We start from the raw sequence: 141,432 nt of genomic DNA on the forward strand, positions 1-141,432 counted from the left end.
GGCCTGGTGCTGGGATCAAACACAGACCAGGCTCCAAACCACACCCTGGAGCTTTGGGCCTTCAGACTGGGCATTGGGCAAGGAGAAGCAGTCGGTGAGTCACTGCAGGGGAGCAAAGGCATCGTTCAGCTGTACGTTTGCAAGAGGGTTGTGCAGGCACGGAGCAGAAATGGGGCTGTTTGGTCTGATTTACGAGGGTTTCACACCTGGAGCAGTGTGGGTGGTGAAGTGGTCTGAGTGTGAGCAATGGAAATCCAGTTCAGAAATACAAAATTAGATCCTAGCTGAACCCTGCTGGGGGCACAGGAATGCAGTGGCAAAGGGGAAAAAACATCTGATAGTGTTGTGTACTCTAAGGAGCTCTTCAAGACAACAGAATGGGGAATCTTAGGGTGTTTATAGGCTGTGCTGTTGCAGAGCTGTGAGCAGAACTGGAACAGCCCGTGTCAAACCCACCCCCACCCCCTGACTGCCTGTGTGTCAGGAGCATTAATACCCTCTTTGGAGATCGGAGAATGGGGGTAGCAAGAGGTCAAGTGGCTTCATTAGGCCCTGGAGCTCTCGCAGCGGGAGCTGAACGCGGAGCGTGGCGCAGCGGGAGCGCTTTGTGCGGCTCTGGCCCTCACAGGGCCGGGCCTGCAGCGCTCACCCGCCCTCATCGCACTTGAACTCGCACTTAACTCTGTCCCTCGCGATTTTGGCTGCTGGCGCGGTGAGTGCTGAGGGTTTCTGACAGGGCTTTGCAGGCTCAGGGGTGGCTTCAACACCCTCGCCATGGGGGGTCCCTGCTGGGGACACTGCCACTGCTCGTGGGGGGATTCAGCCTCCCCCCAAATCCCGCAGCGGCACAAGGAGCAAGAGGCATCTCTGGGCAATTCTGGCATCAACTGCAATAGTAATAACAATTAGCAATTATGCAGAGTTATATGCCTTTGGTGCCTGTTACAGGCATCAATGAGGAGATCTGTTTCTGTTTCCTACTTGTAGCTGGCCTGATCTTGTATTTTAATGGCAGATGCTCTGAGATAATTAGAGCGGCTGCAGATGAACCCCAGGGGTGGTTTGCTGCTGCTGCAGTGTGACATGGCCACTCAACCTTCCCAGCCCCCAGTATGTGCCAAGCCCTCGATGGTTGAAAGCCACGTGCCATACAGCCTGTATTTTGGAGAAGGAGGGGAAAAAAAGAGAAATGGTTTCTGCTGCCCACAGCAGAGTTGTGCTGGGGTCCATCGCCGGGTGATGGAGTTGGGTGGCGGGTACTTCTCTGGAGCTGTGGGGCCCGTGGGGATCAGCGCTGTTGTGTCCTTGCCTGCTGAGCTGCCTGCAGCTGAAGCTGCTAACAGAGAAGGTGGAAATGAGGGCTGGGAGGCTGCAGAGCTCCTGCCAGCCCGCAGCGCTCCCTCCCCGCCGGCGCCGGGAGCAAACGCGCTCTGTGAGCAGAGGAAACGCAGATCTGCGCTGCAGCTTCTCCTCCCTCCAGTTCCCAGAGAAAAAAATGGTTAATGTAATATTACATCAGATTGGACTCCAAGGAGCAGAAAGCCAATTTTGGGGGAATGTGAGCCAACCTACATTTAACTGGGATGCTGATATTTACTGTTGAAGTGATCTGGGCCTGTAGCATGGGTGAAGTCGCTGGCTGGGGATTCAAAGTCCAATTAGACAGTGTTAATAGAGGAGGCAGCAATGCTTCATTGAGAGAAATTACTAAAATTGTACTTTCAGGACAGTCAATTAGCTGTGTTTTGACAAAGCAACAAAAAGATGAAACTGAAGCCCTTGGAAAAAAGAATGAGAGAATTCAGAGGGAACATGTCTGTTTGGGGAATCCTAATATTTTTTGTTGAAATCATTAAGTGAAATTAAATACTATTTTAAACCAAAGGGATAGAATATCTAATTAAGATAGAAAAAAGGTTTGGGGAAGGGTATTGTTGAGGGGATTAGAAAAATGGTTTACAATTCATGTTGACTGAGGCGGGGCCCCCTGAATGTATTAGCTATGTTAGTAACAGGGATGGGAAAAATCTCTCAACAAGCAGATCTGAAGTTTAGGAAAAGGTTTCTTTAGGGTGACTCCAAGGCTCTCAGACTCCAGAGTGAAGTGTGGGAATGAAGCCAGGGAAATCAAGGAGATTGAGGACAAGGTGTCCTTTTGGAGCTGCTGTGCTGGGGCCCTGGGCTCTGCCGTGCTCCCAGTGCTGGTGTGGAGTCGTTCCAGCAGCAAAGGGGCTGCAGGGCTTGAGGAGCCCTGGGATGGCCAAGCAGTGAGGGGAGGAAGATCTGGGCAGTCCAGGGCCCCATGGATGGTGGGAGAAAGGGAAATCCTGCCACAGGAGAGGGCAGAGAGTGGCCCCATGGTGCACCCTGTGCTGCAGGAGCCCATCCCTGAGCCTTGGCTGAGCTGCTGCCAGAGCCCTGGAGAACACATGGCAAGAGCTTGGGTGCCTTTGTGGGGTCACTCTTGACCCAGTTGTGTTTATTCTAAGACCTCCACCTCTGCTTTGCCATTACGGCTCCAGGACTTGGGCTGAGCCCAATGTGCTCTTCCAAAGCAGAGGATGGGTGATGGGCTGGGGGTCCCTCCCAGCCATTTCCATGATGATTTGTGAGACCCTTGCACACATCAATCCCTGGAACAAAGCCCCAGTGCATGGACAGGGCTGGCTGGAACTGTCAGAAGGTATCTTGGGTAACTCCTCAGTAACCTGGGGTGATTTTCCCATATTTTGCAGCCAGTGTTCCCGCTCTTAACACACATCTCCAGTAAAACTCTTCTGCCTAAAGACCTCTCTTAAAGAACTCCATTTTTGACTGATATCATCCTACTGCTTAATTCATTTGATATACAGAGACAGTTAGTGAAATATGCATGCTATATTATATTAAAGAGAAATGTAACCTTCAATTGGTATCTGATGTGCACTTTGCAATAACTGCTATTAGTTGTCTATAAAACTCCTAGACATCATTTGATTTTATTACCATTATATTATTTTACTTGGGAACATATATAGGAGGAGTGGTGATTGCAGGTCTTCAAGTGCTTACTGGGAAATATTTAACACAAAATGTTTTATTTATTAGCATAAAGAGACACAACGGATTGTTGGTGATTAAAGTGATGATACTGCTGCCATACTTGTCAAAAATATAGACCTAATTCAATAGAAAGGCGACAGTCAGTCTCCGTGTTGATCTATGCTGCAGCAAACTGCCTCTGAAAGCAGTACAAAGCCTGAATTGGCCTCTTAATTTTATGCTCTAGGGCATAGTATAAAAAAGGGAATTCTTTCTAAGTGCCTGTAATTGCATGTTACCAGAACCTAAAATATAAGCCAAATTTTTGAAATCATAAGTGTTAAGTTTTCCATTTCAATTCCTTCCCTTCCTTCTCCTAAAAAAATAATCAAAATAGAAAGCTTTAAAATGCCTCGCCATCCCACATCATTAATAAAATATAGAGTATACTCAGCCTTTAATTGCAAATGTACATTTTAAAAGAAAATACTTTAAAGAAATAACTCATTTTCCTTCTCTCCCGGGCGTCAGGCACTGGAGCAGGGACTCGCTGGCCACGCTGTACACGTCACTCTCTGTTTTGCAGTGGTGTCGTTTCAAACAACAGCAATGTCCTGCCTGACTCGGGTCTGCTTGGATGGGATGGACTATTGTTTCTCTCCATGAGCTGGAGATGGCTGGGAATTAAGTAAATCATGCAGATCACTGGGTATTAAAAGGAGGGAGGCAGCTCCACAGCCCTCAGGTGGGTTTGGGGTCACTTGACCCAGGCAGGTGATGTTGGGGCTCCTGCCATCTCCCAGAGGCTGAGTGAGTGTGGTGATGCCAGGGAGGTGGGTCAACAAGGTCCAAACCACTCAGGTGGTCCAGCTTTCCACTGAGTCTGGACTGGGAAGGGCTTGTGTCCTTCCTTTGCCCTGTGCTAAAATTGGATTCACTTTGCACAGACACAAATCAGCATTTGCCTTGAAAAAAGTTCAATGTATCTCCCCTGCCACCCTCCTTGCATGGATCAGTGTTTACAACTTCACTCCTCTGAACAGACGGCAGGGGAAAAAAAATAAGATTAACCATTTTGTACACTTGATGGCTTCATTGGACAGGCAATAAATCAATACAATTGAATTGAAGCAGATAGTGTTCAAATGCTATTATCCGTCTCTCTGTTATTGAGCTGGGATCCTCGGAATGACACAGAGAGATCCCTCCAGCTCCAGGATTCCCTTCCCTAGGAAACCTGCAGGATTCGACCTGCTCCAGGGCTCACCTGAACCCACTGGGCAGCCCTGCACTTTGCTGCAGATTTAATCCTTTCTGGGTTTGTTACTCAAACCTTCTCCATTCTGCGTTTGCTGTTCCACAGTTCAGTTGTTGCATACAAGCAGAAAATCATCTTAAGTGCTAACGCTGGTGACAGTGTGAGGCACTGTGCTTATCATGAAAGGAGAAGTCTGCTGGCAGAGCTAAGGGTGGCAATGCCATGTGCTCCAGGAAGGGTTTCCAGGGCTGGAAGCAGAGGCTTTGGATAAGTCATCTGCTCCTGTGTGTATTTGTTGTTGCTCTCTAGCAGTGAGACCACCCAGAGAAGGTCTGGCTGCTGCAGTCCCTGCAATCATGTCCATTTATTTATTCAGGCCTGTTTGGAGAGCACAGGGATTTTACCAAGGAATTTCCTGGTGCTCCCTGCCTGGTTCAGGTGTCTGTATTTCCATAGATTCTCAGGATAGATGATGGTATTGGGAAGTTTGGTTTTGCAGAAAATAACAGTCATCTGTAACAGCTTAAGATACCCAAAAGGCCACATTTAATGTTGATTAAATGGGCCTGACTGCAGCACAGTTGCTGAAGTTACACCTTCATAAAAGCAAGGTAAATCCAGCCAAAACCTGAACACTGCAAGGACTGAGGCTGAGTTGAAGACTTTGGCAATGTTTTGTTAGCACAACGTTGTGTTTGTCTAGCACAGGGTTCGGTGTTTGCAGGCCACGCTCCTGTGGGGATACAGTTTGGGTGCGGTCCCCAGCTGCTGTCCCCAGCTGCTGTCCCCAGGTGCTGTCCCAGGTGCTGTTCCCAGTTTCTGTCCCCAGTGCTATCCCTAGGTGCTATCCCAGTTTCTGTCCGCCCGTACTCTTTGTCCCCAGTTTCTGTCCCCCCGTACTCTTTGTCCCCAGTTTCTGTCCCCCCGTACTCTTTGTCCCCAGTTTCTGTCCCCCCGTACTCTTTGTCCCCAGTTTCTGTCCCCCCGTACTCTTTGTCCCCAGTTTCTGTCCCCCCGTGCTCTCTGTCCCTTTTTTCTGTCCCCCCGTGCCCTCTGTCCCCAGTTTCTGCCCCCCGTGCTCTCTGTCCCCGGTTGCTGTCCCCCCGTGCTCTCTGTCCCTTTTTTCTGTCCCCCCGTGCCCTCTGTCCCGGTTGCTGTCCTCCCGTGCTCTATGTCCCTTTTTTCTGTCCCCCCGTGCTCTCTGTCCCTGTTGCTGTCCCCCCGTGCTCTGTCCCCGGTTGCTGTCCTCCCGTGCTCTATGTCCCTTTTTTCTGTCCCCCCGTGCTCTGTCCCCTCTCCCGCTCGTCCCGCCCCGCCTCTGGACGCGGTTCCCTGCCGGATCTGCGGTTCTCGAGCGCCCTCTGGCGCCCGAACCCCGCCACGGCCCCGCCGGCCCTGCCCTGCCCCAGCGCTCGGGTTTAACTCATTCACCCCCGAGCCACGGGCGGCCCATGGACTTACAGCGCGGCCCCCGGACCCAGGAGCGGCCCCCAGACCCAGGAGCGGCCCCCAGACCCACGCGTGGCCCCCAGGCCCACGAGGGGCCGCAGATGCGACTCCTCAACCTGAACTCGGCTTGAGTCCCCGGGAGGTCCCAGACTTTGCATTAGTTAAGGAAGAGTTCTGCTGATCTGATGGTGACATCAGAGCCCAGAGCTGTGATGCAAATGGTTTCATGTTGCTACTGATGAGAAGAAGATCTGGAGCATGGGGTCTTGGAGAGCAGGCGGCTGTCTCAGTGGTGACACTGTTCTCACTCAGTGGGGATCCCGGGCAGAATGTGGCTGCAGAACTGATCCAAGTATTCCAATATATTAACAAGAAACCAATAAGCCAAAATCATCCTTGCTCTACATCCAGTGGGTTTATCTGGAGGATGATATTCTTACACAGACTAATGACATCTATATTAGCTGAGACTCTGATCAGTTTTTCATGGCATGGAATGAGTTTTTTTAAAGGTCTTTTAATTTTGGAAACATAAGTCTCCAACAATGCTATGTCCTGTGAAATAAAACCAGTGGAACCTCTGCGGGCCAGAGGTCTCAGCACCACAGGGAGGAGCAGATGTGTTATAGGATGGTTCTAGGAGCATGATGGCCCTGCAGGGACCTTGGATTCTGGCAGCAGGTAGCAATAAAGTGTGCCAGATCTAACAAATGAGTGTCAGAGACCCCCCCAGTTGACTTCTGCTCCTCTATGGCCAACATATAAACTGTTGGTTTGCAACTGCATCTGTTTAGGTTGTGTCTGATACAACCTGGATTGTGTCTGATACAACCTGTTGTGGACACCACGGTGACCATGACAACACATGGCATTGTGGACCTCGTGGACCTTGTGCACCCTCAGGAGCTGATCCACCTGGTGTCCTGCTCAGCTCCAGCATTGCCATGTGCCACTTGCTCTGAGGGATGCCTGGGCACATGGGAGGTGTTCCGGCCCCATGCCAAGACCAGAACATACAAGATGATGCAGGTGAGTGTGACAACAGTGACAGCATGTGGGTGTGACACAGTGGCAGCATGTAGATGCAGTACAAGACAGATTGGAACTCTTATTTTAATGTTGCTGTCAGCACTCAGACTTCCACATTTTAGATGAAATTGAAGAATTTCTTCTTGAGGAAGCTGGAAATCCTTTCTTGAAAGGAAGTTATATGTTATTCTGAGAGCTAACATACCACAGGGCCACAACCACTGGTAAACCCACCACCCACTTTTTGAAAGCCTACATCTCCCAAACATGCACCATTCACGACCAGCTTCCCAGCTGGTTTGGAAATGCAGAGAATTAAACACGGGGTCTGTGTGTTTTTCATTTGTCTCATCCAGGAACCAGGGCCCTGGGTAACCTTCCTCCAGGGATTAGTTTTCCCCATTACAGGATACAGTTGTGAGATTAATATTGAGACAATTCTGTGAATATTTTGTCATCTTTCTGTCTTTACCTGCTGCAGATTACCACCAGCAGTACAACAGAGACTTCATCCAAAGGAGGTTTCCAATATAGGTGACAGTACAAGCATGTAGGAGCCCCTGCTATCACTGAACAGCCTTCCACTGTGGGATTGCCAAAGCTGGCTGCACCTGCATGGAAACAGCTGGCCAGAATGGCCTAAATCTCTGCTCTGTGTGACCAGCCTCAAAACTGGACTCTGTTCTAAATGTGCCAGCACTGTGGGGCCCACTGGGCTGGAGCCCAGCCTGGGTCCAAGGGCTCTTGAGCTGCAGGTGCTGGGAACATCTGTCTGTGACACCAGGTCACACTGAGTGCTCAGTCAGCCCAGTGGCTCCAACAGTGCCTGGAAGAAATATGTGAGAGCAGACTAAGATTACAGTGATCTTTTCCCCAGAATATCTTCCAAGCTGTTCAAGGATTTATTGAGCCACAGAACAGTGTCTTTTGCCTATTCTCCCTTGCTGCTTTTTCTTTTCCCATGAGCATGTCTGATGCTCATGAAATTCTGACATGCCCAGCATCCTGTGGCAGTGACTTGCACAGATCTGCTACGTGTTGGCTGAGGATCTGCCTCTTTATTTTTTTTATATTTAATCTGCCACCTACAAGTTTCATTTTATGTCCTCTATTTCTTGTATTAGGGGAAACATCAGGCAGTTGTTTCTTGTTCTCCATGCTTCTTGTTATTGAATAGCCCTTTATTTTGTCTTTTTTTTTTCCCCCAACATGCCTATTGCTACCTACAGTAGTCAAGATGTGGTTGTACCCCACACTTATACACTGACCTAATGATATTTTCTGTTTATCTCCCAGAAATTCCTACCATTCAATTTGATTTCTGATATTTGTAGTGCTTCACACAGATCATAAAACATCATTACATCTCTAAACTCACTTGTGATCAGGGATCCAACCAGAGCTCATTATTTTATCTGTAAGATTTTCAAAATTACAGTTTGAAAATGTGGTAAATGTTCATTTGTTCATTAAATATCTTTGTCCAAAAGCCTGTTGAAGCCTATAAGCACATATATATACATATTGATATACATACAATAATATCAAGTGTTCTGCAGGTGTTTTTTGTGCAGGAGCCAGTAACCCACCCTGGAATGCTGCTGTGATCATAGAACTCCATCCTGCTGCCCCAGCTGGACACATTCAACCTAGCCTGCAGAGTGGTTTAATACTGTTGCTCACATTAGATAAGCTCAGGAAAGTCCGGGAAATAAACTGATTCATGTGTATGGCTTTAAATACACATCATGTTCTGCATGGCTTTGGAGTGGCTTTGAAAGACCTTTCCCAGGTTTGTCTCTACAAATTTGAGAGCTGTGATCCAGATCCACGTGTATAACCACATGGCTTCAGATTCCTGGTTTCTAAGAGTGTCCTCTAGCACGAGCTAGGAACATGGAACCGTTTTAGCCCAACAATCAAGTAGAAACACAAGAGCTTGCCACGTGTATCCCACAAAGTATGGTTTTCCTGGCCACGACTTTGTTGATGGAGGAGGTGCTTGATGCATCAAAATTCCTTAGCAAGAGCAGTCAGAAACTCGGTGTCCTTCTGTTTCCTCCCCTGCAGCACCTTGATCCTGCAAGATGCCCTGATGAACCCCAAGGAACTGAGAGAAGGCAGTAGTGAAATTTGCACATTGTCCCAGCTAGGAAGAGTAGAGGCACAATATGATACTGCCATCAACATGATACCCTTCTGCCTTTTTATCCACCACAGGGGCCCCAGATGCTCTTGTGGAGAGGGTGAAATGCAGCAGTGCAGGAGCAGGATGATAACAACACATCAACCTCTCCAGGTTTGTCTGTGGATCCAGCAGATTTTTTTTGGTAGGGTATTTTGCAGGGGGTGTAATAGGAAAAGAACAGAAGGGCCCATTGCACTTTGGAGGTGTGGAGCTGCCTGTCTGCCTGTGCTCTAAGTCGAGAGATCAGAAATAACGTTGGCCAAGCTTTTGACTCTCCTGACATCTGTGCTGTGAGCTGTGCATGCCAGTGGAACCCTGGAGACAAAACACCACCTTTGACTGGTGTGCTTGAGGTCCTTACACAACATGTTGGCTGAGGTCAAACATAGCAGAGACCCAAGGGAAGAATGAGAGGGATTATTTTCTTTCTCTGGACAGATTTATTTTAAATGTGGAATCTGCCCAAGAGGGCAGGAAAGATTCTCACTGAGCCAAATGGGGTCTAGAACACAGCTCTGCCACATTTTCTGGCCTGGGATTTAGTTTAGATCATGACATTCCACCTCTGAGGTCTGTGACTGCGGCCAAGGGCAATCAGTCTCCCCATGCAAGACCTTCCAGTAAACAACCCTCTAGTAGGAAGGGTGTAGTAAGTAGGCACAGACAGGCAAACCTCATCTGGGACACCTGGGACATGGATGAAACTTGGGAGAAGGCAGGCAGCCATGTAGGAAGCTGATTTGGGATCACTAGATGGTGCTGTCGACCTTGAAATGGGAACTGACAGTGCTGAGACCCTCTTTCCTGAACTTACAGGCAGAGCATCTGCACAAAGTTATGGCTGACTAACAGCATCCTGCATGTTACTCAAACACCAAATGGACCTGCCCCTCAGGCTCTGGCAGGGAAGCTGCAGAAATGGAGTATAATAAACAAAGAAAAATCAGGAACTGGACACGATTGTGCTGTGCCCCACCCTATTGTCCTTATGCTCTTCTAGACCCTGCAGGAACCATGGGGCACAGGGACAATATTTCAAAGCTTGTGCTACAGTAGGAGTAGATGTGAAAAGGGACCACCAGAACAGGCTACTTTGATGTGGAGTACCAGGTGTTGTCTCCCATCTCCACAGTCCCAGCTGCCCGTGGGTGGTCAGCAGAACTCATGTTCTCACTCATTCTCACTCACTCACCCTGGCAGTGATGCAGAACATATTTTGGGATCGAGCTCCTGGGGCGTAACAAGCAGAGCAGTGCCATAGACTGGCAGCAGGTATAGTACACAGCAGCAAATGATATTGCAGGGGGAGTTGTGGCTCATGGGACAAGGGCATCTGGCGTCGCTGGGGAGAGGACGTTAGGTGCAGGCTGCCTTGCCAGCTTTACAGAGACATGGCTGATGGAGCTCTTTGCTGCCACCCCGTTCCTGACCCACATCAGCCCCACCAACTCCAAGCTCCTACTGCTTCTACTGGGAGGTGGCCTCAGCTTTGGGACCTGCAGGACACAGAAAGTTTTAAAGTATCCTGGCTTTTCTCCCAGTTTCAGTCAGGACAGGGTTAATTTTTGCAGTAGCCAGGAAGGGTCATGGCCAGGACCCAGAGGCTATTCTGTACTGAATATTTAAAGAAAAAAGAAAAAAAAAGAAGGAAAAAGGACAGAAATGTCAGGCTATCTCAATTTTTACTGCTGTGGACACTGATACCTGTAATCTATCTGTGTAACCTTACTTCTTTTCATCACTGCAGTACCTGAGTGCCTCCCCTGTGGACATCCTGGCTCACCTGTCATTCCTCCCTTTTACAGTTGTATGTCTGAAATTGAGCCCTAATAGGAGAAGGATCCACTGAAAGCTCTATGCAAAATCATAGAAGAGATGGAGCAGCACCAGCTTGTGCTGCCATTAGCAGAAGCTGGGTCACCAGCTCCCTCTGCTCCCCTTATGCAGCATTCTTTGGTGCTGAAGGACCATCTGATGCAGCTCTTTATGCTGCTCTGCATTAATAATATGCTACAGGCAAAGCTGGGGATGGAACAGACACTACAGGAAGAGGGAAGATGAAGAAAACTTCCAGTGCCGCTTACAGCAGAGTCAGCAGCAAAAAGCAGACTGTGGGTAAGAAGACAACCGGGTAAGGATGGTCCCTCCATCACAGCTGCCTGTCCTGAGCTGGCTGCAAACCAGCCTGGAGATGAAGGGAAATGACAAACGCAAGACCAAATCCTCTCAAAGCAGCCCCAGGAGATGCAGCTGTCACCTGTGTTCAGGGTGCTCACCTGGCACCCAGCAGGGCGGCTCTGTCCGTGCTGCCACCGCAGTGCCCAGACAGCACATTGCTCCTGCTGGTACCCCCAGTTCATGGGGACCTGCCTCTTGCTGCCCTCTCTGGGGATGGCAATATGCAGTTATTTCAGGCTAAAGTGAAATATTTGGATTTTCTGGTGTGCAAGTGATCTTTTTTTTTAGATCAAGAAGGGTGTTTTGATGCCAGTTAAGATTTTGGCCCTTAGTTCACTGGGACAGAAACTGTTGACTAGTGAAGGGAGGAGGAGCCCGGTGGAGAGGTTATGTGATGGCCATGGGGCAGGGCAGCTGAAGATTATTTCATTATGTCAGCATGTAAATTAAGATTGCATAGGAAATCTTTACTGTCTCTATGGCTTCTGATTGTTTGACTACAACTGTGCTGTGGTTTTAACCATGCTTAAAATACAATTTCCTAAGTTTTGTAAAAGCTCACTAAAAAGAGAATTCCATTAAGGGAAGCTCTGATTTTCCCCTAGTTGTCCCTGTACGGCTGTTTCTAAATCACTTGTAAGCCTTTTCTGCCATGCTGAGTATTACACAGCACAGAGCCGAGCAAAGTAAAATGATCAATATTGTAATGGACTTCTCATCCTAGTACCATGGCAGAAATAATAAATGTCATGATATATGACAGCCCTTCTAAAGCCCTATGGAGCCAAATGAGACGCAGTAAGCATATATCTCCTACTTCCTACCCCTGTTTTGCTTCTCTGTGTCTATACTTTGTTTCCTCCCACATTTATTTCCTCCATAATGGAAGACTGTAATTGTATTAAAAGTGACTCTGCACACAGGAGGACATGCTGTGGTTGCACTGTTCCCTTCAGCAGAGCAGGGTGGACTTCTGGAGCTGCAGTTTGTGAGCTGCTCAGTGCCCTGCGGGGCAGGGCTTTGGGTGGGTCTGACAGCAGCCATGTCCTCCTGTTGGCATTACAGGTAAATGTAATTCACTCCCTTCCGCTATGACTGTGTAGGATCCACCTTCCAGCTCCAGTCTGACATCTGGGTCATGCCATAACTTCATTTGAAATTTTGATACTAGTTCCCATTCTCAATCCCACCCAAATAAATGCCTCATCTGCATCTTTGCCGCTCTTAAGGCTGAGATGTCTCTGCCAGGGACACCAGCCACTGCACTTGGTGGTATTTCTGCCTCTGCTGCTCCACAGGTCCCTGGGTGTATCTTCCCATAGCTGCCACTCTTCCTACCCTAAGGGCCATCCTCAGCAGTAATTACTTTTTATTACTAATAAGAAATTAACCAAACAAATGTTAGAAAATGAAATAAACACTGTTTGTTCTCTGGTTCCTTGTGAGACTTAAAGGGGAGTAAATCACAGAATCACAGAATATCCATCCTCACTCGTATGCTAAGCTGCGCTTCTATTTATTTCTGTACCTTGTTTTCACACACAATTTAACTATTACTGAATTTTAGTCAGCCTGTGGCAACCCACCTGAAACACCTCAGTGGACGATCTGCTCTAATGTTAAGGGGATGGCAGGGGATCATATCCTGACGAAGCCCCGTGTATCCTGTGGAACTGCATTTGCTGTTTGCAAAGGGGCCAGCTTCATGGAAGAGTGAGCAAGGGGAATCTTTGACAGGATAAGTTTTATTTTCTCATTGTGTCAGTTATTCTTCACCTCAGTTTGTCTCATTTTCAGCAACATAATTTAATGTTGTTCCTTATGAAAGTGAATGAAGGTGACACGACTACAAGTTACACATTTCAAATCAGTGGAGAGATAAGAGCACCAAGAGCCTATATACTTTTATTTTTGCAGAGTAAGTGTTCAGGTAAGTGTGAGATTGGCACACAAGGGACCTGACTGGCACACATCAGCCCCAGGACACAATGGCCCGGAATGTATGGACGGTGAGCCCAGGCCAGGGCCACTGATGGGCTCCCACCTTTGAGGCAAACAAGTCTTTCCAGGACTGGTAGCTCTACGTATAAAATTACCCTGTGACTTTAAGCTTTGTTGTCACAGATTTCCCCGTGTGGTAACTCACATTAAAAAGTGGTTTGCTCCCATCACATGCCAGCTAAAAAGGAGGTTCCCACAGTGTTGTTGTCCCTGGCCATCAGAGCCAGTGGCACAGGGAGCAATAGCTCGGGATGGGAGCTGATCCTAACACGTAATGCACAGGAAGGGAGCTGCTTTCGTTCATTTATTTTAGTCAAAGATGACAGCAGCAACCAGCTCCCGTCACAGAGCCGTTCCACTGCAGTACGGCCGGCAAAACCGCTCGGGCTGGTGCGGCCGCAAGCCCTGTGCCAGGCCCGGGGGGCTGTGGCCGCGCCCCCCATCGCCGTCCCCACGTGCTGCGCGGCCGTGGAGCGGAACGCGGCCATCCCCACTCACGGCTCTGCCCCACGCGAGGCGGCCGTGGAGCGGAACGCGGCCATCCCCACTCACGCTCTGCCCCACGCGAGGCGGCCGTGGAGCGGAGGCTGCGATTCCCGCGCTCCCGGGGCGCCCTCAGCGCCATCGGCCCCTCACTCGGCCCCGGCCCCGGCCCCGCGACGCCCCCTGGCGGCCCGCCCGGCCCCGCGCGCTACCACCGCCAAGCTGCGCGCGTGCGCAGGGGCGGCGCGGGGGACAGAGGGACGGGCCCGGCGAGAGCTCTCGCGAGAACACGAGGCTATATCAGCGAGTGGGCGGGCACGGGGCTTCCTTTAGTGCGCGTCCGCCCGCAGCGCCGTAGCCTCGGTCAGTCGTACCCAGCCCCGCGATGGAGGACTGCGCCATGGACATGGAGAGCATGGGCCCCCTGCGCCCGCAGACTTTTCTCTTCGGTAACGCTCGCCGCGCCCGCGGCCACGCTCTCTCGGGGCCCGCTGGCCCCGTCGCCCCCGCAGGCCCCGGGGCCGAGCGCCGTGCGGGTGCCGTGCGGGGCCGCGGCCTGTGCCGGCCGAGCGCCGCCCCTCCGCGCTCGGGGAAGGGAAGGGGGGGCTCGGTCAGGGCCGGGGGCGCGCAGCGGCCATTCCCGCGCGATCCCCACGTGGCGCGCGGCCCGCACGTGGCGGGGCCCGTCCCGCTTTGTTCCGCGCTTTGTTCCCGTCGTCTCCCGCCGTTCCTAAGGACGCGGCGCGCCGGCAGTACCCGCGGAGCACATGGCAGCGCGGTCGGAGGCGGAGCACGTGGAGCGCCGCGGTCGCGCGCGCCTTGCAGCCCATCGCCCCGGGGCACGCCCGGCCGCCCACGGCGGGCTGTAACGGAGGTTTCATCGCCCCGGGTACCGCGGCGGACGCTGGGCGGGGATGGTCTTTGAAGCTGGTGGGCTCGAACGGGCCGTGCGGGGAGCTGCGTGGTCGACAGCAGGCCGCGCGCTCGCCTGGGGTTTTCATCACCCCACGTGTTCCGCTCCGTGCGTGCCCGGAGTGAGCCGCTAGTTCCCTGCAAGTACGAGACCTGGGAGCAGCAAGCTGCCAAATAACTGGTTAGCAAACCCTTGCGTCTTAAGTAAAGCAGCAGGCTTATAATTAAATTGTTTTCTTACAGGCTGCGAGCTTAAAGCGGATAAGGAGTTTCAGTTTAAAGTAGATGATGAAGAAAATGAACATCAGTTGTCTCTGAGAACGGCAAGTAGTGTTTAGCTTTTACACTTAATATTTTAAATGTAGTGGTGTGCTGTGATGGTGAGTTTTTTACTGTGTCATTTATTTCTCCAGTCATAGTTCAGGTGATAATTGTTATGTAAATCTGTTAAAAATAACAGTCTCTTACTGGCAGTGGAGCGTATTCTGTAATTGCAGATATTTTCTGTATTGTAAACGTTTCTCTACTGATGTTTCATTGTGGACAGCAAACAAATGCAAGGCTGGAAAATGTTGGGTTAATAAATATATGCTAAACGGAATTAAATGCTAGACTATACACTGAGGCATCACTAAGGGAAATAGTGCAGGTACTACTGGAGCAGAGGGGGAAGGGTAGATTTGGGAGTCATACATAGGCACACTCTTGTAGACTACTGAAAACTGGATGTTGAAAACCATTTCATTGTGTTCCCAAACATAATTCGAGTTTGTTGTCTTTCCCAGAAGCAGATAAGTTAAATCCAAACAAGAGAGCAGAAGGTTTATGTTTTGATTTATTGTCCTTGGTTTGCCCTCTCCAACGATGTAACTGGGAAACCCCATCTTTCATTCAGATAATTTATCTAACAGGTTCCTAGGGAGTTCTTGGAGCTTTCTGGTGCCACACAAGTCAGACACAAAATTTCAGGGCTTTTGTTTTGGGTAGCAAAACAATAATGTGCCCATCTTAACAGATAAGAAATTAAAGAGTTGTAGCATCTTTATGGCGTATTGCTGTGTTTATTTAAATGCAAGGAAATGCTTTGATACTTGGAAGCAAGAGAGTCTTAAAATTGTGGACTAATTCCTACAGGAGAATTGCTTCCTGGAGGTCACTTGCATAATAAGTATCTCCAAACACTTAATGGTGTTACTTAAAACACTTCTGTTAGTCATGTGAATCATGTGTTTTCCATCCTCGTATATTATGAAAACTACAGCCTGGATTTGACAATTAGTAATTTGTTCTTAATTACAATTCCTTTTGATGGAAGAGTGTAGCAATGTGTAGGGCAAGTCCACATGCAGATCTCTTGTATCTGAATGTTTGTAATGCCGATAAAATGAGTCATACTTAAATTGTATTGTTTTACTCAAAAGTTCCTTTTCTATTTTCAAAATTAACTGTATCCTCTCTTCTGATTTTGTACACTAAGGGATGAAGCAGATCAATCCACATCACTGCTTTGTTGTTAGGCTTGTGGGGGGAGTGAAGTCTTATGTCAGTAATCTCTTTTCATAGAATAAAAAGAGAGGATGCACAGGAGAAATAGGATTAAAATACCAAAGGACAAACTAGGAAATGTTTAAAAGACTTGAAGAGCTGGAAGGTCTGGGACATGGTGGGAACAAAAAAGAAAGTGTGGTGGTGGACTAGGCCTTGAGGTACAGCAAGATGGGGAGAAAAGGGGGTAAGACGGAAAAGAGGAGGATAGATGCAGGAGGTGAAAGTGCCATGGGTTTCTGTAAATGTCTTGCTAATGGCAGGTAAGAACAGGGATGGTCACTGCTTCGTGACCTATTCAGTGCACGGTCCTTCAATGTAGAAATTAAAGCATATGCATGGATGCTTGCCAAACATGAGAAATAAATGAAAAGTGCTATAGTATTGAACTGGGCCAAATGACAGGAGATGCTCTAAAATTTTTGTCCCACTAGCTGAGCAATTTGGTGTTGACAACACATTTGAGAGGCAAGATCAGAGCTGCAATTTCACTTGCTAATAACAAGATTTGCCAGAAGTAGTGAATCCTATGTTCCATTTTGCAGCATTCAGTCTGATACATCTTAAGTGTGGACCATTACAGCCTCATTAAAGCTCAGCTCTTGAGGAATGGAAACTTCTGTGCCTCTGCCTGAAGTGTTCACACCCAGATCTCCTGTGGGGGTTGGAGAGCTTTCTTTGTTTGGGGTTTAGGGAAGGAAGCACAAAGCCTTGTGCAATGCTGTTGGGAATAGTTGTAGTAGGAAGGATTTGTGGTCTTCACATCTTCTGCATGTAGTCATGTCTGAGAGGCCCAAGGTTCAGTGAACTGGAATTTCAGGCCTGACTGCTGTCTGTCACTCACTTGTTTCCTTGCAGCTATGAGTTTTGCCTCTTCAGAAAGTGCCAGACTCATACTCATCCAGTAAGGGATACAGGCACTTCAGTTTAGAAATGCCTTGGGACAGCAGTTCCCAGCCCATGGTGAATTACAGCAAAAGGTGTGTGCATAAATTACAGTATTCAACTAAGCTGCTTTTACACCTCAGTCCTCAGTGAATGTCAAGTAAGCAAATGATGCACAGTGTGGTAAAGGGAAGCAGTTGGCAGATAAAATGTGGTAGGAGGGGGAAAGCTATCAGTATAGGAGATGATGTGTTTATACTTCTCTCCTTGGACCACTGAACTTGCCATTGCCTCCTTTTGGTGCAGTGATCCATCAGCAAGTGACCTGATTTCACTGTCATCAGAACATGCCTGGAGGTGCCCCTTGGAAGTTTCAGTGTTATGGAGAAAAGGTGTCAGCTTGGGATGGAGTCTGATGGAATCATTTGTTGTCAGAAATGCAAATTTCAGTATTAATTGATGCAGAACAGTGAATGGAGTTTGGAGGATTTTAAAGTATTTGGGATGCTCAGACTGTGTCCTGTTCTTGACTTCACAGGTTACTTTAGGAGCTGGAGCCAAAGATGAATTACACATTGTAGAAGCAGAAGCACTGGACTATGAAGGCAACCCTACTAAAGTAGTACTGGCATCTCTGAAAATGTCAGTGCAGCCTACAGTAAGTGCAGAAACTTAGAGAACATACTGTAAATTTGGTCTCTAGTGAGAAAAAAGGTATAAATGGCTTGGGTCAACTGAACTTCAGTGAAACTGAACAGTGTGTTCAGAGAAGTGTCTGTTTTATTAGATGTAGTAAATACATCTTTTTTTGTGCCTGGTAGAGTACTTGAGTCATGTGGAGGTAACGGACTTGTGCAAATTACACATTCTTTTAAGCGATAGTAATTATTCATGGCATCTGTATATAGACAGGTCTAGGCATATGCAAGCAGATGCATCTTTAGTTGCATTTCTTTAAACCTGGGATGGAAACAATTCGTTTTTTCTGCAGGTCCCAAGCTCTAATGCCTCCCTGAAGATGATTGCTACTCTGAATGTTGTCATTTCTGCTATCTGGAATGTAGTTTGACTCAGTTGCTGATATTGTACCAGTAGAACTACACAGTGCTAGGGCAGGTGGGATGGATTATGTTCAAATCAACATTGCTGCCAAGTGGAATAGAAACAAATGTGTATTGGTCTAGCCTTGGTGTGCTTCAACTGGGATAAGCAACGAGTGTAGTGTAAACCAGTGTGTGTGGCTTATTGACACTGAGTTGACCCTGTAACACTTGCAGAGTACTGTATTGAAAGTGAACTTGGAGTAACTGTTAGCCATGGACTCTCCAGCTGTTGATGCTTGTTTCCACTGGGGTGGTGTCTGTTGAGTACACTTTGCCTGGAATATTTGACTGAATACCAATGCTTTTTCTCACAGGTTTCATTGGGTGGCTTTGAGATCACGCCACCAGTGGTGTTGAGGTTGAAATGCGGTTCGGGGCCTGTTTATGTCAGTGGTCAGCACCTCGTAGGTATGTATGGCTGGTCACTGCTGTGTCCTGGCAGCTGGCAGCACCAGCAGAACTTAAAGACTTGCAGCTGGTGCTGCAGGCAGTGCTTTTGCTGGTACTGACCCTCTGAATCTTAAAGGCACATCCTCGGCATGAAGTGGCTGTAGGGCAGAAGTTGAGAGGAGTGCTTGCATGCCTTTGCTTGCCACTTGGTTTGTATGGATAAAGGGGCATTTGTCAGCCTTGCAATTTCAGTTCTGATTTCTTCCCTTAGAAGTGGGTGTTGGTGTCCCACTGTATGCTTTCTGCTTATTAGCTGAGTGTGAGAAGACTGCCCATGAAATAGTTTTGGTTTTTCACTAAACAAACCCAGGACTAGTCTTCTCCTTTAAGAAATTGTCTTTGATCTTTCTCTGCTAGTTGTCAAATGTGTCTCCTTAGGAATGATGAAAATGTTATTTTTGACTTTCTGTTGTCTGTTGTGTGTGAAGAGTGTTCCCACCAGTGTGTGGGGTGGTAGTCCGCCTGGTTTGGGTTTCCCTGTAGGAAATTTATTTGCTTCAGTCAGCTGAAAAACCTCCTAGTCAGTGGTTAGGTCACTAGTGGGAAGCTTCTTGCTATCAATTCAGTACCTCAGCCAGACCAAACCTACTCAGTTGTGGGTGGTGCTCTTTGTTTCTTACTAGCAGTCTTGCTTGATGTTGTTAAATGAGGTGAGATTTTTATGCTTTGCCTTTGCTTTATCAGCATTAGAAGAAGAACCAGAATCAGATGATGAGGAGGAAGATGATACAAAAATTGTTAATGCTTCAACAAAGAGACCAGCAAGTGGAGGAGGAGCTAAAACACCACAGGTATATGGACTTTCAGTCACGTTGTTCACAGCATTTTCTTCTAGTTTGGTATTAGTGCTGCCTCTAGGAGGAAGCAGTTAGATGCCTTGCTATTATGAGTGGGAAAGGGATTATTTTGTACTAAATTACAGAAGTTGTAACAAAGTACAGAAGGTCCCCAAAATTTTGCTGAAGGGTAGATATAATGGCTACTTTTGGGGAAATTTTTCTCCTGCAGTAACTGCAGGTTCTGGTATAAACATCAGTGTACTGCTAGAGTTTAAGTGCTGATTAAAGCGCTGGACTACAGAGGAAAGATTCATAGGCTCAGAGCATATGTCATGAACTTGTCAGTAGCTTTGGTCTTGGCAGCTGTAACTTCCTGGGTTTAGCTAAATTGATGGAAAGTAGCCTTGTACTTAAGCCACAGCTGTTATGTATGGCCACTGCTCTTTATTACCAAAGAATTGTATCAACGCCTAACAGACTTTCTTTCTTAAAGAAAAAACCAAAATTAGCAGAAGATGATGAGGATGGTGATGAAGATGAGGATGACGATGATGAGTATGTATTGCTGTTTTGATAATGTATTTTAAAATACAGGGCTAACTTTCAGAACATGAATTTTATGGCATAACTCGATGCTAGGTGAAAAAGCTGTATCTTGGCTAGGGAAAAGGCATCCTTGTCTTATTTATCTCTAAAATGCTATGTAAATTGATGTTCTTCAGATAAGTTGTACTGGGCTTCCTGTTACTTGTTAACTTCTAACAGTAGTAGTGGAAGTCCCTAGGATATATATCCCTTCAGTATTGAAGAGAAGGAAGTGGACTTCAGAGGTAGTGCTTGCCCTAGCACTTAGCCATGTGTTAAGGTATAAAGCAAACGTGGAAAGATTGCTTGCTTCCTTCATGAATAAAACATTTGGGGGGGGGCGGGAGGGGGGAAGATCAATTCCTAACGTGGATCTTGAATTATGGTGAGTGACTTCCTTTTTAATTGTAGTGATGAGGATGACTTAGAGGATGATGAGGAAGAAATTAAAGCACCAATAAAGAAAGTAAGTGGCTAATACTACAATAGTAATCAGGCAGGTCGTTCCTTAAATCAGTGAGTTTTATCACAGCTCTCTGGAATGTGCTAGGTTTAGCTCAGTCTGTGTGAAGAAATTGTAATAGGGTGGGAAAAAAATTCAGTGTGAATCCAGTCCATGTTTTGTTTCCTTGGCTGCAAAGGGGTGACTGGGTTTTACCGGCACAGTGATGCAGCTGTCAGACTGGTGTGGGCCTGGATGGCTGTTGAGCAGCAAATGAAATCCTGCTCAAAGGGGGTTTTGCTTTGCAGTTCCAGTCCTGCATGCTGTGGAAAGGAGCTTTCAGCGACTTCAGATGCAAAAGGCTGTAAATGTGTGAGCCTCTGGAAGGGTTCAGTGCGGGCAGGGAAGTGCCGGGCGGTGCCGTTCCACGGCCCTCGAGGGCCATCTGGTGGTGCTGTAAATGCACAGCAGGGCAGCTGCACCGGGAGGAGGGGGAGGCATTTTCTTGTTCTCACACTTGTGTACTTCAGCTTAATTCTTATGTTCATACCTACTGTTTAAAAACATACTTAATGTTATACTTCACCGTGTGCTGGTCTGTTGCTACTGAATTGCCATAAGTGATAGTGCACAGTGGCCTGGTAAAGACAGTCTGAAACACAGATTCCTGCCATCTTATGTGATCTAGGGTGACTGAACAAAATGGTCCCTTGATTTATATGGGAATTTTAGACTCTATGTCTTAGATATGCGTGTGGTATCATGTGCCATGCACATCCCAGACAGTGTTTCTGGATGAAATGCCAAATGATGAGGTAATGGTTTGTTACAGAAAAAAGATAGCACTGAATGAGGTAACAGAGCTTGTTCTTGGATGTGTTACTGTGCTGCACCAAGAGGTTTTCCTTTGGGTTTCTGTAACATGCTATCTTGAGTTTACTTGCATTTCATTTGACGAATGAACTTGTGTGCTTGCTTTTCAGCCTGTTCGTGAGGTTGCAGGAAAAAATATGCAGAAAGCAAAGCAGAATGGAAAAGATTCTAAGCCATCCACACCAGCATCTAAATCAAAAGTGAGTGAAAACAACTGAGTAAAACAAAGGTGTATTCTGCTGGGGAAGCTAGTTTTCTTGCCTAACGGTAACTTCAAACAGCATACTAACATTCAAATTAGGTTTTTAGATCTTGATATGTAGCATTTTGAAGATACTGTTCACTGCTTCATGTTCTCTGTGAAACTCTTCAATGATCAGTATGTACCTACAACAGTCAGGATCTGAAATCAGACATACTGTCCCTTGGGAATACTGGTAATTCTTTGGTTTCAAACACTAAATCTATTGGTTTTGTGCAGCACCTGGTACAAGAGAGTGACTGCCTAGTGTGTTTCCACTGGAGAGCACTGGAGGCTGCTGCTGCCAAGGGGCTCTCATGACAATGACCCACTGCAGGACTGGCAGTTTCCTTGTTAGTGCTGTGTAATTGTGTCCTGATTCCTTGTGCAGCTTCTCCTTGCTGCATGTACTCAGACATGATGCCAGGAAGGTTCATACAGAAATGAGCATAGGATGCATGGCAGGACAGCATTTGAGAAGCACTGCACGTGTGTCTTTTAAAGCATGACGTAATCTGGCTGCAGATGCAGAGTAAACTCTGAATCACTAAATATTTTTGCTATTTTTGTTTTTATTTCTATTCAAAGAGCTGTGGAGGCACCTGCCCAGAAGCGTAAGACACCAACTATGCTAACTGTAATAACTCCAGATTTTAAAATTGTTACTTTTCATGCTTCTTAGGAGTGTGAGGGAAGCATAAATTGGGGTTTTGTGACTTTCTGAAAACTGTATGGACTATCAGTGTGATAGCTAATTGTATAAGATTTATCTTATATTCTCTTTAACTTTATGTGCAAGTTACTAATGAAGTGAATAATTTTCAGACTCCAGATTCCAAGAAGGATAAAACTTTAACTCCAAAAACACCAAAAGTCCCTCTGTCATTAGAGGAGATAAAAGCAAAAATGCAAGCATCTGTAGATAAGGTGAGTTTTTGGAAATGAGGTTTCTCAGCCTTACTTTTACACTTCTGCAGATAAGAAGAATTGGATGTTTCAGTAAATGGTTATGATGTTGCTGATTCCTGTGCTGATACTTTGAGCATGTGTTGATGTTGAAGCTCAGAGAAATGAAAGCATATTTGCAGAAAAAAGCCTCTACTCATGAGAAACAAAACCACTTTGTTTGTATTTCTCCAGTAGTGCTGATTAGCAGTTTGGTATTTCTTGGTGAACTGTCTCTGTTAAAATTTAAAAAAAACCCTTAGGTGGTATTTATTGTAAAGATGACTTAAATGTTGCATATACAGTTTGGGTTACTAAAGTAAAGTGGAGTGAGTTCCTTGCGTGGTTGGAATGCCTTGGTCTTGAAGCAGTATCCTGATGCTTGTAAGGCTCAGTAACTTCCAGAAGAGGGAGATAGGTGCTTGTGGTATGAGTTGATGCACTGCTGCAGACCTGAAAGCATTTGCTTTCTGGAGGGATCTGGGGTTGACTCTCCCTTCAGTGGATGCTTCACCCTTCTAAGGTGTCAGGGCAGTCACTTGCTCTGGTTGTTACCAGGTTTGACCAGCACTTGGTGGTCACACATGTCAGTAGTGTGCAGCTAGCAGCTTAGCAGCTATTTAGGTATAAAATAGAAAATCCACTTGTAGGCTGTTTGGGTGTAGCAGGTGATTCTTTACCTCCTGAGCCAGGGTTGAAGTGCATGTGCCAGCAAGGGCTGTGTTCTGAGTATTCCTGTACTCAGAGCAGATGGGAGTGAATGCCTGGCTGTGGCTGCACTTGGCTGGCTCAGAAGGGCTGATGTGGTTGCTAGGAAGCATTGCTGGTTTGCTGATGAGGTTTTTTAATTCAAAATAATACACTTTTTAACCCATGTAATGGCAAGCAAAGGTCACCTAAAGAATTAGGATCATCTTCTGCTTAGATCATTAGTGTTACGGGGGTTGCTTTGTTCCAGGAATGCAAAATGAGACCAGGAGTGTTTAAATACAGGGTGGATGCAGAATGAGCAATGACAGGCTGTGATGAGGATGGAAATGCAGAGCCCTGGACTGTGAGCCTGACGTGATGCATGGGCCCATCCTGGTGGGTCACAACCCCTGGATGCTGCTGTGGTGTTAGGAATGACTCAGAGCAGCTGTGATGAGTGGTACTTCTGCAGTGTGAGCACAAGTGGCTGAGCTGCTCACAGTAGATATGTGAGCAGACAGTAGACTTGTGCAGAGGGAAGCATGCAGAGCAGCTAACTGGCAAAAAGAGCTTTAAAATACATAATCTGGTGCTGCAGAGTGTTTCTACTGGGAAGTGCTGTCTAGCAGGGAGTAGCTAAGTGTGCTGTCCTAATGGACATGGGATATTTCAGCTGATTCACCTGAGAAATTGGAAAGTAGTTCTTTTGGGACATGTGGAAGGAATTCAGTGTCTCCTAAAATAGCATGCTGTATTATTTTCCCTGGAGATACTAGGAGACAAGATGATAAACCTGTATCTATGATTTATTAAAAGTTTAAAATCTACCTGTGAAGGCTGGTCTCAGGTTGTGTGTTGTAGTAAGAGTCCATAAATACAGAATTCATTCTAATTTATCTGAGTAGCATGGGACTGTTCACTGCAAACAATGATTTTAAGTGGTGAACACTGTTGTGATCTTCAGCATCAGCAAAGAATCTTGGACAGCAATTCGGAGTGTAGCCACTTCTGTCAGAAATACCTGGGCATGGTAGAAAAACAAACTTCCTAAAATGGTTTAAAGCAGACTAGTGTGGGAAGTTGCCAGGTGAGTTCAAACTCCATGTATTGCAAAGGGTTTTCAGCATCATAGGTTATTTCTTAAAAGCATTAAATGACCTGCAGACCCTAAAGCTTGTTTTTTTTCCAAATAGGGTACTACCCTTCCTAAGCTGGAGCCCAAATTTGCCAACTACGTTAAGAATTGCTTCAGGACGGAGGACCAGAAGGTAACAAAATTCATCAGAGCTTGATAAAGTCCAACAACTTTTATAACTTCAGGGATTCTTTTCCACTTCTTAATCTTTATGGGCTTTGGACTGTTTTAAAGGGTTGCAAACCACAAACAATACTTCAGGTTAAATATATGGGGATGGTTTTAAGGGTTTTAGTTGGCTGAGATGGGAAAGCTAGTATTTTATTACATTTTTCCAGCTTTTATATGGTTGGTAAATTGTCTCTTGCTTACTAAACCCACAGAATTTTCCTTTTGGCACCATATTGGCTAAGGAAATGAGCTGTGGTTTCCCTTGCTGCTGAATTTGGCCACCTCAGCCAGTCTGGTGTTTAGCCTTTTGTTGGGGAGGTGTCTGGGACAGCTGAGCTGTTTTGTGATGGAGATTATGGCATTCTTGCCTCCTTCTCTCCCAGAGTCAACAGAGCTCTTGAAAGAGCACAAGCCAGAAGGTGATATCAGGAAGCAAGTTTCTGAATTAGTTATTACTTAACACAGACTAATCTAAAAATGTGTCTTAGATTTCCCTGTCAAAATTCCATCAAGTCAGTTTTGCAGTGACAGAATTGCTTATGCTTTCCTGCTTCCCTTAATGGTTTGGTGTAAACTTGTCTGATGGACAAATTGATCTGTTCCTGAAGGAATATTGAAAAGCAGTCAGCCTCAGCTACTGGACCTGCTGTGGCAGTAGCCAGGGTAGTCAGAGTTCAGCCAGTATTTGCCTCACTCGTCCACACCCATCCTCTCACTCACCTTCACTGAATTCTTACTATTGTGACCTAGTGTGAATAATCTTCTAGCACAAGGACCCAATGTCATGCTTTCTCAACTTGATTTTCTCTGAAAGGAATGTACTTTTGTTATAATTTATTGTCAGTATTTTATGAAACAAGTGCTGATAGTAAGCTAAAAATAATTTTTAAAAATTTATTTCGATTTCTAACTTTCTGTGTGCACTTCCAGGTCATTCAAGCTCTCTGGCAGTGGAGACAGACTCTGTAAGAAAAGAAAACAGTTTAAACAGTTCGTTAAAATCTGCAGTCTTATTTCTGTAACCATTATTTGGCTGTTCTTTTTACAAATACTGAAAGAGCTTTCCCTCCTGTGTCTGATAAATGTCATCCAGATTACCTTGCCAAGAATGTGTTGTCCAAAATGCCTGTTTAGTTTTTAAAGACAGGACTCCACCCTCAGCTTCATTTTAAGTATGTATGGAATGTTTTGATAAGGCATGGTGGTGGTCAGACAAGTGGAAATGGTGGGGAGACTAAATGTATGTGAAAAAATAAAATTTAGTATTTTAATAAAGTACTATTGTTTCTTTTTTTTATGGATGAGGGGAATCTGCATACTGAATCCAGAGATAATTGGGCTTTAAAGTTCTCTGAGGAACTACCTTTGAGTATTTTAGCTGCTTCTCTTTAGCAAGTACACATAAACTATTGTGTGTTGTCAGCTTCAAAAGCAACTCCAGTTCCATGAGCTGTAGAGCTACTGAGCAGATGATTGGGAAGAAGACTGGAGTGGCAAGCAGGGCTTTATTCTTGTCTGAAAGTGACCACTAATTGTATAATTGCCTAAAACAGCCCTTCCTGAATCTCAGTTTCTGACCTGCTTCACTGTGCTTTGGTTTATGGTTTCTCTCTTAACTACTGGGTTTACAGGGCCTGGAACTCCACTTGTAAAATGCAATACTTTTGATCTGGGATTTGCTGGCTGTGCTGTTCCTCTGAGGAGCTGCAGAGTCTGAGGCTGCCACATATAATGACTCCTGTGAGGATTTTGTGGAGAGAAGAATTAGCTTGAATGCTGTAAGGTGTGCCTAGAGAGCTCACTGAGTGAGTACAGAGCCTGTGGATAAATTCCTGGGAATGCTGAGACTGATCTCCAACAAATCCAAAAGCTTAGATGAGCAAGAAGTCCTCTCAGGTCCTCTGGCCTACTCATGATGCTCAGAGCCAGAGTTAAAATTTGGGGCCATTCTTGTTACATGAAGTTAAAAACATCAAGGTTTGTAAGGGCTTTCAGGTGAAAGGAAGCATGGATGTCTGTGCCTTGAGGATGAGACTCAAGGCTCCTGTCTCTGTGCTGTCACTTCCAACGCATGACCATTCCATCTTGTGTCCAGTAACTGCAGTAATAGAGACTGGAAGAATACTCAGAAAACATTCAAACAATTGTAACTATGCTTTAATCTTTGCTGTGTTTGAGAATTAACACAACAGACTTGTGTTCTCACAGCAGGAAACCCCCTAACTGAGTAAAGCAGGTTGAGTTTTCCCCACTTGAAGGACTTGGGACACTTGGGTCCTGCAGCAGGTGGCTTTGAACATGTGAACACACACTGGGTTGTGCTGGTTGGGCATGGGGTCTGTTCTACTGAGCATTCTTTACAAGTTGTTCAGGTAGGATACACAATTTGGTTTGTAAAATTGCCACTGAATTTATTTCTTTATGTTTGCATTATAAAACCCTTAGTTCCTATAGTTGAGATGCTGGGTGCAATGGAAAGCAGTGCAAGTCTCCAGAAACAGATTGTTCTTTTTGGAAAAACAAAGCCAAGGGAAGTGCATGGTAGACTAGCAAAACGGTGCAAGTCTTGTGTCAAAGATTTGTTTAAGCTTGAGTATAATTGCAGCACGTGAAATGGCAGAGTATAACAGTTTGAAATGCGTGTTTTGGTGGGGTTATGTCAATAGATGATGTCATATTCACAAGTGAGAGCAGATTTCCCTGGTGAAACAGCTAATGGCACAGACAGGCTTATTTAAGCAAAATTGCCCTCAATTTTGGCAGAAAGAAGTGAAAATTGTACAGTAATTTCAGCAAGAAATTACTAGCCAGTAAAATACTCTGATGACTAAAGTTTTTAAGAAAAGCCAGGGTGTTTGTAGGTGACTGACCAAAGCAGGTCTGAGGTGCAGCCATGCTCTGCACAAGCATTGCAGGGGGAATGCAGAGCCTGTATGGGCAGCTCTGAAGGAAATCATTGCTGTGCTGGTGCTGAGGTATAATGTAGGTCAAGTGGTTGTCAGGCGCTGTTGAACTTCATGAGGCATCTTTGAGGCACCCTCACGGCATAAGAATAACCACTCGGCCCTGGTTAGGTCCTGCATTGTTCTCTGCCCTCACTCTGGAGTAGTGAGGGGTGATCACTGCCCCACTTCTGGCCTTGGGGCCTTTTCCCTACCTTTGCTGCTGTGCTGGTCACATGTCCAAACCCTGGCTCCTTTTGGGACTAGCTGTCTGATGACTCTGGGTGCAGCTGTATCCTCTTGGATATTCGTGTGCAGCTGCCAGTTCTTTCACTTTGAACAGAGTCTCAAAGTTTGACTTTAAAATAAGCTCAGATGTGAAAATACCTGTTGAAGAGAAAAGACAAATGCCAGATGTGGATTTTTGAAGTACTGCTTTTGACTTTCTGCAGAGTTGAAACATGTTCTTGCCATGGTAATGATGGCAACAAAGCTGTAGTGTTTTGATAGCTGTGTTGGGGGTTCTAAGCCTCTGTGTGATCCTGGTCCTTGAGGATGGCTTATTTGAGGGCATGGCGCTCCACAGCCAAATGCATTGCTATTTCCTAACACTGATGGGAAAACGACTTCTTTGCAGGATGATGAAATGCCTCTTCAGGTGGCAGTGCCTTCACCTTTCCTTTGTACGTGAATTTCCCCTACTGCTGCCTTTCCTGTTGCAGATCCTGTCTGTTCCGGCTTTTTTCATATTTCCTCCTGCACGTGTTTCATTCCCTACAGTGAACAGGTAGCTGGTGTCCCCCTGTGTGGGACAGAGGGGAGGCCACCCAGCTGAGTGGGTGTGTGTGAGTGCTGTGTTGGCTGCAGATAGAGCTGCTCCATATGGATCTCTTGTCTCTGGTGTCTCTTGGCATCTCACTTCAGAAGGGGTGATAACAGAAGGACACCATCCTCCTGTTAGGAGCTCTCAGTCTGTACCTTATTCCTAGGGGTGTTCAAGAGAAGTGTTTGTGGCCGCTTCAGGTCTGTCCTGGGGTTCTCTGTGCTCCTTTGATCGAGCAAACCTGCCAGTGTGGCTTTTCAGAGTCCAGGGGCTGTGATGAGTGTGAGGCTCTTTGCCTGTGCTCAGCAATTGTTGCAGCCTTTGGAGAGAAGCAACTCAAGCATGGCTGGCAGGAGGGTGGGAGTGTGTGTGGGCTGAGGTAATGGAAAACAGGGCCAGGATGGGTGGCGGTTCTGGGCTCCTTGCCACCCAGACAGTCCCTCAGGGGCTAAGTTCATGCTCCTGCCCAGATACCCCAAGCCATGTCCTGTCTCTTTTGCATGTGCCATTACTGACTAGCAGCCAAACTCTCAACTTTTCCTTCCTTCCTTCTCTGTGGAACCAGCCCCTAGATCCTTATTCTCCTCACTGTTTTCCCAAAATGGTGTTAAAGACAGGATCCTACCTTGAAACGTCAGAAAAAGCTACAAAAGAATGGGGTGGTTTGGAGCTCAGTGTTGGATGGAGCACAGCGCCTTTATTCCTACCCATATTCCTACCCATAGTGGGCAGTAGGTTCTGGCAAGCAACAGCAAGTGCAGTTGATTGTGTTGAGTGAGGTTTGGAGGTTTTGTGATCTGGTATTTATTAAAGATTGCTTTGTCTCAGCCTGGTTCTCAATGTGAACACAGAGAGCTGAGTGTGTGCGATGGGGTGCAGGAAAAGTGATGCTGGATTTGCAGGTGTGCCTGAAGGGGCCTGACTTGTCCGCCCGCTTGCAGGTAGCACAGGGAATACCCTCCTGGCTGCTCACTGGTTTACCTGCATGGACACTTTTGGGAGCAGTTCTGTGTTATGTTGGATCAGCTCTCCAGTGACTGGCCTTTGGATTGTGTTAAGTAAATGGATTTTAAGCAGTGCCTAATTGGGATCAAATAAATCAATCAAATATATCAAATGTTAATTAAGATGTGTGCTGTGGGGACCACATGTATGGCCTGTGTCCAGTTGTATGAAGGTGACTTTTGCTCTTCTCCTTCCTTAAAAACTTCTCTCCTTCCAGCACTTCTGTCACCACTCCTTGACCAAGCTATAAGAGCATCTATGGGAAAAGGATCCTGGGAGAAAACAAGCAAGAAAGAGCAATGAATAAAAGAAGGGGGGAAAAGGTGGCCAAGGGTCAAAAGTGAGAATGGGAAAAGTGAAGACCCTGGGAGGGATGCTCAGCAGGGCACCTCTGACAGTGCCCACTCTCACTGAGCTGGCCATGCCAGTGCCATGTGCTGCTGCTGCCCAGAGCCTTGTCCAGGACAAGGGCATGGCCACCACGCTGCTTGTACTGCAAATGGCAGAGAGAACAGAGCTAGGCTGCTCAGAGCAGATGCACCTGATTCACCTCAAGTGATTACGCTGGTACTAGAAACAGTCTTTGTTTTAATTGAAGGCAATTTTGTTAGAAGGGTCCTGGAGTCTTACTCGACCAATTGCTGGGGCCTGAAGCTTGCTGAGCCCCATCCAATTCTGTTGACTTACTGTATTTAAGAGAAAACAGTTTCTCTTGCCTGTTTTCAAATTAAGCCTCAGGTTTTACATTGGGTTTGGTTGTTCTTAATGAGTAATAATTGCAGGAAGAGTTGAAGATGCATTGTAGCTGTTGAGGTATTTGGCACTTCACCACTGCAGCCACCTTTATCTGTGCCTGTTCGTGAAACTTTTCCCACTGCTCCTTACATTTGTCCCAAAGCCTGTAATTGTGCTATTTTCCCAGGAATGTCCTTGATAAAAGGCTCCTAGCAGCCCTTATCGTGCTATTTTGAGGCAGTGAATGTTATCTGGGCACTGCTTCGAGTGGTGTAAAGCTGTTCCCTGCATGTAAATGTGTGTGAGGACACCAACAACAGTGCAGAGCTACAACTAATGGGTAAAGCTTTCAATTTAATAATAAGGCCACCTCTGGTGTTTAGGACATCCTTCCCTGTTTCTTAAATATTTTTTCCCATATTTTCAAGCCTTTCCTTCTAATTTTCTACATGGAAAAAAAAAATTTAACTCAATGACTGTAGCTAAGGGCAATAACATATAATGGACCACTGTAGTGCAGGGCACTCAGCCAGTCCTTGTGATCTCCCGAGAGCACAGGACAGGGAGATTGGGGGATCTTGGCTTCATTTTTAGGGTCTTGAATTAGGAGAGTTGCTTCTACTTGTTCCCTCTGGCTTCTGGTTTTAAATAGTCCTTTCCAACTCCTTCCTAGTTCTACATCTTGCCACAATCTTCTCCTTGCTTAGTCCTTCACTGCTCTTCAGACTTTTCAGTCTTCTGATCCTTTTTGGTTCCTCCAGTCTTCCCTAGCCACTGCTGTTGAAGCAGCATGGCCTTTCCCTGATCTCTAGGAAAAGCTTGGACATCATTGCAAACCTGGTGCTCCTGCATGAATCTGTCCCCTGTCTGGGTTGCTTGGCAGTGTCCCTGTGAGCCCAGCTGTGGCTGGTGCCCTCATTGTGGCCATGGTGGAGAACGCTGATAAAAGCCCTGCTGCTCCAAAAGCCCTCCTGCCTCCAAGTGGGTGGGGCTCTGCTTGCAGGGGATGTTTGTGCGTGCCCCAGGAGAATGGGACTTTCAGTGATGTCTCTTTACTGATCTGTGACATTGCAGAAAAATGGCATTTTCTTTTTTTTTTTTTTTCATCATATCAAAAAAACATCATCATATGATGTTTTCTGAATTCTTGCTTTGATGCAAAGTGTGGCTACAGTTCCTCTTCAGAAAGATTAGTAGAAACACAGGTTTTTCAGCATTGTTTTCAGAAACTGTCCTGTCTCACAGCCCACCCTGAGTTCCTCCGGGGTCACTCATTCACTTGTGTCACCACTAGGGACAGTGACACAGGGCACTGAGAGGTCTGTGATGTCACCAGTCAGTGCCTGCATCAGCCCTGAACTGCCCCTGCAGTGTCACTGCCAGCTGTGGGGACATGGGTGGTCATGCATATTGTGTGAGGTCCTGCCCTGAGCCAGCAGCTGGGGCAGAGGGCAGGAGCCCAGGGTGGTGCTGTGGGAGGGATCGGTCATCCCACAGACAGGGCTTGAGATGGTGATTTGCTGGAGACAGCTTAATTCAGAAGACTTCAGTCAAAGAGGTTTATGTTTAAGAGCTGTTGAGCTGAAAAGCTCTAAGTTAAGGAAATATTAAGTTTTGAAGCTTAACAGCTTGTGATTTTTTAATTTTTTTTTTTTTTTTTTTTTTAGGGAAAAGTGAAACCATAGAGGAATATAAATCCAAGGAGCCAAGCCCTAGGATTTAATGCAGTGTAAAGGCTGAAAAGTGAAATTTCCCACTGGTTTGTGTAGGGCCTGTTCTTGCCTCCGTTCAAAAGCATTCTAGCAGCTGTCGCATGCTTTCAGAGGGAAGCTGCGGTGCTCCTGGGCACTAGGATCAAGGAAAGCCCATGTGTGTCCACCCTGTGCCAGACACTGGAGCAGGGTGGTCGGGCTGGGGGACACAGGGTGGGAGCAGGCTCTGGCTAAGGGGCCCTGGGCACTGGAGAGGGGCTGGATACCCAGGAGAGCTGGGTGTTCAGCCAACCCACTTGTCTGCCCTTTAGCTTGAGATGTCCATCATTGTCAGGGATTTCATTTGCCTCATTGCTCTGCTGGTAAAGCACTGGGATTTGTTTATGAGTATGCTGGAGCTTTTAGAGGAATCAGTCCCCAAATCCCATTGAAAATCCACGGGGTGTTCCAGTGGAGTAAAACCTTTGTAAACTCTGAAACTCTGCCTGCTGAATAATGCCTGCCTCTCTAAGGTTTCTTTTCTCTTATAAAGTAACGATGCACCTCAGAATAAGGGCTGTAGCATGCTGGGTTCTCCTTCTGCAAGGGGCCACCAGACATCCCTGTGGTCAAGAGCTGGAAGGGATGCTGCAGTTGCCTCTGTTCCCAAGATGTCCACGCTGTGATGGCTGAATCCAAGTACTGACTGTTCTTCACCATATTCCTTCTGCAAGACTGTGCCTGGATGTGGTGGAGCTGAGGCTGAAGTCCTGTCCTGGACAGTTCAGAGTCATTTTGAGGTGGCTCTTCTGTCAAATGGCAGTAACTGCAAAGCATGCCCTCCTTCCCAGAGTGTCCAGACTATGTGGCAGAAGCGTTCCTTACCTTGGGATGAAGTTGGTTTTTTGTGCGTAAACTGTGCACCCCAGTCAGTCTGAAAGTTGTCTTTCCTTTTACCAAGGCTTTCAAATTCAGAAAACCTCTTCAGTTGGATTTTCTGTAAGAAAAAGTTTGCTTATAGGAACAACACAAGGCTGGAGATGCAGATAACAGGAGCAAACCGCACACAGATTTGCTCACTGGCAGCAGGGATGGGATGTAGAGCTGAACTTGGTCTTTGTACAACATCGGCCCAGGTTTTTCATTTTAATTTAAATCTTGGTGTGCCAGATGCAGCGGGGCCAGATCCTGGCCATTCCTGCTGGCTTCTCTTTCACATTCCAAAGGGGTATCTGGGGTAGGAAGGCTTCCCATTCAAGCATGCTCTTAAGTCCTTGGCCCCATTGAATGGGCTCCATGCTCTGTGAAATGCCCGCTCCTCTTGGGATATGGACCAGTGGAGCAGGGCGAGGGAAGCTCATTTCACTGGGGGCACCTTCACTGCTCTGCAAGCAAAAGGTCAGGCTGCTCAGACTTTGATTTCAGCTGCTGAAGGGCGGTCACTAATCCAATAAGCCACTGAGGGACTGTAGGACACAGCCTTAATTCAGGCAGTTGCAAGGGTGAGTGGAAGGCAGTAACCCCAGGAGCTCCCCGTGTGTCCTGCAGTGCATGCTCCTACCTGGCCCTGTCTTGCTTTATAAAGTGTTGAGAGCATCAGGAACGTGCTGTGCCAGCCTTCACACCCTGAGTGTGCTGTAAGAAAAATAAACATCCTTAAAGGTTTTCCAGTGAGCATCAGCTGCTCTGGCTGGATTTGTGCTGGGAATCTGATCACACAGGAGCCTTCAGCGGTGGAGCAACGGGTTTGGGTGTGGAGCCTTTAATATTAGATTTATACACATATACACACACACTCGTATATATTCATAACAGCAAGCCGCTAAATGATATTTCTATTTTTTCAGAGACATGTATGAGCTGCCTCTTCTCTATTTTGTGCCCCATCTCTGTTGTTCAAGACTGGTAATCTGAAATTCACCCAACATTGGTATTATTCTCCAGGTACCTATTTGAAGATTTAGGGGTTTTGCCAGACTACTGAGGCACAAAGGACGGATCTATTTTAAAAAAGAACTTCTGTGATTACAAATACAATAATTGAAAGAAGAATGCGCCCTCATGTGCCCTCTTTAAAACAATCCCTGGTGTTGCCCTGGCAGTTTTTGCTGTTTGAGGTGTCCAGGTCCTTCTGGCCTGTGTGGATCCAAATCCTTTGGGTCATGGCTGTGGGGGCAGCTGTGCTACCAGCACATGGCTCCTCAGCATGGTCTGGGCCAGCATCACCTGGGATGAGTTTTTCCATGCGTAGCTCACGGCTCTGTTGTAGCTGCTGTAATTTTACGTGCTGTTGGGGCAATTAAAATGATAAATGCTAGCAGCAGCTTTACAAATTTCTTTTTGAGCTGTTCTGCTTCCAGCCAGGTGCAGCAGCCCTGGGGCAGCTTGGGTGTAGAGCAGAGCCATCAGTGGCCGTCTGTGGAGTTTTTTTCTTGGAGGCAGGTGATGGAAAAGCCTGAGGAGCAGTCAAAACTCATGCCCACAGGTGACTGTGAGGGTTTTGGAGGAGTTACTGCCTCTGGCTTTGCAGAACTCCTGTGTGCATTGGGCAGCAGATACTGGACTTAGCAAGGTGAGGGCTGGTGGTGGGCATAACCCCGTGCTGTGGGTACCTTTCCTGTGGGGTTGAGCAGCACCTACTAGCATAAGGTGGCACAGGCTGGGCTTCTGCCACCCAAACTGCTTCCAAGAAATGAGGTACTGGTGATGATTAGGGATATATGGAAAATTTTCACATCTAAGCTAAATACTGTGATCTTGTGAGCCCCAAATTCTGAATCGTTCCAGTGTAGGCATCTCGGTGAACTCAACTTGTAGGGCTCAGGATGGTGGCTCTGATGTTCTTGGCCATGTGTGAAAACAGCTTTCAGCTGTGGCAAGGTGCCATGGGACTGCCAGGACAGGGATGCATGGTGCTTCTGATGTTGGTGACATCAGCAATTGACAGCAGTTTGGGTTTTTTGTGTTTTTTTTTTTTTTTTTTTTTTTTTTTTTTAAACTTGCAGATCCATAAGACCAGAAGTGTGAAGTCTGTTAGATACATCACAGACATGTGTTAGTGCTGGAAATTTTATAAGGACTTGCTTTGATCACTGTTTTAAAACTCAATGTTTTCTGTGCCTCTTGGGCCTGAAACTATGGGCCGAAAAGCCCTGTGACTTGATACCTGAAGGCTCCCCAGTGATGAACTCCAGGGATTAAAGATGTTGCTTGATTTGTGGCTGAGAGTGCCAGGGGAGCGAGCACCTGGATCCCTGCAGAGGTGGGAGCAGCTGGGCCCGACACGCTGCGCTGATGCACGTTATTGGAGTGGAGAATTTGGAAAGCTCAGAGTTCTGAGCTATGATTATGGTCTCACTTAATAAGGTGTTAACTGACGTTGGGTGCTCTTTGGAGAGTTCGGCTATGTGTGGAGATTAACGGTTCCCGGCATCTTGTCTGCTATAAACGAGCTTTCAGACAAGAGGAAAGAGTTACCACACGCTATCAGCGTGTGATTTTTTTTTTTTTTTCTTAAAAAACCAAACCCCCAAACAAACCAAAAAAACTCCCCAAAGCTGAGGCGGAGGAAGCCTCTGGGCTTTCCCCGAGGCTGCGGGCGGTGCGGGGCGGCGGAGCGGCCGCTGGAGGGCAGGCGAGCCGTGCGGAGCGGCGGAGGCAGCGCCGGCAGCCCGGCGCTCTGACCCCGCCGTCCGCGTCCCGCCGGGGAGCGGTGCCGGGCCCATGGACCGGGCGGTCGCGGCTGTCCCGGCCCGCGAGGGGCCGCTCCGGGGCTGCCGGGCCCCACTGCCGCCCACCCGGGGCTCGACGGGCACGGGACGCGCTCCTGCCCCGTCTGAGGTAAGGGCGCACCGGATCCCGGGCAGCCGCGGCCACACGTGTCGGCGGAACGGGGCAGCGGCCGCTGTGCCGGGGGTTCCGAGCCCCTCGCGTCCCGGGCGAGCGGCGGCGCCGCCCGCTCTGTCGGGCCGGATAGGGCTCGGGGCAGCCCGACCCCCTCCCTCACTTACTCTGCAAAAAACGCTTCTCCGGCCGGCGCTGCCCGCGGCCGGGCGGTGCCCCCTCCGCGCAGGCGGTGCCAGCCCCGGGTCCGCCCGGGCGGGTCCCGCCTCCCGCTCCGCGCCCCGCGCATCGCTATGCCGCCCGCCCGGAGCGCGCAGCGCGGCGCAGGGTGCGGAGCGGAGCCCGGAGCGGGGCGCGGCGGCGGCCGAGAGGCTCCATCCGCCCGGCGGGGCTGGCCCGGCCCGGGGGGACGCGGGGGGGCACTTGCTGATGATCGGAAGTTACTGACAATAAGCACCTTCATCCCCCCAAAGGCGGAGAGAGGGAGAGGAGGAGGAGGAGGAGAGACAGGGGGAGAGGAGAGCTGATGCCTGACGAGTCACTCGGCGGAGGCAGAGCGGGCGGTACCACAACTTCCCGGCGGCGCGGAGCGGCGCGGAGCAGCGCGGCGCGGATCGGAGCTCGCCGGCCGGATCGCTCCCATGTCAGCGCGGCGGCGGGGGACTGCGCTCCGCTAGCGACCAGCCGCCGGCCACCCCCCTCCTCGCCCAGCGATGTATTCACTGCTCTCAGCCTGCACTTGCTTGTAAGGATTATGGCATATTTCTAAATATTTTTTTTTTAAATTTTAAAAAAATATTTTTAGATTTTTTTTTTTTAACTTCCATTCTGAAGGCTCCGGTTGCATTTACCTTGCAGCCAGGTGGTAATGGGGACCCGAACCTTTTTATAAGCAGAGCATCGCTCTGAACCATTTAAAAAATTGCAAACAAAAACAAAGAAAAAACCAAACAAAACAAAAATCAACTTTAATCATTCTACCGCATGATTTGATCTTTTGTTGCTTTTTTTTTTCTCCTCTCCAGATGTTTACATTTCCTGCTGCTGTGCTTTCAGGTACAGGTACGTGTCCTTTCTGTCCTCTCTCGCTTTTGGTTGTAAAATAGAAACAAAGGCGGCGTGCTGACCTCGAGTGCCAGGCAGGTTTGGCTGGGGCTTTCACTTGTTTCCCTCTAGTTTTTTATAGCTGTGTTAAACCGAGCCCCGCACCAGATGCTGGAATGTCACTTGCCCTGGACCGGGGCTTCCCCTGTGCTCAGCTCCCGTCCCGTGCCCCGCTGTGCTCGGCCGCCGGTACGGGCAGGGGTGCAGCCAGCCGGTGCGCCGGTAGCCTGCCGTAGCAGCATCCTCTGGAGTGCATTAGCCTGGCTAATGATGTGAGAGGGAGTGTTGGACTCTCCTTGCACAATGTTGATTGATGCACTTGCCTTGGAAGAGCAGGCGCTCTCCTGCTCGCCCCCCTTTTTTTTTTCTTTTTTTTTTTTTCTTTTTTTTTCCTCCCCCTCTTCGGTAACTCACTCCCAAAACCCGATGCTTTGAAAAACACAAGTTTTCCTAGCCAAGAGAAGGAGGCTGCGTGCTCCCTCCCCATTATTCAGTAGAACGCCGTCCAAGTCAGCTCCAGCCTTTGATCCTGTCTCGGCAGGAATGAGGCCGTTGGAGGAACACCCTGAGCGAGGCTCTGCAGCCCAGGTGCCCGCGGGGTGGGGTTGGAGCTGCCCCACTGCCTCAGGGATTTTAGCTGGACATCCTGGAGCAGACCCACCTGCGGGGCCGCGCAGAGCAGGTGCCACTTCGGTGGCTCCGGCCGCCTTCCCGCCGGAGCTGGGGGACACTTGTGACACCCTTGGCCCTGAGTTGTGCTTTGGCCGGGATTGCACCTGCTCACCCTCTCCAGATCCCCAACGGCAGCAGGGGATGGTCCTGGATGAGCACAGCCTTGGAGGGGGCTCCATCCCTCTGGCCAAGCTAAAACCCGAACCAGCCCCGTCCCCTGCTCTCCCACCCATCCAAAAAACGCCCGATCACGTTTTTTTTCCTCATCCCCTCCAAAAACTGCAGCTCGAACCCGACACCAGCAGAGCCTCCCCTGGTGGAGCAGCCTCCTCAGCAGGAGAGGATCCGCAGCTGTAAATTACCAGCTGCCGCTGGAAGGTGTTTGCTCTGTTTCTCTGGTGCGGGTTTTTTTCAGCCCGAGGAATCACAGGCTGCGCAGGGCTCGCAGCGCCGGAACCCTTTGTAGCGGGGGGAGGTTTTTTTGCGCTTGTGCGGTAACTGAAGTTAATCAGCCCTCCAGCCCCCTTCCTCTCCCCCTCCCTTCGGTGCTTTTAGTGAATCAGAAGAAGTTTGGCTGGCTGCCTGGAAAGCACTTGCTAAAATCTGATCTCTTACTTCAGCAGCCTTAAAACAAAGTTATTGGCATTTATACAGTTGGAGCTTGCAGGCTTCCAAAGCAATAAAATAATAATAAAAAAAAAAAAAAAACAGGAAAAAAAGAAGAAAGCTCTGTGCTCTGGTGCTATTAGAACCATACTTGCTACCTTTTGTGCTGATTTTGCAGCGTTTTGGGGGCTGTGAGGTGGGATGGCTGCGCTGGGCTCTGCGGAGGTGTCCTGGCTGCGGCTGGAGAGGCAGCGGAGCTCGCTGGGTGACACACGCAGAGCTGAGCTCCTTCGGCGATTGGTGTGAGGAGCCAAAACATTAGATTAGTCATACTCGAGGGCCTTCGAGTGAGTGTTTACAGTATTAATGGTAGATGAAAAGATGTGAATGCTGTAAGTTTTTATTGCCCATTTTGTTACACTTTCTTTCTGGATTTATTCATAGGATTACATGTTTTGAGCCTGATTGGGAGCAAGGGATTATAGGATTTCTTTAATAATGATCAGTTTGGGTTGGAGTTAGCCTTTGGTGAACTGGAGTAAATTAATGCATCACTTAGGTTTAATATTTATTTAGTCTAAAGGAAGTTGTTTAGTTTTGCTTAAAGGGCTCTGTGTTGTATTGGGGAGATTTAAGAGTTCCTCAAGTGGATTATATTCTAAGGCTGCCTTTCACCCTGCGTTCAAGCCATGATCTGCGGCTCGTCCTGTGTGCCGGTCTTAGAATTACTCTGCTGCTGCCTGGTACCTGTGGCTCTGTGTGCAAAGGTAAAAATCCCTCCAGTGCGTGTGGGGCTGGAGGGATTCTGGGACAAAGCACCATGGTTTGGGTACGCTCTGTGTGTTCTGGTGGATCCTCGTGTACAAGGGCTGTGGTGCATTGACATGTGAGCTGCTGCAGTTCTGTGGTGGGGGCTCAGCTCTGGCCAAAAGCTTTCTCACAGTCCCCAAGGCCACCCTGCAGCCGCCAGTGGGTGATGGGCCAGGTGTAGTATCTCCTGTGGGCAGGTTATGGCAGCACTGGGAAGTGTTCCCCCAGCCCTGGCCACAGGGAGGTTGGAGGGTTGGGAGTTTCCAGGATCAGGATTTAGACCCCTGGATGAGTCGGACTTCTCCAGGGCTTTGTCATCATGTGACATTTCCACCAAGAAGCACGGGGACTAACACATGGTGGGGCAGAGGGGAGCACTGCTGGAGCCTGGGGGCAGCACAGCCCTGGGAGCAGCCCTGGACCTCACAGGGCTGCCTGGAGGAGAGGTCATTCACCTTCCCCTAAAACAGCAATGCCCCTGTCTTGTTTTCTTCTCTTGCCTCTTAGGAAGTTGCTCTGATGCTTGGAATTGCTGCAGTTCCAAAGCAGGGACACTGGATACTCTTGCAGACTCTGGAGACAATAATTTATTCATGCAGGTTGTTCTTAGGAATGCTCTTTTGCTGATGGTTACTGAACTCTCCCTCTATCACATGTCTTTAGCATTCTTCAGTTTATTCTCCTACCTTTTCACACTTCCAGCAGCAATTTCTCTTCCATGTGCTTTTTTTAATGTGTGCCCCAGAGTGATTTTGGATTCTGCTTTGGCTTTGGAGTCAATCTCTGCTCTACAAGCAGGTGAGAAACCCTAGAAGCACCTTGCAGGGTTGGAGGGGATTGCCCTGTGCTGTGCTGTGTGACCCTGAGGATAACAAATTTGGGTGTAGTATCTCCTTTTGGGGACATGAGACCTCAGAGGGCCCCTTTTGCCAGGGCAGATGGGGTCTGGAGGCAGCTTCAGTGTAAGCTGAGCAGTAGGATCTGAGGTTCTGAGTGCTGTCCTGGTTTGCAAGAGCTTCCAGCTCTTCTGTACCTGGGCCGCCATGAGTGCCTGGCCAGGCAGAGCACGGGGCAATGCTGGCACGGGCTGGCCTGGCTGTGCTGCAGAGCAGAGGGTGGTCCTGCCTCAGCCTCCTCCCTGCCTGATAAACCTCGCCATGTTCTCCTACACGGAGTGCATCTGTCTTCGATTATGAAGAGGTCCCTGATAGGGCCAAATCCTTTGCTTTTATGGCTCTTGTAGGTTAAGATCCAGCTTTGGAATCTGATCCAGAAGCAAACAGGAGGTCAGAGGAATGCACCAGGCAGCACTGGGCTATTTTCACATCTGCTGGTGTTGTGTAAGAGGAAGGCTGCTGTGTGCCATGCCAATAGCAACTTATGTTTCTCCTAAGCTCCTGTGCAGCGACAGACAGTTATTGTTTGGGACTTTTGTAAAGTGAGACACGGAGAAGTGTTGCTTCCACACATTCAGTGAGCCAGATCCTGTGGTCTGGCGAAGCCACATGCAGCACATGTCAGAGGCGTGAGCTTGCTGAGCAGCTCCCTCCCCTCTCCCTGCCTGCTGCTCCATAGCCGTCCTCCCTGGGACAAGCGGGACGGGTGGCGAGTGCCACCAAATGGCTCTGGGGATTCACTGTGGAGAAGCCAAAGGAGGTCCTGGTCGCAACCCACCCACCTTGCCTTGGCTGGCCACTCTTTCTGCAGGTGTGCAGCAGTGGTAGAGCCACAGCTCCCTGCCTGCCCTGTCCTTGCCCTCCCGGTGACAGCCCCAAAGGCAGGGTGCTGGACTGCACATCACCAGCAAGGTTATTCTCATGTCTCCCCTCCCTGCAGATGGTCACTCACCTGCCTTTGTCCTCTCTGGGTGGCACAGTGTCTGTCTTGAGGTGGCACCAGGGCTGTCTTGAGGTGTGCTGCCAGGGATGGAGCTTTGGGCATCCCCACATTGCTCCAGAAGCCTGTGGGATGGGGTAGGTGGTGTCTCCGTGGGCTGCTCCCGCCTTGTGATCAAGCCCTGTGTGCCAAGACTCATTGGGGCCCAGAGCCCCCCAGACTGGGTGATCCTGTGCCTGCCCTCTCTGCTCAGCCTGGATTGGGAACACCACATCCTCGGCACAGCATTCCTGTGCCAGTACCTGCCTCTTGCTCCACAAGGGTGGAGAAATCATGCTGAGAAGGACAGAATGTGGCAAATGTGAAAGGCTGGGTGGCTCTCTGTTGATTTTTTGGATTGCACCTGCCTTGATTACTAGGCAGTGAGAAGACCAGAGAAACTGCGTGAGCAAAGCCTGAGTTAATGAGCAGAGGAGCTCAGTGATGTGGAAGTGCATGGCCCCATCATGGGCTGGAGTTGATGGGATGGTCCCTGGCTCTGGCTCTGTGCTGTGCTGGACTCCCTGTGGTGGATGCAGTTCCTGATGGTGTGGCTCTGCTGGCCTGCAGCCTGCAGAGGCAGCGTCCTGTTGTTGTTTTCTGGGTGTGCTGTGGCAATGGGCAGCAGAGCAGAGCTCCTTGGGGGCTTTGCTCTGCATCCCTGTGTGAGTGCAGTTTGCTTTTCCAAAGCTCCAGAGATGTGTGAGGTGTTTCAGAGGAACAGAGATGGACATGGGCGTTGTTGAGAAGAGTGACTAGAAGGACACCATGAGGTTCAGATTTTAATTGGATGCAGTGTGATGGTTGTATTATATTTTGGTTTTGCTTTCCTTATTGCACCTGACAAGTACCAGAGTGGGTGAAGGCGGGGGGCACAGGGTTTGGAGTAGTGCAGGATTTGAAGTGGTCTGAGGTTCAGTGCGGGGTTCAGAGCAGTGTGGGATTCTGAGAAGTGCTGGGTTTGGAGCAGTGCTGCCTTTGGAGTGGAGTGGGATTCACAGGAGGAATTCCTGCTCAAACTCAGAATTAGTTTTTCTTGTAGAGTAGCTTGGCTGTAGCACACCGAGGTGGGAGAGAAAAGAGCGGAACAGGCAAAGGGTGGCACTGCCTGAGCGTGTGGCTGGCATGTGGGATGCAGCTGGTGGTGGGAGTGACTGCTGAGGGTTGCAGGAGGCTCAGGGAGGATGAGCAGCACTGAGGGCTCAGTCAGCCATACTGAATGCTTGATTTTGCTGTAAGCTGATACCCAGTGGCCCGGCTGACCAGCTCAGTGCTATCGCTCTCTGCTGTGGGAGGCTGAGCTCAAGAGAGAGACTCATCTGGGAACAAAAATCATTATTTTGGATATATAAAGCTACTTCCCAGATCCTTGGGAGTATTTTTATGTATCTCTTCCTTTCCTTAGGACTCTGTTTTGCTCTCTCCTCTTTCCCCTTGCAGAGCTGCTTTTGCTTTGTTTTTCCACAGATTTAGATACTTTATTGTGATAAGCGCAGGTAAAAAAATGTGTTCATGGAATGTGATTGAAAAAGGGGAAAGAGGAATGGCTGCTGTTGGTGCCTGGACAGGGATGGGGACACCTCCTGCCAGGGTTCCTGCCTGGGGTCTGCGAGCTGCTCTGGCCCTGGGAAGCCTGGGGTGGGTTGTGCTGGGGGAGCTGGAAGCCCTGGGCCCAGGGAAGCACCTAAATGCCCTCCTGCCTGTGAGATGCTCTGCTGCAGGACTTGGCCTTCCTGTGCTCTGATGCTGAGACCAGGGGGCTTCCACCTGGGTACTTGTGGCCTGGAAGGTCCAGACATTATTGTTTTTCTTTCCTTCCCTGGGCTTTTGTATTTGGGTCACCTGCTGTGCCATAACAGCAGGTACAAGCAGAAATTATGCAGAGCTGTGCAATGTACTGCCTACCTAGCATGTTGCCTCTGTGTCCTCATACCTCTCCAGATGTCCATGGAGGATTAGGCATCCGGCAAAGCAGCTGGAAGGAAAGTAAGAAAAAAACCCCAAAATATAAAAGACTGTCTGGCTCTGCAAAAGTATTTTGCTATTGCCATTCAGCAGCCTCGCCATAGCATGAAGAGAAAGAAAGGGGAACAGAGAGGAAGGAGGAGGCTTAGCCTGTCATGGTCTGTGTGTTTCCCTTTGTGCTACCTCCTCACAGCCCCAGGGGCTGCGGCGGGTGGGAGCCGACATGCCAATCTTCCCCCTCCAGGGGCTGGGCTGTGGTCTGTGGTGCTTCCATGTGGGGCTGCTTCCCTGGGCAGTGCTGCCTCAGCCCCTGCCTGCTCTGTCCACGCAAACAGCTGCATTTCAGGCTGAACCACACGGCAGTGTTATCCACACAGTGACAGCACATCCCCCCTTTGCCAGGCTCTCTCACACCCTGCTCACTGTGCCTGTTCATGGAGTTACTGCCTTGGTTCTGCTGCAGCAGGGAGAGCCAGAACCCCTTTAACCTCTGGAGCTCAGGGTGCAGAACAGCTCTGATGATCTGCACGTGGCTCCTTGCCTGGGCTGGTGCTCTCTGGCTGTGGGGCTGGAGCTGGGCTGGTGCTGCTGAGTTTGCTGCTGATGCTGCTGGAGGTCACCGTTGCTTTGGAGGCTGTGGGAGGACAGGGGAAGATCGAGGCTGTGGCACTGGGGTAAAAGGCGTCAAGTTGTGCCAGGGAAGGTTTAGATGGGATATTAGGAAAAACTTTCTTCAACCAAAGTGTTGTTAAGCACTGGAAGAATGCCACCAATGATGGTGGCTTGATGGAGCCACCATCCCTGGAAGTGTTCAGAAGATGTGTGGATGTGCCACTCGGGCACCTGGTTTAACCATGGGCCTGGCAGTGCTGGGTTAACAGGTGGATTGGTGATCTTAGAGGATTTTTCCAGCCTAAATGATTCTGTGATAAGAAGTGGGCAGTGGGGAATGGCCAGCACATCCTGCTCATTGTTGTGTGGCTGGTGATGGACAGGAGATGGGGCAGAGTCCAGCCCGTGGGCTCACCCATGTGGAGATGGAAGCGGGGCAGGCTGGGGATGCTGGCACTTGCCCCAGGCAGACCCAGAGGCACCGTGGTGGGCAGGCTAAGGGGCTGGATCTGGGAACAATGAGGAGCTGGCACTGAAGGGAAGCAGGGTGGAGAGGGGCCCGGTGTGCCCCGTGATTCCTCTGCTCATCTTTTAAAATCCAAACGGATGGATGGTAAATCTTGGTGAAGGTCCCAGAGAAGTGCATATTGTGTGGATACAAATGTCAGGATGCAGCAATTAATAATGGATTGCTCTTCCTACAAGGTATTCCCAGCACTCTTTAGTCCTCCCAGTTCCTTTTTCTCCTGCAATGTATTTAAAATCCCTTTTTTCCTCCTAGAATACTATCTTTGGCATCATTTTGAAGAACAGCTTGTTGAAAAAATTTTTGTATCTTTTGGAATATCCTGAGCTGCTCTTGCACAAAAATCCAGAATTAACAGAAAAATGCAGGGAGCAGTGGCGAGCCTAGTCAATGTTTGTGTGTAGTGTGTGTGCTGGGTGTCTGTAGGTATGGCTGCTGGGATGGGAAACCCTGGGAATATAAATTAGAAAGTGGGTGAAGGACATTATTGATGGAAGGGCATTTTGCTGCTTCTCTGATGCTTTTGATCCATTTGAGGAGAAGGGTGGTCTGGAAAGCTGGCAGTGCTGTGACCACAGGGACTGGGGTCACTTCCTTCCTGTCACACCCTGGGTGATCTCACAGTGCAGCTGCGTCGCTTCTCCCGCTGGAGTGTCGGGTACAGTCCCGATCAGATAATTGTATTTGCTTTCCCAAGCTGAATTCAAACCACAGGTGGAATTTGACTGCGTTGTAGGAACGAACAGTGAGTGGAGTACATGCTCCGTTTCCAGCCATGTTCTCCAGCTCTGCCGTGAAGCTGCTTTTGGCCCCCTTACTCTCCCAGACTGGAAGGTTACGACCCCACATGAGCAGCCTCAGTCCCTAAATGTGAGGCTGCACTGTAGGACTGTACAGGGCAGTGCAGTATTGATTAGCTGTACAATAAATTATGATGTATGTAGTGCAGGTTTCTGACCCCGTGGTCGCGACCTTGCGGTGATTGGGAGAGTCCCGGCCAGCTGCGATCGCAGCAGCGAGCAGCCCCCGCAATCGATGGGGCAGCAGCAGCTCTGCTGCAGGGACAGCGCCGGTGCTGCAGGGACAGCGCTGGTGCTGCAGGCACCTGGCACCTTTGTCCCGGGCAGCAGGCAGTGCTGCCAGCTTCCCCTGCAATTCCACCCGGAACTCCGTGCTGGGAGCTGGGCCGTGCCAGCCTGTTTACCTTGGGGTTCTCAAAGCTGGAACATCTCAGGCTGGAAGGGAGGAGTGAGGGCAGCTCTGGCCAGCATGGAGAGTCTGCCCTGCTCATCACAGAACCAGGATGGTTTGAGTTGGGAGAGACCTTAAAGCCCACCTCTTTCCATGCCCTGCTGTGGGCAGGAACACCTTCCACTGTCCCAGGCTGCTCCAAGCCCCAGTGTCCAACCTGGCCTGGGGCACTGCCAGGAATGAAGCATCCCCAAGGCTACCAGGAGTGTTTGGACAGCACTCCCTGGAATGCACAGGGTGGGAGGGTTGGGGTGTCTGTGCAGGGCCAGGGATTGGACTGGATGATCCTAATGAGTACCTTCCAATTCAGAATATTCTGTGATTCTCTAGGCAATCTGTGCCTGACCACCTTCCTAACATCTTATGTATATCTCTGTTCTTTTACTTTAAACCCATTCCCCCTTGTCCTTGTAAAAAAATTCCTGCCAGCAAGGCAGAGGGCTTGCTTTGTGCTGTTTGTGTTGAAAGAGTAGATAATAGGAATTTAATTGCTATTTAAATGTAGCAAACAAGAAAATTGAATTGATTTGCTCAGCTTTCGTTTCTGGGAGCCTGATTTCCCCAGTGTGCACCATCACCGTGTGAACCAGGACACTGAGCACCGTCAGGTTCAGTTGTGGGGTTTCACTTCTAAAGGAAATTTGTGCAAAGTCTGATCTGAGGTCAGCAAGGCTGAGCTGGCAGAGCTGCCCTGTGATGGGTAGTGGCCCTGGGGGTGGCACCTGAGGGCATCCCCAGACCAGGCAGGGACCTGGGGGTGTGTGGACAAGGCACAGGGCTTACATCACCCCAGTGCTGCAGCTGTGGATGCTGGTGGCTCAAGGAAAGGGCTCTTGGGGGATCCCCAGCCTCATGCCACAAGGTCTCATGTCTGTGTCTGCCCATGTCTGGCCTGAATTTTTTCCCCAACAGGATTTTCCCACTGCTGGTGACTGGTGATGGATGGAGCAAAATGTGTGGGGCTCTCCCTGGTACCCTCAAGCTGTGCAGGGATACAGCAGCCCAAATCTCAGTGATTTTAACACCACTTTATATTTTCCTTTATTTAAAATATTTCAAAAACAGATTTATTTTCCAAAATTGTTGAGAATTGTTCCCTGAAAATGGGAAACTTGCAATCTAAATTAGTTAATACCAAATGAGACTTTTCCCTAACTCAACAAAGCTGAAAGATAAGAAATCCTATTTGCCTGGTGTTTGCAGTGTAAATATTTCCAGGCAGAAGTGTGGCTAATACAGATCAGAACAAATCTTCTATTAGAAAACAACCTCTGCTTTTCTTTTCTGGCCCTAGGCTCATGTTTGTTACATGGGATCCTGAAGGCAGATTGACAGTATGGTTTGGATTAAAGTCAACACATGGTTTATTCCATATTTTTGATAAGGCTGAGTAGTAATCTGATTTTTTTTTCCAGGCTGTCTTTAGTACATAAGTAGTAGAATTGTCCATTCCAGGGAATATTTTTGCAGTGAAGCTACTGAATTTATTTCTGGAGGGAAGGCGAAATTTCTTGTTTTAAAAACTCTTAAAATCCCAAATCAAGTTGAAATCCGTTAACTGCAAAAGCTGTAAGCTTGACGTGAGCTGGGCAAACTTCAAGCTATTTTATTAACTGATCTAGAGAGTGTTTTCTTTAAATACCTTTGGAAAGGCAGAGAGGAGGAGACTGGCTCATTTGCACCTGTATGTGCTTGTGAGCTCAGGCTTCTTCATGGGAATACCAGGCATTGCCACTGGCTGCTGGTTCCCTCCTTGGTGAGTCCCCAAAATGGGCTTTGGTTACCCTTGGCCCCTTGGGTACAGACAGCTGTGTATTTGTATGGTGTAGATTTATTCTGTTTATAAATGGGCTTCACTCTCCAAAGTGAGTGTCTTTTTGTCATTACTGTGTTTTCTAGAAAGTGGGGGAAAAAAAGTAGAAAAATTAGGAATGGGGAGGACCCAAGGAGGAACTGGGAATTGCTCACTGCCTTTGAGCTCTGTGCCTCAGCAGCTCTGTGCCTAGAAACCCATCTGCAAAGCTCTGGGTCTGTCCTCGCTGGAGGATCCAGAGAGCTGTTGTGGCTCATTCTGTGGCCACCTCCATCTCTGATGCCAGTGTGGAAACTTCCAAATGGGATTATTTGATCAGGATGAAATGGGTCCCAGAGTTGTCTTTGGTGCTTGAGGGTAACTGGTGCTGGCAGGACGTGTTGGGTGATTGTTCAGTGCTAGAACTGGGCACTGGAAAAGCTCTGACTTGATGGTGATGCTGAAAGCAAGCGAGATGCCTGTGCCAGCTGTATATTAACTGCCTAGAAAAAGGAATTAGTGGAGCTGAATGTTGCCTGCATCTGCGTGCATTTGAAGCTGCCTCCAGCAGCAGGGTGTGCCCAGCAAGGGGCTCAGCAAGGAGCTGTGCCCTGGGTGACAGCTGCTGGGACATGTCACGGACTGAGGTCCTTGTCCCTCAGCAAGTGGAGTGGGTTCCCTGCATCCCTCCGCGCCGGGTGAGGCGGAGAGCTCCGGTCTCGAATGGAAAATGTGTGTTTGCACAATTAGCGTGGCCCCTTCCTTCCCTGGGAGCAGAATGGTTTATTGATTTCTGTGGCCCACTCACCCCCACCTATTCAGCAATAATGACCCTTCCACCCCAACTCTAAATCATCCCAGCATGCCTCACCCGTAAGCCCTCTAATCTTTTTGGGTTGTTGTTGGTATTTATGCTCGTGGAGGTTTATGATCTGTCGGTGCTGGCTGCTGAAATGCTTTATTTATCCATAGGCTGGGCCACACAGGGAGCGTCCTTATTCTGGTATCATGTTCAGGATGCTGTAGTTAAGGGTTGTGTCAGCACTTCCATGCACAAATCTTGTTATTCAGGGGTTTTGCAATTCCGTGGAAAAGAAAACCAGCGACCTGGCACGGCAAGGGGAGGCTCGAAGGCAAACATGAAAGCCCAACAACCCGCTGCTCATTTAGGGATTATTAGATGGGCAACCTTTTTCCTTGAGGAAAGTAGCCAAAATCATTCTTCTCCCTTGGTTTGATTTTGTGCAAAGAAAACCCTCTTTTGTATGCTTGTGTTGGGGTCGGATGGGGAGAGCAGGACACCGGCTGGGATCCTCTCTGGGTGCTTGGGAAACAAACCTGTGGCTGGGCTGGTGCAGAGCAGAGCTGCCTTCTGCTCAGAACGTGTGGCTGGGGAGAGCCCAGGAGCTGCTTCTGGGGCCGCCTGGTCCAGCCCCAGCCCCAGCCCTGGGAACGGAGGTGATGGGTTTTATAAATGTCATTATGGCCCTCTTAGTGCAGGAGCTTGTGGGCTTATGAATTATTTGGAGATTTCTCAATGATAGAGGGAGTGTGGTATAAACAGGAGAGATAAGAGGGCTTGAGAATGTGTTTCAAAGGGCTTTCAGGGAAGGAAAAGCTCTATGACAGCTGGCAGCTATGGAGTGATCCTGGTTGTGCTGGAGGAAGAGCCTTTACAGACCAACCCAGCCAGGATATTTTTTTATTTCTCCCTGTTAATGCTGATGGGTTTTGTGGGCACTCCATGGACAGAACCTGGAGCAGAGTTCATAACTTGGAGCAAAAATGCTTGTGGAGCCCTTTGGCCTGGGACAGCAGACTGGGGCTGGCATTGAGGATGACTCGTGCAAGCAGAATTGATCAGTCCTCAGGCAGGAGCAGGCAGTGGTGAAGCAGTGAAGGAGCTGACAAAAAAGATGGAGAGACAATTTACAAGGTGATGTAGTGCCAGGACATGGGAATGGCTTCACACTGCCAGAGGGCAGGGTTAGATGGGATATTAGGAAAAGTGTTTCCCTGTGAGGTGGGCAGGCCCTGGCACAGGGTGCCCAGAGCAGCTGTGGCTGCCCCTGGATCCCTGGAAGTGTCCAAGGCCAGGTAGGACATAGGGGCTTGGAGCAACCCAGTATGGTGGAAGGTGTCCCTGCCCGTGGCAGTGTTGGAACCAGGTGATCTTTAAGGTCCCTTCCAACCCAGGCCATTCTATGACTCATCTTGTGGTTCCTCAGGAAGGGGACTCTGTCACAGAGGGAAATCAGGATGCCAAACTACTGCTCAGTCCTTTTGTTAGCAGGTACAGTGCTGGTGTGAATGGCAGGGACTCCTGAGGAGGTCCTTTCCCCTTGGCACCATTCCCACAGAGGGTCACTGGGTGTTACCTTGTCAGAATGAGCAGGAGTGGAACTGACGGGAGCTTAGCAAAAGATTTCCAGAGAGGACCCTTGATAGAGGAAAGTGATGCTGGGATAATTCAGTCAGGTCCCCAGGCATCTCTGTTGAATCAGCTTTTAGAGAAGCCACCTCTCACCTGAGGTCAGTACTTGGGAACTGCTGTGGGGGCAGCTGTTGGCCAAGTCTCTGTTTTCTTTGCAAATGCAGTGCAAAAAAGGTATTTTGTGAGTTCTGCCCTGACCTGGTGTGCACTGCTCGGTAGTTGCCGTGTTTTACCCTAGAGGGAGTTGCTTTTCTGCAGTGGGAGCAGGGATCTGTGTTCCTTGGAGGATGTCAGGGGACCAGATGAAAGGAGCTCCGAGGATAAGCACTGGATCACTGCTGAGGTGCTGCCCCTGCAAATGTTTCTTCTCTTATGGGGAGGATGGTCTTTGACGATCTTCCATCTTCTTCTGATGGCAGCGTTTTCCTGAGTATCCCTCTGCTTTTCTGTATCTTGTGCCTTTGCTCCTCTTTTTGTGGAGGTCTTTACTGAGCAGGTATCAAGCAGAAGAGCAGAGGTGTCGCCTTGAACCTGGCAGGCCCATGCTTCAAACTGACATTTTAAGTCCTTGTGGTGAATAACTCTGCCTTTTTCCAGGGTTTAGGAAATGCCTGACCAGTTTCAGGGTAGTGGGCTCGGGGTTTCTGCTCTGCGCTGCTGCTGTGGCCAAACGGGTTTGCAGCAGGAGCATCTCCCCTGGGGAAAGGGGAGAAAAGGTCAGGGGTGCTTTGAACCTGGCAGGTTTCTCAGTAATTGGACTCAGGTCCAATTGAAGAGGTGAACAGATTGCTGGTATTTTTATGGGGTGCTGCAGCTTTTGTCCCAGGAACACCCTGCTGGGAGCTGTGCCCTGGTCTCCACTGCAGTGGCCACCCAGGCTCCTCCAGCCCTGGGTGAGCAGCAGAGGGTGCTGGGCACAGCCTGTGTGCTTGGCCAGCAGTGCCCTTGGTGGGGGCAGGCAGCCCTTCAGCCCTGTGCTCACCTGTGCAGAGCCACCTGTGCTGGGCAAGGGTTTAATTCCTGCATACCAGGGCAGGTTATTTCAGCAGGAGTTCTTTCTCCATCAAGAAAATAAGGTTTTTTTGTTAAGGTAGTGGAGGCACTTGTAGCGTGCCGAGCTCCCCAGTCTGTGGTTTCACAGGGGTTGGTTGGGGCTGTTCTGCAAAGCCTGTTGCAGGTTTCTTTGCGGCAACACCAATGCTGTGAGGAGGGACAGGGACATGAAACGACTTCTGAGAAATCTGTGTGTCCTGGTGTGATCAGTGAGGAGTGGTGGCAGCAGCACAGAGCCTCTCAGGAACGTGGGGTCCATGTGAAGGGTGAAGGACATTGCCACTGGTCAACAGAGCGTAGGGGACAGAAAGTTCCTCTGGAGCAGAGAGTGCACCCCATGCAGAGATGAGGTGCCAAAGCTGGCGTGGTCACACCTGTGTGGTGTCAGGTCAGACCTTCCAGCCCTGACCTCCCTCGCAAGCCCTGGGCAGCGGCTCGGGGAGGCAGCACTTGGCCAGGCGCAGGGGAAGTCAGAAGGACCACCCAGTTCTGATAAGGGCAATTTAGAAAGGAAGGGGAAGATTGTGAAAAGAGGGGCAAAGGGGCACAAAGGGAAGAAAAAACCCACCCCACCGCCGAACAAAACTGAAGATCAAGACTGCTGTTAAACACACTGCCTGTGAGGGAGGTCTCACCGTGCCTTTTCTAATCTAGAGCCAGCCAGGACTGTATTAACAGCTTCAACGCAATGGAACAAATTAATCCCTGATGTAATTGAAATCGGTGAGGTCTCACAATAGGTGAGTTTGACCCAGTGGGATAGAAATAGAACAAGTATTGGAATGAAGGAGTGAAACGAAGTCACACTGTTCAGCCATTGGTATTTCATTCCTAGAAACAAAGGCCAGACAAATGCAGAGAATACATGGCTCTGCTGGGCATGGTTGAAAGCTGCTCAATAATATCAAGCTTTGAAGGGATATTTCTGCATGGAGAGGAAGTATATAGCAGAGATATAACAAGCATTTAAAAAGACAAAGAAAGGAAGAAAGAAAAAGTCCTGCTTGCTCCTTGCCTACTGGATAGCATGGTAAAATAATACCAGCTGTTAACTGATAATCATCACCATCATTATCATCAAGATATATCCCAATTGGGGAAAAATAAGAAAAAGAGTTAAGGTCTAATCTGTATTTCTGGAGACTCTAACTGTCAAGAGCCCATGGCAAGCTGTGGCCTCCCACAGATCTCCCTCAGCTGAGGTGCATGGGGTTGGTTTGCTTTGGTCAGCACAGGTAGCAGGAACTGGTCCCACTGGGAAAGAGCTGCCTTTGGGGGCTGGGAGGGGGCTCAGTCTTGGCCCCTTTGGTGCTGCAGCACCAGGGCACAGTTCAGGGGCACGGGGGCTGCCTAGTGCAGGCAGCTGAGCTGCTGCTGCTCGTGGTGACATTGTCAGTAATGTGACCTGGGAGCTGCTGGCAGTGAGCCCGTGAGAACAGACAGGTGCAGGGGAGATGAGAGGCTGGGGGTGTTGGAGCCCCTCCGGGAGCTGCATTTCAGCACCTCGGCAGCACTCTGGTGATGGGCTGTGCTGTGAGCAGCGCCGTCCTGCCTCCAGCTGGGCTGCTTTCAAGGCTGAAACCCTGCTCTTCCACAGGATTAACTATTTCCCAGGGTGCAACAAGTTTAGAATCTCACCGTATCACATATGGTGCATTTTCACAGTTCTGGCTAAGGCTCATTCCACCATCAAAAGGAGAAACCTAGTTTTCTTGAAGGTGGCATCATCTTTCTCTAGAAAATGGTCAAATACTGATTGATGGGCCATAAAATATTCATTTCCTCAAACTCTCAGGTTCCAGTTGTTTGGCACTCCCTCCGGCCTCCCTCCTGCTTTCATACCAGGCGCAGTAACACTGTGCCTGCCATTCCAAGGCCGACAGACGCGTTGCTTTTGCAGTGGTGCATGGCTTGGACAGCTGGCGGGGTCTGGGAGCGGCTGGAAGTGTGGCTGAGTGATGGCTGCTTTTCTCAGAGGTTGTGTGTTTCAGAGGGAGCAGAGGTCTGGCACTGTCCGAGGAGATTCAATCTGCCTTTCTGAATGCACAAGGCAGCTCTCCGGAGGAAAGGAGGCTTCACTTGCAGAACAGCTTTTGGATCCAAGTATGTGTCACCTCATGGAGCTGTGTCCCCTTTTTCTAAGCCCTGGAAATGTGTTCTCCTTGGGTCTTACTTAACATTTCTGAAATCCAAAGGGACGGGCAGGCTTGAGCCCCGCATCACCCCATTTCCTTCTCCTTTTCCAGCTTTCTCACCAAAAAGAAATACCAAAAAGCATTTCAAGTGAAATACTTTGTAAATGCCATTGGTAGAGATTTTTGTGGAATCTCATATCTGATCACTTTGAACAGCCACTTTCACAGCGCTCCATGCCCTTTCTCAGAGACCATCCCAAAGGGTGCCCAGTCACCATCCATGGTGACATCTCCCACAGTTTGAGTGCAGCTTAAATTTTTGGATATTTATTTTTCAAGACAAAAAATATTTTTGCATGGGTATTGGGAAGAAACAAACAGCAAAGCAAAGCTCTAAGTTCTGTTATTTGGAAAGGCTTAGCTCCATTTGTGGACTTCTGGCACTGTTGTACCTTGGCCTCTCTCCCACTGGATGTACAGAGCTTCACTGCAAAGTACCTTCTCTGCATATCTGAGCGTGGAGCTGCTTTCCCAAATGTGCTCCTGAACCCACAGAAGGGACCATGCCCAAGCACTGCTCATCCACTCCCGTCTGGCTGGGGAGGCTCTATGACACAACAGTAACAACATCCTGGTGCTGGATTGACTTTGCAGTTAAATGGAGGGAAAAGGAGTGCATTGTGTTTCGCTGTGTGCTGAGGGTGGCTGTCATGGGGAGCTAGCAAATCCTGCTGTGATTTGTATACAGGAATTCTGGCAAAGTCATGGAAGCAAAGTGGTGACTTGCCTTTGAGGGCTTGAGAGAGATCTGTCTTGGATATCCTCTTGTTGACCTTATTGAGTTAACTTTCATGTGTTTAGAAGGTCATGGAGAAAATCATTAATATTAGGTTGATTTGATGGCTGAAAGGTAATAGGTATTTCCTGCTTCTCAGATGGGGTTTGAGAGGACTTTGAATAGCCTGATTTGTTTATCTTTTGCAATCGGTATGGCCCTTAGCTAGAGGGATTTTGTATTCCTGGTTCAGCTAGGGGAATGACATATGGTTGAATGACATACAGAGCTCTCTATTGAGTGCTCTGTAGCATAAATAGCAAAACACCAGGAAATTCTCAAGTCCAGCTCCCAGCTAACTTGGGTATGCTGTGGGCCTTGGACATCTCATGCTGTAACGCTTTATGACATGAACAATAACAGATTAACATCCCCCCTTACTGGAAAGCTCGAAATAGAAAAATCCGAAGTGCGTGGAGGTTGGTTGGGTGGAAAGCCAAATCCTGCAAGCGTGGCTTGGCACGGCCAGGGTTTCATTCACCTTGGCAGGGCTGGGATTGCTCCATTCACAGGAGGCATCTGTGAGTGCAGAGATGGGGCACGAGCCTGTGCAGGGCTGACATCACAGTGCTGCTGTTGGAGGCTTTTGCCGCTCCTGAGCTTTTCTTGGATTAATGCACAGTGAAACCTTAGGCTGCATCAGCAAAATGGTCTTTCCCTCACCCTCCATCTGGGATTTAACAAGGAGGGGAGTCATTATTTAAGCTGAAGGATCATTGTAAAGCCATTTAAAATGAAATCCACTCTTATTTGAGAATCATTTGGCAAAAAAGGACATGAAAATCTCCCGTTGTGGACTCGCTGGAAGACAGATGTAGTTTCTGGTTCCTTTGGCTGTTGGGAAAGGAGGTAGGACTGAATGCTCCACCTTGAACGGCTGGGCAAGGACAACAGACAAGGGAGAGCAGCTTCCTTTCATGAGTGAGGCATTCCTGTTGCTTCTGGGGCTTGAGGTGATGGTTGTTTTTAAAATAAATGCTTGTATAAACTCTGGATAGCCAACTGTATTTGTAGCTGGGTATTATCGCTGAAAGGTGTAGTGACAAATGAATAATAAATGCATAAGGAACTGATGGAAAAGGAAAAGAGAGGAAGAGTGAAAATTAAATGAAATTCAATGTTCTGATTTAACAACTGGGATTTTGCAGGTTATAGATTGTTGCCAAAGAATGAGATGGAGTTACACAAAACCACTGTCTTGAGATGCTGAAATCGACATGCACAGATAGCAGCCCATACCAGTTGGACAGATGCCAGACAGACCATAATACAGCCCCAGATCCCTGCAGGAGTCCTGTCTCCTGTGTCCCACACTGCTGCTCAGGAGCTACAAGGTGCAAGCAGCCCTTCCCTTGAGGGACCTGTTGTGTGGAGCTCTGGACCCAGAGTCTGTTTTGCTGCCTACACCGAGGTGTGGATGATCAGACTGAAAGGCAAAAAAGGGCCTCATTTTGTGTATGGTATGTTATGTGCAGTAACAGCATTTCCATAGTGAAAACAAAAAGGAAAACTTGCTCTGGTGAACAGGAGTGACCTTCAGCCCTTCAGTTTAAGGGAGTTAAAGACATTTCTGCATTCAGGTGTATTTGAGGGTGAGTGTACTTGGTTTCAGGTGACCTCCCTGACTGAGTGTTGGTGATCAGTTGCCAAAGGAGACATATGTTACTAATTTTTATGAGATTTATAGAAGAGTCTCTCTTTTGGTATATATACATGGACTTCCTTATCTCAGAGAGGTTTGCTGCTTGAGGGAGTGTACCCTGTAGGGAAGAGGTCCTGTGAGAGTGAATTTTAGCAATGATCAAACAGGTAAAATCTCATAAAATCAACACTGCATGAATTTTTTTTTTTTTGGGTATTGATATTCTCTGCTGCAGGCCAGATGCAGCCCAGGCTGGCACGGTTAATTCCTTTTGGCCACCCTCCAGCAGAGCATCCTGTTTCCACGGGGTGGTTAAGTGTGAGCTTATCTTTAAGCAGGTGGCTAAATCTGGGTGGTTTCACTGCTGCTCTTACCACGGCTTCTGGCCAGGAGACAGCTCAGTTGCAAGGGGAGCCTGTAGCCTGTTCCTCTTCCAGGATTTCTGCCCTGGGTCACAACTGGGCACTTCTAGGGAAGTGGTGGAGTGATACAGGCTAGACTGACTGTATTTTGGGGTCAGCATCACCTGCTGGTTCCTGCATCAGCTACTTCAGGTCTTGGCTAAGGGTGAGGCCAGCCAGCTCCTTGGACAGGGAAAGAGGAGATGTCACCCCCTGTGCTGCTGGGGCCCTTCTTGCAAAGGGAAGGGGCGCTTAATTAGCTGATCTTAGGACAGTGGTGACAGTGGTGCACAGGTGTGTTGGTGACATGTTGGAGCTGAGCACTGTGCAGGATGCTGTGTGGGTGCTCCTGGGCCCACCGAGGCACTGCAGCTATGGGCTGGGGCCTCTGCAGTGTGAATGCTCCAGACACAATTAGAAGAGAATTAAAACATGTTTTGGAAAACAGATTGCATTTTCTGTTGGGAGTTTCCAAGAAAGCAAAGCAACCTGCCCTTCCCCCCACTTCAAATCCCACCTGTTTTGTTTTTTTTCCTAGAAAAATGTGAAATTCATTAACATGTGGTGAAAGCAATGTAACGACGTCATCTTGATTTAAAATCTGTTTTAAATCTTAAAATAATGGAGCCAGAATTTTAGCTGCAAATAGCCTTGCTTTGTGGACACAAGGCAGACTGTCAGCACGGCTGGAACCTCTGTGGGTTTGGTAGTTTAGCATCCTTTGCAAAAATGGGATTTGAAAAGAAAGCAAGAAAAGATATAGTAAGGAAAAAGATAAATTAATATGATTTCTGTGAAAAGTCAAGTCCTGTGTGTTTCACTCAGGTGTAGCTGTGGTGCCCGGGGAGGGCAGGGCAAGCAGAGCCCTGCTCTCTGCTGGCCAGAGCTCTGTCAGCGTCCTGATGTGGCACCCTGCCATGCCCTCGGGCTAGGGGCTGCTCCTCCTCCCCCTCCCCAGCTCTGGGTCACAGCTTCTGGCCACCCTGTTTTCTGAGAGTGGGAAATATTGTGACCCCTGTCTGTCACCTCTGACATCTCTGCAAATGTCTCAGCATTGCCCTGAGCCTCCCTTGCCCAGCCTCTGCCTGTGCCTTCAGCTCCCTATGGGCTTCTGACAGCCAAATCAGAGATAAATCACTTTCTCCTCAAAATGTCAAACACCAGAATCCCAGATTTTAGTAAGCACACCGAAGGCAATCCCGCAGCATCACTGGGAACCTCATTGCTGCTGCCACTGTGCTGAGCCTGGGCTTTGGCTCAGGGTGATTTCTGGTCTGGTGCTCCACGGCACTGCCTGCCTCAGTGAGGTTTTCTTCCTGCTGCAGGCCTGGGTGTCCCCAGGATAACTGGAAATGCTGCAAAGTTCTATTGAGGTTTTGACTTTCAGGCTTCACTGTATTTACAGGTGTGAGATGATTTGCAGGAGACTGAAGTGAGGCTCTTTGGTGTGTTGTGGCCACTTTCTTGATGTGTTTTAGTCTGGAGTGGATCTGAACAAGGATTTATTGACCTTTTTCATTTTCATTGCCAGTTCCCTCCCCACACTGATACATCAGAACACTTTTGCTTGCAGGCCATGTTTCGTGTCATTTGCTGTCCTGTAAAGGGACAAAATGTTGCCCATCTGTGAGTTTGGAGGGGATGGTGTGGACGTTGTGGTGCAAATGCCCCAGAGATCATAGATGGAGTTCGTGGAGCAATTTTTGGGCTTTCCTGTTGTTTGGGTGTGAAGAGCTTTTTGGGTGCATGCTGCCCAGTCTCCCCTTTGGGAAGGTATCTTGAGAACAGTGGTGTTGTTGGATCCTCTGACCTTGGGCAAGTCAGGATGACTCTTGGGAAGGAAAAGTGGGACTCCTGTTTTGATATTTCTTGGGAATACTTAAAATAGGAAACAAAATGAAAAGTTTATGGTAATAGTTTAAGCTGTAGTGAATTAAGGTTAATTTACTCCCTTGGCCAGAAGAAACAGATGGGGTGGCTGAGGCTGTCAGACCCCTGCTGATCACAGCCACTGGTGGAAAAGCTGGTTTGACTCTCACCACTCCTCCTGTGACCCTTTTGAGGTGGACAGAAACACATCCATGGCTGGTGATCACGAGGTGGCTTTACTGCAGAGCAGAGCTGGTCAAACAGTTAAGCTGAAGAGTGAACAAGTGTCACTTCTATTGTAGTGGGTTTTATGCCAGTGTGAAATTCAAGTCAAAACAGCTAAGGGCAACACAAAGAGTTTTTTCCCTTGACTTTTTCCTGCAGCTAACCCAGAGACTCAGTGCAGCTGCTGGAGGTGATGCACCAGATCTCTGAGAAGGGTTTGGCTGGCCCCACTCTCCAGTTCGTGCCTGTGTAACCTGGTAGAGGCTGTGCATATGCAGTGGGTAGCCTAATTTATGGTCAGCGTGGCTGACTGGGATTTAATCAAAGCAGGGGTAAGCAGAAGTTTTTATTCATAAACCCCCAGTTTGATTGTAATGGCCCAGTTTTGTGGAGACCCAGCTCTGGGTGGAATTACACACAAGTGTCTGACACTGCTGCCAAGTGAAAGGCAGCCAAATCTGAGTCCCTCAGTGCCAGTGCCCTTGGCAGGCAAGTCTGCAGTCCCTCTGCCCCAGAGCCTTGTTGTGTTCATGGTCTGTTCTGCTCTCTCTCCCCACTCCCCACCCATCTCAGATGTTTGCTGCTGAGGAGAATGTGGATTTTCGGATACACGTGGAGAATCAGACGCGAGCGAGGGACGATGTGAGCAGGAAGCAGCTTCGGCTCTATCAGCTCTACAGCAGGACAAGTGGAAAGCACATCCAAGTGCTCGGCAGGAGGATCAGTGCCAAAGGAGAAGATGGAGATAAATATGGTAAGAATATTTACTGGGATCCTCCAGACTTCAGGTCAAAGGCTTTAATCCAGGGTGTTGTGCTAAGAATCTCTTGGGAGAAAAGTAATAAGAGCAATAAAAACCAAAATAAAAGGAAAAATAACATTTCCAGGTTAAGAACATGAGATTTGTTTTGCTGGTGCTGCCTCCCAGCTGCAGGCAGTTCCTACAGTACTGCCATGCCCCAATTTATTAGTATATGGTTGAAGAAAAGAATGTCTTTCTCCCCAAGCCATGAGCTCACAGTGTGTTTACTGCAATTCATAAATGATACCTAAATTGGTGGTTGGGGAAGTCCTTTCCCCATGAACTCTTGGGCTCGTGTTTGGGTGAATCCAGTGTTTGAATGAAGCACTCTCATTTTTTCCGGTGGTGAGATACTTGGTTTGAACTGAAAGTAGACTTTGAGAGCTTTGAGAGTACCCCAGAGCTCAAGCTGAATCTCTTGAGTGTGTGGAACTTGCAGGAAAAACAGTACTTACCCTGTGCTAGCAGCGCATTCAACTGTTCTTGTTGTGATTTGCACACAAGCAGCATGCTGGAAATGCTGCTAGAGGCTGGGCTATGAAAAATGCTGTAATTCTGGTTCATTTTGAGATGGTTTCTGCTGAGATGCTTTTACTCTAGTTGGCTGTTGGGAGGATTTTAGAGCTGTTGAGAACACTGGTTCTGTTCGCGTTTGGGGTATGCAGCCCTGTGTGTTCCTGTGCTGCTGCAGAGGTGTGTGTGAGAGTTTGCTGGATCAACCATTTGTGTGGGATTGTCTGGGGCAGCACTGGTGAAGTGGAGCTGAGCTTCGAGGAGGGCAGGTCAAAATCTGGGAGCGGTTGTTCCCTCAGGAAGCTTCAGGACGGATGAGGCACACACTGAGCACTGAGGGCAGCTGCTGCCACTGCCGGCACAGGTGCAGGAGCAGCGTGAGCTGTGCCACGGGAAGCGACAGCCAGAGAGCACCTGGCAGGTAGGAAGTGACCCCCCAAGCACTTGTGTGGGGTCAGCCCCTCTCTCAGAGCAAGCCCTGCCCTTAGGCCTCATCAACCTTGTCCTTTGTCGTTCCCAAATTTCCAGATATTACAGGAGTGAAAAGTGCCACCTGGCTGCTAATTATCGTGTCATTTTATGGCATTCATCCTCCTGAGCTCTGATGTGCAAACGAGGCGCTGCCGCCGCCCGGGTGCGGCTCCTGCCCGCGGTGGCTGTCAGGTGCCGTGGTGCAGTTTTCCTCTCGGTGAAAGAAGGCAGCATTTCCAGTGGGTGCAGCAGGGAAGTGTTCCCGGGAGCAGCTGACAAGTGCTAATTTATGTGTCAAAGCCCATCTTGTCCCCTTCATACATATGCAATCGTGTCTGAACAACAAACCCGCGCGTGCGGGAGCATGCTCGTGGCCGAGGGCGCTGCTGCCACGACAGAGCCCGAGATTCCCGGCCGGGAGCTCCTGCATCCCTGCCTGCCTCCAAACCCTGCTCCCCATCCGTGCCTGCATCCAAACCCCACTCCTGCATCCATGCCTGCATCCAAACCCCACTCCTGCATCCCTCCCTGTCTCCAAACCCCGCTCCCAGCTGTGCTCCGTGGGTTGTTTGCCTGCACCCCCAGAGCCTCCTCAGCAAATGTGCCGAGGCTGTGGAGCCTTCTCGCCCCCAGCCCTGTGAAAGGTTATGGAAATCTGCTCTTGGTCCTGCTTGGCACAGAACACTCAGAGCATGATAATCGGGGAGACAGTGAGGTGGGACACGGTGGGCTGGGATGGAACCACGCAAAGCTCCTGTCTGGGATAATGGAGGGGGGAGAGATGTCGGAGTTACTGGAGTGAGAACCATCTGCGTTACAGCCCAACCTGGACACAAAGGCAATGACACAGGGTTCATTATGTGCCAGGAACCCCTCCCCCTGAGGCATTATTATGGAGTAACCTTTGATCAAGACCAGAGAGAGGCTTAAACTGGGTCTGGGGATCTCAACAGTTGCAAACTTTTGATCCACGTCTCCGTCTTGCCGGTCAGGTCTGCATGTGGAGGAGGACACCTCTCCTCCCACGCAGCAGATGGCTGAGTGTCCCCCTGCCCTTCCCCTCTCCTTCCCTCTCGTGACAGAGCCGGGCTGTGCCACCCTCGCCGATGGCACCGGCTCCTGCCCCAGCCCTGCTGAGCGAGTGCACGGCGAGGGCGATGTGGGCTGGTGGCCTAAGGATTGCAGCTTGGGGAAGGCTTTAGGAGGAGAAACGCGCGTGAGAAATGTTTGAGAAAAGGCAAGAGATGTGGGAAAAGGTGCCTGTGAGCTGGCTTCAGCCGTGACTGGTCCAGTTAGGAGAAGGTGACATCCAGCAAGGGCCACGCCGGCTCAGGGTTCATGTGGGAAGCTCTGGCAGGGCAAGGTCCCTGCTGCTCATCACCAGCCCTTTAGCACCAGCCCGTTTTAAGGATAGCGGAATAAATAATGTTTTAGCACCTCTTTCCCGTCTTCCCTTACATTCACAATAGTGTCCAAATGTTTCTTTTTTCCTTTTCTTTTTTCCTTTTTTTTTTCTTTTTTTTTTTTCCTACATATACAGCTTCCAAATGGGAGCGTTGTCCTGCCTTTGAAGGGAGGTTACTTTTATTGCAAGATTTATTGATTTCTGTAAAACTTCTCGCCTCTTGGTTGCAGAGAATGCCCAGAACAGAGGGGAGGTGGCAGATCTCAGGCAGGGAACTTCTGCTTTCCAAGCAGCCAGCCGTGGCTCAGGGAGGAATGATGCTGCAGGGCCGGGGGATCTGGCCAGAGGAATCCCTGTTGATTGTTTGATCCAGGTGTGCAAATGCCATGAGCAAGGCAAAATGCATGCTCTGCAATGCTTAATTCTGCTGTCATCATAATTCCGGTGTGTAATTTTTGGTTTATGCATTCTTTGGGGCCGAGATCTGGCCCCATGTGTCAGATTATTAAATGGCAAATTAAGTCAGTTAATAGAATTAATTGAGTCGATGTAATCCATTTAGTCAGATGGATTTGATCCCTTCTCAGATGAATTAGAATCCATTAACAGATAAGTCAATTATTGGACTAAATTAAATCTAATAATAATGCCTGCTGCTCGCAGCAACACTAATTAATCTAAATACACTTACCTGTCTCCTAAGGTTGTTTTTTTTAAAAGCTTAATTGATGTTCCTAAAGTGCTCTGAGATCTTTAGATAATAGATGATCTGTGTGAGCAAAATATTATCTCTTAACAGACTATAAACTAATTAGAGGACTGATCTATTTCCAAATTGCATTTTTGCTTTAATCCCTTCAACCTATTCAGAAAGAATTTACACTTATTCCTATTTGCACAATATTCGTATTATAAGCTTATTATTACTCTACAGGTTCCTAAGTGGTCCTTTCATTCAGAAAATGAAAGGGTGAAGGAGAAAAAACAACCATTAAAGTGCTGACAAAAAAAAAAAAAAAAAAGGACCTGGAACCTTTATATTCTACCTCCGATAAATGGTACAGATAGGGAAGAGAGGGATCAGTGACCTGAAACCTTAGATCCTTTCATTTATTTTCATTTCACAAAAGGCAGAAGACATTCTATCCTGTTTGTTCACGATCTGTGTATCCGGCGCAGTTGGGCAGGCAGAGCTCTCTTGGTTGGGTGAAGGCATTTTTTGCCTCATTTGTATTTCACAGCCATGGGGTTTTTGGTTTAATTTGTCCCCAGTCGTGCTGTCCTGCGGGGCACTGAGCAGTGATAGCAATCAGTGCAGAGGTGTGAGAGCCCTCTGCTCCTCTCGGTGGAGGGAACTTTGACTTTGGGAGTGCATCTCTAATCGGCACGTTCCAGGTGGGGTTTGCTCCATGGATCCATTCCATCACAGTTTCAAAAACACTCTTCAGGTCCCTCAGGAGTTATAAACCCTGTGTTTTATAAACCTTCCTGACTGATAAGCTCTCCAGTCTACAGCGTGGAGGCTTAGTTTGGGGACATCCTGAGCAAGGGGCAGGGCACAGGTGGTACATCGGCACTGGGCACTGAGGCAGGGCCAGCCCCTTGAGGCTCCCCGGTTCAGTGGGTTTAGCTCAGAACTCCCGTGGGACGGGTGTGGGGTCTTAGCAAAGCTTGGGTTTGTCGGTGGGGTGGGCAGGGAAGTGAGGGGAAGGGAAGGGAAGGGAAGGGAAGGGAAGGGAAGGGAAGGGAAGGGAGTGTGCACACGATGCCGGGTGTGACCTCCACATGCCACGGTCGTTCTGGGCACAGACATCACGCCCCGCACAGATGTGCTTCTCTGGGCGGTACAGAGGCAGCAAGGCGCTGAGGCAGACGGGTGTCACTTGCTGGTGAGCCCTGCAGCCCGCACCTCCCGCTCGAGCTGGAGCTGCCCTGAGATGCCAGCGGACCTGCCCACGGAGAGCACATTACAGCTGTCTAGACATCAGCCACACTCCATCCTGCCAGAGATTTCGTTTGTGGTAGAAGTGGGCTCTGTTCCATGAGGAGGTGTAATATGTGTGGAAAATATTATAGCAAAATAGCCTCCTTTAATTGACTCTAAATTTTGCAGTATTCCTTCCTAGGTTTGGGTAATCCGGTGCTCTCCAGAATTAATGGCTGACATAGCACTTCTTCGGGTTTGGCAGCCTGACAGCTAATTTAGAACTCCCTAAACTCATTTCACTAATGACTCCCATTTGTTCTATCTGAAAGCCTGGAAACAAATGCAAAATACCAGCGCCATTGTCCCATCTTTAGCAAGTCATTCTTTCCCTCCGTATTTCTGGCACCTTAACAGCAAGTTGCCTTGGGAAATCTGATTAACCCTTCCTCTTCCTGGAATAGTTTAAATAAATTTTGATCCCTCTCTTGGAAAGAGCAGGAGTAAAAAACTAAACTCATTGTGGCTGGAAGGCTCAGAATTTCTGTGCAAGAAAGATAAGAGATACAGTCCGAACATCAATTTGGATTTGTGAAATGTCGCTGTATTTCCGCAGTTTTTCCACGTGTATTTCAAAGCTGCTTTTCTTGCCAGGAACAGGTGCGTGCAAGGGTTTGTCTGTCAGTGCAGTTCAGCCCCAAATCCCGCAGAGCTGGGATCTGCTTTGTAATTTATTGTGCTGACCCATCAGGATGGCTGTTTCCCATTTAACCGACTATCGCTGCCTCCAGTCTCTTCCCATTACAGTTTTGACATCACAACAAGACAAATAAATTTTTTAAAAGACCTTTTATCTTCTAAACCATTTATTTTCACTTACTTAGCCCGGGGGCAGAGCTGACCTCAGCATAGGGGATGATCATTCACCATGGCAGCTGTACAGTCAGATGGGTCCTGGGGACAGGCCTGAGCCGAGCAGCCTTCGCCCTGCAGCTGCTGTGCTGTGGCTCTGGCCTTCTCCCTGCTTGCCCAGCGATCCCCGAGAGCTGTGTTATTTTTTGTTCCTTAAAACGTCTCCCCTTTTCATCTGCAGTGGGGCAGTGGTGAAGCTGCTCCTTGAAAGCAGATGAGGGGATGAGCTGAAGCTTCAGGCAGCTCAGGGTTTTGCTGAGCAAGGAGGAGCTTCTGTGTGAGGCAGAAACCTGAGCTGGGGATGGGGATGGGGATGGGGATGGGATGGGATGGGATGGGATGGGGATGGGGATGGGATGGGGATGGGGATGGGATGGGATGGGGATGGGGATGGGATGGGATGGGGATGGGGCTCCCAGCTTGCTCTGGGCAGCGAGGGCTCTTTGTTGCCCTCACCTTCCTGGTGGTTCTGAAGGGTTCTATTTGAAACACACTGTTAGCATCTTGTACAAGCCACTGAAGACATTTTCAGTTTTTATTCTGCCATATTTTGTGCCCATGCCAGGGTGGGGAAAAGCCTTGCTTAGGCAGGATGAGAAGTTTGAGAAAAACCCTAGCCTTTTTGATTCATGACAAACCTATTTTGAACAATTAATTTGTTGCCAATTCCCTTTACTTTTGATTTTGATAGCTGCTCTCCTGAGCTCCTGCTGCAACCAGCATCACACCTGAAGCCCAGTCTCTCTGCAACAGTCTTTGTTTTGAACCTGCACTAACAGCAAAACCTGACATTTATTTTCTCTCTGACACCACACTGATTTTGGATTTTCCTACCCCTGGATGTTGAGATAGCTTAAAGAGCCTTGACTTTCATGAGGAAAAAAATAATCTCCTTTTAACTCTGTGTCTAAACTTCACAAGCCTCCACAAGCACTGGTCAGGGTTTGGAAAGCACAGGTCTGTCTGTCAGCAAATATTAGAGACTCAGAAATAACAAGGAGAGGTAATTTAGAGATCTAGTGATAATTTGTCATTTTTAATTCCTGTGTGGAGTGGAAAGTGGGCTACAAAGTGAAAAATCTTTATTTTCATGCAAGTCATAAAAGGGTTTTTGTTAACAGTTTGTGTGTGTGTGTATAATTCTGCACTGTGATTTAAGTGTTCCCATTAGAAATGCAGAATAGGAAATAGGATCCCATCTGTGAGCAATTTAAGAGGAAGTGAGACAATGGAGTCGATTGCTGCTTCAGTTCAGATAATCAATACAAATATTATTAGTATAGTGATTTATCTTCTTAGACACTTTATGAAAACGTGAATGCCAGCCCCTGAAGACAGGTCAATATGATGTTATCTGTTCCTGCCTTGCTGTGTTTACGGTGCTTTCCCATGAAGGTCAAGCAGCTGCTTTGTTAATGTTCTTCCCTGGCTCTGATGAAATAACACAGAAACAAACTTAGGGCTTTCCTTTCTCCTTCATGGCTCCGGAAATGCACTGTGCTTGTCAGTGCAGTGATTACTTCTGTCTGAAATCTGTGCTGGGGACTGCTGGGGGGACACTGGGAGGTGATCTTTAGGGTCCCTTCCAACCCAAACCATTCTGTGATGAAGTTCTGGACGAAGTTTGCATAATTTTAAATATATTTCTAGGCCAGGAGTGATTCTGTGCACAAATGCTGAGAGCTCCCTTGGGTTTATTGCAGTTGTTCCGTGTTGGTGTCTGTTACCAAACCTTGTTTTGTGCTCTCTGAGGTTTTCCCATGTCTAAGCATTTGGCCAGTCATTGATTAATTCAAGTCGGTTCATGGGGCTCGATTAAAAGTACCCTACAGATATGCTAGTCTGCATTTCCAAAAGGGTTTTTAATTGCTTTTACTTTGGAGAAGATGGAAGGAAAACATTGTCAACAAATGCTCTTGTACATTTTGCTTTGGGGGAACGTTCCCGTACATGATGTCAAGTGGCTAAAGAATTTTCTTCCTTCACAAGAAACATTTGGAATAAATGAGAAATATCAATAATCCTGTTAAGAACTGCCTAACTAAAGACAGGATGGGGAATACAAAACTTGATGTGAAGATTACACTTGTCCTTGAAGGTACCATGGAACCTCACTCGGCTGTTGTTTGAGATTCCTAAAGTCAGGTTCCTGGAGACTCATGGTGGTGTTGGCATTGGCCACACCACTCACCTGGAGCATCTCCTACTGCAGGAGGGGTGATCTGGGCTGGTGGGATGCTGGGGCTGTACCCTCCAGACACTGGACACACAAGAAACTTTGTTCCCCACGTATAATGAAGTGGCATGAATTTCATAATCTCAGTGTCCTCGTATGTCCCTCCTCAGCCCAGAACCCCCGGAACCCACAGTGTGCCGGCAGGATGAAAGCTTTGCAGATGGAGAGATGCTAAGGAGACAGTGCTAACGGAGACCACACTGGTAGCCTGGTTAGAAGTAATTACTTGGTGCTTTGAGATGCTGTGAGACTGTTCCTGTTTTCAGGTTGGGGTTTCCTCAAGAAAAGTGTTAAATTTATAAAAAATAAGGCACTTCAGTCACTCGGATTTCATCTCAGCTCTTTGAAAAAAACAGATAGTCAGGAATTTCCGCAGCTGCAAGGTGGAGCACAGCAAACATTAACAAGGCCAGTAGCACTGTGTGGCCATCTGCAAGAACAGGGAAGTGCCCAGGCCCTGCAGAACTGCACCGCGGCTCGGCAGAAAGGTGATAAATAATGAAGCTGTGAGGAGGAGAAACTGCTGATGCATGATGCTTGGAAAGCTGGAAGAGTCCAAAAAGGGAGCTGAAAATACCCCCCAAAAATGACTATCTGTGGCTTGAATGAAATAGTGTCCGATCAGCATTCAGAAACCGCTGAATCCAGGCCGTTCCAATACTGGCATTTTCCAGACTGCTTGCCAGTCAGATGCAGAGGAGAACACGTGTGGAGCGTCTGCGGTCGCAGTGCTCGCAAGAAGTGGAAGGTGAGCTGGATGTAAAGGCAGTGAGAAGTCCCAGTAAAAAATAGGAAACACCTACTTTTTCTTCCAGTGAGGAAGAGTGGGGGTATTGGGGTTCAAGGGAGAGGGGAACGTAGCTGCACTCTGCGAGCATCCCTTTTAATGAACTGTGCCAGCAATAAATAGTGCCCACTTTGGTCCCTGAAGAGCTTTCAGTATTTTCTGAATGCCCATAACAGACAGTTCATGCTTTTATGGTGAACATAGGAGCTGAGACCTTCTCAATATATCTTGAGCTTTGTGTCCCTGAGTTGTGCTGTAGCTGCCTTGGGGATGTGTCTGTCCTTTGCTGATGCTGCCTGGAGTGGTGGAGCTTGGAGCGTGACTGGGAAGTGCTCAGATATTTTTGCCCTTGTCTCTGTGAGCTGAAAGATGTGCCCAGAGGCCTTCTCCTCTTCTGCATTTGCAGCTGCCAAAAAAGGTGCCTTTCTTCCCCGAGCAATGCGAACAAAATCCCACCATCCACTGTGACCCTGTCTCTTTCAGCTGTGAGTTTTGGGTGTTCTCCAGCAGTGACAGCAGCTGTGCTGGCTGGAGGGGTCTGGCCCCAGGTAGCGCTTGGAGAGGAGTCCTTGCTCTCCTCCACTGCTCAGCTGCTCTGGCCTCGTCCCAAAGCTGGGCTGGTGGGGCAGAGAAGGAGCGGACGGGGCTCCTGAGCAGCTCGATGGTGATGTGAGCCTTTGGCGTTTGGCCCCATGCTGGGTGACATGCTTGGGACCCTGGCTTTGAACTGGTGCGCTTTGGTTTACATCTGATGTACTCAAGTGCTTTTGGAAAGACAAGCAGGAGAGGAAATGGCTGTTGGAACATGAGAGGGGAGCTGTAGCATCAGGGGATGTCACCCCTAGCCTCTGGCTGTGAGAACCTTAGAGTAGAGAAGCAGCAGGGAAGGGCTAGGAATAGGATGGCATGTAAGCACCAGATAAATCTAAAAAATATTGTCCAGGTGTCCCCAGTGCTTGGCCAGGGACAGCTGCAAGGCTCACAGTTTGCAGGGGTGAGTACTGAAGCAGACTGGGGGATGCTTCAGGCTCCTGATTTCAAATCACATCCTTGGTTAATTAGAGGGCAAACACTGCAGCTCCCAAAAGCTGGTCTTATCCTGTTGGGATCAGTGATGTAGGTGCAGGTTCCAGTGCTGAAGGAACTTGCCTAAAGGTAACTTCAGCATAAATCCCCAATAAGGTTTTTGCTGGTTGCATGTAGGGATCACAGGGCTGGATCTCTGTTACAGCCCAGGCTTGATTATCCTTTTTCCTACACTCCTGAAACTCCACCGACTTCAACAGAGCCATTCCTGGAGCTCCTGTGTGAGACTGAAAGGAGATTAAGTGCCCAGCAGTGCCTCCCATTCCTCCTGTGTCTTGCACCTTTGTTCAGACCTTGCATTTCAAACCATTTTAGCCGGTGGGAGGCAAATCAAAGCTGTTAGGTTTGAGCCGGTGACAATGGCCTGGTGCTGTGTGGTGTGCCCAGCCCCTTGCCTTTGTGCAACGTTTGTGATTCTTGCCTTTATTTCATTTGCTTCGGCATCTGCATTTGTAACCGTTTTTTTCAAGTGAAGTTTCTGACTGGTGACTCATTAGGAGTAAATAGGCAAAAGGATATTGACTTTACACCTACTAATTTGGGGGTGCTAACAAGCACATGTAAGAGCTTTATAGTCACCGGGTAAATTGTCCCACCTGGGGGGGCTGGAGGAGGGGAGATAAAAAGCATTACAAAGAAGCAGCACTTTTGTTTCTAGCTCCTAGCCTTGGCTGTTCCTGCCGCTGCTGGAGCTGGGGCGGACGTTTGATGGTCACCATTGCTGGAGCATGTTCTGAGCCTCCCCAGGATCTTCCAGCACCATTAGACCCGTGTTGGCATGGCATTATCATAGGATGCTAAATGTGTTCGCTCAGAAATTAGGTGCCCCTCACATCGGCTGAGGGAACAAACCCTCCTTCCCGTGGTGTGGGTGCGGGCCGGCGCTGAGTCAGGGTGTGCTGTGCCTGGAAGCGCAGTTGGAGACACGGCGTGACTTGAGCACGGCCCGTGGAGGCTGTGCCAGCAGCAGTCCAGCAGTGTGGAATGGGAGCCTGTGGCAAACGTGACTCCCTGTGCCTGTGAGGGCACCAGAGTCTCATGGTCATGGCCGGGGGCAGCTCACTCTGCCGGGGTTAGTGCTGGGGCCCCAGTCAGCTGCAGATGTGTCTGTCCCTCTCCAGCCGTGCCCGTGACACAGTAATGCCACCCTTAGGGGTGCTTAGATCAGGATGTCACCGGCTCGGAGTGACCTGTTGCAGGGCAGCTGGAGCATGGCTGAGAAGTGATGGTCCCCAGCCCTGGTGGTCCTGCCCGAAGCAGAGGGTTGAGCTGGGTCACCTCTCGAGAGCCTTCTCAGCCTGAGTGTCTTTCAACACTGCTTGTCAGAACAGAAGTGGCAGGTAAAGCCATTGGTGATCCCTTGCTCTGAAGGCAGTGATTTTCGTTTGGATGCATTCAGTGGGACCCTTGGGAAGTGACTTTTGTGATTTGTCCCCATTTGTGATTTTTGTATTGAGATTTTTAAGAATTTGTATTACTTTAAAAATTGGAGATAGGCAAAGTTTTTCATCCTCCCACTTGGTCCTTCTGCCCTTTTGCTCAGCTTGGGGTGACCCCCGCGTGTGGAACGGATGATACCATCTGCACAAGGGTGTGTAAGCTGTAGTTTATCTCAGAAGAAGTGTGCTGGGGAGGGGAGAGGCATGCTGTGTACCAGGGTGAGAGCCAGCTCTCATCTCTGCTCCTCTCTGGACACGAGTCTGGTGTGCTGTGTGCTCGGAACAGAAGGAAGCCATCACCACTGGCTGTATCTGATGTCAGGCTCTCACTCTGTGGCTGTGACTTCAGCCTCCCCCCTTCTCCTCCTCTGTGCCTGACCTGGCTGCATCCAATATCTGTCTCTCAGCAGGAGGAATCTGAGGAAATGCAGCAAACTTCAGCTCCTGGGGCTAAATTGTTGTGCTCTCTAACAGCAAACTGTGTTGAACTAATTGACAACCAGCTTTAAAAGTACCCCAATCAAGCAAACACATTGATTTATTTTTTCCTCTCTTGCCGAGAACTAAGCAGCTTCCAGCTTGGTTTCCTCCCCAAGAAGTGGATAACTCATCTATTGTGTAGTAAAACTGATGGGCAGTGTTGACTTCTATACAATCCTTTCAGTATGCTTAGGGAGGAAGGAGTTCTTATGCTTCTATGAATGTTTGACCACTTAAAAAAAGGCAAAACAAAAAAAAGCCCAACCCAAAACCACACACAACAACAAAAGATGATCCATTTTCTCTGGATGTCTTTGAAAGAAGCTTAGTTTAGAGACAGACTGGAGAGAAAGGCTATTGATTTTGTTTGACCTCCAAAGAGACTGCGGTCAGTATATTTTCCCTGTTGGAAGTGGTTCAGGGCTCTGAATTTCCGTGTCAGCGTTTGTATCCTGAAGCACACTGAAGCTTTTGCTGCTTCTTCAATAAATAGCAAGCTATAGGAAAAGGTAATGCTGGAGTAAATTTATTTCCCTCTGGATCTGCCCTTCCTTTCTTTTTCTTTCCTATGTAGCTTGGTCGTGTTGCTGATGAAGCATTTACAGACTTTTTCATTGAATGCTGTGCAGGTTCGTGGGTTAAGCTGAGACAACAAGCATAGTTTTGTAATCCCTCTCCTGCTTTTTCCAGAGCTGAGCCAGGTCCTGTCCCAACCTATTGCCTGCACCAACAAGGAGCAAGATACCTTCCTGTGTAGAGTAATAAATGTTCTAAAAACTGCCATCCTCTCTTCTACCCTGATTATTCTCAACCTTTGCAGAGGAAAGCTTTCCTGATTTTTGCTTAGTCTCCGAAGAGAAACAGATTATTCTGTCTGGGGACTTGGTTGTACTGGAAATGCTCTGCTTGGTACAGGTCTGTGTAGTTTTGTAGATGTTCTTGTAAAATGGCTCATGACAACTGATGTGCCCTTTCTCTGGTATCCACCTACCAAAGGATGGCTTCCAGGGATGGCAATACCTGCAGGATAAGTCAGTTGTCAGGCCTAAAGGAGCTTCTTGGAGCTTCCTGTGAGATCAGCAGTGCCAGTAGGCATCTCTCCATGCCAAGATGTCAGCTGTGTTATCTGCTCCTCATTTAACAAAATGACTCACGTGGTGTGGTTTTGGGGTGTGTGCTTCCACCTGCATGGCCACAAGTTCAACACAGCCAGTGTGCTGCTGTCAGCACATCAAAGGACAGCCTGATAAAGCTGCCACAGCGTAATCAAGTCATGGTAGAGAGTTGCTGATGTTGGGTACCAGCTGCTGAGCTCCCCTGTTGCCTTTGCCAGCATGAGTTTCATTTCTAACCCACACAGACAGAGCTTCTTCTTGGAATCCCCTCTTCAGAGGAAGGGTTGGTCTTCCTGCCGCTGCCAGCCTCACCTCTGCTTCTGGCTGTACTCTGGGTCAGGGTGGAGGCTGCTGCTGCTGTGGGTGTGTGAGCCCTGCAGCGTGTGTGGGCTGCTGACAACTGAATGGCACCAGTTTCTAACTTAAGCACTCAGTTTCACTGGGAGCAATGGCCCAATGCATCCCTAAAAAACAACGAATGGCTGAGGATTTTTTTGTGCACTCTGGGCCAGGCTGAGGCTGCAGCCTCTGTTGCATGTGTAACTCTGCTGAGACCCCAGAGCAGGACGCTGAGGGTTCTCCAGAACCTTTCACTGCTGTCTTCAGCCCAAAGCCCCTCTCCCCACATCTGAATGTTCAATTACATTAACGCCTTGCAAATGGCTCAGCAGCCACCTCCGGGAGTGGTGAGAAGAGAGAGCTGGAACTGTTAAGCCTCTGCACAAACATGATGGCAAGGAGCTGATGGGAAGAGCTTGTAGGCAGGGGTTGGATTTGCAAATGGTGCCCTCATGTTTGCACTGCACGACTGGGTAAGCACAGGGCAATGCAGAGCAGCTGCCATGGGACAGTTTAGTAATATTTATTACTAAATTAACACAATACTTATAATAATTATTGTATCAATGTATCAATATTACTTATAATAATATTTAGCAAAAAATAAAAACATTATTATTAAATTAATACAACATTCATCAATGCACTGCTTGCTTTGGGAGTAAGTAGTCCTGAGCTTGTGGTCTGAACACAGACTGGGCTGTTAGGTATTGCCCACCTCAAGGTCATCATGAAGCTTTGTTAATTAATAAGCAGGAAGTTTTGCTCAGATTCCTGAGCAGCAGGTGATAGGCCAGCTGAGCATGTTGCTGGAAGGATAGGTAATCACAGGGAAAGCAGCAATGCTCTGTGTTGCCCTGTTGCAGTGGCTTCCAGCAGGTGGTCAGCAGGACGTTGTGATGATGGATGAGAAATAGGACAAATTCTTGTTAATGATCAATATCAAAAACTTAAGAACATGTAGAAAAGCAAAGATGTCCTTGTGTCTTAAGTGCCTGTAATCTGCTTCTCAGAGCTGGGTACCAGAATATCCCTTTGATTCTCAAAGGTAATTGCACCTCTTAATTAGCTGGAGAAAAAAATTCCCGCAGCCTGAGATCTTGCTATATAAATTATAATTAACCCCTTGGCACTGGAAGTTGAGATTTCCTGCCCCCTAGCACAGATGCAAAATGCATTAGCAGCTCTTGACATCAGGCCCTGAGCAGCCAGGGGTCAGGCTGCTACCCCAAAATTCAGCTGCACTTCCCAGCACAGCGAGGAAATGGCAAGGAAAGCACGGGAACCCAAGGGGAAGCTCTAAATACACCATTTGAGGGGGTTTGACCTGCTTTCTTTTCAGAGCTGCAAGTGTCCCAACAGGAAGGACAACACAGAAAAAAACAAACCCAACCCCGGGGAAAAGCTGGGAGTGAGGAGAGGAGTGGATTTGTGAGGCGACATGGCCGGGTGCCCCGCCGTGAGAACGGCGCTGGCGCTGCCGCCCCACACACCTCCAGCCCAACCATTGTCTGGTGCCAGACACACTTGGCTGTGCCTGTTGTGTGCAGGGCTGGGCCACCCACTGCTGTCATTCACCAGCATCCTGCTTTTTTGTCTCCTTTTCATCACGCCTGCTGGGGGATGAGCGTTAACTCCTCACACCAGAGGTGACCTGTGGTGAAGTGCCAGGTTGGGCAGCTGGCGGCAGGAAGGTGACAGCATGGCTGGGGGATGGGGACTGCCCCGAGCCTGTCTGCACCTGTGACACTTCCCTGCCCGCTCCCCTCATCCACACTGTGACCTCAGAGGAGGGCCAGGCCTGCTGAGCACCTGGAAAGCCACTCCACAGAGTCACAGAACGGTTTGGTTTGAAAGGGATTGTAAAGGTCAGGTAGTTCCCCACCAGGAGCTTGCACTGAAGCTCTTTAGTCCATGTTAGCTGGTTCCTGTGCTCCTTTGGGGTCCTGGATGGAGAAGTGGCTCCCTTCTGGCACAGGTCAGGCTGCAGCTTTGTGCTGGGCTATAAAGCCCTTGGAGAAGGTGTTGTTGGTCAGGGGCTGTCTCTCGTCCCACCACTGTGGTGTGTCCTTGGGCTCCTCTGTTCTGGTGGTGCTGGCCATGAGTGTCCCAGCAGTGGTTGCTGAGTTCAGGTGGTGGCAGCAAACACGGGGAGACTTGGTCACCTTGGCAGGTTCAAAGGTGTCTTTGTCCTCCCATGCCAAAGGTGGAGGCAGCCCAGTCCTTGGGCTTGGCACACAGATGTGGCCAGCAGGGCTGCCTAAATATATTCAGGTCTGCATAGGTGTAGGGGTGAGCAATTCTCTGTGCACCCCAGAGGCTGGAGGGAGATAACAGAGGGGGAGTCAGAAGGTGTCCTGGTGGGGAGGAGGGATGTGCTCGCTGGTGTGGGGTAGTGAGTGTTGGAAGGAGGTTTGGGTTTGTCCTCTGTCTGTATGTCTGCAGGCGCTTGGAGTGAATCCTGTGCCGACTGCAGAGCTGATCACAGAGCCCTCCGAGCTAAGTGAGTTCTGTCAATCCCAGTTTGGTGGGATGGGTGTGGGGTGCACACCTACAGCACAGATGTCCCTTGCCAGTGTGGCACCTGCCACCTCCAGGGATCTTTTGCCATGCGGGTCCTTGGGGCCACCCCTTCAGGGTGGAGAGAGGATGGCAGGATGGTTTGTCCCAGTGAGGACAAGAAAGAGTGGAGAGAGAATTTTGGATGGAAACACGGGGCTGAGTCTGAGATTTAAAGGTGGCCTGGGTCTCTAAACTGAGATAAATAGCAAAAAATATAATATAATACCGATTTTCTGCTGTCAATGCTACTTCTCTAAACTCAGAATGCCCCCCCCAGAAAAGCTATTGGAGATGTTACCTCTTTTCCTTGCTGCTCTTTGTAATGCCACAGATGAGGGCTAGCTTAGTTCTGTACTTGACTTATTTTTTATATTAAGATTTAACATGGGATCTGCTTTTCTTAATCCAAACACTTAGGGTTTGAATGCAGAATTATATTTGAGATTTTTAAAGTACCTTTATTAAAACGTAAAACTAATTTTACAGTTCTGACACGTCTTATTTAAATACCCAGTGCCAGATGCCTTTTGTCCCAAATGACTTCAGGAAAGAAAAAAAAAAAAACCAACTTTTAAAACTTCTCATGCAATTAAAATGCAGTAAAAGGGAAGTATATAGTCTTACATATGCTGAGGACTAGGGGTAACAGTTTAAGAGAAATCCCGTGATAAATGTTTCCAAAAATAAATACGTGAAACCAAAGGTGTTAAAGGGAGAGTTAATGTGATACCTGATTTTTGGTGGTTGTTGCATTATTTCTGTTGCTCATGCCCTGAGAACAGTTGTAAGAATTGTGCTGTGTCTGTAGGGAGAAACCTCTCCAAAGGGGGTGGTGCAGAGGACTTTTCTCCACGGTCCTTCCCATGAGGCACTCTTCAGGGTGGTTCCAGATGTCCCCAGGTGCTGTAAGATCAGTCCTTGCTCACATCTTTTAACCCTTACTCCAAAATAGTCACACTCTCTTATATCCTCTGACCCAAGAGTGACAATTTTCTATACTTCATTTAATAATAAGTTATCTTTTATCTGGCAAAAGGGAGCTTCAGCAGCGCAAGCATTAAGAAGTCAGGTATCTTTGAAACTGTGTTTGTGACCATGTCTAAGAGCAAATCCTGCTTAAAATCTTAAAACAGAAAGGAATTTTCCCCATGTGCCAGAACATTTTCTTCTGGTAGGTTGTGTTGCTGCCTTTGCTCCTTTGGGTTTCAGAGCCACAAGAATCCCACTTAAAACACCAGAGCATCCTGCAACTTTATTTTCAGCATATTTTTCACTTGCTGAAAGAAGTGAATGTTACAATGAGTCCCTTTGAGAAAATGCATAGACACACTTATACTCTGATCCATAAAATTAATTATCTTAATTTTAGCTTTTACTGGTGCAGAGTAAGAGCCCTGCTTAGTAGAACTTAACATCTTTGTGTATCGGGCACGTCTGATAATCTTAATTCAACCTATACTGCAGATGCTTTACACATTTGTCCCAGTCAGCCCCGTTCTGGAGCACTCACAAACACAACAGTGTTTGTGTCAGCCCGGGCTGACTTCTGGAGTGTGTGAAACCATCTCGGTGTTGGGATGTGGGAGCGATTTATGTGTTTGGGACTCCTCGGAAAGAGGTGGTGCTGACATCACTCCTACTTCATCCCTGGGGATGAGCAGCCTGCCAGCAGTTGCCTGAGGGAGGTGGGCAGTGCTGCAGGGTTCCCGTGCTCTGTCCTGAGTTCCTGGGCACACACGGAGCAGCTCTGCAGAGACACGAGAGCACGTGGGTTCCCGGGCTGGTCATTCTCTCCTTATTGTTATTTTTGTGTACATCAGTGTTTTTATTGGGTCCAGCTGAGACTGGGAACAAGAGCGTCAAAATACCTTCCTCGGGGTTTGTTCTTGCAGTAATTCTAACCCTCTGCGGGAACGGGAAAGGTTCACACTCTTTCCAGACCCGAGAGACTCCAGCACTTTGGATGTGTTTCAGCGAGGAGCTCAGGGCCAGGTTCTGAGGTCGTTGTCTGTTGGGCTTGACTGTGTCAGTAGGAGTTTATTCAAATGAGAATGATCAAAGACATCAGGGTTTGGCCCTTTATTTTTCATTTTAGGTGCTTTTTCAAGCATAACAGATCTTCTGAACTTTTTTGAGGCTCATCCTTCAGTAATTCCAGACTCAGAGCCTGGCAGCTTGTCAGGCAGTTTTCCTGCCTCTGTAGAAATACTGTCCACTTGAGCTGTGCTTGGAGGCAGCTGGACACCCTGGTGAGATAGAGGAATTTCTGTGCTAACATTCTGAACGTTTCTCTTTCCAGGCTTATTTCTTGGTCATGGCAAGTTTGCAGGAGGCAAAGTTCAGGGCAGAATTTGTTCACAGCTGTCCCCGCCCAGGCTTTTAAAGCACACAACCTACCCACCTTGCTTTTACTGAATCTTGTCTAGATAAGCTTATTCACCATCGTTGAAGCAACTGCCAAAATATTCTTAGTGTCTCTTATGGTGAATTATGTATAAAATATCTGCAAGAGGTCAAGTCTGATTCCCACTGCTTAGTCCTGTTTTCTTAGATGTACAAAATGGTGCAAATGGCTCCATGTTAGAATGACAGTATTTTACATTCATTTCTCACATGGCTAAGGGATGACCAGCCTCTGGGTAGTGCCAGCTTGGGCCAGTAATATGGTACTTACAGCTCCAGTGGGGGGTGTTTCTGGTGTTTGTTTGTTTATTTGTTTTTTTTTTTCATAGAATTAGAGATTCAGGGATTTACTAAAGTTTTAAGTTGGACAAAAATCTCTTAGACTTACCTTGGTATTTATTCTGGTCTGATTCTGGTCTTACATTTATTGAACTCTCAAACAATTTTCATATGTGTAGGCTAATAAAAGGCCTCAAATTAGCACATTTTCATTTAAGCTTCTCCCAAGATGTGGTGACTAGCGTGAGTTTGTAGGGACTATGTTTGGAAGCTTTGCCATCCTGTAGGAGCCTGGGCAGTCTGGGGAAGAGGACTTGTATGTTTTAGAACCTCCTTTTTACCTTGATAACGCCATTCTGGCATAAACAACACATCTCTACAGGGTGGGGAGGCAGAATCTGCCTGAGATGGTCCCTCAGATGCTTGGGGAACACCAGCTCAGCATCGTCTCCTGGGTGTGTTTTGTTAGCCGCTGCTGCAGCAGTAGGGAAATTTTTTGGGTGGGCATTCCTACAGGTAAGAGCTCTGTAATGGTCCAGGCCAGGCTGGACAGGGCTTAGGGCAACCTGGTCCAGTGGAAGGTGCCCCTGCCCAGGGGGTTGGGACTAGCTGAGCTTGAAAATCTCTTCCAACCCAACCATTATGTGATTTCATGTTTCTAGGAATTGTGTGTCAGGCTTAAATAGCGAGTGACATTAAATAGTGGAGAATGCTACCAGCAGCCTGGGAGTGATACTTTCTGTCCTGACCATGCCAGCTGTGCACCTAGTGGGCTGGCTGCAGCACAGCGTGTCCTGCCTGCACAGCCGGCCGGGGCTGGGCACTCGGGCTGGTGTGCTTGGCACCCGCGTGGAGATTCCTGCGGGTCTTGGCCCTGACTGCTGCAGACGAGCCCGGGCAGCGCCAAGGGATAGCTCAGAGTGCTGGATGTGGGACAGGAGCCTCCCTGGTGTGAGGCGGTGCTGTGGGAGCGGGAGCGCCTGAAAGCACTGCCCGGGGCCTGCAGCTCCTGTCCTGCCGCAAGGAGAAGGCCCGAGGGTGGCGTGCCGGGAAGGGAAGGTGGCTCAGGGCCGGGATCCTGCCCCTTTCCCCCGGGTGGGCAGCGGGCAGCCCTCGGTGGAAGCTGTCCCCGAGCCTGTCCCAGGCTGTGCTCCCAGCCTGCCCGCGCTGGCAGAGGGGGAGCCTGCAGCCGTGCCGGGTCTTTATCAGCACTCGAGGGACTTCCGATGTGTGTGAAGTCCTTTGTGTGGAAGTATTTAGAAGATCAGGTTGCTGTAGTGGAAATGCCTTTGAGGTCTTTGCTGCATTATAGATTTTCTTCAGATGTCTCCCATGCAAATATTTAACCTGTCTGGTTCCTGAGAGCTACTGAGGCTGTTCTGCGGGCGGCAGGTCGTGTCTGCAGCCTGTCCTTTGTTCACACAGAGCCCTCGCTCCTGCCTCCCTGCACACCCCGGGATGGGGCAAGAAAACCTGCCGGGGACTTGGCACTCGGTGTATGTGTTAATGCCCTGAGGACCTTACACCCCAAAAAGTCTTTGTCCCCAGGTGCAACAGTTAGGGTGCTGAGCGAGTGAAAGTTATAGCGTTTAAAAGAAATCCTCATTTAGACTAACAGCATCTTTCAATCCGTGGATCTGGACTGGGAGCTGCTCCCTGGGCAGCCTCTGCGCTGACACTGAGCACTTCTCTGGCTCGTGCAACACAGCTTAAACACATTGGCTTAAAAGAGACAATATCTGGAGCCTGGGCCTCAGAGCTTAGTCTTCTTCCCCATGAATATACCTTTTAATAATTTGATGTGCATGTGCTGTGCTCAGGAGAGACAGGATGAGCTCAGGGCAGTGGTATGTGGGTCAGAGCACCAACCTCACTGATTGGGGTGGTTACTCCTAATTTGCACCTGAATATTTGAGAAGGGAGCTGGGTTCTGTGGATTATAACTATTAAATACCATTCAGTTTGCAGGACTATGCAAGTGTGCAGACAAAACTTAGGGATGCAGTCTTGATTCTCTCACTGGGCCACAGCCTGCAGGCATCATTAGACCCTCCAGACTTTACCTAATTTTGGTGTTATTCCCTCATCATTACATCATGACTGCGGAGACAGGGTCATTCTCTCCTGTGTTGTGGTTGTGGAAGGGATTCATGTGGTTTTGGTAGGGGTAGTCAGTGTTTGAACAGATTTCAACTATTTTAAGCACTGTTGCCCATGCTGGGAGTCTCAGGAGAAGATTCAGTCTCAGCAGAGTGGATTTTGCTCTCCCATCACACGTGATCTATGCACTGTGAACGATGGGAATGTCCTGGTTCACAGCACCAGGGTAACAAAGTGGGAAAGCTGCTCTCCATCCCATGTACTGTGCTCCCAGCCTCAGTGTGTCAGGGCATCCTCTTCATTCCCTGGAAATGGTTTCAAGTCTGAGAATGGTTCCCCTGACTGTTTCACAAAAAGAAGTGTAACCAAAGCAACAAAATCTTTGTCCCCTCTGAGATCCTTTTCCCCAGTGTCACCCAGCTGCAAGGTGCCTGTGGAGAGTGTAAGCAGCTGTGTTCCTTCTCCCTGTGGCTCCCTTTGCAGGGGTTTCACCTGCAAAAAACCACAAACCAGTGGAGAGACTTGAAGTATCCAGTCCTTCTGCACCCTTCTTGTGTTTTCCCCTTTATCTCTTTCTTTATCTGGACCTGAGGATTTTGTGATTGGTACTTGTAAACTTTACACCTGACACCTTCACATATCTCCCTGACTTCATGTTTTCTTAGCTGGTAGATAGCTTTTCAACATATATATATATATATATATTTATATATATATATGTAATCCTTTTTACCTAGACTTGTGAGGAATTCCAATCTCTTCCAGTGGGAGTTTTCAGGAAGGTTTAGGTTAAATGGGCCAATAAGGCAAAACATGTAGCAGGAGATCTCACCCTCTAAAGGCATCTTTTCTCTTTTGCTCTTTATTTTATTCCCCTGGAAAATATATCAGAATATCTAGCTGTCAAAGAATTTAAACAATAATACCTGATCTGAAGATTGGAGCACGGGGCCTCTGAAAATAAAGATTGTAATCTCTGTGTGGTGTGTCCAGGGACAGATGGGGCTGGAAGTCAGGGGTGCTGAGCAGCAGAGTGCTGTGGGGCTGCTGCTCTGGCATGGTGGCACTCATTTCATCTGAATTCTCCTGTACATTCTCTTGGATTTTCCCTGGCACTTCCGTTGTGCCATGGCATACTTATCACAGGACAAGACAGCATTCCAGGTCCAGTTTGAATTAAAGTAAAATGTGTTGGTGGTGGCTGAGCTTTTCTCCTGCTGTGTGTGAGTGGAGGGGGAAGACACGAGCAGCCCCTTGTGCTGGGTCAGCCTCCACCTCCTGGGAACTCTGGTTACATCCTTCAGGGCTGGGATTCATCCCAGAGGATTTCAGGTGTGCTGTTTAGGGTGCCTGTCCCTGCTCCTGAGAGAACTTAGGGAGATGCCCGTTGCACAAAGAAGATCAGCTGTCAGGGGTGCTGCAGACCTCTGTGTTACAGCCAGCTGGGTTATAACCCACCCTAGAGCTGCACTGATCTCTCTTGTAGAAGAGGGGTCAGGGATCCCTAGAAATAAGATGTTTCCAACATCTTAAGGCTTAGATTTCGCAGAAGTGGGAAACCTCTGTGAGGCCTTGGCCTATCCTAGGGCAGCTCAGGTCACAGCAGGGATCAAACATCCTCTGGTGAACCCCCTGGCCTCTGTTCCCTCTCCTTGGCACGGGGTGCAGGGTGGTCCCTGGGGGTTTGGGACGTCTGTTGGGGCCCTGGGATGGATGCTACCGTGTTTGCCAGCACAAATGTTTCACTGGATGCCTGCTTACTGTCTGTTGCTCAGGCTGTGCTGTGGCACTTGCCTGGGAGGGATCTCAGGCTGCCATAACCTCTGCAGCCCGCAGGAAAGGTGACTTCCATCTAGTTCTAAATTATGACATTATTTTATTAGATCTTTAAACTTTAGTTAAATTTTTTATTTTAAAAGGGGGAGGAAGGTATCATATTTTAATTAGTAGCGGTGCCAAAGGAGTCCTAGATTAATTATTTGAAATCACTCCATCCAGATGGTTTTAATTTTCACAGCAGGGAACCGGCATCTTTTTAAGGTGATATTTTTCAAATTAAAATCAGCTTGGATATTAGTCATACTAGCTGCAGAGTGAGGAGGTGGGGAACACAAGCCAGTGTGCCCCGTGTTTGTCCATCTGAGCACGGGCTGCCACGGGGAGCTGTGTCACAGGGGAGGGAGCTGCTGCCTGTCCCGTGGGACCACAGCTCTCGTGCTGGAGGGTTTTGTTGGTGTTAGCTCCTCCTTTGGCTGGCCAGAGCCTGTATCTGATGTTCAGAGTCACTCTCAGCAGCTTTTTACTCTAAGGCTGGAGTGAACAGGGTATGCCTCACAGCTCAGAGGGAGCTGTGCTGTCCTGTTCTGGCCTGTGTGGAGCCCTCGTCTAACCCCTGTGCTGGGTGGCCCCACACCAATGTTCGTGCCTGGCTGGTTTGGCCACTGTACATCTGTGGGCAGCTCCTTGGTGCTCTGGGTGTCAGCCATGGCTCCTAGACCCAGCTTTGCTGGCTCCACAACCTTCTCTCGTGTGCCGGCTGCTGGTCCCCCGCTCTGAGGCTGATCTCCGTCCTCTGCTCGTGTGAGGAGAAGCCCTTTCAGCGTCACCTCTTTAAGGGCAGACAGTCCCACCTTTGCTGTTCCCTTGTCTGTTAGTGCTGCATTGCACCTGAGCAGCCTGCCTGAGCTTCCTGGAGCAGTGGGCACTCAGCAGGTTCCAGCCGTGCTGCTCAGCCTGCCCTGGAGGGCCCTGTGCCATCACCCCCTCCTGGCTGGCTCACCTTGATAATCCTCACTTTAGGGGTTATTTCTGGCTTGGAGCCCTTTCTCACAGAAGTGGTCACAGGTTGGATACTGCCCTGGCAGGTGAGGGGACAAAGTGGGCAGCACCCAGCTGCTCTCCATCACAGGTACCTAAACCCATGAGGTGTTTCTGAAAAACTTCCATAAATATCCATATCTGTGCATGATTGCAAGTAATATCCTGCTGTAATACAGACATTATCCCACTTGCTGTCAGAAAGAAGTTATAATTTAAATATCCCCTGTGATAACAGGTTTAACAAATAGATCTAAATAAATGTAAGCAGCTAGTAACCGGAAACCCCTGAACTTACAGATGTGACTGAGCTGTGAGGGGAAAATTGTTTAGGGCCCTTGTGAGTTAAAGGTTTGTGATATTTGCACTGCTGCAGAAGCCAAAAGCTGACTTTACAAGTGGGAAAAATATTAATGTGTTTAAATGAAACAAACTCCTATTTCTATCCCCATGGTTAATTCTTACAATGAACATATTTGCTCTTAGAGGGCTTTAAAGTTTGAAATATGAATGCCAAAAAGAATGTGACTTTTTTTTGCAGCACAGATCAAACATTCTCCAGAGTTTGGCAAAAGCTGTATTTCTGTGGTGGGGCTCAGCACTCACAGGCGTGAGTATTTCCAGAGCAGGAGCGTGGAGCTGCACTTGCTGACACTCACACATTCTTGCATTGTGTTTCAACCATGTCTCCTTTCTCCTCCTCCATGTCAGAGATGGATCTGAACCAAAAGGTCCAGTCTGCCTGTTCCGGCCTCTCTGGAGAAATTCCTGGAATCCGAATCTTAAGCATGACTGGAATTTGTGTTTAGATTAGAGATGGAATAAAAGGGTGGATTTGGATCTGTCTGGGTTTTTGAGATGATGATGATGATGATGATGATGGCATGCTGCTTGTCTGAGTAGCAGCCTGGCCCCTTCTGCAGGTACAGCTGTGGCAGAGCAGGAGGTTTATGGAGATGCAGCAGAAATCTGTCCTCTACCCTGGCTCCTGCTGCAAACCAGCTATGGCATCAGTACCCTGCAAGACACTGAGATTGGCCACATTTCTCCCAGCTAGAGCCGGAGACCTTGGCCTGGGCTGCCAGAAAGAAATTTGTGACCTCCTGGATGCACAACAAGGCATGGAGGACATGTGCAGGGTGGGTGTGCATGAGACAGAACAAGCAGTGCCAAATTTCCCCCTGCTAGCTGTTGTGGTGACCTTCAGGAGGTCACAGTAGTGTTTTGCACTGGGGTGTGTGGCTGAACCACTGCCGTTGCAGTGTTTGAGGGCTGCTGGCTGTGGGGAAAGGATTTTCTTTCTTGTCATGCTAATCTTTTCATCTTCATCAGAATAAAATCCATGTTCTTACCTTCCAAGAACCCTCCTGCAGTGTGAAGGAGAGCGTTGTCATTGGAACAAGCTGCCCAGGGCCAGGGGTGTTTAAAAGCCACGGAGGTGTGACACCTAGGGACAGGGTGTAGTGGTGGCACAACAGTGCTAGGGGAACAGTTGGACTTGATGATCTCAGAGGTTTTTTTCAACGTAAGCAATTCTCTGGTTCTATTAACAGTGAGCTAATGTTGCTGGTGGTGGTGGTGGGGTTGGTGTGACAGATGGAGCCCATACATGTGTTCGTTATTCTGTGGTAAACCAGCTTTAAATCCAGGGTATCTGTGTGGGAGTGAGTGGAGAGGTGTCAGTCCTCTGCCTGCATTGAGCCATGAGCTTGGCCCCTGGTGGTCCCTGCAGACGTGGTGTGGTTCAGCTGGGCAGTGGGACAGTGTCCCGGGGAGCTCTGCACCCTGGTCCTTCATGGGACCACATTGGTAAATGCTTTCTTTTTTTCTTCCTTTACAAGCCCAGCTTCTAGTGGAAACAGACACTTTTGGAAGTCAAGTCCGGATCAAAGGGAAGGAGACAGATTTCTACCTTTGCATGAACAGGAAAGGCAAGCTAGTGGGGAAGGTAAGTAAGTGTTTCCTATTAATTCATATGTAACCTGAGTGTTACCTTGAGCAGCCTCCTCAAGGCTGTAATGATGTGTTTGAGCCCCATCTGTCAGCCTCAAATGAGGAGCAGGACAGGGGATGTGGAGTTTGCAGGGCAGCTCTTGCTCTCCCAGGGGCTCTCCTGAGTGCTCTGTTGAGCCCCCCAGGCTGTCAAACGAGCCCTGCAGCCTCACGGGGCTCGCCAGTGCTGCTGCAGGTGTGCACGGGGTCCTGCCTCGTGTGAGATGTCACCTCAGCATCCCAGTGCCATGGTCACCTCCACAGCACCTTCCTCACCTGATCTTTCTTTGGGGGGACATTCAAGTGTGAATTTCCCCCAGAACTCCTTTTGGGAAGAATTCAGAGTAGAAGGGCAAGCGGAGCACTGTGCTGTGGTTCGTGCTGGGCAGCAGAAAGCTCCTTCCTGCCAGCCAGGAGCCAGGGACTGGCATGGCACAGCCAGGGCCAGAATATGAACATTGGGGGATGCCTCCCCAATGGAAGGGTATAATAGATTACAGCGTGTTCACCCCTTCAGCCCAACTTGTGTGCTGAAGTAGTGTTCTTGTAATTTACACAGTCCTTCTTTATTGCTGGAAAAGCTGGATGCTTGCTAACCAGGCAGAGGCTTGTGCAAAGCTGACGTGCCACCAAAAAATGAATGTCAAATAGAATATTCCAGCCTTCAAACCTCTGCTGCTCTCACTTTGCACCACCAGGTGTTCAAATCTAGCATCTTTGTGGCCATGAAAAAGGGAAGCAGAGTTTTGTTTTTAGTCAAGGCAGTGAAAGCCATGCTCCCAAACAGAAACCAGAAACCAAATGGTTCTGATGAAAAATTATTTACTGTTGTGGTCCCAGGAGTGACACCTGTGGGACACTGCCTTTCCTGGAGGATCCCTCCCTCTTCCACTTGTGCTTCCTTGGGGATCAGATGCTCTGTGGAGGCTAAGCCCAGGTTATTTGCTCTAGCCAGGGCCCTGTGCCTGACCTGCTTTGGAGCTACCTGTCCAGGCAGGAGGCATCCAGGATACTGCTTAAAATCAGGGAGAAATGGAAATCAGCACTCTGGGAGGGCTGGGGCAAAGCAGCCAATTGTCTCTGCTTCCTGCACTTGTGTTACCACCCTGCATGGGACCCCACTGTTTGGTCTTGGACAGGGAAATTATTTTAACTGGTTTTAAACCATGTTGGATGCTTTTGAAGGTTGCATTGGACACAAACCTACCTTAGATTTTTCTGTGCCTTAATTTTCCATCCTTTAAATGTGATCATAGCATTTTCACCAGATCTGAGCATTTTCCCCAGAAATGTTGCAAGGATAATGTTGTTAATGTTTATGAGGTGCTGATACCAGTCATGGAGACCTTAGAAGCACTCAGGTGGAGTAAATTGAGCACAAAATCTTAGAAAAATCCTTTTTCTTTAGCAGACCTTACCCCAGGTGGGTCAGCAGTGGCACAGGGCAGCCCACAGCCTTTCCTGTTCTGAATGAAGTGTCCAGGAACATCCTGACAAAGCCAACAGCAGTTTTTCCAAACATACCATATATTTGTAGGGAGTGTGTATTTAAAGCTCATCCCTTGATTTGGCCCACTGGGCACTGAGGCAGGACACTTGTTTCCTTGTCACCTTTCAGGCAGCGTGAACCCTTTTTTCCCCCCCAATGTGCTTTTCATGGTGTTAAGCTGGCAAATGTTTTGTTGCAAGGAATAAATAAGTCTATTCTTGTAAATACTGCTGCCCTCCCACCCCAGCCTGTGACAAGTTCCCAAAGCAGCCAACCTGGGCCGGAGGGAACACAGCGCTGGGCAGGAAAATGTTCCAGAGGTGTTGCCCACATTAGCAGCTCCTCACGAGCAACAAAAGAAAACAATAGCATGTCTTCTTGATACCAAAGAGTGTGGTTTTAATTAGTGTCATGGTTTCAGCTCTCTTTGTGGCAGGAGTCTGAGGGAATGCTTTTTAGCCTGAATGCTCTAAACAGCCAGTAAACCCCAAGGAAAACACGAGATAAAAGTTATGCCTGGGCTTATACAAATATTTAAGTTCAGTCTGGGGGTGGAGGGGAATGAAGCCCACGAAGTGATTGTTCCATGGTTGTCCTGCTATGTTCGTTTGGCAGGAGAGGAGCCATGGGACCAACCCGGGCCTTTCCTCTGCTCATTTCCTATTGCCTTGCATTGCAGAATCCCCAACCAGCCCAGCACATGCCATCTGGCTTTGCTCTCCTCCTCACTCAGCAGTTTTGGATCCTCCCCCGTTGAAAACCTGCTTTGAATTTAGCCCCTTTTGTGTCCCATAATCACCTACAAAGAGTACCACGGTCAGGAGCAGGTTGTTGTTCTCAGCTGGAGCTGGTGATGAACACAAGAGCTCCAGAGGTGGCCAGGGCTTTTCCCCACCTTGGAGCTGGCTGTGTTGCAGGGAAGCAGATTAACCCCCCGGGGGCAAGAAGAGCAGCCTTTGTGTCCTTATTTCTGATGATTGTACCTCCACCAGAGTTTCCCAGCAGAGCCCTCTGATGGAGCCTGCTCAGGAGCCCCAAACCTCGTGGGTTTTGCCTCTCTCAGGTGCTGCTGTGTGTGTTCACAGGCAGCAGTGGCCAAAGGGCTCGGAGCTGTTTTGAGCAGGCTCCTGACTCTGTTATAACAGCAGCTGCTGCGGTCACTAGCACTCTGTGATGCTTTGGAAAATGAGACAGGAGATGTGGTGTACAGCAGTGACTTCTCTGTTACAGGTGAGCAGCACCTGGTGAAAACAAACTGGGGTGTGCTTTTTGTGGATTCTTGATGTTGTTTTGAAGAAGGCCCAAGAAACATTTCATTTTATTTCTTTTTACTTCTGCCCATCTGTTTCTTTGACCATGGGTTTTTGGAGCTACAATAAAAATTGTAGGTCCTGAGTTTTCTGGTCTTCCTGAGGTTTTCTGTGGACCACTGAAATTTATTATAAAATCACAGAATTTTTGCTGTTGGAAGGGACCTTAAAGCTCATCCCATTCCACCCCCTGCCTTGGGCAGGGACACCTTCCACTGTCCCAGGCTGCTCCAAGGCCCAGTGTCCAACCTGGCCTGGGACACTGCCAGGGATCCAGGGGCAGCCACAGCTCTCCTCCAGGCTTTATGGTGGAATCACACTACAAGGGGAGAGATGAAAATATGAAAATTCAGAACAAGAATGCCAGCTACTTTTCTGAGAAACTTTTTTGTCTTTAAAAAAAAATTATTAAACCTCTTTATTTATCTCAGTCTTCTTACAAACACGGGGGGAAGAGGATTCAAAGATGCAGTTCTTCTTCCAAGGAGAGGTACAATGTGACTTGTCCACTTGTGACAAGTCATCTAGAACACAACAACTCTGAATATTGGCAGTAATTCAGTGCTAGAGGCAAAGAGGAGCTGATGGTCTCTTTGGAGGAGCGCTTGAGCTTCTAACTGGCACTCCTGGGGAGTTCTTCTGTGGTTTCTCTCTCTGCCTCAGCTTCTCCTATCTCGTGCACTGAGATGAGGCCATTTGTGTTTGCTGAAGGCTGGCAAGGGTAAGTCACTGGAGCCTGCCAGAGTGAGGAGCAGCCTGGGCCGAGCAGGTGGCTCTTACCTGAGCTGGGCTCCAGCTGCTCTTGCTGAGCCTGTCCTTACAGCACATCAGCTCCCTAGAACTGCAGGATGCTGCAGAGATTGCCTTTCCCTGCCCTGTCCCATTCTCTGGCAGGAGAGCATTTGCAGTCAGGGGTCTGTGTGAAGCCTGAACCATCAAAGGATGGCCAGAGCCTGCCTTTCTTTTGGGCACAGCCAGGGTTGGTGGCTGCTGCACGGGGAGCAGAGCATCTCCTGACCCCCAGCACTGTCTCCAGGGAAGTTCCCTGACATCCCCCTGTGGGATGAGGCAGTCTGGTCAATGCTGGTGTTCAGGCTGCAGCAGGTATCCATGGGGAGGGTACTTATCACTCCCACCTTCTTTCAAAGATCCTCAGTGATCTGGTGTCCACACACTCTCAAAATCATGGTAGTATTGGGGGCATATAGTGGCCTTATTTTTGTAAAGGCATTTTAATGAGTTTGATTTTATTCCTCCATTCTCTGAGCTGAATGTGAGCAGAGGGAAAAAGCTGTTTGGTGAAGGGTAGGAAGCTTTGGGCAACTGGGTGGCTGAGGCAGAGCTCCAGACAGGTGACAGATAATTTGGGTGCCTCCTGGGGATGTGTCCCCTGACACCACGTCTGCAGCACTGGCGCCCTCCCAGCACTCCCAACCAGCAGCATTGAGCTTTGGTCCCCTGGCACAGCCCAGCTCCTGAACAAAAGCTGTGCCAGCCAAAGCCTGGCTGTGCCAGGGCCATGTCATTGGTACAGGGGACAGGAGGTGGCACAGCTGTGCTGGCCACCAGTGCCTCTCCCAGCCCTGACCAGCACCACTGTGCTGGTGCCACTCACAGCAGAGACCTGCCTCTCAGACACAGCATTTTTATTGGTGTGATAACTGCTTTCCAAGCCAATATATTTCTTAATAATTACCAGAAAGTTGCTAATACCATATGGCAAGGCTCTGTATTTTTGCAGGACAACAAACAAATTGTTGCTAGATGCCAGACTGCTCTGGCAGAGCTTTCTCACTGATGCCTGCCAGCAGTAGCCTTTAGGGGATAGTAATAATTTGGGGTTGTTTACATTACAGCTTTAAAATAGGGGTTTTCTTGATGCGTGTGTTTAGTCAGGAAAGTTGGCTAAAAAAAACTCTGACGGCATCAAAGACTGAAGGTGCCCACCGTGGCCTGTAAATGTGCTCTTGGCCTCTGAAACTCCTCTGGCCCCATGGGAGAAGGAGCTGTGGAGGCTTCAGCAGGAGCCTCCCTTTGGAGGGAAGGAGACTCGTCTAGGTGGGAGACACCAGGGGATCCTCCAAAGCCTTTTTGCTGTACCTGGAGCAGGTTTTCATCAGTTGGCTTTGGCTGAGAGTGAGGTTAAGCTTTCTTGAAAAGCTGTCTTTGAAAAGCTGCTGGTGGAGAACCAGCTCCTCACAGCAGGGCTGGGGGCTGAGGTAAGGACACTCCAGGATGAGCCCTGAGCCTGGGGCCCTCCGTGTGCCCCAGTCCTGTGTGACATTTGGGTGCCAGTGCTCCTGGTGCCTGCCATGCCAGGGTCGTCCCAGCAGCCAGGGGTGCTGCAAAGGTGCCAGGAGGTGTGCGGAGAGGGCAGGGGCACCCCAGGGTTGCAGTTTGGAGCTCTGGTGCAGTACATGAGGTGTTTGCCCTCCTCAGCTTGTATATTTAAAACCACACCTAACTGCATCTTGGATTTGGGGCAGAACTCTTAAGTTTCACTGGAGTTTGATGCTTATCCAGAATTTTCCAGGAGTTGCATAGTATTCGGGTTGCTTGAAAGGGGCTTATAAAACCTAACAATTTTGAATGCTGAATTTGCAACATAAACATGAGCAGGATTGGTGGGGTGTCAGGTTTAATAGCACGTGTTTTGTGGATCTCTCTGTGACATGCTCAGCCATAAACCATTCCAACTTGGCATCCCATGTGAAAGCAAAACTTGACATGGCTTTTGCTGGATCTCGCTCAGATCTCATTTGGAACTGCAGTCTGGGTCTTCACTCTCCTGTGAGGTTTTTTTAGTTTAAGTCATCTAAATAAACACATGCACTGGATCCTGAAGCCAACCAACTTTGGACAAAAAAATCTGGAATCAGAGCCTGCAGGATTGCAAAGGTCTTAAAAGCAATGAGATGACAATACCACTTTTATTGTGGTTGGGCCGTCAGAATATTCTGCATTTACCTGATCAGGCTTTTTTCCTGCAACCTGTGGAAAAAAAAAATTGGATTATTTTTCTGAAAATTTAGAAGCTGAGATTCTCATGAAATTAAAAGTGGAAGTGGAAGCTAAACCACCCTCCTCCATTCTCAGACCCCAAACATCACTGAGAAGCTGGAGAGGAGCTGCAGGAAGGGACCTGGGGGTCCTGGTCCATGGCCAGTTGAACATGAGTCAGCAGTGCCCTGGAGCCAGGAGGGACATCCCTGTCCTGGGGACATCAGGGGCAAGGGAAGGATTGTCCAGCTCTGCTCTGGGCTGGAGCAGCCTCACCTCCAGTGCTGGGGCAGTTTTGGGCACCAAAATATATGAAAATCACCTTTTATGTATATGTGAACATCTCCAGTTAAGTTTCTCAGCACAGCATTAATTCTTCAAGTGTTTGCGCTGAAATAAAGCAAATGGTCCTTTTATTTTAAAAAAATAAATATTCTTCATAGTATTATTTTTATGATAAGGACTCACAGGTACTCTGCTGGGGATATGAGCATTGTATGTCCTGGCTGTGTCAGGGCACCAGAGAGCTGTGTAACACATTTACAGGTTTATTGTGATTCCTCTTTAGGAAATGTCATGTTTCCTTTGGATATTTCTAAGAAGCCCCAGTTCTCTCTCAGACTAAGCTTTGCAAAGTCAAGGTTCACTTGCAGACCAAGATTGTAAGCTTGACCTCAGAATCGTTTCCTTATCCCATGGCTGGAAGATGTCTATCACCTTCCAGGGAAGAAAACCATCTTCTTGAAAGCTGTGTGATAATTTAATTTAATCCTTGCTGTGTTCAGGAAGCAAGTGTCACCATAAAACTGGTGACCTTCTGTCCTGTGTTTTGTGGTGGCTGCAGCTGTGTGTCCTGTTGGACTATTTCAGTTCCCTAAGGTTTAATGCTAATTAAAATTACTGATGGGGATCCCTGAGCACTGGTCATGCCTTGTCTTGTCTGGGTGGAGAGGGTGTGCTGCTGAATGCACCTTGTGCTGACAGTTATCAAGTTGGATTTAATTGCTTTCCTCACAGCATCTCATCTCCTAAGTGCAATTTTTTGTTGGTCTTGAGCATCTCTTAAGCACTACTTAGCAAATACACGGATGTATTTAACTGCAAGAAAGAACGAAGCAAGTGCAGCCTTGTCTCTCTCAAATGGGTGCAGCTGAGATCACGTTCAGGGGACTCCTGCTCCTCAAGGACTGTTTCTCCTTGGCTTGCATTTTGGTTTTGGAGAGGAGGGGAGAAAACAGAGGCTGTTTTTGCCTCTGTGGAGAATAAAACCTGTGCTCTAACAGTAGCAAAATAGAGTCTATTTGATACGTCAGTTACAGAACTATATTTATGGTCCAAGAAAAGTAGATCCTGCTTAAATACATTTTTGTTCTTGAGATTCTCTTTCCTTGTCTTTTGGGTACCCAAGGATACAAAGTTTTCCTGAGGGAGGACAAGTCTCAAGCCTTGCACTTTTTGCATAGGGATGGAAGTTGGTCACTCACAGGCTGGAACAAATCTGGATGATAATTTTAAATGGATGGCCCTTGATTTGATGATGGGTTTCTCTCTTTTCTTAGTAATATAACTTGACATGAAGAGAACTAATGCCATCCTGCATACAAACAATGACCTTTCTGGTTCTAAATTCCTGCCATTTAAGCTTGCTCCAGGGAAAGTGGTGTCACTACTGAATATTGCCTGGATGAGATTCCATTTGTTTGAAATTATAACTTACAGTAAGTGTGCATGTTTGTTTAATGTGAATAAATGTGGGACAAATACAGAACTTGCTATGAGGTCAGCAACTGTTCTAGTCTTGTTATCCTGTTCCACTCATCATCTACACCTGGTGTTTTAAACAAATTTTTAAGAAAACATTTCCTGTACTGGCACAGCTCTCTGTATCACAGAATCACTGAGGTTGGAAAATCCCTCCCAGACCATCGAGTCCAAGCTGTGCCCCAGAGCACTGTGCCACCTCCAGCCATTCCTGGGACACCTCCAGGGTTGGGGACTCTACCTCCATGGGCAGCCGCTTCCCATGTTTAACAAATGCCCCCTGATGTCCAGCCTGAATCTCCTCCAAGCCTGAGTCTGTCCTCTCGTCCTGTCACTTGTTCCCACAGGAAGAGTGACCCTCACCTTGCTACAATTATATATTGGGTTGAAGCCTACATTAAATATGCTGCTGCTCTTAGATGACTTTTATAGAAAGTTCAGGACTGGCCTGTGGAGGCTGGAAATGACTGCTGGAAAAGAGCCCAGCAGAGCCCTTCAGCAGCAGGTTGTGCTTTGTACAGAGGGGTAAAAACACCTTTCCATCCCTTACCATGTGCAGCCTCTCCCAGCTTCCATGTAACTGGACCTGGTGGGTGCAGATGACGGGAGATGCCATAGATCTGCTCAGATATCACATCTGAAATCTGCCTAGGGATTCAGACCTCCTGAAGAGCAACAGCTTCCTGCTCCAGGGAACCTGCAGTTTTGACTTAAATTTCCTAAATTTTCTCTTGGTTTAATAAAGTTCATTTAAAAAGCAGTTGATATTTCTCCTCATTAAGTACAGGCAGCTCTTGGAGATGCAGTTAGGAACGTCTGTCAAGCAAATGTGCATCTTTCCAGGTGAAGCCACCTGGTTTGCCCTAATTTGGGCTGTGGCCACCCTGCTGCAGTGCTGGCAGGAGCCGTGGCAGTGACGGAAGGAGCAGGTGAGGAGGCCTGTCCTGGTGTAATCCCAGCCTTGCCTGGTCCAGCCTACAGAGACTCCTTTCATCCGTGTCCTCCTGTTTATCCTGTGACAGAGAGCTCTCCCAGGTTAATGTGAGGATTACTGAACTTAGTTAGAAAAGGGGAATTTTGGAATGGAAGGTGGAAGGAAAGAAAAATTTTAAACTTTCTTTTAAAAAATTTAAAAAATTAATTTTTTTTAAATTTAATTTAAAAAAATGTAAACGTTCTCTTCCTTCTTTGGTTCCTGCAGCTTGTGTCTGGCACAGACGGGCAGAGGGCTCTGCCAAGCCTGGATGTCCTGACAAACACATGCAGGACCATGCCCTTTTTTGCCTGTTTTCGGGAGGGAGGGGGTGTTCCCAGCACATGGGGGCAGCTGGGGGAAAACGTGGGCAGGGCTGCTTTGGAACAGGGCCTCTGGAGGGAGATGTGCCCTCCACAGAGCATCTCCTCCGCGTGGTTTTGTGTTACTTCCCTGCCTCGTGAATGCACTTAGATGTCCTGTATACATAATTAACCTCTCCACTGTGCTGGCAGACACTTTTATTGAACTGCCCATCATGACTCCTGAGTATTTTCCTCGGAGGATTGTGCAGGTTCAGAGGGCAGGGAGCTGGAGGAAACGCGCATGAGGCTGAGTGACTCTTGGCAGTTATGGATGCAGCTTCCCTGATTTACAGCCTGCTCTAGGAGCAGGAATGTGCATTTGGGTCAAGAGGTGTCTCTGTGGTCAGGATGCCTTGTCATAAATCCAAGATGCTGAGCATCAGGATGCTGCTGATGGATCTGTCCCGATAATGCCCATAAAGTGCAGGGGATGGCTGAGCACTCAGGCTCTCTGGTGTGACTGAGGAGGTTCTGCCACCCCAGAACTGTGGGCTCCCCACCCCATCGTGTTTTCTGACCTGCCTTTAGAAGGTGTGTGGGTGTGTGTCAAGGGGGAGAGGGGCAGTGCTAAAAGCTGTGACAGTAACACAGCTGCTGTATTGCCTCCTTCCACCTGGGATTTTCCAAGCCATGTGGAGTAAGTCTAGAGGAGGCTCTGAGCATTGGCTCTCTTGCTTTGAGCTGAGCTTGTGCAAAACTGCAGAGAAGGAATTTCCTGAAAGCCTCGCGTCTCTGGGCGCTGCTGGGGGAACAGCGCTGGAGCTGCCAGGGCTTATCAGTGGTGTTTGGGACACCAGCCGTGGGTCATCAGCTGGGCATCCTTCAGGAGCAGCTCATGGGGACTGCTGAGCCGTGCTGCTCCTGGAAACCCAAGCCTTTTCTGCTATCACTGCTGTGAAATTTAGGAGACACAGGGCGGGATTTCTTCTGTGTAATGCAATGGGTGAATTTAACGGTGTCAGTGTCCGAGGGAATTTCAGCAGCCCTTTGAAATGATTGCTGAGCTCAGTGGGTGTGCCTCACACCTGGGGGTGGCATGGAAAGCAGCACGGTGGGGTGCCAGGGCTTGGGAGCCCCCTCAGTCTATCTGTCTGTGGAGGGGGAGAGAAGGATGGGTGCAGGAAGGGTCCCTCTTCAGCGGTTTTCCTTGTAAATGCCTGGATGTGTGCACCTCTTGGAAACCTTTTGCTTGAGTGGTAGCTTTCCCTACTCCAGGATTTTTGGGAGGCTTGCTTCCCTCGCAGAGGGAGATGCTCTCCATTGTACGGAGGGGCTGATGTCACCACAGTTTGACTTCGAGCCTGGAGGCTGAGCTGGCAAAAAGGTGATAATTAAACCAGAGACACAGCCCCCTCTCACTTGGAGTGCTGAGACTCGCTGTGCCCTGTGCCAAGCCGGCATTCCTGGGTTGTCACGGACGTGTTTGGTGGTGTTCGCGGTTTTTTGTTATTTGCAGCACATCACCAGTCGCTCACCCAGGGAGCTCCTAATTGCAGCAGCGCTTGAGGAGGGGAAGTGTTTTAACCTAAGCTTAGCTAACAGCAGCTTAATTTGTGCCCCGATCTTTACAAACAGAGAAACTTTTCCGTCCTGGAAGCTTCTCTCCCCGCTCCTGGGTGTTACCCGAGCTGCTGGCGCGAGCTCATTGTCGCTGTGAAAGCCGAGGGAAGTTCGGATTTCCCGGTGCCCACTGCGCCAGATTTGTGAAGCGTAAATGAAAAAACCTGCCCTGGCCTCCGTGCGCTATAAAGAGCTGCTCAGGTGGCTCGGCGTGGCAGGCGGCGGGGGAGGGCGGAGGCGGCCGCTGCACCTGCTGATGCTTTGGCTCGGGCTGGTGGCACAGAGCGGCCGCGAAGTCCCCCTGAGCTGCAAGCTGTTTGTGGCAGGAATGCCTCGCTCCGAGGAGCGCTCCTCCTACGGCAACAAAGAGCTCTTTGATCCTTTCCATTTGGAGGACTTAAAACGAGAAAGCCAAACTACAATAAGACCAAGTTGGGTCATAAAAAGGAGAGCAGGAGCACCAAAGCGCTCCGGAGTGTAATTGTAGAAGCAGCAAATGCTTTGGCACTTAATTCTGCTTTAGTGTCAGTTCAACATGTTTCACGTTTAAGACTGGAGAGCCCCTCACCAAATGCTCTGCACAAACAATCCGGGGCTGCTCCTCGATGAGCCCCGTGTGCTCAGAGAGCCCCGGCTCAGCGCGGTCGCTCGGCTCCGCTACGCTCAGCTGCGCGGGGTGGAGCCGGCTCACGGTGCAGAAACGCTCCTCAGACCCCTCACTGCAGGGTGAGCCTGGGGGGCTGCTGCTCTGACCTTGTTCTGTAGAAACTCTGGCACCAGCCAGGTCCCTGCCTGGCGCTGGGCACTGCCCCACTGCGAGCGGGGCAGCTCCGCAGCCCGTGTTCCAGGAGATGCTCTGCTGGAGCCAGCCCTTGGTGCTGCTCAGGCCGGGCTTTCCCCTCACTCTGCGCACACCTGGGCCACGCCCCAGAGCTTTCCCCGGAAGGTGGCATTTAGATCAGGCATTTTATAAGGCATTTATCAGAAACTTGGCTAACAGATACCACATCTTCCCAAAGTTCTTGGGCTGTGTTTAAACAAAAACATGCTCTGAATGATTTCTTTGCAAAGAACTGACCTGCCAGGTGGCACGGCCTTGTTGCATGGCCAGGCAGCAGCCCCTGGGCCAACACCAACAGTTCGGTCTCTGACTTGCAGAGAGCCTTTGCAGGAGCAAGGTTGTGTCTCTGCTGTGTCCTGCTCTGAGCTGGGAGCGTGGCTGGAGCTGCTGCCAGTGGGTTGGTGAGGCCAAAAGGCAGGAGCAGCCAGTGGGGCACACGAGGGGCACAGGAAGCCCTCATTCTTGCTGTGGAGGGGACAGGGATGTGGGGCTGTGTGTGGGACTTCCTCTGTCCTGTGGCCAGGCCATGACACTGGGTCAGACAGCCCCTGTGCAGCTCTGAGGCTTTCAAGAATTTGTTGTCAAGAATCAGTTGAAAACACAAAGCTCCATGTTTTGGAGGGTGAGTGCTCTGCAGGGCGCATCCCTGCCAGCGCAGTGTGTATGAAATGTGGCTTGGCAGCAGCTCCCAGCTGACGTTGGTGATGGAGGGTGCAGCCCTGGGTCAGTTGCACCAGGAGCTCCTGGGGAAGGGTGAGCCTGTGGCTGGAGCAGGGAGTGACGCTTGGCAAAAGCTGTCTCCATTTTCTCTTTAACCCCCTTCTCTTTGGAGGAGTGAGGGGATGTCTGACGGACCCAAGGAGTGATTGGCTATGGCTGAAGTAGGGAACTGATTAAATTTTAAATGTTGGGCACTTGATGCTTAAAAATTACTGAAAACCCCACAAATTGATTTTTCCCCTAATAGATTATTGTGGGTACAGCTCTTCATGGTGTAGGTAACTTGTGTGAATGATTTATCCTGTTGGGGATCATAAAAGAAACTGTAAAATTATCTTGTCAGTATTTGAAAATCATTTGTGTGTCTGTGACGTGTCTTAGCACATACAGGAATGCGCTGTTTGGGGAAGTGAGGTCCTTATCCTGATTTATCTCTAGGTACTTGTAAATGCTGCTGTAATTTCATGTTATCAAACCATTTAGCTCTTCCTCTTCCAGAACGAAGTTATTTTATCTCATGCACCTTGTTTACTTCAAATTAGCTCTGAGGTTGGCCTGAAGTTGCACCTTGTTATTCCTCCACCTCCTGTCTCCGTCTTAGGCTCTGTCGGCAAATTTGAAGGTATAAGTAAATACTTTTTTTGTTATTAATAGAATAAGTTCCCCCCTCCTACACACGTTTTCTTTTCATTCCAGTCTTCATTTTCCATGAAAAACTGACATTGCAGTACAAGCGGAACCCTCCCAAATTGTATGAAAAACCCTTAATTCTCCTAGCAACAAGGTCAGGGCTCAAATCCAGTCCCTTCCCACGAGCATGGAGGGAACAACCCTTCCAATTACCTGCGGTATGGATCCGGTCGGTTCACAGGCACCTGGATTTGGGTGGATTTGAATCCCAGCCATGGTATTGTTCAAAAATTCTCCACTCACTGGGGAAGGGTTTGTAGTGGGTTGGGCCCTGAGAAACCTGGAGCTGGTTTTATGGCTTCCCATTGAAATCTGGTGGAACCCTGTGGTGTTGACTGATTTCCCCCTTTGCGACTCATGTGGCTTTGATCAAACCCAGGACTTGGAGAATGACACCCCCAGGAACTGGAACCACTGAGCTATGCCCAGTTCTGCTGTTCATTAAAGCATTTGTGAGCTTCCAATTGTGGATGGTAAAATGAGGACCTTTGTGCCTATCCTGAATGGAGACTGCTAGTCCTAAAGCAGAGCCCCTGCGCAGGCCCTGGATTAGCAGAACTGTTGGAAAAGTTGCCAGAATTTGCCCTCGTAATGAGACCTTCCCTGGTGCCGAAAGCCTTGAGGCAGGAGGGTGCAGTGCTGACTTCAGGGCAAACATCACCTTCTGTCACACAGATGGAACCAAAGCTCTGCTGAAGGCATGGAGTCCTGGAGGAATGGCTGGCCCTGGGGGGTGGTGATGAGCAGCCATCCTGGCTTTCCTCTGTTGCTGCCTCCAGCCTGGGTCATGGTGCCTGATGGTTCCCCTGTCGTGGGTGTTTGGGGCTCAGGGGTGCAGGGAAGCCTGTGCAGCATGGTCCGGGGGTTTCCCTCCTGTTCTGTGATTGCCTGTCCTTCCCACAAACTGCAGCAAACTCCACAGGGATTGTGCAGCACATTTCAGGGTGGCTGCCCTGGAAAGGCAGGCTGAGCTGTCCTTGGCGAAGAGATGGTAACCATGCAGGATTTGGCTCCTCACCCCAGCCTCATGCCCAGAGGAGCCTCTAAGCAGGGCTGGGGCTGAGCAGCTCATGCTGCTGTGGCTTCCCTGCCCCCCCAGGATATGATGGGTAAAGACTGAGAGGGTCTGACAGTGTTTAGTTTGGGTGGGCAGGGTTTCATAGTAGTATATGTAGGCCTGCAGTTCCAAAAAAACTCATTTGATATTAGTAGGAAGCTGAATTGGGCTATGATGGAAATCCTTCCTTTGACTTTGCTGAGCTTTAAATGAAGTCCTGTGCAATGGTTTATATCTACTTATCCTGTATCTACTCCTTAATATCTTCTGATGCATAAATCAAGGTGCAGGTGCACGGCATGTGACATTCTAGGTACAGCACCAGTAACTCAGCAGTTAAAGGGCAAAATGTTTTCTGGCAGAAGGTTATGGGTGAGAAGAATTTCCTTTGTGCTCAAGGACTTGAAAATGCAGTTGTGTGATGCTGTCACTCCCTCCAGTGCTGCCTGTCCTGTGTGAGAGTCCTGAATGCAGAGATCCTTGTTCTGCCATGTTCAAAGCCCAGTTCTGGGTCTGGTAGGATCTCCAGGCTGAGCTGAGCCCAGTTTGGCTTCAGGGCTCTCCAGGGTCCCAGGGACAGGAGTGGTGCCAGGGACCCCAGTGGCTCCAGCACCCCTGGAGCACCACGTGTGGTCCATCTGCCAGGGGTTGCCCTGGGATCACATGGAGGAGAGTTTTCAAATTGCTGTGGAGGCTTAGACTGAAACTTGTAATAATTTTAGTGGGATTTGGGTAGTTGTGGGTGAAATACCATAAGGTATTTCAGAAAACATCAGGAGTGAGAGGAAGAAGGGGAAACGCTGTTGTTTGGGCCATGTGAGATTCTGGGGTTTGGTTTTTTCTGACTAAGTATGATGTTTCCCTGGCACAAATTCAATTCGTCCTCTCTCCCTAAGGGAAAAAAGCAAAGCTGGATGTCTTGCTTTGCTTGCAGTTGAAGGCACTGGACTGGATAAACTTAACTGTTGTCTTTGAAAAATTTTTCTCCCCTTGGATAAGAGCATTTAGAAAAAGAAATTATGACCTCACGCTTTCGTGCTTTAAAAAAAAAAAAAAAAAGTTTGATTTTAGCTGGTGCTTGTTATGGCTCTTATTAAGAACGTTTGAACCAAAAAAGAGGTCCAGATGTGATGATTTTATTTATGCCAAATTGGGTTTTGGTCACTGAGCTTGCATTTGGATTATTTATTTTTTCTTTCCTTTTTTTTTTTTTTTTCCTTTTTCAGCCTGATGGCACCAGTAAGGAGTGTGTCTTCATTGAAAAAGTCCTAGAAAACAACTACACGGCACTGATGTCTGCAAAATATTCAGGCTGGTATGTTGGATTCACCAAAAAAGGGAGGCCACGGAAAGGGCCCAAGACCCGGGAAAACCAGCAAGATGTACACTTTATGAAGAGATACCCAAAGGGGCAAATGGAGATACAGAAACCTTTCAAGTACACAACAGTCACCAAGAGGACTAAGAGAATACGACCCACCAACCCCAGCTAAAACCAGACAAAAATAGTGTCACAATAAGAAACCACAAAAAAGAAAAAAAAAAAACTGCACCAGAGGAATATTTTTACATTAAAAATAAGGAAGAAGCTCTATTTTTGTACATTGTGTTTAAAAAAAATAAAAATAAAAAAAATTAATAAAAGACTAGATGGCAAATGCTGGGGAAAGCTGTTCGGGATTTATTGTGACTTGAAAAATGAAATTAACTGCTCTATTTAAATTGACTTCTTGTTGTTGATGACACACAGGTGCTTCTTTTGCTTTTTTGGAAAGGACAACTTCTCAAGCATACCTCCAGAGGAAAAAAAAAAAAAAAAAAAAAAAAAAGAATTATTAAAAATAAATAAATAAAACCAAAGAAAACCTAAGTTCTTTCCCAAAGTTACTGAGACCCTGCCCCGCCAAGTGCCGGTTGGCAGTAATCTATTTATTGCCTGCTGCCCGCCGGCCAGGACAGGCGGTGGGAGCTGCAGGGACGAGGCCCGTGGAGCTCTCGGCGCACCGATCCTCTGTAACCCTCCTGACGACATAGGGAGTCACAGCTCCGTGATCCTGCATCCCGCTCACTTCTGGAGAATGCTGCTAACTACATTCAAGTGACTACAAGATGACCTAGTACACCAATGATAAGGGAATATTTTAAAACCAGCTATATTATATATATTATATATATATAAGCTATTTATTTCACCTCTCTGTATATTGCAGTTCCATGAACCAAGTATTACTGCCTCAACAATTAAAAAAAAATATTTAAAACATATGTACATATTTTTGCTGTTCACACTTCTTTCCCCTCCCTGAGTAGTGGTTTTTAAATGCATATTTATTCTTTATGCGAGGCCAGCAGGAAATGTTCGGGGCAGTTTCCCCACTATAAACTTCATTGCTGATTCTGTAGTTCCTCCTGTTCCTTAATACCATCTTCCTCTTCCTCCCTGGTTGTTGCCACAAGGAAGAGTCTCAGTGGGGTGCTGGTGGGCTGAGTGTGAGGGAATCCACGCCAGCGTTTTTCAAGAGCAGCACATTTGATACCTTGCAGTCCAAGGAATATTTCCTAAAGCTGTGGCCAAGCAGAAAGTAAACTGGAAAATGAGTATCTGACTGCATTAACACATACTTACGTGTGGCTTGTGTTTCCTTCATTAGAGCTTTTAGAGGGGCTCTTGCTTTCAGCTATTTAATTCAAAATTGTGCCTTTTCAAACTTGCCCTTACCCAGACAAATCCCTCTCCCTTGTCCTGCATGGTTCACCCAGCTCATCCAGGAAGTTGTTTCCCTGGTCAGTCCAGCCAGCTTTCCTCCCAGGAATTCTGCACAGGATATGGGGGATGTAATATGCCCCACAAACAGAAAGTGGGGGAAAAAAAGCAAGATAAAATATCTGACCTCAGATTTTAACTGAATGGCGATGGAGCCCAAGTGGAGTTTTAAGGAGAAGCTTGCTTGGCTTTTCTTTCTTTCTGTCTGCAGACATGGCTACACTCCCTGGGTACAGGCAGGGCTGGAAATGCTCAAAGCCACTAAGAAAGATTTTTTTGTTAATCAGGAGAATTACTCTCCCCAGAACAAGCTTTCCCAAGATAACTTTGAGAGCTGCAGCCAAATCCTGCAGATCAAAGCTGTTTGGGAGATGGGGCAGATAAGCATGCAAGCTTGAGGATGCTTATCTGAACCAATCTCCAAACCTTGCAAGCCTGGAGAAAAATGAGCAGTGCTAAGCAGGGTCACTCCACGCTGCTCCAGGAGGAGCTGGTTAGCTGCACAGGTGATGCCTCACACCAGCTAAGCACGGCAGGTCGCTCAACAGCCCCTGTCCCAGGGGATTATTGGGAGCTGCTCTCCTGGGGCATCTGCAGACAAGCACCGGAGCAGGGCCCAAGGATGGAATTGATTGGTGGGGGCTGGAAGGCTTTGCCAGCTTTGTTTTCAGATTGATTCATGTGGGAAGGATTTGGGGAAAGTTCAGAGGAGTGCTGGGATGGAGAATTGGGAGCAACTGGAGATTTGCTGTGTTAGTACCTCCAAGAGGAGACATCCAGCTGATTTCCACAGTGAGAAAGGTTTTATGGGTGCCTTTCTTCTTAAAATATTGCCATGGCCCTGATGGTTTCACTGTTAAAACTACAGGGTTTGTTTGCCACTGGAGAAATTCAAAGGGATGGGGGCAGTAAAGGCTGGAGCAATGTGGGCAAAAGGGATCTCCTCTTCCAGACTGAGGCTGGGAGCAACCAAGGAGGATCTGCTCCCTGTCCCACAGTGGGAAATTGGCACATGGGAGTGAGGGGCCATACAACTGGTATGCAACTGGGGGCTCTGTCTCTCATGTCATCGGTTTACAGGAATATTTCCTGGACAGCAGTGGGACAGGTTCCTCAGGCTGTGGAAAGGCCGTGTGGTGAGGAGATTGATGCTCACCTGGATTAGGTGATGCTGGAGGGATTTGTTCGCTGATGGTGCACATTAAGTGTTTGTATTTGAACATCTGCTTTCAGGCTTTATTAACAAAAGCAGGGGCAAAGGTGAGAAGAATTCACACCATGTCCCCTTCAGAGGATCTTTAGGTTGGAGAGAAGGGTGCTCTGGGTAGGAGACATTCAAAGACTGAACAGAAATAGGAGAAATCCATCCTGTGCCCAGTGAGGGACAGCCCTGTGCATGGGGCACATGATACTCTTGCCTGGGCTGTGCTCGGGGGTTGGGCCAGGAGCTGGTTAGAGGTGGTTGTCAGCAGACCTGCCGGACAGGCCCCTCTCTGACATCCAGAGCAGAGAAGTAGCTTGTCTGTGGTGTTTAACCTCATTTTGTCCTTTCAGAAAATCTTCAGTCACCCTGAATATGAGCTGAGATTTCCCATGGAGGCTTTGCATTTGATTTACTTTATAATTGAAGATTGTTAATTGCTATTCTGGGATTCTCGTCAAGGGTAAGGGATGTAACACTGTGATGGCATTAATGTGCATGGAGCTCTGAGCAGGCACACTTTAACCAGTACTCTGCTTAATTGGCATTAATAAAAGGATATTGGAGACACTGCCTCAGAAACACTGCTGGATAAGTCACACTGCTTTGATAGCCGAGATCAGAGAGAGGCATGGGCTGATAATGCCGGGCTGGCTTTGTCGAGTACAGGAGCCACTGAGCCCAGGAGGGAAACTTTGTGGGTCCGAGTTTTTTGATCATGTTGCACAAACCAGAGCTGTTTGATGAGACCTTCTGGGTGGTGGATCTCCCGTGCTGTCCCTGTGAGGGTGAAGGGTCAGTGGTCACAGCTCAGCTAGGCCCATTGTCTGGTCCAGGCAGGGCAAACCCTCCACCCCACAACCCACCACGGTGGTGGTGTGCCCTGCCTGTGGCTTACCACTGGCCAAGAGGACAAAGAGTGTCCTGGTCCCTGTGCGAGGTGCCTTCCAGCCCCCTGCCACACAGCTGTCAGTGGGTGACTGAGTTCACATCCCTGCAGCTGGAGCTCCAAAATTGGTGTGGTCTTTCCTGCTTAGCAGCAGAGTTGTTCTGTGTCTGCCTTGTTTATGCAAATGCAAGTGCCATGGCAGGCTCTGACCTGGAGTGCCCAACAGAGCCTGATCTGCCCCTCTCGGCCAGCAGCTGGCTTTTGGCCACAATCTCTGGGGAGCACAGGCATGGGAAATGCCTGTTTGTTTGCCTGTGTTGTCCTTGCAGTCTAGCTCCGGATCACCCCCTGGTGCTGGGTCTCACAGACGGTTTGGATGAACTTTTCACAGATGTGAAGCAGTGGGGCAGCCTCTTCCAGGAGCATGTTTGCAGATTTAGCCCTGCCCTTCTGCACCTGCCCAGGTGTAGCCTGCCTGTGATAGGAGCTGATCCCTTCAGCTGCATCTCTTACACATCAGCATGTGTGATATCTGTGCAGCTGTAATTATAACAGCTTCTGGGAGCATGGCTGATCCATCCTCCAATCAATGTCAAGAGGTGGGATGAGGGGAGAAGGAAGCAGTCAGGTCAAAAATAATGAAGTTTTGGGAAGGGGTGCTGCCCTAGTAGGTAAGTGACAAGAAGACCCAGTTTCTATGTCCATGGCTTCTGGAGTTAAGGCCATAGTCTAAACAGGCTGGATGCCCTCATGCCTGTGAGCCCTGTGTGTCTGTAGGTGGATGTTGGAGTGGGGCAGAGCTTGGGGAGGACACTAAAAGCTCTGTGAGGGCTGAGCTCAGCCCACCCCTGCCTGCTGAACTGCCTCGATCTTTGCAGCAGCTTATTTACCTGTTCATGGAAACATGGCAAGGTGGAAGTTAGGTCTGGCTTAGGCAAACAACCAGCCTAGACCAGCTCTGGGAGCAAGGCTTGACAGGCACACGTGTAGCCATAGGGGTGGTGTTCTGCACCATGTGCCTGGTGATGTGCATCAGCTTTCCCTGATTCTCTGCTCAATTTGGTGTCTCTGTACTTTCACAAAAGCAATGGAATGGGAGTTCAGCCATGATTTTAGAACTCCAGCTGGAGAAAATGATCTTTGTGTTGTTTAGAAGTATTTGTCCCCCAAGGAAGATCTGACTGAGCAATTGGAGTCAGCTCTAGCGGGACAGGTTGGGTAACAAAATCTTGGGTTACTTTGGCTCCCAGAGCACGCTGTGTTCCCATGCCTACCTTTGAGAAATAAGGTTGGAAGAGGTAAAAATGTGTGTGTGTGTGTGTGTAGTGGTGGTTGGGCTTTTTTAGGCCACTGGATTACTCTACAACACAAGTATCTGCTGATGCAGGAGGAAGAGGAGCTCTCTGTGTGTGTGGGTCTGTACATTCCCCCAAGCCCTGCTCAGTCATGCTCATCCAACAGAGGGAAAAGGGTCACACAAAGCACGGGTGTCCCCCGGGAAAAGAGCTTTTCTCTGCTGTCCACTCTCAAGGTATTAAACACTCTGGGTGTCTGCTGTGAGGCAGAGCAGGTATATTCCTATGCAGAATTTCCTGGTGCTGTGCCAAAGGGTGGAAGTTTATACTTAAGATTCACAACAGCTGTTTAAAGTGCCTATGTCTCGTGCCAGCCATACCACCTGAATGGCCAAGGGATATATATAAAACTTCAATTATTTTTTGAATGTTTGTTGTTATTCATTTGGAGACAGATGAGAGGAGATTCCTCACAAATGATGTAACCTATGTAGACTGTTATTACCAACAGTGTGAGCTGAAAAATTAGGGAGGAAAAACCAGGTCAAACTGAAACTTTTCCTTTTTTTCTTTTTAAGTGAGACAAAGTTCTGAGTGGAGTGATTTGGGTTTACCAGAGACATCTAATTCACTCTTATTAAGGATTTATTTAATTTCTCTAAATACATGTGATTTCATAGGGGAAAAAAAGAGAAGTTTTGAAGGTAAAAAACAATTATGTGATGAGTAAAGTAGTCTCCCCTGCCTGTTTGTCAGTTGAAACTGACTTGAGCTCCCCACTGAACCTTCAATCCTTTGGCAGTTTTCTGTTGCTTTAGCAAATGCTGCCTCTCTCCACTCACTGAGGCCCTGGATGGAACCTGTTCTGGAACCCACAGATGGGTGCAGAGCCCAGACCTTCTCCCTGTCCCACCCATTCCTGCTGCCCTCCTTCTGCCCCTCCTTTTATAAGAGGCTGAGTCCTGGCTGATGGGACCAAAGCTCAGAACACTGTTTTCTTTCTCCAGTGGCATTTTAAGTGCCTATGTTAAGGTGCCAGCCCAAGGAGATCTACAGTGTGAGCATCCTCCAGAGTCCCCATCTCTCAGCAAGTTCTGACACATACTGGGGGCTCCATGGCCATCAAGATCTGTGAATTTAGTGGTTACTGACACAGACAAGCCAAGCTGTGAGCTCTAGGCTGGTAGTCACCAGTCCCTGACTGTTTGTTGTGGGTGGGACTCGTTTCTACTCAGAAAATTATGGAAAGTTTAGTCCAACCAGTGCAGCGTGAAGGTGGCTGACACCTGCCTGGGCAAGGGCTGATTCCCAGCCTTGGAGCAGACTAAAGGGTAACTGTCTGCACATCCCAGTGGCTGCCAGGCTGGAGGACCTGTGGCTGAGCCACAGGAAGCATAACTGCGTTATGCTGGGTTTGGAAAACAACCGGTTGAGTTTCCCAAGCCACATCAAACCCATCTAAAGAGAGATGAATTGGTCTGCTCAGGCCTAAAGGATAGAAAACACTGCCTTTGTTTTGAAAAAAACAACCGCAGTGGCCAGGAATAACAGAAGACATAACCACACCAAAGCCTCTGATGGGAGTTTCCTCCTGGGTTAAGCAGCACAGGCATCCTGAGGTTCACGGTATGTTTTGAGGGATGTCCTGGATGCAGGACAGTGTGGCCCAGCTGGGGGAAGCACTGCAGGTGATGCTGATGTTCCCCTTCCCAGCTGAGTTCTTCTTCCTCCTTTGGAATGTGTTTTCAGTGGCTTGTGCAATCCCAGTCTTGGAAGGGCCAGTTTTCCTCTGCTGAAGAGGAAATTCTGAACCTGCTTTTGTCCCAAGTGAATGCAATGAGCTACGGCAATCATGGGAGAAATTTATAATTGAGAAATTTCACCCCAAAACTTTGCAGCTTGGGGATTCAGAGACATGTGCACATTTTGGGGTACACCCCTCTGACTACCCAGGAGAGAGGTGCCACCAGAAACTCTGGCAGGGGTGGAGCAGCGAGGGTGCAGGGAAAGGCTGTCCCAGTGTGTTGTGAGGCTGTGCAGGGTCAGCAGCCCCTGTGGTGGCTGGTTTGGAGCTGGATGGGAGCAGAGCCCACCATGGCCAGCTGGGACGTGACCATGGCCAGTGGGGAGGAGACCACGGCACAGGCCTGGAGCTGCTGCCGGCCAGAGGGATTTGTGTGTGAGGCCGGAGGGAGCGGCCGGGAACCAGAGGGAAGGCATTGGTGTGCGAGGGATGGGCCATGGCCCAGCCAGCAGGGCCTGAGTTCCTGGGAGGTAGCACGTTACTTTGATCAGATGATCGGATTTGCATGAATCAGAATGTAAAAATCTTGGCTGGGGTTTATAAAGGAGTCTAGAGAAATGAGCTGCCTCTTTATGTGTGTATCTGACACGAGCACAAAGTGAAAACCTTTCCACTTCTTGGTGGGACCATTTTCCAAGGAGAGACAGCTATATGGAGCTTAGATGTTGTTCACAGCCATGGCAGGCTTGCGGGCTGTGATCATCTCTGCTCAAGAGCTTTTAAAAAGATAAAATGAGCCTCCTATTATAAGGACTGAAAATAATCCTAAATGCATAACACACATGCAGCTTTCACAGGCACACATTTCTGAGCCATTGGAAATGTTGGCACACGCAAACAAACAAAAACACATGTCCCAGGCCTCTGGTTTTCATAGATGCCTGCGTGCCATGACATTTGAGGGGGTGGCATTGCCAAGAGCTAACGAACCAGATTCCTGGGCTTGACTTGCAGAGCTGTCTTGGGGATGCAGGGACAGAGAGGGGAGGCCTTTGGGCTGGGGACAGGCTCTGGGGACCATAGCACCACAGGAGAACCTGCATGGGGTGCCTGCCCATGGCGGGACAGGGCAGTGGGGAGGGCTGATTCCCCTGGGGCAAAGTGGGCAGTGAGGAGGCTCCAGAGAAAGGTATGCAACGGGGAGGCTCTGGAGCAAGATGCGCAATGGGGAGGCTCTCTAGAAGCAAACTGAAACCAGGGATCTGAGACCCAACTCCTCTGGAAGACAAAGAGGTGATGGAATGCAATTGCTTGGAAACCCACAGCTGATGGCAGTGCCTAAAGCACTCCCTGGAGAGAAAATCTGGGTGAATTGCCTGTGTGTGACTCCATCTGATCTTAAAGTTGCCATGACAGTGACAGTGGCAATCACCATCAGAGCCAGCACCAGTGTCTGTGATGCTGAGGGCGAGGGATAGGGACCCTGCATCTGCCCAGAGCTGGCAGAGAGCTTGAGCTTGTGCAGGCTGTGCCCTGCAGAGCAGCTGGGTGATCACACAGCTCATGTGCACCATCCGTCTGCCTGCCTGCCTGTCTGGATTCCTTGGGAAAGGTAAAACACCGTTTCCTGCAGGGTCAGATATTTTGGAGGGGGAAGAAAGCAATTTGTGGCTGTGTTGTCTGCCTGATCAAAAGTGTTACCGGACTGAGCTACACAATGTGCACTCTTTAAACCGGTCCCAATTAGCCCTTCTTGCTAATGCTGCGTTTCATTCCTGGGAGACTGCACTGGGAGAGCTGTTATGACTTTGTGATTGTGCACATACCTTTATGTGCTTTCATTCTTAATCCCCTTTTTGCAGAAGCCAAAAGGTCTTCCAGCCAAAAAGGAAATCAAAACCTTTTGTTGGCTGCTTCATAAGAATTAAGGGTGGGATGAAGGTTGTAGCAGGATCTTAATTAGCCATTGTAAATAACGAGAGCGGCAGTGCCTGCAACCATATACCACCTTGGGTTGAGATATTGTCAGACCACACAAAGCTAGGTGAATGGGCAGCACAATGGCAGATAAAATTCACCCCTGATAACTGCAAGACAAGGCATGGCAAGGAATAATTCGAGCTGTGCCTGCACTCTGTCGGGTTCCACGTTAATTGTAGTCATTTACACTCACAAAATGAGTGCAATAACAGCCACTCTGGGGTCTTTTTTCCTCTTTGCTGTTGTGAGAGTAAAACAAAATATGAGGATGGTTAAGGAGAGGGATGTAAAATATTCCCTAATTCCTGTCTGCTCACAGAATAGATCCGGAGGAGACCCTTGCTAACACACCAAGCTTCTCTCTGGATATCTGATCTCAAAAGGGGATATAGTGGAAATAATAAGTGTTCAGAGGCTGACAATGAAAATACTTAGAGGCCTGGTGAGGGAATGCTTTATGTAGGTATTGAAAGGACTGCGCCTGCTTCATTTAGAGACAGAAAAGTAATGAATAGTCTAGACTGCAGAGAAAGTAAATTGGGATCTCCCACTCACCTGCTCTCCCAACACAGAGAAATTCAATGAAAGGCAGCAAATGTCAAAACTGCTGAAAGAGAGGGGTTCTTGACTTGGGGAAAATTAACATGTAGCATGGAAATTAGCTTTGGGCTCAGACAGTGGGAGCCTGGAGAGCAGCCTCAGAGGGGCAGGGTGTTAGGCAGCACACCCCCGTACAGACTGGTGCTTCACCCATCCCACCCAGTGAAAGCCACTGGCGTTCAACCTTGTTTTATCCAAGTTAAATAGCTCTGGAGAAAGAATGAAATAACTCCACATTTGCTCCGAGTCCTTGCCCTGTCCTGTGCCACACAGACCTGCTGTTCTCACACTCCTGTGCTAGCTGAAGGAGCAGCAAAGACACTCCATGATGGCCTTGCAGGACACTTGCATGGTCCATCCTCACTCCTTTACCTTTCCATCCCCACAAGAAGCTCCACAGGCACCTCTTTCCAATAAGACCTTTGAGACCTTTTCCCATGTGGCAACCCTGGTTGCAAACCCTACCTTGCCTTTTCTCTCAGTGCTTTTTAGATTCCAAGGCCCTTCCTGTGTCACAGAGGGACCATCCCGTTTGCTCGCCATTGAGACAGTGCCAGCGTGGGTTGTGGCAGGGACGTATGGATGTGTGTTGCATGGACTTGGAGAGGAGAACTGACCTACACCTCCACAGGGTGACCCAGACCTTGCCCAGGCCTCGCTGCTTTTCACATCAGCCAGCCAGACAACTGAGCACAAGTGGTCCCATTCTGGAGGTGGAGAAGTTGGGATTACTCGTCTAATCTTGAACATGGCAACTTTTGCCCTCCGTGTTTCACATCCTGATCCTACAAGCTCCTCGCACACATTTGGGCTGAGATCTTTTGTGGCCTGGGGGATTTAGGCACTCAAATCCCGTCCATTTGGCACCTTACAGTCAGATTTCTCCCGTGGTTTCAGGAGATCCATGCATACGACAGGCCCTTTGCTCTGGGGATCTAAATGGCTGCATGGCATGGTTTGCTGGGAAGCACCACAAACAGCTGCTGGGCAGGAGTGAGTCTGGCTCCAGAGCTCTGGGCCCTGCCATGGCTGGTGTCTTCTCCAGGAGCAGCAGGGGCTGGGCTGGACAGTGCGGCTATGGGCCCAGCATGGCTGTGAGCCCAGATGTGAGCCTGCCTGTGGGCCCAGCATGGCTGTGGGCCTGGCATGGGCCCAGCTACGGGCCCGGCCTGGCTATGGGCCTGGCTGTGAGCCCAGCTGTGGGCCTGGCTGTGGGTCCAGCTCTGAGCCCGGCTCTGAGCCCGGCTCTGAGCCCGGCTATGGGCCCAGCCCAGCTGTGGGTCCAGCTGTGAGCCCGGCTATGGGCCCAGCCCAGCTGTGGGCCCAGCTCTGAGCCCGGCTATGGGCCCAGCCCAGCTGTGGGTCCAGCTGTGAGCCCGGCTATGGGCCCAGCTGTGAGCCCGGCTGTGAGCCCAGCCTGGCTGTGAGCCCGGCTGTGAGCCCGGCTATGGGCCCGGCCGTGGGCCCGGCCCGGCTGTGATGCTGCCGGCAGACGCTGCTGTGGGTGGTCTGAACACGGCCCGAGGTGCCCTAATCTCTGATCTGCTGCAGCAGCCAAATGATTCAGGGCTGGAGGTTTGCTTCGTACTGTGCAAGGTGTGAACCCAGACCGCGGCCTGCTTGTGAGACAACACACTGAGGGCAGACCCTCACTCTTTCAAGGTGGCTCCTCCAAACATGGGGTGGCTTCACTCAGGTGCTGGGACCACCTGCCAGCAGCAGAGCCACAAGCCAGCAAAGCCCTTCTTCGTCTCAGAGCATCACTTTCCAAGCGCAGGGAGCAAGCCGGATCCCACAGGCAGCTCCCAGCCGCCTCAGGAGGCAAGAATCACCTTCAGGAAGTGACTGATTTGGCAAATAAACCAAAACCCTGCCCTTGGGTGGAATTCATGACATGCAAATTTACAGGTGACTTCTGTGTAGCAAGGGAGCAGTGATGGAGTGAATGCCTTACGGTTGTGCTTCATTAAACACCTTTCCACCCGAGCCAAGAGGTTCCTACACCAAGCAGCAATCAAAGCCTCTCCTGGCAGTCTCACAGCCACAGGGAAAAGGGCCACACTGCACCTGGGACACAGACAGCAAGCTCCGGGGTGGGTTTGGCTGTGAGTAGCAGGGAGCAATGACACCTGAAGCAGCCCTGCTGGTGGGGTCTGTCCTGCTCAAAGAGGTCAGAAAATCATTGCTCTAGGAGAAATTACTCCAAGTACTTCAAAATGGCAAAAAAAAAAAAAAAAAATGGATCAAAGGAGTGCACAGGATGAAAGATTAAAAATCTGGTATCCAGAGAAGTGGTGGTGGTAGCAGGTGAAAATGTGACTGTGGCTGGGGGTTAGAGAATCAGGGGAGGGCTGTGCCTCTGTCTGCTGGCAAATATCTGGAGCATTTTGTTCCGTTATCTCCTTTTGGGGGTGCAGTCTCAGCTTCACATCTGCCAAGCAACTTCTCTGCTGTTTGAAAAGTGTAGCTAGTTCCTGAGCAGGAAATGCATCTTCCTGGAGGGCGCAGGGACACCCGCTAGAGTGTTGGATGTGCTGGGACAATGGAGGGGACAATGTGAGCACCCACCTGCATGGGGAGAGTGCAGGGCCTCCCTCCGCTGGGGTCCTTTGCTCTGCTGTATCTCTAACACATGCATTTGGTGTCCTGCACGGCTGTCAGGGGTAAATTGAGTCAATTTTCTCCTTTTATCTGACATTAAATGGTCATTAGTTTAAAAGAAAAAAGTTAAGCTGACTCACTTTCCATCTGGAAAAACCTTTATATTTGCGGTAAAAATGCACCAGGGCAGGTATCAATAACATTGTTTTAGGGAAAAAACAAAAACCATCATCAGTTTTGTATTCATTATTTTTCTGGGCAAATGAATTAAACAAACAGGATATCTGCCTTGTAACTTGTGGGCACGTTATTGTATTTACTGTTAGACCTTCCTGGAAATTTCCCGAGTTAGAAGAACATTTAAATTATAACCAGCTACACATTTCTGCTGGGAATCTTTCCCAGTCACAAATAATAAGGAAGTCTTTAGGCTGATGAGGAGGAATTCAGATTCATCTCCCCAGTGTTTTCAGTCAAACCCAGGAACCCAAGACCCTGCTGCTCTGGGAGTGAGGAGGGCTGCTGCTGGGGATCCAGTCATCATTGCTCAGGCTGTGGGTACAATGGAGAAAGCAGGAGACCTGACTCACCTTCTCCATGGACTCATCAGCTGTTTGCGTTATTAAGGAACAAGTCTTTGCTCACCTACACCCAACACCTACAACCAACACCTACACCTACACTCTACCATCCTGGAGGAGCTCAGGTTTTCTCCCAGGGCTTCTCTGGGTGGGATGTGTCACAGAATCACAGGTTCAGTTATTAAAGCTCATCCAGTCCCACCCCCTGACATGGCAGGGACACTACCCCAAGCTGCTCCAAGCCCCAATGTCCAACCTGGCCTGGGACACTGCCAGGGATCCAGGGGCAGCCACAGCTGCTCTGGGCACCCTGTGCCAGGGCCTGCCCACCCTCCCAGGGAAGAATTTCCTCCTGCTATCCAATCTAACCCTGCCCTCTGGCAGTGGGAAGCTGTTTAAAGGAACAGGGAGGGAGCCAGACTTGGTGAGAACTGCTGGGAGAGTCAGTGCCCCTTTCTGCTCTGACCATGATGTGACCCAGGCAAGGATGGTGGGTGCAGCTGGGGCCCTGGAGAAGCTCCCACCCCACTGTGCACCAGTGACTGCCTGCCCTGGACACACAGGGACACCCTCACTTGTGCCTGGTCCTGGCACCACCTCAGGGGACACCTTCACCAAGGCCATGCTGAACCTGGGGTTGGACTGGGATGATTGAACAAGGACTAAACATTAAATCAGGAATCAGCTAGGGTTCTGGTGAAACATGACTGGGAATTTTGTCCTTTGTGCCTTGGAAAGTACAGCTAAAGGAAAAGGATTAAGTTTTGCATTTTTTAAACTTTTTTTCTTTTCTTGGAAAATTCTTTGTCTTTTTCCAGCCTAGAAACAAAATCTAAAAATATTGAAATGTGAAAAGAATGCATTTCAGGTCCCAGGGTTTCTGCTTTCGACAAAAAAACAGGCTTCCTTCACTGCAAAATTTTTGCTTACCTGTAAATGTGTGGAGATTTCCAGCCAGCTCTTACATTGATTATTCGGTTCCTAAGATTTGAAATGGCAGTGCTGAGTTTTTCCACAGTTAACAGTGCAGTGCCAGGCCCTCTCTTCCAGGCCCCAGCCCTGTGTCACCCATGGCAAGGCAGTACTGAGGCAGGGGACCAGCGAGGAGGTCAGCTGCTCGATGAATCAGGGCTGTGTTCACATGGCCAGTCCAGCTCTTGCCACCTAAATGTTTGTGACCAGTTTGTATCCAAGGCCCCAGAGCAAAGTGTGCTGTGACCTCCTTCCCAGGATCCATGTGCTTGGTGCTGGAGGCATCATTTCCAGGAAGCAATCTTGCTCCTTGTTTAATTTACTTCTAAATTATAGATTGTGTGGTCTATGAGCCACTGAATTGGTGCTGCTGAATTTACAAGGGACAGATGAAATTCCTGCATGAAACCTCTCCCGTGTCTGTGGGAGCTCTACTGCACTCCATGAGTTCCTGCTGATTTCAGGGAAGGTTTGTCACCACATAAGTGAAGGGGAACTGACTCCAACCTTTAGGCCTGGGTCTGTTTTTGCATGTGGACGCTTTACTAACAAGCCACACGCCCCGGCTGTGGCTGCCCCCTTAACATTGGGCAAGTGGGTTACTTGCACTTATATGAGCATTTTTCTTATGCTGGCAGGGAGCCCTCCCTTCCTTGCTACCTGCTCTGCTGCGTTTGCCATAGCTAGGGAGCTGGCAGGACCGAAGGCTTGTGGAGCTCCGTGTACGTCCCAGGAGCTCAGTCCTGCCGGGGTTTTGTGGCAGTGACAGCCATAAAGCAGAACAGCCATGACGGCAGGAGCGAGAGCAGCCCCCGTCTCTGCTGCTCTGCTGCTGCTGCCCGTGGCTGCTGAGCTCTCCATGTTGGGGTTTATTGAGGCTGTGCTTTTTGGGGCTAGAGGTTTGTCCAGTATTTAGCACACCAGGGGCTTTATATGAGAAAAGTCATGGTAACTGAAGGGCAGGACAAAGCACGACAGAAATTACAAGGAGCATGAGCCCCTTCCCTGTGCACAGGAGCTGCTGCGAGAGGCTCCTGTTTGCATAACGAAGAGCTCGGCTTTTGCTGTCTGCCTGACTCATTTATGCTTTTCTGCAGCTCCGAGCCCCAATCCAGCCAGACTTGACATTAGCAGATGCCAAATGAATATTTGCACAAATGTTCACCAGCGAGTTTTTGCGCCGCTCCCTCCCTCAAGGTGGCAAGTGTGGGTGTGGAGAGCTGCCCTGCCCCTGTTTGCGAACATGTCCCTTTGAACTCCCTGGCGGGGAGGGTGAAAGAGAGGGGAAAAGGTTTTCCAAGCAAGAAAATAAAAATAATTAATAAAAAAGTCACCTGAACAGGTTCCAGCCTGTGTTATTCTGTTGTTAACCCAGAAACCTGTGGATACTGAAATCTGGGAAAGGAGTGGAGGAATGGAAACAGCCTCTGTAAGAGGAGGAATGTGGTGAGAAAGAAAGCAAAGCCGAAAAAGCCTCAAATAGTGACTTTGCTTTGTTGATATGAAAATTAGACACATACAAATTAGCTAGGAAATATCCTGTTTCTTTCAGGGTGTTGGGGGAGGAGGAGGCATTAACCTTAGAAAGGGAGCTCTCTGGCCACCCCAGAGAAGGTGGGAAGTAAGTGTCAGGTGATGTGTTGACTTTAATGCAGGAAAGGAGCCTGCTGCTGGGAGCAGCACTAATCCTGCATCTGCCTTTTGGGCTGCGGTTGTTAATATCCTCCTTTGTCTCCTGGATGCGAGGGCCCCGTTCCAAGGGGTGCCCACACACTGTCCTGGGCACATGGGCCCCTGCCTTGGCTGGGAAGGGCAGAAAGGGCCAGCTGGGCATGGGTTTGCAGCTGAGGAACCCAAACCTGCTCACCTGGAGGCTGCCCGTGCTGGACACAGCAGCAGGTGCTTTGCCACACAGAGAGAATGGCAGGGATTTCGTGGTGGTTCCCGTGGGAGCAGGACAGACCCTTCCCCTTCCCAAAGCCTCTCAGAGGCTCAGGTGGGAGACAGGATCCAGCCACCTTTCCCAGACCTCCTGAGGCTCCAGCTGGGTTTGCCATGAGCCTGGGAGTGGCAGCAAAACGCCTGAGGATGGAAGAGTTAAGCACACCCTGGCAGCGCTCCCCTGCCTCCCCTCCCCAGGCTCATCTAGCAGATGGGGGAAATACTAATTATCCCCGAGTGAGTGGTAGCTGTGTGGTGAGGGTAATGCTGTCCTGGAGCTGTGCCACACCACTCAGCACGAGGCAGCGCTGCCGAGGGAGCGGGGTGAACCCGTCCGGGGTGACCCACGGGGATGTGGTGGCACCAGCCTGGCAAGAGGACGCTGCAGCAAATTCCATGATCAGGAATCAAAGCAAGGGCTGGAAACAGGCTTGGCTTCTCCCATCCTGCCATACCCTTGCTTTGGGCACACTGATATCCCTAATTCCTCCCAGGAATTCCCAAAAGAACAAGTAGTTTTTAACCACTGCAGTTGGTCTTTGCAGGTAAAGGGAAAGCTGCTCTGGCAGAGACTGTTTTGTTAAAAAACAAGCAAACAAACAAAAATCCACAGATTTAGCATGTCTGAGATGCCAAAGGTGCCTTGTCAGCAGGCAGCTTGTCCCTGGGGTTTGCAGGATGGAGAGATGGGTTCCAGTTGTGTCTTTTGAGTGAGGGTCTGTGCGTCCGCCCCTCCCTTCTCCCCCAACTCCCTGCCACCGCTCCGGGCTCTGCAGATGAAAGCTGCGTTCCAAACAAAGCATTATTGATTATTATCCCCTCAAATTTAAGAGCGGGCTTGCATTTCATGTACACGCCAGAGTCCATGGGCTTTCTGGAATAAATAACACATGGGAGCTTGTTCATATGCCGAGTCAATAGGGAGCTGTCGGCTTTCATGCAATTTCACACGTTTTTTCAGCTAGCTCAGCAATCCAAATGCAAAAATCCAGCAAACAGGGACATCGTGTTTATTTCTGACAATCCCTAGGGAGGACTGTATCCATAAACCAATGAATGGATTACACTCATCCATAGATGATGGCGTTTTTTCCATCTGTGACAGATATTATATGGAAAATCTCCATTTAATATCTGATCCAGGAATAATTCAATACAAGTGAGTAATAGAAGTTTAAAATGCTGTAAGTTCTGCTTAACTCCTTCAGGGTGGGAGGCAGAAGCTGCTGCAATGGAGCTTGTGCATGGTATCTCCCCTCAGTGCGCTGACATCCATACAACTCTGAGGAGCACAGCCTGTGACCAGGTGATCAGGTTTGGACCCTTCTGAAGGATACCCTAAAAGCCTGGTTGGAAATGAACAAGGGGTCTGAAAGGCAGAGGTTGTAGGTGGATCTCAGTCAGTGTTGTCGTGATGGTATTCTGGAATAGTCCGGAGTCCTGGAATCAAAGAATCACAAAATTATTTGAGTTAGAAAGGACCTTAAAACACCTGAGCACGGGGGCACAGGGGCAGGATCCCCCCTGCCCTGCTGCCCATGCTGCTTTTGATGCACAATATAGATAGATATAGAAATATATACATACACATGCCTGTGTCCATAAACACACACATGCAGGCACACACAGCCACACACCCATTATACATACACATACACATATGTGTGTGCCTCTCTGCATTCACTGGTAGCCTCCCAGCATCCCAAAGCTTTTGTCCTTGACCCAGTGACGAGCAGGAGAGGAAAGGCAGCAGATGGGTGCAGACAGAGAGCGAGCGCAGCAAGAGCCGAGCCAATATTGCTCATTATGATAGACAGTGGTCTTAGCACACCAGCAGCCTAATGCAATGTTTCTTGCTGTCAATTTTTTGGTGGATATGCTGGCAATGGATGGATTTAAGGAGGAATGTGAAGTGTCAGAGCTTGCTGCTGTTTGCAGGGATCTTCCTGGTGCAGAGGAGGGCACTGGGGCCCACCAGTGTCAGTGGAAAGGAGCAGGCACAATGATTTATTGCTGAAAGTTCAGCTGAATTTAATGTATGTTTTACTTGCCTGGAGACTGGTTCTCCTTCAGATAAACTGGGGATGAGACCTGGGGCTAGCTGTGGGCAAAAACAAGAAGAGGAGAAAAATAAGCTTTTGCTATTATGATTGAATTTTCTGTGGGATAGATGTTGGGTATGGGATATCCCTGAGTATTCTAACTTGTCCTGTCAGTCATGGTCTCCAAATGACTGTGCAGAATTCAGGAATATTTTGGAACATATGTTCCCCCACCTCTCTGGGGCCAAGTATTTCCTTTTTTTTTTTTTTTTCCCCACAAATACAAGGGAGGAAGTAGCTGATTAACACATCCATTACTCATTTTCGGTGCAGCACAGTCCAAATATCTCAGGTATAGTCCCTGATTTTTGTGGTGAGCACATTATACACTCCCTGAGCAACAGCTGTGGAGCACTTGGTTCTTGAGAAATTAATTAAATTTTGTGTCTTCCCAATAAGCAAGAATTATATCATCATTAGTGTGGAGCAGATTTGGCTAAACCTGCTGCCTTGAAGATGCTTGTTTATGGTTAGAGCCCTGCCAGCTCTGGTGCTGTGGTTTATGGAGTTGTATAATGTTTGTGTGTGTCCCTGTGCCTTTACTGTTCGATCAGTGAGCAAAGAAAGAGGAAATCAGATTTGTTAGCAATAAAATAGTGTACAATAGCTATTAAAATAGGGCAATTACATAATTAGCACGGTAGTGGTAACTCACCCAGCATGAACAACAGTAAAACAGGCCCCTGTTTCCCTCAGTCCAACTCGAGCCGGGACCCTAACAAAACTTCCAAAATGGTTATTTAGTAGAAACACACAAAAAAAACTTAAAAGCTATCGTAAAACTGAGAAGGGAGGCCCAAAAAACCACAGGGAAGCCAAACACTTTCAAAGAAACAATAGTAAATTAGGTGTTAAAGATATAAAAGCCTGTTTCCTAACAATTTAATTAGGTAGCATGTCTGTTACAGACATTATGCTGCTAGTTTTGGAACCCATGGCAGGGCCTCACAGCTCTCAATTCACACTAGCCCCCAAGAGAGGAGTTTGTTATGAAGCACTGATGTTTTTGCTCTACAGAAAAGTGTGATGGTAATCAAGTGAAAATGGCAGGTAGCACAAGAAATTACTATTTTTCTTTGGAACTTTTCTTTACATATATTTACAGTAATTAAAAGCTCAGTTTGAAGAATAGTTCTGGTTTTAATTAGCACCTGCTTCAGTTTCATCTGAGCTCATTCTCTCCAAGAAGGATCAAAACAACAACACTTTCCTGAAATGAGCTTGAGTTTGAGCAGTGTGAGATAAGGCTGCCCCAGCTCCTGTCCTGCCTGCAGGAATGGGGCTCAGCCCTTGCCTAGGTGTGCAGCTTTGCCTGTGGTCTCCTTAACTCCTCCTGCAGCCAAACAGCATCTCTCCTACTTGAGAGTGAACTTCTTCTTTCCCATCTGAAATCTGGCTGGTGGGATTCTGGCTCCACCCAAAAAAAAGGGAATCCTCGTAGCTTTCACAGAGTCATAGTTTTGCCTGGGCTGAGACAACTGTTAGTGACTTGTAAGATTAAATTTGTAAGGTGGAAGTGGGGACGGGAGTGCCAGGGGAGGGAAGGGTTTGGCTTGTTAAGAGGCTCCTGTTAAATGGAAGGGACAGTCCAAGTGCCTCAGTGTTGCTCAAAAAGTCACCCCACCACTGGACTCTGTGATAAAGCCTCTGCTTTTATCTCTGAGGCTCTAAAGATGTGGGTTTTTTTCTCTTGATGGCAAAGAGGGTTGCAGTTAATGACTGCTGTAGAAAGAGAGGGATCTTGTGGAAAGATTCTCCCTGACCTCTTCTCAAAGGTAGGACACTCAGCAGTAATTCCTGCTGTGCTCAGGGCAATTTTTAGGGATAAAGTTTCCATCAGTGTTGCTTGATGGTTTGTTCTTCCATCACCTCCCAGCAGTGTTTATTCCCAGGAATGGAGAGGCATCACAAGCTGAGGTGTCATTTATTTTTAGTGGAGTTTCTTTGCTTAAAAGTGATAGCATGTCCCTGAGGGAGTTAGCCAAAACAAGTGAAGAGATCCTCTCATAGGCTCCCGGTTGGTTTGCAGGCTTTGCCTGAACCATCAGTCTGATTTTATGTCATCCAAAGATGAACGTGCTGCCCTTCCCTCACATCACCTTTGTGCTGCCTGCACGCCCTCAGTGCTGCTGCTCATCCAGCAGATCTCAAACAAGTGGTGTTGTCACCAAATGAGACCAAGCCCATTGGAGAACTGTCTCAGCTCCCTGCAGAAATGGAAATCTTCAACCACAGTTCAGTATTTGTGCACTCCAGGATGCAAATGTGCAGGTCCACTCCAACACTGCCAGCTGGAGGAAAAGTCAGATCTCTCTTTTAGAGCCTGCACAGGGAAGTGCAGGAGCTGCTGGGCTCAGTGCGCTCCAGAGAGGGGTGAGAGCTCTTCTGTAGCATTTTTTGAGGCTTCTAAGCCTTACTTATCTCTTTGCACTTCCAGATCTCCAATGCCGTGCTCAGCTGGAAAAGGGAGGAGCACTTCAAGACAGGACAGGTCTGCTTCAAGCACCTCTGTTTCTGAGGGCAAGGTATGGGGGCAAAGCAGCTCCCCTGAGGAAGAGCTGCTCCCTGCAGCCCAAGCACGGTCCCTGCGTTTTGGGAACATGCACCACCTCGCTTTGTATCTAGAGAATGAGCCTGGGCTAAAGTGCCTCTGCTCGAGAGAGGCACTGCAGGGCCTGGGGCTGCTCTCATGGTGCTGTGAGCGCTGGTGCAGGCAGAGCTGGCTTTCAGTGGCAGTGAGCAGCGGGGTTGGATGGACGGGCTCCTCTGACCCCATCAGCCACCCAGCTGAGCTGCAATGCTCAGAGAGCAAAGATCCAGTGACTTCTCTTACTCTGGTATCATGTCCAAAATTTCTCTCCAGGCCACCGAGATTCCACTTCTCCTCCCAAAGTAGCTGGCAGCAGCTCCCCTCCCCGGGGAGCAGAGGCTCCTGCATTTCCATGCTGTTGTGTGTGTTGTTTGCAAAGGGCTTTGGAGTGAAATCTTTCTCACAAGGCTTTTTTTTATTAGCACTTCATTGTTTTTTCAGGGCTGGAAACATAAGCTCAGCCATCCTGATGCTATTTTGGACCTCACACCTCTACTTGACCTAAGAAAACTAAGGACAGCTGCAAAAATACAAACAAACAAATAACTTAGAGCATTGGATATGCTTTAAACCACTAATGAGCTGAGCTTAACAACCCCCCTAGGAGGCATATGTTAATTTATATGTTTTCATTAAGTCTAGTCTTCAGCTTCCCGATTTGTCTGTGCAGTATAGCAGGGTCCTCAGTGAGCAAGGGAGACAGAGCTGGGACTGGAGCATTGGAGAGAGCTGGAAATAGAGCATTTTCTGCTGTTAAACATCTGCTGAAAAGGACAGTGACAGTGTTAGGGTGGTGTAATGGGATGTTCTGGTCACCGCATGTGCACAGACATCAAGCAAAGAGCTGAAAGAATGAATGCCTGTAATGATGCCTGGTGGGGAGGAGGATGGCACAGATCCGCAGGGAGCTGCCTCAGCCCTTGGTGGGACTCGGGGCCAGGGGCTCTTTGCTGCCAGAGCTGCAAACCCCTGCCCATCTCGCTCCACTTTCTTCCAGCTGAGCTCACGTTTCCCACAGACAAGTACTGAAATTGGGAGAAAATTGACCACTGGAGAAGGGGACGGTAACGTTCCCCCTCATTGCTTCTTGGTGTTACTGGATGTCAGCGGTTCTGGCATAAACAGCTTGTTCCCCCTTCCTAGCTCTATTTTCCAGCTCGTTCCTGTGAAGCAGCAGTTATTCATGACTTCACTCGAGATCTATTGCTCTGGGATTTGGGAAGTGCTGCCACTCCCTCAGCCCACATTGCTGCTGTGGGGTGGGGAGAAGGAGAAATGGGGAATAAACAGAGCTGTCACCTTGCACAAAGTGGCAGATGGAGCTGCCTGCGCTGCCCAACCCAGCTGCAGCCCCGAGGTGGGAGCCAGGGCTGTGACCAGGGCCAGGACACGCAGGAGCTGAAGGAAACTGTTGCCTCCGAGTATAAGCAGCAACATGAGATCCTCACATAGCAGCTGAGATAGGAAAGCACTGGACACATCCATGCCCTGCAGCTCCTCCTTCGTAATTTCTGGAGGCTGACGGTGTGTCGGGTGGTGCAGCAGCAGGGTCAGTGGCTGGTGAGGCTGCTGCAGCCTCTTGTGCTTGCCCTGGGCTGTTTGATCCATGGGAAATCCAACTTGTCCTCTTACACAGGGCAGATGCAGCCCCTGGGATTCAGGCCTGAGTGGTCTGACCTGTGGAGGCAACACTGATGACCGGGGGGAGTTGAGGTCTTCAGGGAGGGGTGTTGAGAAGATCAGGGGTGTGTTGAGATAGCAGAGGGATACCGATAGAGAGGGGAGCCAGCAGTGCTCATTGCCCAGCCCCACTCCAGACATTGGTGCTATCGTGACAGGCAGCAGAACAGAGTCCACTGCCTCCAAATGTCTCTTTGATTGGAGAACTGAGATGGGTAAAAATAGCAACTTACTGTTGAGGAAAACTGCTTCCTGTCTGGGCCTGATTTCATCGCCCAGGCCAGTGCAGCTGCAAAACCACAGCCTGGCTCTGTCACTTTGCGCTCTCCTTTTACATGAGATCCAGTCACTGCATTTCAGAGGGGCCTCTGGTCCTCAGGGTTCTGCTTCAAGGTACCCAGCCTCAAATATTTGGGGCTCCACATCAGTCACGTTTGAAATATACTATTTGTTTATTTGCACTGAGATTGCCCTGAGAGGCTTCCTCGCTCTGCTAGGAAGTTCCCACCCTGTTTTACTTATGATCTAACCTTGCAGTTCGTAACCCTCTGGCTGGGAATGGGCACCCATGAGAGGGAAAACTCACTGCCCCTGCTTTGTGTTGGGAGTGTGGTCATTTTGCAGCTGGACTCGGCTCCAGCTGGATGACCAGGGGAAAAGGCTGGAGGGAAGTGGAGAGAAGAGCAGGTCACAGACTGGACACATTCCTCTTGAATGGGATCCAAAGGCTGTAGCCTGCTTAGGTGCAACAGAATGCTGGTGGGTGTAGGAGCAAAGGCTGAGTGAACTCGAGCCATTTGGTCAAGATCTTTTCTTACAGGCCATGTTCTTTGCCTCCTAGGACTGTAACTCTTGGTTTGCCTTGCAGAGGTGAAGTCATTTTATGGGTGATCTTAGAAACTGCCCCTGGAACAGGATTGAAGCCTTTTTTGGGGCAAACAATCCCCTGGGTGCTTCTAGATTTCTGGGATGGCTCCTTTAGAGAAGCGTGGAACCAATCATTTGGATCACGTCTCATCCTGCCAGCTCATGCTCCTCTGTCTTTCTGCAGATGACTGTCACCCCATGGTGCCACAGCCTGTGTGGTCACCCACCCTGTGCTTCCTGCCCCACCAGGTTATCACCAAACACACAGTGAGGAGCTGCAGCATCTGAAACAGGGCTCAGGCAGATGGCAGATGAGCTCCAGCAGTCACAGGGCATCTTCAGAAAGAATGGAGCAGCTCTGTCCCAAGAGTGCTGTTCTGGAAGAGGGGAGTGGCTGAATCTCACGCAGATCTGATGCTTTGCATTGAACGTTGTCATGTTTCACAAACACTTGTGTTGTGACTTACACCAGCAAGTGTTTCCTCTGTTTTTGGAGGTATCTCATGTGGGTTCTGGCTCCTCAGCCTGTGGGGAGGCTGCCTGTTCAGTGTCATATGATACTTCAGTGGCCAGAGTTTCCTCACATTCGTGTGTCATTGCCTTCATTTTTGGTAAAACTGTGTTCAGATTTTCTTTTCTTCTTTCCATCTTAGGAGTAGAATAACTCTGAGGATTTGTTCCACTACAATCCCTCTTCCCAGAACAGTAGATAAATATTTCAAGCTGTGTCTGATTTGATTTAAGATCTTATTTCTGTTGCTGAGGTACATTTTCCTTGCACAGAGAACAGGCTCCATCAGAGCCATGATGATTCACAAAGGCTGACTTGCCAGTTGTGTTCTCTGGTTGTTGCCGGGCTTGGGAAGCAGATCTGCCCTGGACCTTCCCACAGACTCAAGGGTTGCAACTGGGTCAGGCTGGGTGTTAATGGGAGCTGCTCAGAAGGTGGAATTTCCTGTAGGAGAAGCTCTGACACTCCCCAGCTCCAACTCCCCTTTTGTTATTGAATCAATATACAAAGGTGAAATTTGAAAGTTTCCCACAAAATGTAAATTTAGGAACTGTTCAGAAATGAAAGCCTTATTTAAGTGATTTCTTCCTACTTTCCTATTATACAAAATCAGGAAAAACTAAAATATTAGGCAGTGGAAAATCTAAAATCTCTAGAAGGCTTGAGTCAATATTCAGCTCTGTGCAGCAGTGGAAGCAAAAAGACCAGAATGAAATGAAGCATGTCAATGGCATTGAGAGGAATCAGCATGGTGGTGATGAAACACCGTGTTTTGACATTCTCCTGGTGTAAAATTTCATTGAAATTGACAAACTGCTGAGAAATATTTTGATTTTTAAATAGACTTTACTGGATGAGAAATTGCTCTGTTGAAAAATTTTCAGCTGGCTCTATTGCAAACTGAGTCAACAGCTGATGAGCAGACCATGTCACTGCTGGGGAGGGCTGGAGACACGTGAGGGTCAAACCCCCAGCACTTGAGCAGCCACTCATCAAATACCATTTGCCTGGAGCAGGAAGCTGGGCTGAACAAGAACGACAGCGTTTGGCACCTCGGGAGTGTCCAGATGGCCCCGCAGCAGGTGTTGGCTCTGGAGAGTGGACACAACCCAAGCTGTTATCAAGGCCTCTCGCAGCAGCCATTGCAGAGACTGACAAGGCAGGATGCCTTCGCCAGGAGCCAGAGTCAGGTCCTGAATCAGCCTCTAAATTCCAAGCAGATGTAAGATGTGGAAGCAGGAGGAAGATAGTGAGAGGAGCTGTTCTCTGGAACAGACCTCCTGGAACACGTGCTCGTGTCTTCTGCTAGACAGGCCTCTGCCAAAGGAGAGCATCAGATCTGAGGAACTGCTGGTTCAAACTGACACTTGATCTCCTCTAAGGTGATTCTTTGTTCTGTGGTCAGCTTCAGAGCGAGAGGAAACATGCTGAACTCCACAACTGCCTCACTCCCAGTAATTCCTTGTAAACTAGTCAAATTATATACCTGAAGTGCTAAATAATAATAATAATGTAACACTTAAGAAGAGCTGTCAGTCAGAAAAATGTGTGCCCTGTTTTTGGGTACATAACCATGAGCTGCTTTGTCTCTAGGTGGAACACTCAGCCAGACTCAGCCCAACCTGAGGAGCTGCAGCTGCCACAGGTACTCACATGCTCAGTCCAGTCTGGCCATGGCTACACTGGGAAAATGTAGGAGGACAACAGACGTAGCACATCCCCCCTTTCTGTGGTTTCTTCAAGTGTTGTGCATTCAGACTATTACATGATAGGAGGATTTATCTGAAGAGTTCCACAGCTGGAAGATGTGTGTGATAGATGCATGGTAGGAGATAAGACCTTTTTTTAATGCTTGAAGAAGGTAGAATACAGCTCCACAATGACACGAGCTGTGCTCATTTGTGAGCCCTAAGGCTCTGGAGTGCTGTGAGCCCAGGGAGACCAGGATGTGTTTGTGCTGGAGCTTGGCCACGCTGTGGGGTGGGACATGGGATCAGTACCTGGAGAGGGGGAGATGAAAGCTGTTACCTGCCAGTCACAGCCCTTGGACATGGACAGTGAACAATGGCATCCCAGCACACGTGGGGACACCACTCACACAGAGCTTACACTGCGAGAGGAAAACTACAAAGCTCTGGTTTGGAGTGAAGTTCTATTTGTTTACTTCTCCTGACGCTTAGGAGATAAACAGGTGCTCTTTTTTTTTTTTTTTTTTTTCTTTCTTTTTTTATTTTTTAAAATTTTTATGCTGATTTGCTGGGAACATCTTGGATAATTTCTCCCGATTGCCTTTTGATGTGGATTGAAGGTTAGAGTTGGGCAGAAGAACAACTGATGGGCTAACAAGGAGATTTTTGGTGCACATGTGACAAATGCCAGGCCAGGAGGTCCCACCATCATCCTCATCTGGCTTGATACCCCTGGGCTGCTTTTAGCAACCCTTCCCTTCTCTCTGAGGTGACCCTAGGTGACCCTAGGTTTTCCACAGCCCCAGGTATACAAGAAACACCACTAGTAGCAAGAAATAGGTGGGTAATTTGTAATGAATAATATAAATAGCAATGCTGCCTTTTTTCCAGTCTGTGAATTGTCAATATGAAAAGGTTGGATTTTTCTTTGAGAAACTTGTTATTTGGAAGGTTTAAAAAAAAAAAAATCTCTGAAAAGAAAGAAAATCTTGGTCTGGAGCTTATTAGTGAGTAGTTTGTTGTTAGTGTTTGATAGTCCAAGTCCAGGCTGTCTTGCATGCATGCACACAGCTCACATGGCCCTGATTAAATCCCTCTAAAACCCAGGGAGCTTTCCTGCTCACACTGGCAGGCCCTGGAAGGTCCATGGAGAGGACCTCCTCATCTGAAAGGGACAGGAATACTCTGGAATAGGTTTCTCCATGTTTACACCTGGCTATAGGTATTCATCATGCTGGCTGAGACTCTTCAATATTGGCTCAACATTTGTCTGCTCAGGGAACAAACCTGTCCAGTAACTCCTCTGTCAGCAAGCCTGACTGAGCTTTGGGCTGCATCCTTGTAAGCTCAGAATTTAGCAAGGGATTTTTAACAGGTTTTATGAAAACAGCTTCTTAGGCAGAGGAGAGATGCCAGCCCGGTATTTAAAGGGCTAGAATTATGTGGGATGAATTTTCTGAAAGTGCCTTTCCAGTTTGCAAGCCCAGTTCCCACTTTCTTTTCATTCTCTTGTGTTGGTTTGCCCACTCCAGCTCTCATTGCTGGCTCTGTTCCTGACTCCTAAGCCCTGGAAATACCCAGCTGTCCATCTCTCCCCCAGAGCCACCACAGGTCTGGGTGGGCCACAGGTGCCACCTGGCATAGTGAGGTGCTGAGAGTGGAGCTCCTGGGACATTCAGTCCTGTGGTGTTGCCATCAGTTTCCAGGCCTAGAAACCCATGAATGCCCAGCTGGAGCTTTCTTGTATCTTCAGTGACCTACAAAAATCCAGTTCTGCAACATGAATTCCTTCGACTGTCCCCAGGAGCACTTCACCTCTTTGAAAATCTCCCTCATTCCCTGTTCTTTGCCTGCTGGGGTTTTGGCTGATGGGGCATATCAGGCTCCTTGGAGCCCTCAACCCAACTGCAGCAACATTTGATGCCTTCTTAGAGCCTGGAAATGCTGTAAAAGATCGAGAGTGCTCAAGGCTGCTTCTTGAAACAGTGTAAGCACTGAAAACACAAACTGCTCTCTGAGGGAGAAAAGGGGGTCTCTTGCAACCCAAGAAGGTTCAGTGACCAGCTCAATGGCTTACACAAATCTCTTCTGGCTCCCAATCTTTGTGTCACCTCTGAGGCTTGGCTGTGAGTCTGGTACCCACCACAGAGACACTTCCTGACTCTTTCAGGAGCCTCCCAGTTTGCTGTTGTGATGCAAACTCTGCCACAGCTGCTGCACCCACTCAGCTTTCTCCAGCAAAGCCTGTCCCTTGCTCCCCAGAAAGTTGTACCCTCTCCCCCTCCACACTGTGGTCCCAGCTAGCCTGGAGCACAGGAAGCAGGACGAGGTCTGTTCACAGTGGAGCACATCTGTGAAGGAGATGTGAACAAGAGAGATGTGTTCCAGCCTTTGCCCAACCGCAGGCTGAGGGTTTGCCCTGCTTCCCCCAGCATCTCCTGGGATCCAGACCCAAACCCATCCCTACTGTACCACTGTCAAACGCTTCCACAGCCCAGCTTTTGTCTCTTTCCAGGCTTGTCTGCAAGTGGAGCAGAGAGAAGGGGTGAAGAGAAGGTAGAATGGGTGATGTCTTTTAAACTGGAAAGAGGTTATGTTTTCTTGGTGGAGTCAGTGCACACATATCCAAGGATGGACTGAAAATTGGAAAGGAACAGAGCCCAGCTTACATAGCTGTGCAGATAGCCATGGGCTGGCCAGCATGGAGCAGGAACACTGTGCCATGACAGGAGGCTGGCGTGGGATCATGTCAGATTATTAGTGCCTCTTGTTTTATAAGCAAGGTTCTGGGGGAGGAAATATGTAGAGAAGTGAAACTGGTGATTGTACAGGCACGCCGGCGATTAGGGCTGCAGTGGGTGGGCAGTCTGTGGGGGCTGCTGTGTTAACTCCAGCCAAGGAGAGGCACATGCTTTCCAATCTATGCTATCTCAGTTTCAGTGCTGCAGACAACCCATCAGGGTGTCATTAACAAGCAGTTATTCTGCTCTTATTGCTGCGCTTTAAGGAAATATGTCAAAGGCATTTCTTGTGAGCGAGGTCTCGGTGCGATCAGATTGCTCCAGCCTTCTCACAGCATTCCATTCAGATTATAATACACAATAGTTCAGACCCTGCTGTGTCCCATTACTCAATTATGAAATTGCTTTAGAAGTTGGAGCTTACTGATTGGCTCCCAATGATTTCATACCCATCATATTTCTGTGTTTGTGCTCTTGGGCTGACTGCTCTGTCTGGTTGGTTCGAGCCATTTCACTTCTCTGTTTTATGCACTTGCGTATATTTTATACCTGTCTGTATCATTAACTAGGTCCCTCAATATGCTTTGCAGCTTCAAACCAGGCTGTGAAAGTGCAAATTACCTTGGAGGGCTGTTGTTGGGGGTATGGAGCCTTCATTTATTGGCTCAGGGCTGAGAGAGGTGGGAAGGTGTACTGAACTCAAGCACAGCCCCATGGTGCAGAGCTCCTCTGCCTCCCCTGCCTGGCAGATGTGCAGCTGCCCACGAGAGAGCAAAATGGGGAGAGGATGATGGGGTGCAGCTTCTGCCAGTCAGACTGAATCCTAAAGCACTTATCCTCCAAACATCACAACCATTTCATCTGCTACCCATCACAACCAGCCTCTATAAAATTTAACTTTGTTCATGAATTACTCACAAGGGACAAGGAAAAAGTGATATTGGTAGTTGGTGAGACCTGCTTTCATGTATCAGGTCTTGACACAGCTCTTTGGCCTCATGGAGTAAACCTTTCTTATTGGTGGAAGATTTGCTGGAGAGAGGCACTGCTGCTTTCTGTTAAAATAGGGATTTTACACCTGTTGGAAATAAACCCCAGGAAACCTGAATGGATGTGGTTTGATTCCACTGAATGACACAATTTATCCTATTCTGCATGAAAGGAGAGTGAACAAGGATGAAGTCAGGAGGATTCAGCTTGTACATCTTAGAGATGGTCAGTCCTGTTTGAACCCACCCATGTAAGAACTGAAGCAAGGTCCTGTTCTAAATTAAGACAGTGTTATGTGATCTAGTTTGGAGAGCTTGGGCTTTGAACTTTTCTAAAATGACTGCAAGTATCACTTTGAGCATCTATTATTAACAGCAGTGTTAATTTTCAGTGCCATTTTGTACCACCCAAAGCAAAAGAGCTGAGGCTGATAAACTGATAGTACATGCATTGCCAGAGCCCATTAGAATCAAATTGTTGACATCTTCTAGGGAGATGCTGAGATTACAAAAAAAATCTGTGCAAAAATGTCCTTGGTATGCAATTAATATTCTGCCTTCTCTGTCAATAAAAGAATGTGATTCAGAGTCAGAGGGAGCTGCTCAGGGGGTTGGATGTGTTTGGGAGCTGTGGATGTGGAGCAATTGGAAGACATTGACCTCATGCTCAAGCCCTCAATCTGCTGTTCAAGGGGGGGAGATTTCTTAATAAAACCCCTGAACTCTGGTGGTCCCTCAAGAGCTTCCCTTGGGTCAAATCCTGAAATTCTCTGTAGGTTAAGTCCTTGCTGGAGACATTTAGATACAAATTAAGATGAATCCAGGACACTGGATCTGTCTGGCTTGTTTTTAAGGAATAGTTTCTTTCCCAGCGTCAGTGTTTAGCATTTTTTTGTTCCTACAGTTCAGATTAGACCACCAGCAGGTTTGTTTCACCCTCTAGGTGTTATCAGGGAATTACTGGAAAGCAGCATGACTTTCTATACCTTTGATGCTGGTAAAATGATAGCCCCTTCTGCCTACACAGGGATGTAGCTAGAAGGTCTTTAAAAGGTTTCATCTTATAGTTCCAAGATGAGCTAAGGCTTTGGCAATGGCAACAGGATCCTCTCACCTGCCAGCAGATAAGGATCATCATAAATGTTCACCATTCTGGGTTATGCTGTTCAGTCAATTGAGTACTCAAAAAATATCCAGCATTGTGTCATATACATTTTTCCCTTTTAGGGTTTCCCTTGGATGTGATCATTCTGATGACCTGCCACACCACTAGGTGCTTATCTTGCAAAGTTATTTCATGTATTTATTAACTCATTGTGTTTACTTATTTGAATATTCTCTGCAGATGAGACATATGGCAATTGCTGGCCAGCTTAGTCTCAGCTGCTCCTCAGATCCAGCTGCTAATATCATTTCATAACTTGGCTCGTGTAGTTCAGATCTGTACCAAAAGACTCTGGTTTGAATTACCATTATATTTTATGTTAATACTAAGCAAACTCACAGCTGTCCTACATTGCTGTTTCCACCCTCCCTGGAATTCAGCTCTCAGACAGAGGACATAACACTCTTGTATGTCTGTCTCTCAGGCTTTCAGATCTGTCCTGGACTTGTCTTGTCTAGAGCAGAGAAGATGTGCTAATTGCCACTGCAGCATTCTCAGCTCGAGAGTTCCATGGCTTTTTCAAGGACAGTCCTTAGTCAGACCTGACCTGGAAAGTCTTTCCAGCAAAGCCACAGTGACTTTCAGCTGGGTAGCCTAGGAAAGACTTAGGTGCAGACTATCCAAAGTCTCTGAGGGTGTTTGGGATGGCATTTCAGAAGTATTTAGTCACCTAAAGATGAGGAATGGTATCTAGCAGGATTTTCCAAACCACACTGGGCCTCAGTGGGGTTATGTGTCTGTGTCAGGAAGTCAGTAGAGTTAAGCTCTGAAGCACACTGGGGCAGAGGGCTCCATGCCCTGGACACATCTGCACATCTGCAGGGGCACCAGCACCTTTTGGAGCCTGGTGATGGTGAATGGCAGCCTGGAAGCCGAGCACCTTACCCCAGCTCTGGGGAATGATCTCACCTGCAGAATAAAACCTCCCAGATCACCTGCACTCAGCTGCTGTCTGGGGCTCAGGTGTGGGGGCCGCCCAGGACAGGCATTTCCAGCTTGCTCCATCACTGAGACTGCACAAACAGCTCTCATCTGTGGGAACGACATTTCAGTCAGCTGTGTGACCCAAATATTTTCTTTTTCCCGCAGAGGCAGAGTTGTTAGGGAGGGGAAGAATATCAAACAGTTGGATTTTTTGTGCTCTCTGAGTCCTGGATGAGCAATGCTCACAGCCACCTTTCAGTCCACGGCTGCTGATGTGCTCCAGGCCCTATTTCTTTAGTACAAGGGGGGAATGTGGCCTTCTGCTAGTGAGCAGCTCAGCTCTTTCCAGAGAGGGAGGGTCTCGTGCCTGCCTGCACTCACTGAAAGCTGGATATTTCTGTTGGTGACAAGCTAAGTGGTCATCGTTTTTGGATGAAAATAGAGAAAATATGTGAATCCACTGTAAACCCCACCATCAGCAATCCCCTGGGATAAAAGGCTAGAAAGCATCTCAGGTGACTTTGGGGTGTGCAGCAGGCTGGCAGCCGTGGCACCAGCACACTGCAATCCACAGCGTTGCCAACAGGCACAAACGTGGCCCTGCAGGGAAATGTGGCCAGATGTGGGTTTGAGGTGCACCTCACCTGGGAGTTTTCCAAGGTATACCGGGATCGTGCTGTGCAGCTGAGAGCCAGCTCCTCGCCCTCCATCTTCTGCTTTCTCCTCAGAGTGAATTCAAGTTTATTTAATCTCAGATTTCTTGCTGAAGAATGCTCAGTGAGCATGAAATGCCTTTGAACTCCAGGAGTTTTGCTACTGCCTGTAACAGGGACGGGAGCAGGAGACGGCCACTCCCGCAGCCGTGGCAAACACCTCTGCTCTTCAGGGGCAGGGAGCACGGGGGTCCCTCTGTGCTCCTGCACACCTTGGGAGCACTCTGCGAAGCAGGGGGGCACGGGGTGTGCCCCTCGTGCCCTGTGCTTCTGCCCACACATGGCACACGACGGGGGCACGCTGAGCTCCATGTGAAAGTGTTTCCAGCCCAGACAACAAACAGCTGCGAGGGACTTGGAATCCATCAGAAAGCAGATAGCCAGAAAACCCTTTCCATGAAGAGAAGAGGGGATTTATTTGCTGAGTGCTGCAAAGATGCATACATTTTCCTAAAAAATCATTTGTAGTGCCAACGTGAAGATTCAGTGCATTGTCAAAACAAGCCAAGATTCTTATTGAAACCAATTGTTTTGGTTTGTTAGGCTACTTTGCTGCGGTACCTCTAAGCCAGCAGATGTATTGGGGTTTAGGAGAGCTGCTGCAGCCAAACCTGTGGTGGCTGGAAATGACTGTGAGCTGAGCAGATGCAGGGGATTCTTTGCCACAGGAGGCTGTGCCATGGTACCTGGGACACGGTGTGTCAGGTGCTGGCTGGCTCTGGGAGCAGAAGGGCTCCTGATAAGGCTCCATACTAGAGGAGGCAGTGAAAATTTTCTGGGAATCCTTGGTGCCCCCCACTTGCAGACACAGTGATGAAACAGAAGAAAATAAGACAAAACCCACATGCTATTTATTGTAATCGTCTTTCCATTTGACTGAATGTCATGAGTAACAAAGACCATTTTGAAGAGAGGGGTCATGGCTTTTATTAGGCTAACTGTGGTGATACCAGGGAAGCAGAAGAAGCCCTTGTGCACTTGAAAGCTTGTCTGTTTCTCCAGCTGTATTGGGCTAATAAAAGCCTCTCATCCTCCAGCAGTACCACTGCTAGCTTAAGAAATAAATGTGATGCTTCTGATGTGCTCTTCTGCTCTTCATGGCAGCAAGGCTGTCCCACCCAGGCTGATGAAGACAGACAGGGTATATGAAACAGGAACCGGGTCTGACATGTCTCTGGTGGATGTACTAATGTAACTCTTCATTTACCACCTCAGCAAACAAAGAATCCTCTTAAAAAATCTATTGAATGTGTATTTGAAGCTAGAATTATTAATATTGACTTTATTCAGACTATAGCACTGGAATTAACAGCACAAGCCAAACAAAGGTTAGAACTTCTAGTGGGATGGGTAGAGAGGGCAATTCCAATAGTAAACGCATCAAAAATCAGGAAGCTGAGAAATAGGAATTCTTCATTTCCTGCTTCTTTATTGAGCCTTTTATTTCCTCCCAGCTCACATCTCTCTGGAGTCAGTGCTAATGTGCTCCTTTAGATACTGTTTCCATCTCCCAGTTGGTGCTGAGAGCTCATTATGCATTATGGCACACAGAAGGAAACCTGAAAGCTCCTCTTTGGGGAAGAGACTGGTGGAAGCAGAATGGTTTCAAAGCAGATGTGCTGGGTTGCCCCAAATGCGGTGGTCCGTGCTGGGTACTGGGTGGAACATCTCAGTGCTGTCCCATGGTGAACACTTTGGGAACATTTCATTTTCAGGTGTTCTCAAGTGGCACTGGGAATCCCAAGGGGAAGATGTGTTTCATGTCAGGGAAGCATAGGCAGATGGCTGAATAGTGACTTTGTTCTTGGTGTCCCAGAAGTGCTGCTGGACATGAGACCTGCCACCATTCCCAGGGTGTTCTCCCTCTCTGGGAAGCACTGGAGCTCAGTCCCTGCCCTTGCTCTGGGCTGCTGAGGTACATTCAACCTTTTAAATGCAAGCACCTCCAGGAATGCCAAGATTCCCATGATCTGAGCAAAACTTCAGACTCAGCCTGCCTTCTGTGAGCGGTATTCTCTCATCTGAGCTTTAAGGCAAACTCCCAGCCTATCAGACTCTTGGCAGTAATTTCCACACCAGTTTGTTGTATTTGGACTTGAGATTCCCCCTTGACCCCAAAAGTCACACTAAAATGCTAAAAGTATTTTCTTTACTTGCTAAAGAAAACACAGAGGGCTTTATTTAGTTATTCATAACTCCTCAGCCATTCTTCAGTCACTTCATGATTTCCAGAGATGTTATCTGTGCTGTTGTCTCCCAGCTCACGCCACTCAGAGCAGCTCAGAGGGGAAGGAAAGCTGTTACATTTCATTGTCCTCAAAAGAGGGGAGAAAAATCCGACTCGTGCTCCCAACCCAAACAACTCTGCTGCCTCGTGCATTCTTGACAGCCAGGAAGGCTCTCTTGAAACCGTCTGCAGCGTTTAACTCCCTTCTAACAAGTTGGCCATTTCCATAGAGAAGATTTTTTCTCTACTGATTTATGAGCTTTAATTTATATGCAAGCCTGGAATACTTGCTTTGGGAAGAGTTCTACCTCCAGCCAAGCGAGGGCTGAGATGCAGAGCACTTTGCGTGGTATGTTTGGTATTTCCACGCCACATTCTGCAGCAGCCCAAAACACCCCAATTTCAGAGCCAGCCTGGTCGTAGGTGGTGCTGAGCACTCTCCCTCCAAGCCTGGCTGGGCCAAGAAGTTGCATTATTGAATTAGGTGGATTTAAGAGCTTTGGGAAGCCTCTGTGCGACCCAGGCAGGCACAGTCTGCACTGCGGCAGCCTGGGCTCCCGTGCAGCCCCTGCATGACCTGGGACATTGTTTGACCAGGTTTCCATGGGTGGTGATGGAATTTTCCAATCTGGAACTGACTCACCAGAGCCTGGGTGTAGGTAGGATTGTGCTGACTTTGCTGTTTCCTTTGGAAATGGTGGAGAACTTTCGGTCCTTCTCTGCATCAGGTCAGGAGCTCCTGATTGGCTTGTGGTGACTGGTGATCTGTACCCTGAGGCCTGGTACCATCCCAAATTGAAAATTGCTGCTACTGTATCTCAGCTGAAGGGTGGTACCTTCTACCTGAAGGGTGGTGAATTTTATCAACACATTACTAATTTCATCATATGCAATGTAGGAGCAGCATGTTTTTCATCCACTGGTTTGTTATCACCACTTGTGCTGTGTTACACATGCATGTGAGGGCATTGGCTCCTGGGTCCTTAAAACCTCAGGAGCCATGCTACAACCCCTGGAGTTTGGTGGAACCTTCGGAGGCTTCAAACTTGGCTGGAGTGGAAGGGGTCACGTGAAGCCCCATAGGTTGGATTCACTGATTTAGCTCTGGATGGAGATGCTTGCACATCCTGGAGGTGGTGAGACCTGTTGGCTTGGTGGGTCACCCTAACAGAGCTGTGAGCTTGCAGCAGCAGTGTTTACACCATTCTCAAGTCTTTACCACTACCATCCATTCACACCAACTCCTGCACGAGCCTCAACGTACTTCGTCTCGCACGTTAGGGTCAGGATGTTGCTACCACGCTGTTACCCACCTCCAGATCTGTATGGGAATAAAGAGACTGCTTTAAAGCAGACTCTGCTTCGGGTGAAACCAGGAGGGGTCGGGGAAGGTGGGGAGAGCTGTTGTCTGCACAGATGGAGTGGTGAGGACCTCAGCAGTGTTTGGTTCTTGGCAGCAGGTTTGGTCTGCTCAATGCCCAAAAAATGGTCCTTGCCTGGGTCACCACCATCGCTAGGTGATGGAATTAATTACTGATCAATAACTGGATCTGAAGTCTGGAAGGATCCTGCTACACACGAGGAACTCCTTTCATCTGTTGGACAGCTTCTCTGACTGTTTAGCTCACGGCAGGCCGTGGGGTTACCACTGACTGCAGCAGGCCTCTCTGAAGAATACTGAGAAGATCTCCCATGGAAAGTGGTTTAGGGTTCATGGAACAGCCCCCTGCTGGGGATATGCTCAGTCCTGAAGATGCATGTAGGTCTGAATGGAATAGCGTGATGGACATCCCAGGAGGCTGGGAGTGTGGATTTGGATACAGGCACCAAGGCTTACTCACACCCTTGTGATAAGCCAGCCTGGGGGAGAGGCTTATTTATCTGTTTGGCTGTAGACAAGGCAGTAAAAGGTGATCTTTTAGCAAGCTCAGAATAAGGAAACCTGAGTCAGAGACAGCCTCAGCCTCCTTCTCTGCTATCTGTGCTGCACTAAACAGGATAATTAATCACTCTCTCTGGCTTATATAAAATTGCACTCTTGGATGTGACCTCCCTCATGGGACCCACTCCACCCACCAGTACCTCCCTGACCTCATCTCCCCTCTCCCTTCTCCACCTGGCATCTCCCCTGCAATGCCTCTGCTCCCCTCCCATCCTGCTGGCAGCTCCTCGCCACCGGGGCCGGTACTGAGCTCGCTCTTGCCAAGTCTGGCTCCTGCCTTGTTTTTCATTTCCACTAGGGAGTCCCCTCCCCTACCTGCCTCTCACCTACACCTACCTTCCAGTTTTCCCTCTCCACCACTTCCTGATCCTCCCTCTAAATATAGGCTGTGTGGTTTGGGAGTTGCCAAACAAAGAAACAAACAAACCAGGGGAAGCTTGTGGTTTCAGATACTTTTCTCTTGCTTACCTCGAGTGAGAAACCACCCTTCACACAAAGTCATGGCTGAGCACAGCCCAGCTCTAAGCCAGAGAAGCACCAGCAGGGATGGGATCAGCCATGGGGGAATCAGCTGAGCTGGTCCTTGTAGGACATGGAGCGCAGTTTGTGTAAAACCTCTGCTTCCCACCCTTCTGAGTTACTGTGCTGCACCAGCTCTGTGCTACTGGTAAGGAAAACAAAGCCCAGAGGTGGTCATCTGATTGGCTTCTTCATCTCGTGAGGAACATTATTCTCCACCAACTAAATCAGCATGGGATGGATTGATCTGTGTTGCTGCTGGGAATTAGTTAAAATGTTCCTTGAAATGCCCAGGAACTGAATGTCTTTAGGCATGACACCTCCAGTGTTTGATCAACAGCTGTCTGGGGAAAAGGTCTCAGAAGCAACAGCAGCAACAAAATCGAAACATACTAGTATGTATATAAATATATGTATATTATGTCTGAGGAATATAACTTGTCTGATATTAAAATCACAGTGGACTGGGGGAAGAAAACCCCAAGCTTTTAAGACACAGTGTCTTACATAGCTGTCCTCTAGACCCCAAGGCTTGGCAGATTGTTCTCATCTGCATCAATTTATCTGATAAAATATACTGCCTTTATCTGTGCAAATTTCCTTTCTAGAAAGGGAACAGCACAATCTCTATAAATCCTGTGGATTAAGAGATTAATGGAGCAATCCCTGGCCTTTGATTTGAGGGAAACCAGTGAGGTTTTGCAACACCTTTTGCTATGTCCTTGGTGTTGCAGGAATGGACACTGCTCTGTAATGGGTACATCATCCTCTTTGTCTGTACTCCATCTTTGCAGCTCCTCAAGTCACAGAGCTCCATGTCCTGGATTTCTTTGCTTTCTCCAATGTGAAAAAAAAATCCCAAAGGCTCCATTGAAGACCCCTGTGTCAGTGCCTTCCTCCACCATGGCGTCAGGGCTCTGATTTCCCACTCTGCCAAGAGAGCTGAGTTGTGTCAGTGACGGAAGCAGCCCTGTGAGCTGGTAGTTATTGGTCAGTATTTATGGCGCACTTCACAGTGAAATGACAAAAGAAGCAATTAGAGAAAGACTGAAACAGTGAAGAACCAAGTCTTGATATCTAGCACAAACCTGGTTATCTAGAATTATTATTATACTATCACTCCCACTGAGATGGGCAAAATATAAGCCAGGCCTATCCCTAGGTTAAATTTTGCCCTTAGGTACCAAAGTAACAGGGATAATCTGCAATGAGTTTGCCTGCCAGTGTTCAAATTGAGCTCTGAACTGTACTGGCTTTACATCCTAATGGTGACAATGAAATGTATTGAGCTAGAAACTGGTTGATTTGCCACCAAACATGAATGTACTGGAGCATCCAGTACATTTTAAAATAATGAATTATTATTATCTAATTAATTATTTTATTTAATTGATGTAATTAATTAATTAATTAAAATATTTGTTGTGATTGCTGTACTAATTAAATTCAGTTGTTGCAGGTAATATAACTCCTGGCAGCTTTTTGGTTTTGTTTTTTGTTTTGTTTTGTTTAAATTATTTTCTCCCTTTTAGAGGGCAAGTGAGCAGCACTTAAAGGTGTATGGTCTGTCCACTGGGATAGCTGCTGGCAGAAATGCAGAGCTTTGATTGAACTCTGAGGAATGTACTGGAGCATCCACCTTATAGTTATACTGTGCTGGAATGTCCTGAATGATTCTTGGCTTTGAGGAGCTTGTTGGCATAGATGGTTAAAGCAAATTTGGGGTTTTTGTGCAATACACTGTCATGTTTTTAGCCCTTGGAGATGATGCTGTGTTTCAGAGCCAGCAGCAGCAGTAGTGTACGACCATAACTGTGTAAGTACAGGACAAGGGAAACATAAAACGAAACTTTCCATGTTTCAGAGAGTGGGAACAGAATGAAAAATGCAAGACAAACTGGGAAAGAAAAGGGTTAACCATTTAAAGGATTGAGTCAAACAAAATATATCTGTGCAAGAGCCTCCCCAAGGAAGTCACTGAGACCACATCGCTTGGATCATTTAAAATTGGACTGTACAAAGCAATAGAGGAAATTCTGCAGGGAACAATCCTTCACTGGCAGGTGGGATGGATTCAATGACCTAATAAGCCTTTTCCATCTCTAAGTCCACAAGATGAGCCTGTAACTAGTGCAATATGGTTTTGCCCAGAGTTCCCATGTGTTGACTGTGAGCAGAGCCAAGCTGTACCAAACTGTGTTGTGTTTAAGTTAACTCTTTCTGTAGTTCTTTTACCCCACTCTGGTTCCTCTTTTAGCAGAATTCCTCACCAGACAGATGACTCTTTTACACTCCCATTTTTATACTCCCATTTTTTGGCATGTAAACATGTTAAACCACATACTGTGTCATGCATTGTCCTTAAAAATAGAACAAGAGGGCAGGAAAAGAGACACCCAGCACCAGTAACAACGGCCCTTTCCAATGGCCATGGACACAGAAGCAAGTCTGCATGAGGAGGAGTAGCCTAGTGGGCTGAAGGAGGCTGTGGACTGTTTTGGAGCTACAGAACCATGCTGGCACCACAAATGACCCCTTTGAATCCTCCAAATTCACATTTTGGGACAGTGCCTCAGCCCACATCACCTGAGTTCCAAGCTGTGGGACCCTTTCTCCACAAGAGGTATTTTCCTACCATGAGGCTTTTAAGGGATGCCAGTGCTGTTGCCATCTGTGCCCATCCCTCAGAGAGAGTCATTATCCTTGGTCTTTTAGGCTCTAGTAAATGCACACTCAGTGGAAACCCAATTGGCCAAACATCTTCATCTCCTACATGCTCCAGGCAGAGTTCTGGGGAGAGAGATGCAGCCTCTCCACCTGCCCTGTCTGAAGCCCAGGGCTGGGGCAGAGATGACCCGGCTGCCCCTGGCCTGACTGCTGTCTCCCTGGTAGCTGGCTCTCAGGCCTTAAGCAGCAAAACTTCCACCCTCTCCTTATTGTTGCTGTCTTTTTTCAGGTTTTATCAGAGGAACAACTCCCCTCCCAGCTGGAGGCAGAGCTAAGGGAGGGATGGCATTGACCAGAGCACAAAGAGCACTGACAGCACATCCAGGAACAGGCCAGTGGTTGGAAAGGGTCGGCAAGAGGATGACGAAATTCTGATTTGTACCAAAATCTCCATGTCCTGTCTCTATACTCCAGCTCATGCCATGATTGCAAAAACCCACAGCTGTGTGAAGGGTCTCCAACATGAGTCATTCATGGCAGTTCTATCTTGCACAGAGCATATGAGGCACAGGTCTCTGCTAGGAAGGAAAATTTCCCTTCACAGCTTTTTAGACCTTTTAAATATTTGTTGTGATTGCTGTACTAATTAAATTCAGCTGTTGCAGGTAATATAACTCCTGACAGCTTCTTTCTCTTTTTCTTTTCTCTTTTTTAAAAATTATTTTCTCCCTTTTAGAGGGCAAGTGAGCAGCACTTAAAGGTGTATGGTCTGTCCACTGGGATAGCTGCTGGCAGAAATGCAGAGCTTTGATTGAACTCTGAAGTCATGGCTTTAAGCTGTGCCAGTTTGCCTTTGCCCCAGATGGGGAGGGACCCAGCCACAGGGCTCTGATGGGAGGGCACAGAACACCATCTGCCTGGATTTTTCCTTTCAATCTCAGAGACTGGACAGCCAGTGCATGACTTGGGAAGGGACCGTGTCCACCAGGTGAGCCCTTCCCTAGCTTGCTTTGTGTCTTTCTGGCCCTCAGCACCATCTGCAGTTGCTGAAGCAGGCTGTGCAGAGCAGAGCTCCCCTGCCACCTCCTCTCCTCCAGGGGGGTTATCCAACATCTAAACCTTCGGCAACGTGGTTCAGATTTGCTGGCAAATTGTGCAGATGAAAAGGCAGTGTCATACAAGAAAACTGCATTTTTGTGGTCTTGTTCTGATGCTGCGCTGCGCCGTGTGTGGGGTTCAGGGCTTCCCGGTGCTCACCTTTCAGGTTGTCAAGGAGAATTTCTGCTTGTCAAAAATTATTCGAAACGCCCTCCCTGTGTGTCCTCCAATGTTTTGAATTTTAAGGAGTAGCCCCGGGGCAGTATATTTAAAACATGATCTCAGGGAAACTGGTTCATTGCATTTGGAAGCCTAAAGAGCGAGAATGACAACGATAAATAGACATTAGGGTTTGCGGAGTCACACCGAGGTCAGGAGCTCCCCCTCCCGTCCCCTCCCCGCCCATCCCCCACGATTTGGGCAAGCATTGCCTTTCCTCGTTCCAAGCCCATCCCGTTTCTTGGTGCCGTGCGATGCCCATCCCGCCGGCTCCTCTCGGAGCAGGGGCTGTCCCGAGCCGGGCACCGCGCTGCATTCGCCCACCTGCACGAAGCCCTTGATCTTCAGAGGGCTGGAGCACCTGCAAACCCCGCCGCTGCCCCTAGGACCTGCGAGCGCACCCCAGCCTTTGGAAAAACCAACCCACTGCGTTAGCGACTCGAGATTGGGATGATAGCGGGCGGTTGAGTTATTGCGAGTTAACGAGCGGCTGCCCGTGTGCCAAGCCGCAGCCGCGCCGTGTGCCCGCCCGGCCGCCGCTCACCGAGCATTTGGGAGCGTTATTGAAAACGTCTTACCTCCTATATTTTCTGGGTTTTAATTAAACTCACTGCACTGCCCCTGCGCTCGGAGCGCTCCGGTTCGACATCTCCCCTCGAAACACAGCTGGGTATTTTGTGCTCCCGGAGCTCAGATGGGGGAATGGCGAGGGGATGAACTCTTTTATTTATTAGGTAATCCGGCTCCTGGTTTATTCTGAGTTTTGGAATACAGCAGTGAGTTTGCAGAGGCGTGGAGTTCCTCTGGAAATGCGAGTGGAGCTACATTTGCATTTAGCAAAGTGCAAAATCATCCTAGCAAATGCCACTGAGTATTTGAATGGCCGTGAATTGCAAACCCCAGGCTTCCTTCAGGTGCTCCCAAAGCCTAGGTTTGCCCTCCGGATGTTAATTACACTAACAAAGTGTGGAAGGACTTTTGTGAGAGTTAGTCCTGGCTCCTTATTCCAATTTTCCTTCAATATGGCTCTCAGCTTTTGGTTAAAGCCCATCCACTAGTGAAACAGGAAGAAAAAAAGCCTTCTGGACTTACTTTGGGATCCCTGCAGTGCTTGGCTCTCCACAGGGGTCTGTGGCTGAACCACCACCCAAAGAGTCGGGGATAGCAGAACCTGTCTGGGTAATGAGCCACCAGTTTGTCCCATGCTTCAAGGAAGCCTTCTGTGAGCTGAAGAGGCCAAATAATATTTTTTCCCCAACAACTTTTATAACTTTGGGCACCTTTGCAAATGACTGTTCTGGCTGGGATGGAGCCCCCGAGTGCCAGAACACCACGGGAAGAGGCTGCTCTGTGATACTGCCAGCCTGAGGAGGAGGAGGAGGAAGCACTGGAAATCCCCTAAGCATGCCTGTTTTCTCGAGACTCCCAACTCAATTCTGCAAACTCAGAAGATTTTATATAACTTGGTTTAGTCCGTTTGGAGGTTTAAGGCGCTTGGCTACGCATCTGGATTGCATCTTGGGGGTGGGTTATCCAAAAAAGAGCTCAGGCAGAGCAGCTGGAAATTCAGCCATTTCTAGCAAAACCAAAGCAAAGCAAGAGCATGGGAAGGGAGTTTCTTCTTTGGTATTTGGTGTGCTGGACTCTGGATTTAAACCCATGATCTGTCTCAGTGCTTGCCAGAGCCATCAGGTGGTGGAGGAAAGACAGGGAGTACTCCAGGGAGCTGGATGTGCCACAGGCCGCTGTCATCTAACCTGACACCCTGTCCTGTGCCAGTGACGGGAACTTAAACACCCTCTGCATTGAACTGTCTGTGCCACCCAAGGGTCTTTAGAGCAAGAAAACCAAATTGATGTCTAATTCCTGAATGTGCAAATGACTCTGCCATCAGCGCTGCAAACAGAACAAGCACAGCTTTCTGCCATGGTGGTTTCCGCACCAGCGCCCAAGGGCTCCACTCAGCCTTCCCAGTCTGCAAATCTTGGCCTTAGAAAGCCCTGAAATGAAATGTTTCAAGTTGAAAAGTCCAAGTCAGCTTAAAATAGAAACAAAGAAAGTTAATTTTAAGAGGTCTTTAATTTTTAGCCCATAAAAGCCAAGAAAGTTGTGTATTGATGAGACACTGCCTCGAGACAGTTGAAACCCAGCTCAGCACCCTGCTGGGGTGTTGACTATCCTTAGGTCTCGTTGTCTTCAAGAGCTGATAGAGATCAGCACCTCCAAGGTCTGAACCTTTAACCATTTGCCATGTTTTGCCTCACAGGCAGCTGCACTTCAGCGGTGGGTGAACGATTCCTCTTTGTCTGAAAGGGCAAATTCTTCTCTTTAGATGTTTGTGCTCACCTCCCATTAACTTTGGTATGAGCTGAGCTCATGCTTCCAAGAGCAAAATTTGGCTTATAATTTCTGCATGCTTGGGGTTCCTCTGGGTACCATATAAATGTAAGATACTGTGATTCAGTGCTAAAGAGCAGAGAAAACACAAGCCCCCAGGAGACACTGTCAGAGAAAACCATATAGAACCTGTGTTTAAAACAAAAAATAAAATAAGGAGAAAGATTAGGAAAAACAGTTGAGATTCATTCCAGAGGTGGTTTCACTGCAAGCCAAGGACAAGAGCGCACATCTCGTCTGTGATCACTTCCCTGCTCCGGTGCGTTCTGGGCCATCGGATCAGGCACAGTTTGGGAGCATTATTGAAAACGTCTTACCTCCTATATTTTCTGGGTTTTAATCAAACTCACTGCACTGCCAGAGGTGTTTCATTTACCAGGAGAGGGGTCAGCGAGGCAGCCCTGAGCAGCAGGAAATAGCAAATAAAGAACTGTTCCTCCATGCTTGGAAGCTCTCCGAGGGCAAGCCATGCTTGGATGTTCATTATTGCCTTCCCTGCACCCCGCACAGATAGGGGGCACCCTGCTGTCTCCCCTGGGGGGCCACTGGGGCTTGGGGGGGCAATCAAAGGTTGCTGGGTTTGGGAAATTTGGTTATTGTCTTCTGATTTCACTAACCAGCTCTGTGCCAGTGAAAAGAGCTAACAATGCATGTGCTTTATAATTCTGTTTTCTATCTGCTGCCATTTTAGAATTTCTTGGCTTGTTACAACTGTCATAAAATTACTTTATTATATTTTCCCATCTGTTACATTTTCCCCTCTTTACAGGGGGACATTGCATGATGCACATGGGCTAATTTAGCTTTAAAATCATTGTATGGCTGTTGTTTATGGAAAATGAATGCTGTATTTGTGGTACAACATGTGACTTCTCCGTAGCACCAAGGAGAATGTCTGAAGTCTGTAAACATAAATGTCAGCAGATGGACAGAGCTGCGCCCTCCTCTCCTGCCCCAGCCCTTTGCCTTTATTTGTGACCTCATCTACCTAAGTTAGAGCTGCAATTGTTCAGTACAGCACTGATCCCCTCTGCATTCCCAGTGCCCAGCTGAGGGATGGACTCTCCACTGGGGCAGTGCACTGCCTTTGGTGGTGAAGCCATTCAAGCTCTGGGTACAAAATCAGCCATAGGAGAAGTGATCACACACACACACACACACAGACAGACACACAGACACACACAAACA

The 141,432-nt window shown here is 48.6% G+C and overlaps 2 protein-coding genes across 4 annotated transcripts; both read left to right on the forward strand.

Moving 5' to 3' along the window:
- Window positions 1–13,922: 13,922 nt before the first annotated feature.
- On the forward strand, window positions 13,923–25,634 carry NPM1 (nucleophosmin 1). The gene is made up of 11 exons (XM_041470319.1): window positions 13,923–14,056; window positions 14,763–14,842; window positions 17,488–17,607; window positions 18,367–18,460; window positions 19,187–19,293; window positions 19,775–19,836; window positions 20,278–20,332; window positions 21,292–21,381; window positions 22,248–22,349; window positions 24,251–24,325; window positions 25,294–25,634. Exons 1-11 carry the CDS (start codon window positions 13,993–13,995, stop codon window positions 25,330–25,332), a joined length of 888 nt encoding a protein of 295 aa, XP_041326253.1. The 5' UTR covers window positions 13,923–13,992; the 3' UTR covers window positions 25,333–25,634.
- Window positions 25,635–35,320: 9,686 nt separating this feature from the next.
- FGF18 (fibroblast growth factor 18) lies at window positions 35,321–98,894 on the forward strand. 3 transcript variants are annotated; one of them, XM_041470284.1, is made up of 6 exons: window positions 35,321–35,399; window positions 35,876–36,147; window positions 36,428–36,464; window positions 57,783–57,963; window positions 82,721–82,827; window positions 97,864–98,894. In XM_041470284.1, exons 2-6 carry the CDS (start codon window positions 36,116–36,118, stop codon window positions 98,128–98,130), a joined length of 624 nt encoding a protein of 207 aa, XP_041326218.1. In that variant the 5' UTR covers window positions 35,321–35,399; window positions 35,876–36,115; the 3' UTR covers window positions 98,131–98,894. The 3 variants fall into 3 exon arrangements, with proteins under 3 accessions (XP_041326218.1, XP_041326209.1, XP_041326228.1); XM_041470275.1 differs by lacking the exon at window positions 35,321–35,399 and having other exon boundaries at window positions 35,815–36,147; XM_041470294.1 differs by lacking the exons at window positions 35,321–35,399; window positions 35,876–36,147; window positions 36,428–36,464 and adding an exon at window positions 54,413–54,532.
- The last annotated feature ends 42,538 nt before the right edge of the window (window positions 98,895–141,432 follow it).

This window comes from Pyrgilauda ruficollis, unplaced genomic scaffold (genome assembly GCF_017590135.1).
Source record: "Pyrgilauda ruficollis isolate IOZ18807 unplaced genomic scaffold, ASM1759013v1 scaffold105, whole genome shotgun sequence".
Taxonomy (NCBI): Eukaryota; Metazoa; Chordata; class Aves; order Passeriformes; family Passeridae; genus Pyrgilauda; species Pyrgilauda ruficollis.

What these genes read in the sequence shown, in the direction of transcription:
- NPM1 (XM_041470319.1), top strand. Translation starts at nt 13,993, where the DNA reads ATGGAGGACTGCGCCATGGACATGGAGAGCATGGGCCCCCTGCGCCCG. An exon ending in TTAAAGCACCAATAAAGAAA is followed by an intron (nt 20,333 to 21,291) that starts GTAAGTGGCTAA and finishes CTTGCTTTTCAG; the next exon opens with CCTGTTCGTGAGGTTGCAGG. An exon ending in CACCAGCATCTAAATCAAAA is followed by an intron (nt 21,382 to 22,247) that starts GTGAGTGAAAAC and finishes AATAATTTTCAG; the next exon opens with ACTCCAGATTCCAAGAAGGA.
- FGF18 (XM_041470284.1), top strand. Translation starts at nt 36,116, where the DNA reads ATGTATTCACTGCTCTCAGCCTGCACTTGCTT. An exon ending in TGCTGTGCTTTCAGGTACAG is followed by an intron (nt 36,465 to 57,782) that starts GTACGTGTCCTT and finishes CACCCATCTCAG; the next exon opens with ATGTTTGCTGCTGAGGAGAA. An exon ending in AAGGCAAGCTAGTGGGGAAG is followed by an intron (nt 82,828 to 97,863) that starts GTAAGTAAGTGT and finishes TTCCTTTTTCAG; the next exon opens with CCTGATGGCACCAGTAAGGA.